The following is a 144,179-nucleotide window of genomic DNA, read 5'->3' as shown; positions in this document are numbered from 1 at the left end:
TCATCAAAGTACCCAAGGGCAGACCCAAAAACAAAGGCAGGTGGTATACGACCAAGGGCACCCTGTGACCAGGAACTTGGTCCATCAAGTCCTGTTTGTTTGCAACAATCCCTGGCATTGACTCCTGCCTAGCTGACTATCGTGACTAGCATTTGACCATATAATCTATCACTGTCTGCTCTGGACCATGACCTGTCTGACAATTCTCTTGTTATGATTTCATCTTCAAACCTAATTCTATCTATCTATCTATCTATCTATCTATCTATCACACTAGTTCAGTGTACAGGCCATCATCATCATCATCATCACCATTATTCATTTATATAGCGCCACTAAGTCTGTAGCGCTGTACAGAGAACTCACTCACATCAGTCCCTGCTCCATTGGAGCTTACAGTCTAAATTCCCTAACATACACACACAGACAGACAGAGAGAGACTAGGGTCATTTTTTTGATAGCAACCAATTAACCTACTAGTATGTTTTTGGATTGTGGGAGGAAACCGGAGCACCCGGAGGAAACCCATGCGTACAATATAACCATCAATGTATTATTGTAGATATTTATATTTGGCATCAAAAATTGTTATATTTTATTAGCCTGTTTATATTGCAGAATATATTTTACAGCACCCACTATTTTTTAACAATGTACAATAGTTTAGCTACTTAAACTCACATATTAATAAATGCTAATAATTAACAAAAATAATAAGTTTAATTCATTCATATATATCATAAATGAATGCATTTGTGAGATAATGTACAAAAGCACATTTTTGTACTATGTTTCCACTTCACATTTTGGATCTTTGACGTTGATTTAGGATATTCCAGAAATAACACTTGTAATGGTTGTCATAAGAACAAGAAAAAGTATTAAGAAATGTGAACAGTTTTCCATGATACAATCTTCTGATAAAACAAATACTGAATCATACCTTTATCTGGTAATTGAAAAAAGTTAAGGTGAAAAACAATGTTCATTATTTCTTCATGTTCCGTAACTTTCTAAAATACATTTGCAGAATAACCTTTTTTTTACTTTAAAAAAAATTGTAATTCCAAAACTACATTAAGCTTCAAAAACATGTCTGAAATATGCCTATGTGTTTTATTAGCAAACCATATTTTCTATTTTCTTTATGTAAATGTATATTTCATATTACATTTTAATTGGAGTTCATTTTTATTTGGCTTTGAAATTATTTCGTCTAGCAACAATGTTGTTGATGCAGGGTCTTTGCCCTTGAACAGGTGGCTATAGTATGAGGCTGAGAGAAGTAGTACTTCATTCAGCAAATATTAGGCAAAAATAAACAAATTTTGGTAACAATTGCAAAATAATTTTGTTTTGCCCTCACCGAGAAAATTGTATTTGGGATATAATATTGCAGATTTTTTCAGGGATAAGTAATGCAAATTTGGCCTGGTATCCTGCTTATCTAACTGTGCATGATGTATTGTCTACAATCACTTGATCCCAAATTTTTAAATAAGCAAATCCAACCAACCAATACTGGACATTATTCATGCTTGCCAAGTCTCCCGGAATGTCCCGGAGACTCCCAATATCCAGGTAGGTGTCCCGGACTCTTGGGAGACCTGACAATTCTCCCACATCTACCCACTTCCTAGTGAAATGGGCAGATTTCAAGCCACCATGATGCGATTCTGTGGGAATCGCATCATTTTGGCTTAACCCCCTCCCCCTTCGTAAAATGACGTGTCTGCGCCATTACGTCACAGGGGGCAGGGCCAGATGAAGTGATTCACAGAGCCCCGCCCCCTCATGCCCACTTCCACACCAGACTCCCAGAGACCAATCTTTAAAGGTTGGCAACTATGACATTATTATCACAAGTCAGACTTTCTGATACACTTACCGGAGCCCAGCGAGCTCTCCTGCATCCGAAGGGGCTGAGGGTTCTTTCATCTTCTATCCTCGGGTATACGCACTGGTGCGCATACAAATTCAATTTAATATCTCATTTGTTCTAGCCTCCCCCATTTGCCTAACACTATATAAAGCTGCTCAGAATGGTAGATGGTGCCTTGTCCTGATAATTTGGCTCCTGGGACATCCAGTGTGTTCCTGTGCATTCTGTTCCAGTGTCTTCCTAGTAACTCCAGTGTGTTCTTGACTATTCCATCGAAGAAATCATTTGCTTTAAAAATTCATGAATCAATTTTGTGATTTAATATATAATTTCATATTTCTATTTAAATATGTTATAGTATGCATATTGACTTCAAATTAATATTTTTATCATGTGACACAGATCCAAATAGACTGTTTAACGGCTCGCTCAAAACTACAAAAATCCCTGTCAGTAATGTGATAAAGAATCATGGTAATGGCTGTAATACACTCTATGTATCAAGCATATATCCAGTAGGGATCACACGTAAAGGGAGGCTAAATCATGCAACCAAACCTGACTTGCAGTTCTCCACTCCAATGCACTGGCTGATCAGTGTCAGATCCAAGGCACAAGACTAGCTAGGGGAGGGTTGGCAAATCTTAGCCCGGAGGCAAAACTCAAATCAGCAGCCTATTAGCAGGGCCGGATTAACCCTAGGGCTAACTGGGCTACAGCCCAGGGGCCTCGGCCATCCAGGGGGCCATTGAAAGTGCTCAGCAGCAGTATTGATCGGTCGGGGGCGGGGGCACCCCTGGCGCGATCAATGCTGCTGAGCACTTCCCCGGCGAGCTGTAGTCTCCTTACTGAGGAGATCTCGTGAGTCTCACTCTCACGAGATCTCCTCAGTAAAGGGCGTACAGCACGTCGGGGAAGGACTGCAATGCCAGGAGAATGAGGTAAGTGCCTTGGGGGCGGCTCGGATCACCGGGGAGGGGGCGGCTCGGATCACAGGGGGGGGCGCCCTCATGGGGGAATGGAGGCCCCCTTAGCCCAGGGGCCTCCATTCCCTTAATCCGGCCCTGCCTATTAGGAACATTACAGGTGGCCCAGTGACCCAGCCCAAGGTAGCCCCCTATAGGACTGGCCAGGTGCCCCCCTGCCCAGCCTGCCCCTGAGACTAGGTAGGAGGAGCTGCAACCACTGGGCATGTGCAGCAGCTCCATTTGGGACTGTATTGTATTTAGCAGCTGGAGCTGTTGTAAAACTTTATTGTGTAGAAGTGAGTCAAGCTGCCTGTCTGTCTGTTACTGGTTATTCCATCTACTTCAATCAGTTCCTGGTAATTTCATCTATGTCAATGTGTTTCTGGTCAGTGTGTTTCTGGTCATTTCTTCTGCGCCAGTGAGTTCCTGGCTATCTGGAGTATACCTCTTTATTCATGTTTGACTCCATCTACCTGCAGGTTATGTCAGATACCTGTACAAAGGACCACAACCTGTGAGGGGAAAGGAGCTAAGCCGAAAACTTCTTGCAGGGGTCCCTGGTGTATACCTACCCCTTGTTAGACTCTGCAGCTCTGCTGTAGGTAGTGTCAAATCGGTCTCCCTGTTAGAATCCAGAAGTTCCTGTGTGATTCTTGACACTTGTAAGCTGAACACATACCATATTTTTAACAGTATTTTAGCTTGGGTAAATTTAAACTTACACCAAGATAATTTAATTTTAGAGACTCCTGTATAGAGCAGAAAAGCATAGTTAAGCATATAAGTTAATATACTTCAATTAAATCCAAGCTAGCTGCTGCTGTTTTATAGGAAAATGTCTAAACACTAAAACCACAAATAAAAGAGAAAAAAACGCTAATCGGGCACTTACAATAAATTTATAACAACCCTATTCAAACATGCTTCTAAAGCTTTTTTTTACTGATTTTATCGATAAGAGTTATAGTATATTTTAAAATAGAATAAAATTATGTTTGGTTTTTAACTGCATTGATTGAGACAATTACTTAATGTCTGCCATGTTTGATTAACAATACCTGATCTGTACCAATATCTGAACTGAATTCAGAAAGAGAAATTTTATTTCTCAGTATATGGTATGCTGTCTTTTCACTTCTTGTTTGTTTAAAACTTTTATTGCTAGTCTTTGCTGTGGGAGTAAATTGGGGGCTGATCGAAGTTACTGATCACATGTTTTGTTAACAATATATAATCTGTGTATAAAGGCTGCATGCCAGTGTTGGCTACTTAGCTAGTAGAGATGCTCAGGCTCAGTTCCTCCGAGAACCGAGCAGACCCGTACTTCGCCAATGTGAGTACCGAGCCGAGCCCGCTCAGTAATTTTGCGCACATTCCGAATTGAAAACGTGGCAAAAAGTCATTGTTATGTAGTCGGATCTCGTGAGTTTTGAGTTTAATCCAGGCAAAGTTATCTGCAGAAAAAAATAAAATTGCCAACATGCCATTCTACACACGCAGTGGCAAGGAAAGAATGGGGCCTTGGCCTTTCTCTATGAGTGCTAGTTCTGCAACTCTCACTGAGGCATCTTCTTGTAAGGTCAGTCATGACCAAGCAAGACCTTGTCATTCTGACTCAAGAAGTGGTGTCCAAATACTTTTACGTGTAAAAGCCGAGCTGGAAGAAAACAGTAAGGTATTAGAGGTAAATGTATGTTCCGATTCAGAAATGACACAAATCCCTGAAGAGAGTCTATCCACGAGTGCTATGTGTAATCCTGACCTGTCTGATAATGTACCCATAAAGAAGGCCCCTTTCAGCATTTCTGCAGATGTGTGCATGAACAGCCCGAGTGTAGCCGGGGATACACAAATTGAGGATGCCACTTTGAAATTAGAACATGATGAGGGGATATTTGTGTAGCTGACAAGAGCGCTAATGAGGATGTTGATGAGGATGACGGTGTTTGTGTAAGTCCTGCCCCAGTGGAAGCACTTCTTGCATGTGATAAGAAGAAGGCCATTGTCATGCCTGGGCATAAGACCAAAAAAATCCACCTCTTATGTGTGGAATTATTTTCACCCAAATCCTAAAAACAGTTGTCTAGCCATTTGTAGTGTTTGTAAAGCCACAGTAATGTAAGCATGGATGTCTAAATAGACATGTATATGTATTACCTTCCACTTTGCTGCTGTTTCTTAAAATTTGCACAAAGTGTTTGTAATTCACATTTTACGTCAAAGGTACCTAACTATATTATTATTTTTGGGGAATTGGGGCCGATTCAAAGCTCGGTGATGAACTTGCTTTTTGCTGTGAATTTCAGTGGCTCTTTTTAGTGCATTGTCTGGCACCCTGGAATGGTCTGGGTCTGATAAAAGCATGCATCTCAGGGGGAATCAGTGCTCATCGCCATGTATTAGCTGTAGAATTGCCACAGTTATCCAAGGAACAGGTGGAGCGATCAAATGAACCATAAACTGATTTCATTATCCAAGGACAATTCCATCTTGCACCACTTTTCTTTTCTGCCACTGCTGTGTGGCAATGTTTCCTAGATGTGCTATGAACTGCCGTGTGTTTGTGTCATTGCTCTGTCGCTTAGCATCCAGCCAGTTTGCTGCAGTCTCTGTTTGAAAGTGTATGAAAATAATATTGTGTCTTGTGATGTGGTCAAAATTGACTGCAAATGACTTGAAATTAGTGTTATTGAGGTTAATAATAATGTAGGGGGGAAAAAAAGCAAAAATATGTGATTTTAGCAAAAAAAAAAAAAGGGAGTTTAGAAAAAAAATTGGGATCCAAAACTAAAACACGCTAGGGCGGTTCTGCCAAAACCAAAACACGAAGTTAATCCAGATCCAAAACCAAAACCAGAACACGAGGGGTGAGCGTCTCTAGATATAACAAATCAACTGTATGCAACTATATATACTATACAACATATTCATTTATGTTATTAATGAATAAAACAAATATTTTAAAAAAATACATTTCCAATAAATATTTTTATAAATGATTATGCTGTTAAGAGTTGTTCTTTTATTTTATATTAAAATACAATTTTTATGTGTTCTGATGTGACTTTTTTTTTATTGTACTTACATATGTGCATATACTGCATTCTGTTCTGTGTGTCTACATGCTGCAATTACTGCTTAGGCAGAGCGTACTTCCACTCAAATTCAGATTGAACCGTACCTTGAGATACACTTTGATTTGAATACGGACAGAATTACGCTCAAGTTGCATGTTCTTTTTAAATGTGCAACTTACGTTGAAGTTACGTTCAGACCTGATTCAAGCCCAATATCTTTACTTCAGTATGGACTGACTGGTTATTCTTGGAAAAGTAGATGTCCTCCACTCCATACACCCCTCTAGAATATCTATTGTCTTACTCTGCCATATCAAGTAAATAATTACCTTTGTTTCATGGAACTAATATAGAGCAATAATACCACATACTGTAGCTCCCTCACCAATGTACACTTAGATTATGAAAACAGAAATATTTTATTCCTCCTTTACTTCCACCCTATACTCCATTCTTTTTTCAACCTACTCATAATTTTAACATGTATCCTTTGCTTTCACTTTGTCCCCCCTCCCCAGTCACTGCAGAAATGTTCCACATAAATGTTTTTGGTCCTCCCCCACCTGTTTATTTTATTCGCCCTTTTCAGCAAAGCTGTAACATCATGTTCCAAATCTCAAGTTTTGAGATATTATATAGTCATACAATTAAGTACAATTAAGTACTATCATTTGAAAAATGAACAGGCTGTACAAATATTCTCTTTGTGTTTCAAATTATGTTTGTTTCCATGTTTACATAATAAAAGGTTGTATTTTCTATATTCATTAGTCAAGACAAGCAAATAACAAAACCTTAAATAAATGGTTAGGTGATTTAAAATACAACAGCTACAATCTGTTTGTCCTCAATGTTTTATACATTAAATATATAGTTGCATATATATATAATAAGTTGAAGTACAACTAACACTTAACCCTGAAAACAACTTTTTTATTTTATTACATTGAAGAGAAGCAAAATAAAATCACACCATAAAGAGCCAGTTGCAACGTAGACCATTATGACAGATGGGACATGGCCATTAATTAGTCCATATGCTTTATTTTGCTAATTTCTGCAAGCTATTTGGAGATTCACAGGGGAACATGGGTGATGGGTCACTACAATTGGTGCTGTGATTAAGAGATGTCTATGAAATATACTGGAATTTCAATTCTTTAGAGTAGTATAAGGACAGGATGACTTAAAGAGAATAATAAAGTGATAATTTCTAGATCTGGGTGACATTTTGCCAGTAGATAGGTTCACCGCCAATTATATTTAGGTATACCTCGTTTGCTTAGTTAACAAAAGGGTATATCTGATACAATGAATGAACCTGATACCACCATACCAGTCCTGCACCAGTGGAAGCAGTTCTTGCACGTGATAAGAAGAAGGCCATTGCCATGCCTGGGCTTAAGACCAAAAAATCCACCTCTTATGTGTGGAATTATTTTTACCCAAATCCTGACAACAGTTGTCTAGCCATTTGTAGCATTTGTAAAGCCACAGTCAGTAGAGGTAGGGACCTTAACCATCTAGGAACCTCATCCATGTTATGCCATTTGAAGCGGGTTCATGGCAAGCTGTTGGGAAATCAGAAACCTATGCTAAAAAAATAACAACAAGCAGTCCATCATCAGCTAGCTCCCTTCTCTCAACTAGATCCCGACAACTACAATCTACACCCCAACACTGTCCTTATCAATATCCTCAGTAGCGATCAGAGTTAGTCCTGCATCCAAGTTGCTAAGGCTAGAGGACTCCTCCACTATCCTGGATTCCTCAGAAGAATTCTTGAGCGTTAGTCCCGCTGCTGCTGCTGCTGCGGGTGGATCTTCATCTCAGAAGCAGACCAAGAAGAAGACTACTAGTAGTTTACAACAATTGACTGGTAAACAATCTTTTGCAAGGGGAAGCTGTCATCCAGTTGCAAAGCGGATCACAGATGCCATGGCGACTATGCTAGTATTAGATCTGCGTTCATTATCCACTATTAATGCAGGTGGTTCTAAACAGTTATTTGAGGTCTTGTGTCTCCGTTGCCAAATTCCATCACGACACCATTTTACTAGAAACGCTATTCCTCACCTCTACCAGAAGGTTCGTGAAAATGTGCTTATTGGGCTACAAAATGACATTTTACCCACTGTACACTTAACCACAGATATGTGGACAAGCGGAACTGGGCAAGCTAAAGATTATATGACTGTGACAGCCCACAGGGTTGGTGATTCGCCTTCACCAGCAGGAACAGCAGCAGCATGTACTCAAGTACGTCACATTTTTCAGAGGCAGACTACCCTGTGTATCACCAGCTTCACTAAGAGGCCTACAGCTGACAATCTGTTACAAAAACTAAGGGATGTCATTGCAACATGGCTTATCCCGCTTGAACTCTCCTCAGGCTATGTCATTTCTGATAACACCACCAATATTGTGAGAGCATTAAAGCTGGGTGAATTCCATCAAATTCCCTGTTTTGCTCACACAATATACTTGGTGGTGCAGAGCTTTTAAAAAAAATGACAGGGGCGTGCAGGAGATGCTGTCTGTGGCCTGTAAAATATCTGGACATTTCCGACATTCGGCAACAACATGTAGGAGATTGCAGCAGCTACAAGAGCAATTTAATTCGCCCTGCCACCAACTGAAGCAAGAGGTGGTAATATGGTGGAATTCCACCCTGTGTATGCTTATGAGTATGGAGGAACAGCGAAAAGCTACTCACGCTTACTCCACAAGCCACAGTTCATTTTAATAATCCACACTCCACAATTTTAATAAATAGATGTGGCATTAAAGAGGGTGTATTGGGGTTTTATTATTTTTAATAAAATGTTGTGGTTTTTATGAGGGAGATGTGGTTTATTTAACATTTTGTTTGTGGAACTAAAGGTCGCAGCAAGACATGGGTGTCAGGCCATGTTGGCACTTGTGGTTCTCCAAGTGCCAGCATGACCTGGCTGCCATGGTTATGCTGGTGCTTGTAGTTCTTTAACATTCATATTTTAGAAAGGCCAAGAATTGTCAAAGTAAAACATTCAGCCAATCACAAATGACTATTTGTTTGCAAATGGAGATTTTCAGCTAAACACGAACGAGTTTAATGCGCTGCAAATCGCAAGAAATGAACAGCGATTTTGAAGTTCAGACAAAGAAATCGCTACTTAATACACATGGCAACTTGATGAATCAGATCACCGTTTATCTCTCGCAATGTGCTGCAATTTAAAATCGCTGATAAATTTGGAGATGATACATTTAGCCAAAGGTCAGCGACAGATTCAGGCATGACAGGCCCTAAGTTTGGCGTTACACTTTTAAAAGGCCAAACGGAGCTGATTTGCGAAAACATGGGAACATAAACATTGATGGGAGGAGTAAAAGAAGCTGGATTTTCAATAAAGGATGAGTTTGTTTTAACCTACCACATGTTAGCCTGATGTGGACAGTAAGGGCCACTACATGCCTGTTAGCCTAGGTGGCCTGAACCCCTAATCAGACCCTGGCTGCTCCTCTGGCTACTTTACCAGAATCCTTGGCAGATTAAACTCTGTGTTGAGGTAATAGGTAATATTGGAAGGGATTATAAAACCACTGGAACTTTCTTCCCAAGGTCTTTGCCTATAGCAGCCCCTTTCCAAGGAACGCAATACGTTCCAAAAGAAATCGTTGCCCCCAGGTCTCAGCTCGTGGTAGTAATGGTTTATAAAATATTATATTTCTGGTGGGGTGGACAGGACATGAAAGGAGATAGCAGATAACAGTAAGAGTAGCAGAATAAGTACAAAATACAGACCTAAGGTCAAGACAGGCTGAGTTCAATAGCAGGTTTAAAAGACAAACTGGCTGCGTTCAATAGAGTAAATTAGGAACACAGGCTGAGGTCAGGGCAGGCAGCGTTCAATGCAAAATCTGGTTAACAGGCCAAGGTCAGAGCAGGAAGAGGTTAAACAGCACATCCATAACACAGGCAATGGTCAGGGACAGGAGAACACAGTGGAATTCAAGGTACAATTCAGGTCACAACAGCAGGTCAAAAAGATCAATACAAACAGCACACTAGCTTTAGCAGAAACTATTACACACATGTGATAGACAAGAACCAACTTTTATTTACAAATGGGCCAATGAAAATAAACTAGCCTAATTAGCTGCAACATGCTCTGATGAAGAAAATCCGCTAGGCAGCTCTTGATGCCAATCAGCTAGTTTATGGCAGTACATATAAGTGACGCAGATCGCTATTACCAGGGCCGCCAAGAGAAATTTTGGGTCCCGGTACAGCAACTTCATGGAGCCCCCCTATAGTTGACTAGAAGGGAGACCTATGTGTGCACCGCCAAAGGGGAATGGCCATACCCCTGGGAGGGTGCCTAGAAGGTGAAAAGAGCAAGGCAATGAATAGTTTAATATATCCTAATTACAGGGTACAATTATTTGGTGCTACAGGGCTCCTGTAGTCTAGGGAAGGAGCCCTACAACACTGTTGTTACAGAAATGCCCAGCAGCTTTACTCACATATGCCCCCTGTGCCCAGCAACTTTACTCACACATCTACCCTCTGCCCACATGCTTTACTTACACATTCTCCCCCTCTGCCCAGCAACATTATTCACACATGCCCCCTTTGCCCAGCAGCTTTACTCACACATGCCACCGCTGCCCACATGCTATACACACGCATCCTTTCTCTGCCAAGCAGCTTTACACACACATGCCCCCTCTGCTCACATGCTTTACACGCACATACCCTCTCTGCCCACATGCTTTACACACACACATATCCTCTCTGCCAAACAGCTTTACACACACATGCCCCCTCTGCTCACATGCTTTACATGCACATACCCTCTCTGGCCACATGCTTTACACACACATGCCCCTCCTCTTCACCCCTTCTTCTTACCTTTTTCTCCATCAGTGACAGCACAGGAACAGGAGGATTTCCAGCAGTAGCCTCTAGCACTGTGTACCATATGACTGCTGCATTCACATAACCTGCTGATGTCACACAAACTCTAGCCACTACCTTATGGAGGTGATGCAGGCAGTCTGTGCGGTCCCTGCATAGACTGTCACATTGCATAGTACTCACTGCGGAGGAGTCATTCATTCATAGAATATTGTAGTACAAGATGTAGAACAACATTCTATGAATGAATGATACTGCCGCATTTAGTAGTATGCGACCTGACAGCTTATGCGTGGACTGCATAGTTTGCCTGCCCAACACCCTCACCGCTTCTCCCACTTTCCTGGGAAAAACACTAAAAAAAAGGCAGCAGTAAAAAAAATTAAAGAAGCAAAAAAACTCAGTAAAACATTGGTAGTCTGCAGTGTGGGCTTGGGCTCCTTGGCACACCTGGGCCCAGATAATCACTACCTTCCCTCCCTTCTCTGCGCCCCTGGCCATTATTCACTCGCTACTTTTCTTAACACTCTGGCTATGCCACTTTCGTCTGACAGTCATTCAAGATTATCAGAGCTAGTTATAATTTTTCCTAATAAATTGCAACTTTGGTGACTAGACTTGTAGCCTTGTTTATTAGGATTGCAGCTCTGTCTGTCAATATGGCATCTTGCTCTGTAAGAATGATGCCTCTGTCTATAGGGTGTAAAGCCCTTCTTATCTCTTACAGTCTCTATATCTGGTGCACTCTCTCTACTCTTCTGCCTGGTTCCAGATCTCTCAAACTGCTGCAAGTTTATTCCTTCTCTGCAGGCTCAGCAGCTGTGCAGGCTCTTTCTGGTTAATAAAAATAGTGAAACAAGTAAAAAACAGAAGCAAAAAAATAAATTTATCCAATGACAGTTTGCTTAGGCCATGGATGCCATTGAAGTTTCATTGCCAGCTTTGACTACTAGTGCTATTCAAGGTCAGTTTTTTTAAAAGATCTGTCTAGCCACTTGGATTCAGAAAGCAAAGAGTGAGAGTCTGGATCAAACACTTATATTAGCAGATATTTATTAAAACCCCTATAAAGTAAAATACACGCATACTACATCAAACATGTAACACGCAGTATACAGACGTTACAATAACAGCAGCTTATTGTTAGGAATATACAGGCAGGATGAATGAGGTTGTGCTGAGATAAAAGATGATTTATTGAAACTCAGCAGCAGAATGGAAATACCTACAAAGTCACAGTACTATACTGGCAATGATGATATGCAAGATAATCTGGAGATACATCGTGCAGCAGTAAAGCTCTGGCAGTAGACAGTCACTGGTAATGCAGAAGTATCTCTGACACTGATTCAGAATTACAAACAGTCTCTGGTATAAAAGATGATACCAGAGGCAGTTATGCAGACAGGCTGATAGTATCATAGTCCAAAATGTACAAACAGCTGAGCACTCAGAAAGAACAACACCTGGAGCCAGGCCCGGAGCCCCTCACTGTAAATGGAAAAAAGGCTGAACTGAGAGTAATTACTCTAGTAGAGGTACCTGTGAGTAGTGTGCTGCAGATGGAGGAGGTGTTCATAAACCAAGCTAAGTAGCCTGTGTCAAAAATCACTGTAATCAGAAGCCAGAGACAGGAATCAGCACCAACAGAGATGCTGAGCTAGGAATCAGAAGCCAGAGGTCCCCATTATGCAGAGCCAGTGATCAGGAGCCAGAAGTCTCCATAATGTAGAGCCAAGAATCACCAGGAAGCTCGTGTATACGCACTCACAAGCAATATAAAGCTGGACAGGTGAGGACCTACCTCAGAGAGGTATGGAGAGGCCACACCACCAAATGTAACTGATCCGCAGATAGCAACATGCAAGTGAATGTAGCAAGCTGGAAAAAGACGAAAAATGATTACAAGTAAATCATATGCAAATCCTAACACTTGTATCAGATTGGTAACACCCGCTTGTGTATGGAGAAGAGATGTAATAAGCACATGGTATAAATCTGTAATAAGCAATACATCCAAGTTCCTCATTGAATAAATCAGTAGCATGTGGCCAGTCTATTAATATCTTTTATTATAGTTAGCAGCAGTAGCAATTGATCAAAAGAGTATTATGACTAAATCACATCTGTATCCACAGTGAAAGACAAGATTGCTAATTGAAGTTTAATATTCCTTTACAAATGCAAGAAACTCTGAAAGTACTGTTAAGTCTATGAGCTCTAAAGATACAAGAGCTATGGTGTCCTAATGGGTAGTGTTCTGTGCTAATTCAATTTACACTGCAGTCAAAGGTATGTATCTAGACCACTACAAAGTAACACTGCAAACATGACACAGTTGATGAACAATCAATCACAGATTACTATCTCCAACACTGTTCTCCAACACTGCCAATCAATACTATCAGTTTGAATCCATAGAGTGCTGTTTGTTGTGGGCTGACCAGGTGTTATACAGCTTCTGTGATCCATAGAGGCAGGGTGTTGGGATGCAAGTGTGGTCTGTGGGGTTGGATAAGTCTGTAGTTGCCAGTTTCTCTCTGCAGTGATGGAGAGGATTCTAAATGTACACATGGAATGAATTAAGGATTAGGATCGGGAAGGCTGTAAGTGTTATGCTCAGGGGAGTCCCCCAGTCAGTGTTAACACTAGCATAGCATGGCGCGGAGTCTAACAGTCTTCCAGGTTTTTACCAAGAACTGCCGCAAGGCAGGATGGGCGTGGCTGCTGAGAAACGGCAGGTTGCATCATCCACTAAGTCTACAGACGTGGGAGACAGATAGACAAGCGGCAATATAATACTGGAAAAGAACATGTAGCCGAAGTTAGATGTACAGCGAAGATTCCCAAAGAGTAGTGAGGTACAGTGGGGTCTGGTACACAAAAGCAGATGTCAGGCTGGTCAAAGGAGGATCCAATAGAATAGTGAGGTCCAAGTAGGGTCTGGTACACAGGAGCAGATGACAGTCGAGCCAAAGGGAGGTCCAGCAGAGTAGTGAGGTCCGAGCCGGGTCTGGTACACAGGAGCAGATGACAGCCATGCCAAGGGAGATCCTATCGGGTAGTCTGGTCCAAGCTGGGTCTGGTACACAGGAGTAGTTATAGAAGCTGCAAGGAGCAACACAGGCAGCAGATACAGGAAGCCAGGAGTCAGGTGAGTCACCTGTTGCTCTGACACAGGTCTTGTGCCAGAGCGCGATTTATATACTGGAGGCAGGAGGAGTTTAGAATTCCCCACCGGGAATCACGTGACCGCACTGTCGCAACCCGGAAGTGACAGTCGGCCGGCCATGCAAGGATCACGGAGCAGGTAAGTATTAAAGTAAGTATATGGTACAGTAAATTAGAAGGAAACTCTGGAAACAAAATCCACTGAGGAAGTCACACTTTGTGTTGATACGCGTATGGGACCTACCTACACCCATAGCAGTTTCATACATTGACCTATTATTACATCTTATTATTATTTTATTTCCTATGCCTTTTTTGTCTTATATTGACTGTGTATTTTTTATTTTGTATTTTGTATTTTTCACCTTTTATTCTCTTACTTCTATATCTTCATATATTCTTATGCTTTCCCATAATTTGTGTGTTTACTGGATTTTGTATGGGACCTACCTACACTCCATTTGTCACACTGATTCATTACTACATTCATCTACACCTTTTCTCCATTACACATGTTTTATTGATTTCTCTCTACTTAATTTTAAGTTTCTCTATTTAATCTCTTATTTTTCCATCTCTTCAATTATTACGCTTTTTCCCCTACAGCAATTTTCAACTGATTTTGTAGAGAACACTATTAAATTCTATATATCTATCAATATATCTATCCATCCAATATCTATCTATCTATTTATCTATCTATCTATCTATCTATCTATCTATCTATCTATCTATCTATCTATCTATCTATCTGTTTATCTGTCTATCTACCATACTGTTGCACATACATATATTTACTGTCAAATCTAATGTTTCACTAACTTATCTATCCTCATGATATTCTCAAGACCCCTTTCTGACTGTCTGATGTCTGTCTTTACCCAGACAGTTAATCACCTAACCATTTCTTTAAGGTTGTGTTATTTGCTTGTCTTGACTACTGAATATAGAAAATACAACCTTTTATTATGTAAACATGGAAGCAAACATAATTTGAAACAGAAAGAGAATATTTGTACAGCCTGTTCATTTTACAAATGATATTACTTTCAAAATATTAATCTCAAAACTTGAGATTTGGAACATGATGTTACAGCTTTGCTGAAAAGGGAGAGGAAAATAAACAGGTGGGGGAGGACCAAAAACATATATGTGGAACACTTCTGCAGTGACTGGGGAGGGGGGGGGGGGGCAAAGTGAAAGCAAAGGATACATGTTAAAATAATGAGTAGGTTGAAAAAAGGATGGAGTATAGGGTGGAAGTAAAGGAGGAATAAAATATTTCTGTTTTCATAATCTAAGTCTAACGCGCTTTTTCACTTGATGTGATTTCATCAGATTCATTGAATGTGTAATGGCTCTCAGCCATAATTTAAATATCTCAATTGGCCAATAAATGACTGTTAGAGGGTCATAAGTACAAAGTGAATGGTTACTCAAGCAATTGCATAAAAATAAATAAATCAACCAAATCTGACAGATTATTATATCACAAAGAGTACACACATAAATTATATGTTTACAAAAGATAATATATATAAATGAATAAATACATTGAACATCAAAATGGTTTGCCAGCATCTTTATTCATATGAAGAACATATCGAAAGTGAAAGTATAAAATATAAAATCTATACTGAAATAAAATTATAAGAAACATAAAATCTAATGAAGCCAAAGACACATTAAACAGGAACCAAAGTTAGATCTCCTATGTACTAGGGCTTAGATCTTCCACTAAGCCAAATTGCCTAACGATAATAATATGTTAAGTATATTTCTATAATAAAACCAAAACATAATGATGTAGAAAAAAATCATTAACAAAAGAAAAGAAAAAAGAATGTAAAAGAAAAAAATATTATCATGGCGCCAAACCCAGACGTCCTATATCATAGACACTGTTATTATTTCTAAACCACGACATGTGGTGTTAGAAGTATAATAAATAAGAAACTAAATAAAAAATCACAGTGAATAAAACATATCTAATAAATTATTGACCCAATAAAAATGAAATAGTTTAAAATATATAATACACCAGTGTCATTCATTAAATGATGTTCTATTCAGTTGAGTCATCAAGACCATCTGAGTATATAGGTTTCAGTTTGAATATCCAGTAGGCCTCATTATGTTTTATTAATTCATTCCATGTGTTTGAAGTGCTAATTCTGTCCCTGCATCTGCTGGGCCTATACAGCCAGTCATTTGCTTTCACATTCCCTGGATTCAGAATGCTGCCTGTAATTTTTTTAAAGACCTGATTCTCTTAATTTACAAGTCAAGGTCAACTTATTTCTTCTAGTTATCAAGTTATTTCTCCTAGTGTTATTTTAAAAGGAAAATGATGACATAATAATAATAATAAATCATCATAATCAAGTGATTGGTATACCGGAGCGTTTTAAAGATGTTATCATACACCATAATTGTCTACTCTCCTGAATTGTCAGGAAGGCTCCTGAATTTTTGAGGAGTCCTCCCGGACTCTCAGAAGAGCAGGCGCCCTCCTGGTTTACACAAATAGAGTCATTAAGCACGTATGTTAGCATGTATGTTATACACTCACTACTTCGAGGATACCTCTTTACTTACTCTCCCTCTTTCCACACTTTCCCTTTTGTTATTTAAACCAGGCACACTCCTGTCCTTCACCACATAAATAACATCAGTCTTTTCATAATAACCACACTAAAGTTTATTATATATGATACAGCAAAAATAAATCACTGCGCCTTGTTAGATCAACAATTGTATTAACTGTGACACACCATATGTAGTCTATCTCCCTACATGTCTTTGGGCCTGATTTATTAGCAATCAGATCTTATCTTTCCTCATCTTAAGTTGCGATGAGTACTTTAAAAAGAAACAGGTAAGATAAGAAATTTGCAATTCAAGAAGGAAAGGAAACTTGCAAAACACACCCACCTTCAGTCCTTTACGCAACGGAATATAAAATGCAACATATCTTAAGCAGTTTAGTCCATGTTAAGATCCGCTTCTCATTTAAGAAAGTGTTATGTAACGGCAAATGTGGGAGTTGCTAAGGGTTTGTTTACAAATGTTAAAAGACAATCAGAGTGTATTATGCAGGACCATTGTAATCTAATTATTTCTTTTAACACTTCCATATTTAGAGACCCTGGGAAAATTACTTTGTAGTGTTTTGTAAGCAGCTAATTCAACACACCTTCTTATACACCTACATGAAAGATTGTGTAATGTGTTTGCAAATTTTTCACATATTAAATCGCTAACGTGAATAAACGCATATTACAAAAAAACGCTGCATATTATAAATATTTATATTTTTAACGTTACGAAATGCATTGCGTACTCTTCCATAATAATGTACAACCTCCACACAGATAAAGGTCATGAGTCAGGAATCAAACTCATGACTCCATTGTTAGAAGGTGGATTGGTTAACCACCAAGACAACATGCAGTTGCAGTGGCGCGCGCAGGGGGGGTTTCTGGTTCTCCAGAACCCCTCCCCTTTGCGAACCAATGGTACTGTACAGCAGCCGCGGTGCTGTCAAAAAAGCGTCCGCGGCAGTGCTGTATTGTAGTATAATACAACACTGCTGCGGATGCTGCTTGACAGCGCCGCGGCTGCTGTAGAATTCAGACTCACCAAAATGGAGCTGCTGCCTCCTCTCGCAATATTTTTTTTTTTTCTGGGGGGGTGGAAACCCCCCCTTTCTAAATCCTGCGTTCGCCCCTGAGTTGGATATATAAATATATTCTATAGACAGGAAGCACAACAATACAGCATGTGTGCAACAGATGTAAGAGCTAGATAATAGTACTCTTCCTTATTATCCAAAAATATATGCCAGTTAAGTTCTGCATGGGTACCTTAGTGGTTAGCACTTCTGTCTCACAAAACTGGCGTCAAGAGTTCAAATACCAAGCATGGCTGTAGCATCTGTGTACAGCTTGTGGCCCTTATTCATTAATGAAAGGAACACAAAAGGAACATTGACCAAACCAGCCTATGTTTTTTTGGCAAGGGATAGTATTAGGGTAGTTGTTACCTAATAAGGAAAGTAGTGGTTTGTTTTCATGTAACACACAAACACTTGAAAGCTTGGTTTTTCATGCTCTACCACAATGATACATCTGTCCTCACATTTTACATGTATCTCCCCCTCAAATGCAACTTTATAAGGCCAAGGAGCATTTATTAATATTAATGTTTTTGGATCCAAAATGAATCTAGGTCACAGGGCACCTTATTCACATTATCTGCATGCAGCCATTTATTACTACAAATGTCCATATACTTTTGGGGGGGAGGGGATTGATTTTGAGGGGACATGTTCCTTTGAGTTTAATGTAAATACTGTCTGCAAACCTTTTATTTTTTATTCATCTACCGCTTGATTGTTATGTACTCAGCTTCCCTAGAAATCCTTACAGACAATGCATCAGCAGCACAGTGGGTTAGTGGTTAGCACTTCTGCCTTACAGCCCTGGGGTCTTGAGTTTGTTTCCCAAACATGGCCTTAGCTGCGTAGACTTTGTGGGCCATTAAGATAAGTAAAGTCAAAATTAGAGGAACCTTGTAAAAGTGATGACTGAAAGTTTTTGTTTTTGCACCTAAGTAAACTTATGGCTCTTTTTTCAGATACCACACTGATACACTGAAAGTTGATCTAGGATATGCCTTACCCCAATTATAAACATATACCAACTTTTTCAATATACCTGCAATCAAACATGCTTTGACCAAGTTACTCCTTTTATTGTCTAACTTTTCTTAACAAATCTTTCCCTATATGTTCTCACCATGTTTTTTTCTCCCTCCCTGAGCTCCATTTGACTTCATCAATCAAAATGTGTGTGTGTTGTTATACTGTAAGCTCTGTTGGGCCAGGGACTGTAGTACAAAGGGACGAGTTAATCAAATATTAGGGTATGTTTTAAATGTCCATCCATTATTGGCAAAAATAACCGACACATTTCTTGTAATTAAATTACAAGAGACACACAAAATTTTTGGTTGGCTTTTGTTTGTTTTTTTATAACAACTTTGTAAACATTAACCTTAGAAAAACCAACAATGTAAAACTTTTGGTAGACTAATAATTTTGTTGCAATAATATAACTTTTTTTTTGTTTGTTTTTTTATAACAATTTTGTAAATATTAACCTTAGAAAAACCAACAATGTAAAACTTTTGGTAGACTAATAATTTTGTTGCAATAATATAACTTTTTTTTAACAATTTGGAATACTTTTTAATTTTGTGACGATATTTTAAGATATCGTGTAAATTATCTTCTTTGGCTGGCGGGATTTCCAGCCCAATCTGGGTGTCTTCTTGAGCTGTTAATAAAAAAAAAAAAAAAAAAATACATGCCTAGCTAATTGTTCAAACATATATTACTTCAAAAGAGTGTACTTTGTTTACCCCATTTGACGGGATCTCAGAGGCATGAAGTGTTACATAACTTTACATTGTTGGAAAAGGTAAATGGTATGCTAAACACAGTACTACGCAGAGGATTAATATTTTTGGATGGCATGTATTTATATATACACATTTGTGTGGCGTCCGCTGGAGAGAGTGGGGGGGGGGGGGGGGGTTTACTTGAATCTCCAAAAATTAATATTATGGACATCATGGTTGAAAACTGTGGAATGGATAACTAGCTATTGTGAAAATGGCATGTGTGTAATCACGATTTTTGCTCAACTACAATGTGCCTCAAAAGAAATACAATTAGGGAAAGGGTTTAATTTCAATACTTACATTCAACTATCGCCACCTCCAAAACTGCCTGTGTGGCAGCCACCTCATCCTCTAGGGCCACCTCCTTCACCCCCTCTAAAAGGGCCACCTCTTCCACTTCTAACGCTGGCTCCTCCTCCACCTCCTCAGATGCCTCCTCCACCAACTCCTCCACCTCCTCCACCGACTCCTATACCTCCTCATGCGCCTCCTTCAATGCCTGTTGTTGGCGGCCACAATGTCTATGGTCTGTTGGAATAAATATTACACCTAAGCTTATTGTAAAAACTTCAACCTGCTTCTCAAAAATAAACATCTAGCCAGATAAAACTGAACTAACATTGTGAAACATGCATTTTTCTTCAGATATAAAGATAATCTAACAAAAGAAAATAAAATTGACAGACACACACCACTTTCAGATGGCCTGTAACAATGTTTGGTTTGGGATTAGGGATGTGTAAATGTCATTATTACTGTTTGAATTAGTACTAAAATATTAATTATTTTCTTCTATTTTTGCAATATAACACATCTGACACTGTTGTAATATAAATGTCGGGAAATTTATGTCAATATGTTACCTTAGTGGTTAGCATTTCTGCCTCACAGCCCTGGGGTCATGAGTTTGAATCCCAAACATGCCTTATTGGTCTGGAGTTTTGGCCTCAATCATTAAGGAAAGTAAATGTTCCCCTAAAATTGTATGATTAGGACCCAAAGCATGTGGCATTGGAGAGGGAGTTACATTTCTAATCTGAAGGCTCATTTATACTTGGGGTCGGCCATGTCTTTATAAGACTTGGAAATGATTTCTAAAAGTAAACCAAGTATGTGTATTACAGTATTTTATCCAAATAATAAAGAACTCACATCTCCTAATCTCTTCTCTAAATTCAGCTAAGAGCTGGAGCTGGCGCCACCGCAGGTCACTCCAGCGATGCTGGAGTTGAACTACCGATGTATCTGCGGACCGTTTGGTAAGCTCGTAGCTTGAGCTCATTCCAAATGTACCGACCGGAGGGCATACTGTCCATGCCCTCAGTCAACACCCTGAGCTCCTGTCTTGCAAATGTGCTTGTTCTCATCTTTGCCAGTCACAATTCAGTACTCTGCTCTGTGATTGGTTATCAGAGCATGTGTGGGTGAGCTCACGTCACTCGCGGATCTTTTCTACACCTGTGTGCAAAATGTCTGCCTGTCATTCAGTCATCATATTCTAGCAAAGAGGGGGTGGATCAATGGGAAATGTACTCTGTTATTTACAATTATTGGCACTTTATAACAGGAACCTTTAATTGCAGGCACCTGATAACAGGCACTAGATTTATAAGTATGATAGTTTTTGTCCTAGCTGAGTTGTAAATCTTAGTGTAGAAATAAAGTGTAACTTTTTGAGGTAACTACCACAAAAAGCAGACAGTAGTATACTTATGGTTTAAAATATGTGTCTAATTTAAAACATAACTTTGTGATATGGTTTTGACAACATTCCAAGTAATACATATTTTGGACCCTAATATACCTCATGAATCTGGTCCTCCTTTAGGCAACACAGAGGGTATAGTGATGTTATTTACAGCGAGTAAGCTTGGAGGCCAGTTGGTGACTTTGGCATGAAGGAGAAGAACGAGCTCTGGTAGGTATTGGAGGCCAAATGATCAAATTAGTACCCCAAGACTAGAGATGTACAATATTAAAGTACAACATTTTGCCAAAAAATTAGCCTGGTGAGACCTCAATAGAGAGTGAGAGTGGAAGGGAGAATGTGCTAGAGGTGGGTACACTACAGGAATAGTTAGAGAGCAAGTGACCCAGAAAAGAACTGTGTCTAGATGGACAATGGAGTGAAGGATGTGTAGGAGAAGAGGGTGTTAATCAGTGCCCAAAGCAGCAGAGAGTTGCAGGAGAATGAGTACTGCAAAAATAATTTATAGACATAATAACAGTAATCAAATGAAACAGCATGAAAACAAAATGAAAATATCAACTCCTTTGTAAACTTAGTACTAAGTACTATGGCTCTAAAAGTCACATATGATAATCTCAGCAGTGGCAGAGGCAGACCTTACAGAGCGATTTCAATTTTGCAAAGTCCAAACTAACTGATGCCTGCATTTGTATAGGTTTATAAAAATTAAATAGGCCTTTACTTTCATTGCAATACAATTGTTTTTTTTAGGATGTCAGAGATTTCATAAAGTGTGATATTTGATTTTTTTTTACCTTGCAAATCAATGTTGAAACAGAAGTGTCCTGTCTCAACAGTTTCTGGAGGGCTGGGAATCTGTTGGATACACATACAAAATTTCAAAAACCATATAAGAATTATATTAATAGATATTAGATTAAAAAGCTTCACAACACCAAACCCCCACAAAAAAGTGGGTTACAATTTATAAGACAAACAACACACCCATTAAAATGCACATTACATATGAAAATAGAGATGCACTGTTATTGTGTAACATAAAATATCTTACAAACATTTAAAGTGTTTATAAAAGAGTAAACTAAAATATAACTCTCAATACAAATAAAAGACCACAATACAAATCCACAGCAGAAAAGCACATTATAGAGTCAACTTCAAGTGTGCATGAAGCAGTCTTTTATAGTGGATTGTAATGAGACAAGTATATGCAGGTGTATAGTCACACTGAGGCATCAAATGATGAGATCTGATGCTGGGTCTATGCATTGCTGGTTACGAAAATCTGATGTTTCCTTTTATACTGAGTAAAACATGTTTGTGTTTATTTCTGATTGCGAATTAATCTGATATGCATTAGCATAGACTTTCTTATTTTCATTTTTATAAAACTAAACATGATCCTTTATGTCTGTTGCTAAGAAGGTGTGCAATTGTTCATTTAATTATGATCATTAACACTTTCTTTTGTCAATAGTTCCTGGGCTATGTTGAATGGATGTTTCAATCTGAAGTGTGCCTTACTGGTTAGAGAATTGAGTTGGTAATAGCAGGGTTATGAGTTTGAAACCAGAATCATGCCTTTATCTGTACTGACTTTGTATATCCCCATGTTTCTGTAGATGTACTCCAATGTGTCACTTATAGAAGAGTATGCTAGTATATGTTTTGCCGTTTACTATGGCTATTGTCATGCATATTTATGATTGCAAATTGTTGGCCGTTACATCCGCATCCATGTTTATTTACATTTATAAATTTCCTTTGACACATTTTTCGAGATGGAGAACAAGAGAATGTGTGTGTGTAATTCTTTAGTGTTTATCCATAAAACCTTCATGTTGGCAGTAATGCATGTGTTGTGTTGGGAATTTCCATGTCCAAAAATTTAAATTGTGCATGTACCAAGGATTGAGGGCTCCAATATTTCATTGTAGAATTCATAATAATCATATAGTTGATTGATTATTACAGTAATTAAAACTATTGTAGTAAAACTGTTTGCTATGAGAGACGTTGATGCTCAGCTTTTCCTTCTGGTCTATTTCATTCACATATTATTTTCACCACTTGCACATTGGCATAGTGTTTAGACAATCCACCTTTCAAGAGTGGAGACCTGAGTTCGAATCCTCACCAATGCCCTTGTCTCTGTGGGGTCAATAATATCCTTTCCATATTTGTGTTGATGTTCAAAGTGTCCCTGATGTAAGAGTACGCTTGGCTTAAGTTCACACAAATTATCAGTAAAATTTTCATAAATTATTTTTTATATTATTTCTAGTTTTGTTAGCTGATTTTTACATACACTAGCAATGAACTGTTGACACATCAGCCACGTTACATTGTGATTTATTACAATTGTGGTTGTAATTAAAAAGAGGTTGCTTTTTAAAAAATATACACAATGTTTAATGTTTGAGCTAAATTTATATATATATTTTTTTAAAATATTTTTCTAGTGAAGTGTATTAAAATGTATGTTGTGCATATTTAGTTGTGAGTGTTTTAAACGAACAATGCTTTTAGAACAATTTATTGTTGTTACTTAGCGCTGCTGCTGTAGCTGCTTTGGATTTAAACATGACCCTGAGCTTCCTTAAGTTTCAGCAAGGAGTTAAGATAAAACTCACAGGTTTTTTTCTGAACTATCCAACGGATCTGGAGGTAACTCCGACTCTTCTTAAGTCAGTACAAATAACGCCTTCTCTTCTTACCTTCTTTCGGATTTCCGCCCATTCCCCTCCCATTCCCAACCCTTTTTCTTAAGTGGTCAGAAAACTTCTTAAGTGCATTTACGATGGATTTTCATCTTAACTTAACAAATTATTAGCATACGCAACAGAATTTCCTTCGTATCTGTTACGAGCCGCGGCGGTACGCCGCATCCTGGCGTAAGGTAGCAGCCGAGCACGTGCATGACTTTCAATACACTGTTATATTTGTGAAGGTTGTAGGGACATCCTCCAACTCGAGGGGGAGCTCTCACATGATTCTATTTGTCATTCATACATGTTCCAGGTTGTGATATGACCTATGCTAGTTCCCAGCTAGTAATTAATTAGCAGCCTTCTGCGGCTGATTGTCAGCCCTGTCCTCCTCCTTTCTGATTTGCCTATCATAGTATTTAAGGCAGTGAGGACTGGGCCTCACTGCCTGTTATAGTTCCTGCTCTGTGCATACTTACCTGCTCCCTGCTCTGTTCCTCTTCTCTGGCTTTGGATTGCTCTTGCTGTGTATGATCTTAGACTGTGTACTGGACTCTGCTGAATTGCCTGTGACCTTGATCTCTGCCTGTTACCTGGATTCGTTGTTTGCCGCCAGCCCTGACCTTTTGCCTGGACTACATCACCACTGCCCGCTGTACCCCTTGACCTCGGCCCATTTGGACTTTGCCATTCTTCCACCTGGCCCTCCACTGCACTGCAGTAGGGTTTTAAACTGGTACTAATTAATACCTAGGTGTATCCTAGTACCTGTGAGCATGATCAGCTCTACGGGAAAGGCGGCTGCTTTGTGACCTGTTCTACAAGTTTATGACACTTGCTGTCAGACATAACAGTATCTCCCTTTTCTGGGCATGCACAGAGAAGATTTTTGTAAGATCCACAAAAAACGGCAGATCAGATCGCTGATGAATCAGGCCCTTTGTTTTTATGTGGGCTGTAGAATATATTCTCTGAATTTAGGCGGAGTGAGCACAGGAGTGCGGTTCATCTACAGAGACGACATAGCAGTTGCTGAACGTTTTAAAGAATGTAATGTCAATCTATATATAGATTCATTAAGGAGCGTAAAGCAAGAGGATTAGTAACTTTGAACCTTGGCAAACCAATGTTGCAATGCAAGGGGTGCAGATGAGTTTACTATTGTATTATTGTGTACATGAGGAAAATACTGGCTGTATTTTCATGTAGGATGCAATTACTTAATGGCTTTTTTTTTACAATGACTTTAAAAGTTGATTTAGGACATGCTCTACCCTAATTATAAATCTGTCCTCACATTTTAAATTTACCTCCCCTCCAATGCAACATGTTTTTGCCAAGGTCTATGCTTACTAATTTTTTTGCTTTTCTTTCCTTAATGAATCAGACCCATTGACTATATTAAATTAGACAAAAGAGGAGGGTATTGTTATAAAAGATTAGAGATGGGCGAACCTAACCCGCCCGAACTTTGCCTATCCGAGTACTGAGCCGAAATAGGCTCGGTACTCTCCCGCCCGCTCGGATTCCAAATCAGGGCCGAACGTCATCGTGACACCGTCGGATTTAGGGGCTCGGTTCTCGCAATATTTGAAAATTATAAATATCTGCCTCCACAGCAATCCATCGCCATTTGACAGAGGGAGAGAGCAGGGTGTAGTCACAGGCTGATTAGAGCAGGGACAGAGAATACAATTCTGATAACAATTGATAGAGAAGAGAGGAGGATAGAGGAGTCTTTTTTTTCAATATTTGGCACTACAAGTGCCTTGGGGTGTCCCCCATTCTTTTGCATTAATATTTCTGGCTGTCAAAAGTCCTGTTTGTCAGCAATCTGAAAAATAATATTTAGCACTCCCAAGTGCTTTTGGGGTGTCCCCCATTCTTTTGCATTAAATATTTCTGGCTGTCAAAGTCCTATTTGTCAGCAGACTAAAAATATAATATTTAGCACTCCCAAGTGCTTTTGGGGTGTCCCCCATTCTTTTGCATTAATATTTCTGGCTGTCAAAAGTCCTGTTTGTCAGCAATCTGAAAAATAATTTTTAGCACTCCCAAGTGCTTTTGGGGTGTCCCCCATTCTTTTGCATTAATATTTCTGGCTGTCAAAAGTACTATTTTTCAGCAGACTAAAAATATAATATTTAGCACTCCAAGTGCTTTTGGGGTGTCCCACATTCTTTTGCATTAATATTTCTGGCTGTCAAAAGACTTGTTTGTCAGCAGTCTGAAAAATAATTTTTAGCACTCCCAAGTGCTTTTGGGGTGTCCCCCATTCTTTGCATCATTTTTTGTGGCTGTCAAAAGTCATATTTGTCAGCAGTATCTAAAACAATTTGTAGCACTACAAGATGCGTTTGGCTCATAATGGATTCAAAGTTGTGTTCCCAGTGCGTCATCTGTGAAAGGCGATGTCAAACTACACAGTCTTTTGAAATCAGTCCAAAAAACACACACCAAAAAAAATTTTACTGTGTTGAAGCGCAAAAGAAGTGTAACTGAGGAAAAGGTAACTGCCGATAAAAAAAAAATTGCCACCATGCCATTCTACACACGCAGTGGCAAAGAAAGAAGGAGGCTTTCGCCTTTCTCTATTAGTGGCAGATCAAAAATGTTATTGAGCCTTTTTCTTGTACGGATATTCGTGACAAAGCAAAACCAAGTAATTTAGAGTCTAAAAGTGGTGCACAAGTACTGTTACGCGTGAAAGCCGAGCTGCAAGAAAACAGTAAGGCGTTAGAGGATAATGTATGCTCTGAATCAGAAATGACACCAATCCCTGTGGAGAGTCCATCCACCAGTGGTATGTCTAATCGTGAGCATTCTGTTAGTGACAGTGTACCCATAAAGAAGGTTCCTTTCAGCAGTTCTGCTGATGTGTGCCTTAACAGCCCGAGTGTAGTCGGTGATACACCAATTGAGGATGCCACTTTTGAATTAGAAGAGGATGAGAGGGAGATTTGTGTAGGCGACGAGGGCACTAATGATGATGTTGATGATTATGATGCAGACAGATACCAAATTGCCTTTCTCAATTTCTATTTATATTCTAGACTCTATAACTGCTGAATAGTTTACTATTTTACTCCTAGTGGAGAGGGGGTCTGATGCAAACAGATACCAAACTACCTTGGTCCATTTAGTTTTACTTTCTAATTCCACAGTCTATGCAGGCTGCTTTTTTCCTATTCAACTACAAGTGGAGGGCGGGGGGGTGGGGGGGCATAGATAGCCACCAAACTACCGTGGTCCCTTTATTTTTACTTTCTAATTCCACAGTCTATGCAGGCTGCTTTTTTTCTATTCAACTACAAGTGGAGGGCGGGGGGGTGGGGGGGCATAGATAGCCACCAAACTACCGTGGTCCCTTTATTTTTACTTTCTAATTCCACAGTCTATGCAGGCTGCTTTTTTTCTATTCAACTACAAGTGGAGGGCGAGGGGGGGGGCATAGATAGCCACGAAACTACCTTGGTCCATTTAGTTTTACTTTCTAATTCCACAGTCTATGCAGGCTGCTTTTTTTCTATTCAACTACAAGTGGAGGGTGGGGGCATAGATAGCCACCAAACTACCGTGGTCCATTTATTTTTACTTTCTAATTCCACAGTCTATGTAGGCTGCTTTTTTCTATTCAACTATAAATGGAGGGGACATAGATAGCCACCAAACTACCATGGTCCATTTATTTTTACTTTCTAATTCCACAGTCTATGCAGGCTGCTTTTTTTCTATTCAATTACAAGTGGAGGGCGGGGGGGGGGGTGCATATATAGCCACCAAACTACCTTGGTCCGTTAATTTTTACTTTCTAATTCCACAGTCTATGTAGGCTGCTTTTTTTCTATTCAACTATAAATGGAGGGGACATAGATAGCCACCAAACTACTGTGGTCCATTTATTTTTACTTTCTAATTCCACAGTCTATGCAGGCTGCTTTTTTTCTATTCAACTACAAGTGGAGGGCGGGGGGGGGCATTGATAGCCACCAAACTACCTTGGTCCATTTATTTTTACTTTCTAATTCCACAGTCTATGCAGGCTGCTTTTTTTCTATTCAACTACAAGTGGAGGGGGGGGGCATACATAGCCACCAAACTACCGTGGTCCATTTATTTTTACTTTCTAATTCCACAGTCTATGCAGGCTGCTTTTTCTCTATTCAATTACAAGTGGAGGGCGGGGGGGGGGGGCATAGATAGCCACCAAACTACCTTGGTCCATTTATTTTTACTTTCTAATTCCACAGTCTATGCAGGCTGCTTTTTTTCTATTCAACTACAAGTGGAGGGCGGGGGGGGGGGGCATAGATAGCCACCAAACTACCTTGGTCCATTTATTTTTACTTTCTAATTCCACAGTCTATGCAGGCTGCTTTTTTTCTATTCAACTACAAGTGGAGGGGGGGGGCATACATAGCCACCAAACTACCGTGGTCCATTTATTTTTACTTTCTAATTCCACAGTCTATGCAGGCTGCTTTTTCTCTATTCAATTACAAGTGGAGGGTGGGGGGGGGCATAGATAGCCACCAAACTACCTTGGTCCATTTATTTTTACTTTCTAATTCCACAGTCTATGCAGGCTGCTTTTTTTCTATTCAACTATAAGTGGAGGGGGGGGGGGGATAGATAGCCACCAAACTACCGTGGTCGATTTATTTTTACTTTCTAATTCCACAGTCTATGCAGGCTGATTTTTTTCTATTCAACTACAAGTGGAGGGTGTAATATACACCCAAAGACGATGGCTGCATTGCCAATAGGCAAAGATGAAGAGAAAGAGAACCAGGTTTGTGTGGAGAATTAAGGACGGCCTACCAGGTATTAAACTGTTTTCTTCCTAATTTATTAGCTTTAGAATTACCTTACTTATCCAAGAAACAGGTGGAACACTAAATTAGGTTATTTTATGCCCAAAAACATTGATTTATAAACAAAATTGCAAAACAAAACCAAACAAAACCAAAACCAAAACCAAAACACGCAAGGGCGGTTTGGCAAAACCAAAACCAAAACACGACGGTAATCCAGATCCAAAACCAAAACCAAAACCAAAACACGGGGGTCAGTGAGCATCTCTATAAAAGATATACTGTGAAAGTCTTACTGTAGCAATTGTTTTCACACTCTTAAACATAATGGATTAAACATAGAAATATTGTACACAATTTTTTTATGATTCTATTTTTATGACTCTTTAAATAGTTGGTATATGACTTTATTATTTAAATGCGATAATTTACTGCAATGGTATATTTTATTCATAATATAACATTACTTCATGTTGGCATGTTGCTCTGTATTTGTTTTCATACTAGAGATAACATAATGGTGTACCATTTAACTATATCACAATAATAATAATAATAATAATAATAATAATAATAATAATAATAATAATAATAATAATATTAATAATAGAATAATAATAATAATAATAATAATAATAATAATAATAATATAATGATAATAATAAAAATATTGTGATGCCTAATTTCCAAATTTTTCCTTTTGTAAAATAAAACATAATAAAAAATGTTCAGTGATTTAAAATATCTTTTTGCATTGTACTGTGTGAATGTGTATGTATATATAAATTGAATGCCAATAAAGTTTATTTTTCTAATATATTATATCACTATTGCAACAGCTGTGTTTTTCAGACACCAAATAAACAGCCATTGAATTGTGTGCTGCAGGTATAATGGAGCAAAACAAAAGATCAAAAGAATTTGCTTCTGTACATTGTACATAAAGTAGCCACTTGAAAAATAGACACAATTTATTTCAATATCATCCTGTAGAACATAGTTATCGAGCTCATTACATCCAGCTATTCTGTGATCTTGCTAAAATAAGAGAAATACTTGTTATATTTATTAATGGGGCACTTGTATGTAACATGATAGCTCCAAACACTTGCAGCAATGGGAGAGTCAAACTGCAGTATAGTTGAGCTTCTGATCAATACTTAGCGTGCATATGTGCAGGAAATGTAAAAGCTATGCCTTAAAGTGAACCTGTCAGTATAGCTAAAAGCTTATTGGAGACACCAATTCTAAAATGAAAATATATATATATTTTTACCTATTTAACTCACAAGGCTAGTTTGGATATCCTTAAGAGTGCAGGTAGTCTCTGCATTAAAGCAATCAGTGACACCATTTCCTTTGATGTAAAAGATGAGGGAAGTTTTCTTGTGAACACTACTAAAATCTTGCTCATACGCTGAAAATGCAACACAATGGTCTGTCTTTTAGTACACTGACTCGTTGCTATGGTACTAGTGACATGAAAGTGCCTTTATGTTACTGATCCTGACACAGCAATTAGCAATCCACAGTGCAAGGAGCCATAACCTGCTCTGAGCCTGGAAGGGGTAAAATCTGACAATGCATTGTCACAGCAATAATTAAAAGGGGTAACTTTAAATTTTGTCATGCATGCGTTATTATGCAGCTATAGTACATAACTACAATATTTTAGATACTAGATTTCTGTTTGCTTTTTAGCTGCACTACCACCTATGTAAAATCATTTATTAAGAAGCCCCTCCCCTTAGCCAGAGCCCCGCACAGCCCTGGGGAAAGAACACCTTAGGAAAATATATTAATAGGTAGAAGTGTAGCTTTAATATTTTCAATACAAAATTCAATGTACATATGTAATTCCGTTGAAGAGGTACAGTTACTACTCCTGCTAACCTAAAATAATGTGCCTTTTATTTACTGTAGGAATAAATTGCATTATTAGTTTATTAACCTCTTTACATATGGAGAAATAGTTGCCCTTTTATACATTTGAGTTTTATTAGTAGTTTGTTTACATAAACCAACATCTATTTTAGGTTTAGTGGTCTTTCAAGTGAACGCTATTAGTGTTTATAATCTCCAATGGGGAATATTGGCTGTGGTAAGAGGTATGCTACCTATACATTAAATGGAACACAAATATGAACATCTGAGAAGCAAAAGAACTTTGGTACATTAGTTCATAGGCTCAGTAATGGCAGCCAGTGTCAGGCAGCTTCTACAACAGCAATAATTTCCTGGGATGCATAAATTGGAGGTATAGAAGGGGGAAGTGACATCAGCTGCACAAGATGGCTGCTTTAAATGTTAGCTCTATGTAGGATAACCTTAAAGGCTTCAAAAGTACCAGAACTATATTTAATTTTTGGTAGATGGGGCAATTTTTACATATAGTCTTTAGGATGACTAAAAGTAAGAAAACTCCAGTTGAAGGTTCCATTGCTCTTTCCTAGGCTACAATATAGGAACTCAATGGAATATTGTAGGATTTTAATTTTAGAATGGACATAATGCTGGGTGATTAGTTTTGCTGTAATGAAAGACTCAGATCTGGAAAAAGAACTTAAAGAAAGGCAAGACAATGCCAAAATAGAAGCAGATGCAATACCCTGAGAATAAAACAAATACCTGAATTGGTGGGACCAGATGATCTGCAAGCATTTTTGCAGAAGTTGACATCTGTCATGCAACTAGTCCTCCCCATCAGCCTACACAGAAGCTATAAACTCAGAACAGCTATAGCGAGTACTCCAAGAGATATCATCCGCAGATTTCATTACTATAAAAGAAGCCATCCTGACCACAGCCAGATATTCGCAATATCACTTTCAGAGGATTCACCCTGGAAGTGTTTTAGGATCTAGTGCCTTCCATGCTGTGTGAGCAAGTCCAGCTATTGCATATTTGTGGCAAGAGGGCATTCTCTGCAGTTCCCATTCTGATTATCTTTTAAAATAATAGAGTACAAAAGACAGTTTTTGTACAAACTGTGCAGAACTTCATACACTAATCCCTATTCCTCCGGGGTGATGCACCCCTCTAATTTCTCATGTGGACTTTGCACTCTAATCTGAAAAAGCAGATTATGATACTCAGATGCAGAGTTTGACTTCTTGTTGCCAGGTAGTTTAAACTAGAGAGTTTACAGTGCAACTGAGAATTTCAGGTACGGTTCATATGTTTCCCAGTTCTTATCGAGAAAGATTGTTTTTGTAACATAGCTCAGGTTGTTTAAAATATTTTAACTTGTATTGACTGGAAAGGCATGAATGCTAAACAACAAGCACCACCATAATCTTCCAGTCAATGGCTATCAGTGCATAGTGAAACTTGTATAATACCCTATTCAGAATTACACTGGTTTGTTCAATCTGTCAGTAATGCTAGTAGATATAATCACAAAGGTTCCGAATGCTGATTACTATTCAGTGCTGTATTTTTTACATTGAAAGCTGGTTATTATTTATTGCTATGCTTTTAGGGCCTAATTCATCAAGGCATGTACACTGAGCGCAGCATGCACTTGTTTAACAGTGCACGTAAATCAGCTATGCGTATTTCTGAATTCAACAAGGAATGGATCTGAAGATACATGCGCTGATGAATTTGTAGGTCTGCTCCACTCTACTGCAGAAGATGCTGCAGAATACGTCCAACTGCTATGTGGAATATATAATCGCCAAAGAACGCACGGGAAAAAACATGGAATTAATGTTACTTGTTAATAATATAATCATTAATGGCAAAAACCTTAAAAACAAAAAAAATATGTTTTTTTATAATTTTTTCCATGAAATACATTTATTAGGATGATCTTAATGTCTACTGAACATAAAATACATTTTTAAAGTTGCTCCTCATTGTAAACACATGTTATAGCATGCATATGAGACTGACATCACTAGGGATCAGGACTTAGACAAGCCCTGTTACTGGAGCAAGAGATATGGCAAGTAAACAAGTAACTTTTAGATGCCCAAAGCTTGATTCGTACTTGACTGCGTGTGCTCAAATTTGGCACACCATTACTGTATATTGACTACGGTCGAAAGCCCGTTCCATGACCCGTTCACTCCCACAAATTGTAGGCTGTTGTTAATTCTGATGGCTATTGTCATAAGCTTGTAAAGCTCGTAAAGCTTGTCGTGCTCACAGGTACTCAGATGCATCCAGGTCTTAAACTCAGCGTAGTACAAGCTTATGGATATAACCATAGCACTGGTGTCAGGCGCCATCCCCACAGTGCTGCTGCTGCTGGGGACGGATCCCCGACTCCTTCTGGCTGCAAGGGTTCCGCTGTCTAGCCATGGGATGCAGTGTCTTTGGCCGTCTGCATGCATACAATAGGCTGTCCAGTTGCCTAGTGGCTGGGATGCTTCCTGTCTGAATCGGCAGGCTGTTCTGTACGCATCTGCCTAATCGGAGCAGGCTTTCCTACGTTCCAATCAGGAGTGCCCTGCCTCTATTTAAACCTGCCTCTGACACCACTAGGGTTTGTTGTCATTTACCTGGATGATATTCTCATCTTCTCCCAGAATATCTCTACACATCGAAGCCACGTTTGGGAAGTTCTCTTTTTTGCAAACTTGAAAAATGTCTCTTCCAATTACCGCAGGTACCCTTTTTGGCCTATCTAATCCCCAGCTCTGGTCTTCAGATGGATCCTAAGAAGGCTGACGCAATTCTCCTCTGGCCTCTGCCCTCGGATCTCAAAGCCACTCAATGTTTTATTGGCTTTGCCAATTATTACCATCAATTTATTATGAACTTCTCCACCATCATCTCTCCTATTACGGCCCTCACCTGTGCCGTTGCTCATACAAGACCCTGGCCTCCGTCTGCAGTTGCCGCTTTCAGCACATTGAAAAAGGCCTTTTCCTCTGTGTCAGTCCTCAATCGACCTGACCAGAGCAAACCTTTTTTCCTGGACTCAGCTCGGTACTTGGATCCCCTAAGTTCGGGTGTGTTCAGGTTCCGAGGAAACGAGCCTGAGCATCTCTAGTCCAAAGATCTAAATCTAAATGAAACAACAAAATACTTCCCAACCTATCCAGCACTAACTAACAACTAAAGTTCCTCTCTTCTTATGGGGGGAGGGAGAAATCTAGCATCCAGACGACACACACAATGGTTGTTAATAGCAAATATGTCCCACGTGCAAAAAAATGTGTTTCTCAGTATTCATTTTCATGCTTTTCTCTGCAGGTAGTGGAGACATAGCTAGGAGGCTGTCATGCCCCTTAATTTAGCTAGGAGGCTGTCATGCCCCTTAATTTAGGCCTCAATACTGCACCATGGTCTCTTAAGCCAGTTGTTTACTTAAGCTGATCATATTGGAATATTGTCTTACTAAAATTTTCTTGAGTTTTTAAAAAAACAGGACAGAAACCAAGGAACAAGCTCAGCATTTCTTAATAGTAGAAGGCATTGACTTTGGGTTCAACACCCCTGTGTTGTAGATTAAACAAGACATGCACATAATATAACAAACCAGGCAATTCAGTGGCAGGCAATGTCACTTATTTTAAATAATAAGATTCAGACATCACAGAAGTCAATTTGACTTGATTTTGATTGGTAAATAACGAAGTGCCAGATTCAACAGAAACCAAACCGTTCATATCTAATATGAATAACAGTATATTAAATAGCAGACTCACTATCAATTTGCTTAGATGTGGATAAAAAACAGTATTGATATTGGAAAGCAAGATAAATCATTAGCCACTGTCTCTAAATCCAACAGTCAAATGTCAAAGACCATGTGGTATACAAGGGGGCAGTATTATGTCATCATTTGAGAAAATATTTTTACTTCCATTGCCAATTCTCATTTTGCAAAAAATATGGTGAGGCAATCTTTTCATTGTTTTGTGGGATCCTTTGTAACTGATGAGTGGAATTTTGCATGAGAAAGGGACTGCTATTTTCACATGGCCAAAAACCATTCTTCTGAATGACTGCACTTGCTGACTGCACAAGGCTTTGGGCAGATCTAATCTGTCTGCAAGGGACACATTTCCTTGTCTCTCAGAGATAAATGGTTTTCCCAAAGGTATTTTGCATCATCATCTTTCCAAAAAAGGAGAAAGGTTGTTATCCTGATGCCTAGACGAATTCAATTGTAACTTATTGATGCATGCTCTGACTGAGGTGGTAGAGCTTTGATAGGTTCGTTAGCAGGAAGGATTGGTCATGATTTTCTCTACATACCTCTGTCCACAGTCTACTAATTAACATTAATGCCTTTTCTCAGGGCAATTTAATTTAGCAGGTCATTTTAACCACATTATAGACTTCAATATTGATAATTCTTCTTCCACATCAGAGAACACAGACCAGACCTCAAGAGCTTTGGGGGACTTTACACAACAGCTAACATACTTAATTTCTGAAGAACATCTGAATATCCATCAGAACGTAATTATACGTTTTTATTCTTATTCCTACTCTATTTACCGCAGAATTGATTGTACCCTGGGGAATCAATCCCTGCTAAACAAAATAATTAAAATCTAATAAGTGCATAAATTCTCACAGCTCCCCAACCAACTGTAGTCCTGTAGTCCAGATTCCCTAAGGAAATCACATACAAATTTCACGTAGGAAAAAACAAAAAATTGTAAAGAGAATCCCAGTGTTGTTGATATCCCCAAAAATACATAAAAGAAAAAAATAATATAATACTTACATTTTCACTGTAGTTCTTAGACTGCCTTTCTCTTCTTTTTTCTTATTTCCCAAAGTATGGATCATTATGTGAAGCAATATATATATATATATATATATATATATATATATATATATATATTTATTTACAAATCAAAAATATTAATAAACGTGGCACTTAGTCCAGATCAAGTCCAATAGAACAATATTGGGTTTCCAGCTTTCACAAACACTGTCTTGTTTTCAAGCGGCAGACACAATGCACTGACCGGGTGGTAAATCCGGATAACAACTCTATAAAGTAGAAAGACCAGGGCGCCTCATAGTGTAGTAATATAGGTATTTAATCCTATACTTATAATATTAAAACTGATTACCAGACAATTTCTTGTAATCAAGCACATCAGGGAGTTATGATCCTCACACTGAAAGGCTTGTTGTCTTCAAACTTATCAAGTTTGATTCTCACTCCTTCATTTACAGGTCCATGCAGGGTCCCACCATCATATGTCAAATGGAAACAAACGTTGAAAACCAGCGATGATGTATTACCATTTTACTGTAAATACCTTACACCAAACACCACATTACTGTTATCTTGCAGATAAAATTTACTAAACATGCTGTACAGTATGCGAACGCCTCCAGCCCAAAAAAAAACGCTCCAGAGGCGCTCGCACAATGTGCATGCGCCATACCTTGTCAGAAAACTTTATTGATATATACAAATAAACAAATGGCATAACGCTTGTGCGCATGCATCATCAAAAACTCACAATATTCATCATATTACATATAATAACCATGGATACCAGTAGTTACAATAAAGCATAAAATCAAGTAAGATATTTTGTCATGAACATATAAAATAGAAACACTAAAATAGGTAGCATAAAACTGACTACCATAATGAATATGCGCTACAAATAAAATTATTTAAAATGACAGTATAACTATAAAAAAGGGGCAATCTCATAACTCGTATTCATGCCTCATGAGGCTAAAGTACCTACTTGGTAAATCCAGTACATTTCGTGAACAGGGTATTGAGGCATGCAGACAATTCCTTTACTCTGACCATTCAATTACGGAAAAGCACAACATTTTCATCTGTGATCTTACTAGCTATATTTTAAAACATAATTATTTTAAATTTTTGGACATTTTTTTATCTTCAAACATGTGGCACTGCAATGGGCACAATATTTGCGCCAAGTTTGTGGTATATAAAAGGCGTATAGATGACATTCTGTTAGTATGGAATGGAAGCACCAAATCTTTGAAAAAATTTCTTGAATATATATATGCTAATCAATATAGCTTGAAGTTCACTGCAAAATATGACAATAAACAAGTTGAATATTTAGATCTTATTCTAATTGGTTTTGAGGAAGTGGTGGTGACGAAAAACTAGATAAAACTATATAAAACGAGTTGGTACAAATAGCAATCTTCATTTTAAAAGTAGTCATGTAAAACATTGGAAAACTAACATCCCTTTTTCACAATTTAATAGAAATAAACGGAACTGCAGTGATGTTAATGATTTTGAAGAACAAGTAGCTATTTATTCAGATAGATTCAAAAATAGAGGATATCCTATTAAACTACTTGAGAAGGCCACAGAAAGAATCAAGGCTACTGCTAGGGTAAATCTACTGGGATACTTTAGCAAGAAAGAAAGGACAGATGTTGTACCATTTATAACCAATTAAAATATTGGGGAAAATAAGATTAGGTCCACATTGTGCAAGCATTGGGGTATCCTTAAAATGGACCCTGTGTTAACTAACATTCTACTGGAGAAACTGGTGGCTATTTTTAAGAAAAGCAGAAACCTGAAAGATATCTTGGCTCCCAGCATGCTGAGTGAGGTAAATATGCCTGTTTCCTTTATGAATGATTTAAAAGGCTGTATAAAATGTACCCATTGCAATATATGCAGGTACATGAATCCACCTAAGAGGTTTCTTAAAGATCTAGTGAATTGTACAACTACATCAGTTATATACCTTCTGGAATGCTCATGTGGCCTTAAATACATAGAAAAAACAAAAAAACGCCCATTGAATTTACATATACAAGAACATATTAGGAACATTAAAAATAAAATAGAAAGCCACTCAATATCAAAACATTGCTAAGCACAATTCTGATCCACAATATATTAATTAGATGGATATTGAACATGTACAACTAGACCTGAAAGGAGGTGATATACATAAAAAATTGTCGCAACGCGAAATGTACTGGATTTACCAATTAGGTACTTTAGGTACTTTAGCCTCTTGAGGTATAAATGAGAGTTATGAGATTGCCCCTTTTTTATAGTTATACTGATATTTTTAATAATTTTATTTGTATTGCATATTCATAACCATAGCGATATTACGCTTATCCTTATTTCTTTATATGTTTATATGCTTCTGAACATTATTCATATATAGCAGGAAATTGTTTAGTGCAGTGGTTCCCAAACTTTTTCAGTTCGTAGCACCCTTAGAGTCTCCATAATTTTTCAAGGCACCCCTCCAAAATAATTACTGAGCAGTCCCATTTTTTCAGTATTTGAGTCAAAACAACATAATGTATTTAGGTCAGGACAGAAATACCACGGTGTTTACAAAAATAATATACATAAATCCAAGGGAAAAGAACATTTTTATATATTTTTTTCAATTATATTTCTGTCAAAGAATAATTTACACTTAATACTAAGAGGAAAAAGATCAAACAAAATAAAATAACAACATGTACAAAAATCATCACACTGTGCCCCTTCATCCACACACTCTGTGCCCCTTAATCCACACACTCTGTGCCCCTCTTTATCAACACACTATCTGCCCTTCTTCATCCACACACTGTCTACCCCTCTTCATTCTCACACTGTCTGCCCCTCTTCATCCTCACTGTCTGCCCCTCTTCATCCACACACTGTCTGCCTCTCTTCATCCACATACTGTCTGCCCCTCTTCCTCCTCACTGTCTGCCCCTCTTCATCCTCACTGTCTGCCCCTCTTCATCCTCACACTGTCTGCCCCTGTTCATTCACTCACTGCCCCTCTTCTTCCACACACTGTCTGCCCCTCTTCATCCACACACTGTCTGACCCTCTTCATCCTCACTGTCTGCTCCTCTTCGTCCTCACTGTCTGCCCCTCTTCATCCTCACTCTGACCCCTCCTTCAATCTTTTGACACTCCATTGCTGTTTCCTTTCACCTTCCCCTCCGTTTCTTTACTTACAATATTTAGCCTTCTTTCTTCTATTTCTTCTGTCTTCTCTTCTATCTTCTTACCAATGCAGCGGTGCCCGGGACCCTGCATCCTCCTCTCTCCTGCCGCTTCTCACTGAATATGTAGGGCATGATGACGTCACGCTCGACATTCAGTGAGGAGGGAGGACTGGGTCCAAGGTGCCACCGGATTGGTAAGCTCTTTTTTGTTTTTTTTGTCCCCTGGCCGCGGCATCCCTGGGAGCCGCGGCACATACTTTGGGAACCGCTGGTTTAGTGCATTTTTAGAGGAATATTGTGCGCTTTTGATGATGCATGCACACAAGCGTTATGCCATTTATTTGTATATATCAATAAAGTTAGCAGACCTTGCAGTACACAGGGAATTATAATACTTTATCTACTTTATGTCTCAAAGAATTTAGAATGTATCTGTCCTCCATCTATAGTGATATTCAAATCAAGAAACTAAACTGATGTTTGACTGACATTTAATGTAAATTTAATATTATGGTAATTTTTGTTCAGATAATAGCAGAATCTGTGGAGTAAAGCCTTATCCCCCTTCCAGACAAATAGCATGTTGTAAATATATGTATACCAGGACACCAGATTTACCTCAAATGGATGGGATTCGCCAATATGCAATCCCTCCCAAAACACCATAAAAGATTAGCATAACTAGGGGCAAATCTGGTGCCCATTGCTGTGCCTGTCCGCTGAACATAATAGTCTCCATTAAGTAAAAATAGTTATTAGGCAAAGTAAAACTAATCTCCTCCTTATGGAATTGTTTTAAATATTCTGCAAGTTCAATTGTATTTAAATAAATCCACAGCTCGCAGACCTCTTTATATGATTAATAATTATATAAAGTGATGTTACATCTGCTATATAATAATCCTCCTGCCACTTCATGACATCTATGTTTTATAAGGATGTCATTAGTGTATTTCAGGTATGAAAAATTCTATGCCACTTAAGGTTGTAAATATAAATCAATAAATGATGACAGATTGGTAGTGATACCATTGACTCCTGAAATTATGGCTCTGCCAGGGAGACTTGTGGTACTTTTAAACCAAACCTATAATAGTGTATTTATAACCACAAAACCAGATGGATAGACTGCATGTAATTTATAACATTTTAATATATAAATTAATTTATAGAATGTACAAAACATTATAAATCAACACTTTGCTGGATGTACCAGATAAGTGCTTTGTTGTAAACCTAGTGTAAGAAAAAAATCCATGTTTTTTTTCCAACATTTATTGATAGCTTCCGTCTTTTACTAATAAAGTAGAATCAAACGGAATTAAAAAAAATAGGTAAATCACATGAGATAAAACTCAGACTTAATTCGACTAATAAAAAGAGAAAAGCTCTAAAAGTGTTACAAAAAGATACAAGCAATGTTATCAAACCTGTGGATAAGGTGTGGTATTAGAAAGAGATGATATAGAGATAATATATAGCAGAAAAAGAGAGATAGTTGAAATATGAAACAGCTTACATTAAACCTTAAAAATTATCCCACTTTCAATTTTAAAAAAAGTTTTCTTGGTTTAATAAAAAAGTATAAAGAAAATAACACTCTCAATAAGGAAGACTGATATGCCTCAATATTAATGAATCAATTATAGTTTTTTTTTTATATTTTGCAGTCCCATAATTTCGGGAGTCAATGGTATTACTGCCAATCTGTCATCATCTATTGATTTCAATTTACAACCTTTAGTGGCACATAATCCTTCATATCTGAATGACACTAATGACATGCTTAAAAAAAATAGATGTTATGAAGTGGTAGGAGGAATATTATGTGGTTACTTCAGATATAACCTCCCTTTATTTGATTATTGAACGTGAAAAGGATTAAGAGCTATGATTTTTATTTAAATAAAATTGACCTTCCACAATAATTTAAAACAATTGCTTAAGGAGGGGATTAGTTTTACTTTCTCTAGCAACTAATTTTACTTAATGGAAATTATTATGTTCAGGGACAAGCACGGGATAGGCACCAGGTTTGCTTGCAGTTATGCTAATCTTTTTTATGGTGTTTTTGGAGGTATTGCATATTGGCGAATTCCATCCATTTGGGGCAAACCTGGTGTCCTGGTATACATATAATTCTGGTTGTAGATATAATGAGGACGTGCTGTTTGTCTGGAAGGCTTTACTCAACAGATTCTGCTATTTTCTGAACAATAATAACCATAATATTAAATTTACATTCAATGTCAGTCAAACATCAGTTAACTTTCTTGATTTGAATATCTATATAGATGGGGACAAATACATTCTAAGTGCTTTAAGAAATCCACTGATGTGAACACATAAATTCATGTGGATAGTGAACGCCATAAGAAATAACTAGCTGAATGGGATTCCATAGTCAATTTTTAAGACTAATAAGAAATTGTACAGAACAAATAGTTGGATGGATCAGATGAAAATGGATTTTCTGAAAAAGGATATTAGGAAAAACTTAGACCAGGCTAAAACGAAAGCTTTAAAGACAAATAGACGAAATCTACTAATTCAACAACAGAAAGATAAAAATGACAAAATATAGTTGCCATCACAAAAAGAAAGAAAACATGATATGCAAATATTGGGGTATAATAACAAGGATCCCACTCTCCCCAAAATCACAATCAAAATCACAAGAAACTATTTGTGATCATTTAAGCAGCATCTAGGTTACCTTGAAAACCTCTATGAATATTAGGAGAATGTGAACGTTTAATAGCGATCTGGTTACTGTGTAAATACATCGCAAGATCTGGAACAGAAGATTTGTTTTTCCATCGAAACTGGAAGTGACATTCTCATTGAATCAGCGGGGAGCTTGGGGGTTGTTATGATAGCTCATTTTGGTGATCAGAATTGTCCTGTTGCAGTTCTGAAGTGAATACATTACGATGACTAACTAATAACTAACTGTGAATGAAAGTGTGTTTTATTGTATTGTTAGACGCCATTCATACGTAAATTAAATTCATTCTCTCCAATTCAACATTTGATTTTTTATATTTGCATACCCTCAACTCAGTAATACTTACCTCTGATCCGATTGTTCATTGTGAGTATAAAAAGGATCTTTTGTTACCCCCAACTCATCCATCTTGAAAAAGACAAACATACTACAGTCAAAATGTTTTGGTGAAGTGGGAATCATTTTGTGCAAGTTTTATCACCAGTATGGACAGCCTCTGGAGCGATTGTGCGATGACTTCAACACCCAGGGGAATCTACCATCTTGATGTACACAGCGATTTATCTATCCATTTTCTGTTAGGAAGACTTGCACATATTCAGCTGGATTTATTTGATTTGATTTGTGAGTGTCTATTTTGTTTATTAAATCATGAAGATTTTTTTTAAAAAATGGTAATACACTACATTTACATTCATTTATGTTTCCATACATGCCTGTCTATGGAGGAATTGAATAAGCAAAGGAAAGGCTATCACTGGAGAAACATTCACTCACAAAAATTTTGAGTAAGGTCCAATTACAAGAATACCGCTACTGAGTGTATTACTATAAGGGGGCTGCACCTTCGGAAAAACAAGCACCATCATTTGGAAAATCTAGAAAGCGTGGAGAAAACACTGCACAAAAAAGTCGAGTTGTTTGGACACTTTTATTATTTACTACACTAGTCTATATGCCAAGAGATCGCTCTAACGATTTGTTTATAATGGAATCACAATATGTCATACATTATTTTTTGCTTCACATGTTGATCCATACTTTGTGAAAAAAGACAATATGAAGAGAGACATAAAGTGAGATAAAATATTATAATTCCCTGTGTACTGCAAGGTCTGCTAAGGATTTTCTCCCAACCAAGTAGGTTTTTGTATATGAACATTGTAATAAGACAGGCCAACTGCTAGCTAATAAGTTGAGGCTATTCAAGCTGTGAGATTCCCTACTGAGTATTTAGTCCATCACCAGGACAAGTTCTTCAACTATTTCAGGGACTACAATGAATCCTTACACTCCATGTTCCCCCAAACCCATTGCCTGTTTGTTCACACTTACCTGGAAGACTGTAATCTTCCTGGTTTATCAGAGGAAGCATTGTGTGCACTTGATAGGCTCATTGCCATTAAAGAGGTTCTGGTGGCCACTTAATCCCTTAAGAATAAAAAATCACCTGGTCCAGATGGACTATCTAATAGACATTGCAAGAAATTGAAGGTGATCCCATCTCCTATGCATGACAGGCTGATCAATTCTTCCTGCAACCATTTAGGTATTTCATAAAAAAGCAATACCTTATAAGCTGTGTTGAATACAAAACAATTTTATTAAGGATATAAAATTACTTGCCAAAATCTTAACTAACTGCCAGATAAAATGGTCATCTTCCACGACTTGTCTACCTGGATCAAGTTGGGTTTATACCTAAATAGGCAGGCCAGTGATGATATAAGAAAACTATCAGACTGTTTTTATAAGGCTTAAGTCTCCCGCACACCCAATGTACTTCTTATTTAATTAGATGCTGAAAAGACTTTGAGTACAATGGAAGTGGAAGCACCTTAAATTACACAAATTTAATTCCAGATCACACTTGAGCAAATGGGTCTCTACTATTTATTCCTCTCCTATAGCTAGGATCAAAAGATCAGGAATTCTCTCATCCAACCTTGACAGAAGAAAGGACATGAGACAGGTGTCAGGGGTCTCAGGAGGGTAATGTGCAAATATCACACTTTATTTGTGAACAAAAACAAATTAAATGTTAATGGCAAAGGTCCAAAAACACAGATTACTTGGTCAGTGGATAACACCTCATAGGGACCGCAATAGGTTATGTAAATCAATTATGTAGCTTTATATTTTACATTTAAGATAATAAGAGTAGGTATGAAGTAATGAAGACTCTCAGGCTTGAGGCAGAACAGGTAGAGTGAGTCACAAGAAGAGAAAGATGTAAACAAGTCAGACAAGTTAATCCAGAATTTATATATTCAAATTTTACTGAATCCAGTGGGAGACAGGTAAAGCATAACATGGAGTAAGCTGAGGTCAGGGAGCAGCGAGTTCAGTATATTCATAAACAAGCTGGTTCAAAACACAGAGAAGCAAACACTGGTAATGATCTCCCACAGGAATAAATTACAAAAGAGTAAGGGCCTGAGTCATTAAGGAGAGTAAAGCATTAAACAGGAGTAACTTTGCACCTGGGCAAAACCATGTTGAATTGGAGGTGGAGGTAAATTTAAAATGTGGGGACAGATTTATAGTTGGGGTAGGGCATGTTGTAGATCAGCATTAAATTTCAGTGTAAACACAATTTTTTTCATCTAGTACACAAGTATTTGTGTGCTAGATGGATAAACAGCCGGTGTTTAACTTATGTATAAACTAATTTGCACCCCATGCATTGTAACATGGTTTGTCCTGGAGAACATTTACTCCTTTTTTTTGCCTTACTTTCCTTATTGACTCATGCCCTCATTGTTATGGCTCAGGCTACTTCTCAGGCAGGGGATTAAGTAATCCATTAAGTGCCTAATCATCCGCAGCTCTAAGTAATGATGGAAGCCCAAAACATGCTCACTCAGCGCTCTTCAGGACTTAAGACTTTCTGCAGTTCATGAAAGCAAAATTTAGCATGTTCAAGGGAGAACCTTGACAAAAAGGTTGTCCCTTTTCAGCATTGGTATTTGCTCTGTTTTTGCTCAGTCCATTGAGCTCTTAGCTACTGGTATTAGACAGAATAATAATATCTCTGGAATTAGAGTAGGTACTCAGGATTATAAAATCTGCCATTATGCTGATGATGTGTTGCTAGCCCTACGACCCCTATGAGCTTTCGCCTTTTCCTCTTTGTTGTTGTACACTTTTGGTATCTTTTCAGGTTTTAAAGTATGTTCCACAATGCATATAAAGATGACTTTCTTGCTGAGATTATAATATTATTTCACTATGTTATTGGCTTAAGTGGTTTTGTACAGTTCCCAGCTTGGCAGCAACCAATTCATTTGCCATGGATGTAGGCGGTCACAAGATATGCATGTGAATAGCATATTTAAATATTGCTACATGCCACTAGCCATTCCCAACTTCCAGACTATTGACCTCACCATATTCACCTTCCATCTAAATTCATGGGCAAAAGTTTTGAGAATGACACAAATATTGGTTTTCACAAAGTTTGCTGTTTCATTGTTTTTTGACCTTTTTGTCAGATGTTGCTATGGTAAAATTATTGACAATTACATTAAGTTTATGCAAAGAGCAAATATTTGCAGTGTTGACCCTTCTTTTTAAAGACCTCTGCATTTCGCCCTGGCATGCTGTCAATCAACTTCTTGGCCACATACTGACTGATGGCTGCCCATCTTGCCTAATCAATGCTTGGAGTTTGTCAGAATTTGTGGGTTTTTGTTTGTCCACCCGCCTCTTGAGGATTGACCACAAGTTCTCAATGGGATTAAGGTATAGGGAGTTTCCTGGCCAAAGACCCAAAATTTCGAAGTTTTGATCCCCGAACCACTTAGCTATCACTTTTGACTTATGGAAAGGTGCACCATCATGCTGGAAAAGGCATTGTTTGTCAACAAATTTTTCTTGGATGGTTGGGAGAAGTTGCTCATGGAGGATGTTTTGGTACCATTCTTTATGGCTGTGTTCTTAGGAAAAATTGTGAGTTAGCCCACTTCCTTCGCTGAGAACTAACCCCACACATGAAAGGTCTCATGATGCTTTACTGATGGCAAGACACAGGACTGATGGTAGCGCTCACCTTTCCTTCTCTGGACAAGCATTTTTCCAGATGGCCCAAACAATATGAAAGGGGATTCATCAGAGAAAATGACTTTACCCCAGTCCTCAGCAGTCCAATCCCTGTACCTTTTTCAGAATATCAGTCTGTCACTGATGTTTTTCCTGGAGAGAAGAGGCTTCTTTGCTCTCCTTCTTGACATCAGGCCATCCTCCAAAAGTTGAAAGACTAAAAATCTAAAGATTTGAAGGCTGTGGGACAGTCTGATCATAGTAGGGAATTCCATAAGTGGGGAGCAGCAGGGGAGAAGAATTGTAGGCGGGAGTGAGAGGTGATTACCAGAGACAAGACAAGGCACAGGTCAGAGGTAGATCTAAGATAGCGGGAGGGAGAGTATTTTCATATGAGATTTGAGATGTATGCAGGGGTAGTGTTGTTGAGAGCTTTGTAGGTAAGGGTAAGTAATTTGAATTTGATTCTGGGGGACACAGGAAGCCAGTGTAAGAATTTGCAAAGTGGTGCAGCAGATGTGGAGCAGTGAGAGAAGAAGATCAGTCTTGAAGCAGCATTTAGGATGGATTGAAGTGTGGATATATGGATGTCAGAAATGCCAGATAGCAGGAGGTTGCAATAGTGAAGACAGGAGATGATGAGAGAATGGATAAGAGGTTTTTTTTAGCATCCTGAGTAAGAAAAGGATGTATTTCAGAGTTTGCTTTTTCTGAATCTACTTCCTCTCGGCTTTATCAGTTGGAGTATGACAAAGCCAGGTCCAAGCCCTCTGTTTTTCTCTATCTATACCATTTCTCTTGGAAATCAAATAAGCCCCTTTGGATTTCATTATCACCTCTCTGTGTATGACATTCAAATGTATCTATCTATTTTACGATTTATTACTGAATGTCTCTCTAGCTACCTCAAATTCAAGCAATTTGCGAATCATCTTTACACCAGTCCACAATAGCTATTTTTCTGACATTTCTATATCTGTTGACAACTCAACAATAGACCTTACCCCTCAAGTTCGCTGCCTAGGTGACATCCTTTATTCAGAACTTTCCTTTGCTCTTCATACACAATCTGTATACACATCCTGTATCCTATATCCTATATCTAAGGAACATCTCCAGAAAATGTACATATCTTACTCAAGACACTGCAAAACCTTTAATTCATAATACCCTGCTTTCATTATTGTGATTCCCTTCTTACCGGTCTTCCTCTAACCAGACATTCACTCCTACAATCTATTTTAAATGCAACTTCTAGATTTATTTACCTCACAAAAGTTCTTCTACTGCTGCTCTGCTCTGCTAGTCCCTACATTGGTCATCTGCACTTTGCCCAATTTAATATAAAGAATTTATATATACTAACATACAAAGCCATTAACAAAACTATACCACCATACTTGGTCTCTAAGGTCCCTGGCCATTACAACAAAGGAGTAAATATTAATTGAATAAAAGACACCCTAAGCCTAACTTCATTAATTGAAAACAATATTTTCTACTTTCTACACCTGTCACAGGTTACACGACTTTCCCCATCAACGTTTTGACCTTTAATTTGAGCTGATGCGATGATTAAAAGACGTGCTCACAAAACATTGCATTGCATTCCAGAGCACAGGGAGGTGACGGTGACAAGACAAACACACTGTACACACTTCTTAAATGTGTCTTTTCAAGCACAGTTTTTAACTGCAATGACACAAGTCAGGCGTACTGAAATAACACAAGACGCATTCAAAGCTATGAAGCACAATACAAATTAATCACATGTAAAAGTATCTAACATGGGCTAGAAACTCAGTGAATTTTAAAGCCATTGTTTTAGTTGCCTTGAAGTCACATTTACTATGTTTCTCTTGTATAAAGCAGTCCAACATAGGTTTGAGGCCCACAACAGGATGTTTTAATACAAGTAATAAGAAACAGAGTGGGAAATGTACTGAGCTGCATTTAGCATGTGGTTTGTAAACCGCTGCACAATGTATGTGGTTTTCAGATCCAAACCGCAGGATTTAATAGCTTGCAATTTAAAGGCTTGTATCCTCAAGCCACACCCAATGTGTTGTATTTTGCAAATCCCTAAACTGCATACAGTTCAGGCCAAAATGCTTCAATATTCTACAAGCTCAGTGTTACTCAGCATCAAGTCCAGTCCTTGGGGGAGTGGCAAAGAAAGATCAAGCGCCCACCCCAAGACAGTACTGGCCCAATGGTGAGTAGCACTGGGCCCCTCCTGGGAACCAGGGCAATACTCTTAATATAGAAAACACACTCTTGTGGAAATACATCTTTACACACTTGTAGTTTGTTATGCCAAGAGAGTGCACTACAATTGTTGCCTCTGTTGTTAAATAAATAAATAAATAAATAAATAATAGTGCCCCTGGTTAATAAACAAATAAAGCACAGTGCCCTGCACAATGTCCCTTGATTTTCAAGAGTTATATGAAAAATAAATGAATATTGCTGTTCACATTTAATATTAACTGGTCAACTTGATGAGTACACCTATTTATTCATGGACCCCCAAAATAAATGCAAGTACACATATATAAATGTGATGCACCATGCAAGCCCCACTCTTTTAAAATAGCCTCCAAGATCACATTACAACATTGAATTGGAATACATTAAAGTGATACTAATGGTCACATTCCTACTTTAATAGATATGCAATGGAAAAATGTTATATGCTTAAAAATAACATAAAAAATATACATGTGTCTGCATATTTTAGTGAAATGTAGATTTCCTTTAATTCCTGGATTACTAGATTAATATTTGTTTATTCCTCTGGTTTTCTCATGTGATTATTTGAGATTGCCGTAGAGTTAGCTTTTTGTCTATTGAAAGGGTAATACTGATGATTTTTACAGTATTTCATCATGCTGCTATAGCAACAGGTAACAATATACATAATCCAAGGGTCTTTATTATGATTTACAGTATGCTATTAAGTGCAGAATAACTCTTGACCTTAGTCCTTATTGTAGCATGAATAGCTGATTTCATTGTTTTACATGCCGAAATACATACTTATATATGTGTATATATAAATTATATATATATATATATATATATATATATATATATTAGAGAAGCTTAGGCTCGGTTTTCTGAAAAGCCCACCTGAACTTAGGGGATCCGAGTAGGCTCGCGAGCCAGCTCGTTACTTTTGCGCATCCTCGGATCTAAATCGAGGCAAAACGCCATTATTGCATTGTCAGATCTTGTGGGTTTTGGATTCCATAAGTACCTCCTCAGGGGCGCACGCAGGATTGTCAACCAAAAAAACCCCCCCAAAAAAAACCACGAGAGAGAGCATGCGCAGCAGCTCCGTTTCGGCAGCGCTGTCCTATACAGCAGCCGCGGCGCTGCCAAAGAAGCGTCCGCAGCGGTGCTGTATACAATACAGCACCGCCACGGAAGCTTCTTTGACAGCACTGCGGCTGCTGTATAGGACAGTGCCGATATGGTGGGCACTGAGTTAGCGCAGGGGGGGGTTTCTGGAGATTTAGACCCCCCCCTGCGTGCGCCACTGCTCCTTCCCCAGGAGATCCAGCGCCATTGCTGATACAGAAACAGGGATAGCAGTGTTCTTGTCACTCTCCAGTCTCCAGTGACATTGCTCAGTGCCATTGCTCACACAGAAACAGTAGTAGCAGTGTTCTTGTCACTCTCCAGTCTCCAGTGCCATTGCTCAGTGCCATTGCTTATACAGAAAAAGGAGGAGTAGCAGTGTTTTTGTCACTTGACAAAAATTGACTGGGATTGGAAATTAATGTTATTGAGGTTAATAAAAATGTAGTGATAAAAAAAAGAGCCAAATTATGTGATTTTAGCAAAAATAAATAAAATAGGACTTTAGTATAAAATCGGCATCCAAAACAAAAACAAAAATCAAAACTTGCGAGGGCGGTTTTGCCAAAACCAAATCACAAACTTAATCCAGATCCAAAACCAAAACACGGGGGTCAGTGAATATCTCTAATTTATATATATATATATATATATATATATATATATATATCCCTATATATATATATATATATATAGAGAGAGAGAGAGAGAGAGAGAGAGAGAGAGAGATAGATATACATCTATATATCTATCCATATCTATATATATATATATATATATATATATATATATATATATATTTATAGATAGATAGATAGATAGATAGATAGATAGATAGATAGATAGATAGATATAGATAGTGTTGTATTGATTGTAACCATTTCTATACATACAGAAAACACTATATATATATATATATATATATATATAGTGTTTTCTATTTGTATAGCGATGCTTACAACCATCATAGACATGTCTACAGTCACCTCACATAAACAAAAACTGCTTCCATGTTCTGTGTGTCACCTCTTACATGTACAGATATTAACATGAGCTCCTGTTCCTGTTGGTGTTCAGGCACAGCTATGCCTGTTGGCTTTTTCTGCACTTGGCAGGCAGATGTCATAGTGCTATAGCTTGTGATGTATCTAAGCATCAGAGAACTGTGTTAGACCAGAGTGCTGCTTGAGACAGGGATCTGGAGAGAGCGAGAGAGAGAGAGAGAGAGAATGTGAGAGAGAGCAAGTGGAGGGGAGGGACTGTGAACCGCAAGCTGAGAAAAGTGTTACCATGAGGTTAGCAAGAAAAAAATAATAATAACGAGGAGCTGGGAGAGAGGGATCTTGAAAGTAATATATGAAAAAAGAGGTTTTCACATAGAAAGATTACTTGTGAAACAGGAATAACCATGTGTGAGAGCCTGATATACTGCTTTTAGTGTAGAGTTCTACAGAGAGATAATCTGATCTCTATAGGGTATCAGAAGACAACCACTGACAAGAAAATCTTCAGCTCTCTAAGCAGCATCACATTCCACTTCTTCAAAGCTGTCTGGAACAGGTAAATCTCCTTTATAATTTCCCATACTCGTTACATAGCTGTATAAATTCAATATAAAAATGAGAGTAGGTGATATATGTTTTGATAGAAAAAGTTTTACACTTATATTTTGAATGCTTTGTGGTACAGAAGATTTGAGCTTTAGTTTACTTTCTTTTGTGGAATACACTGTAGCCCAAGTGTGACTGTTTAAATGGTAAGTAACCTTTATTTGTAAATAAAAACATGTACTGTGCTTTACATTCCTAAGGGGCACACTCAGTTTGTGATTTATTATATATATTGATAAACTCCCTATTGCACATTTTATAATTGTCTTTTGTCTATATATGACAATAACATGACAGTAACTTGCTTCAATCATGTTCCTTGTTAATGGATAAATGTGGTTTGCTGGAGGATAATAATACCATAGCTTGTGCATGGTAAGAACAGCAAGAGGCTCATTATAGTTTATATGCTGTAGAATATATTTATAATGTTTGTATTACTGATCATACTTCTGCCCTGTATTACCGATCATACTTCTGTGTTTAATTCTTCTTGTAGTTAAATAGCTGTTTAATAGAAAAGTACAATTATATGTATGTTACATAAAAAGATGATGAGTGTATGTTATTTTACCAGAATTGTTTGCTTTAAGTAACTAAAACAAAAAGTAGTAAAAGATGAGTGACCAATTTTTGCAATCAAATGATCTGTTATCACTGCAGTAGAAATTAAATATCACACCAATCATTTTATACTAAATATAAATATGCATTAAAATTCAACATGTAGTAGACACATTCAATTACAAAACACCTAAAATATCACAGCAATACCTGTTATATCATAATCTTGACTCCATACATGCTAAATGAGACTGATGCCTGCTACTCAGTTTAGTGGTTGATCTTGATGTCAAAGACACTTGTAACCTCTTGGGTTATTTGGAACAGTACTGCTTGCTAACCATGGTGACAGTAATCAGCAACGATTAGACACAGATTTACATGACAGCATGTCTTTTTCCTGAGAAAGTCTGAGTTACTATAGGTACTATCCTGTGTTCTAGTGCGATCTGACATCAGAAAAGTACATGTCATGTTAATGAGTATATCATTTCAAACTATGTGAAATGGGTACTGTTAACTTTAAATGCATTGTGAGCAGTTGAACACGCTCAAATTGATCTCCCAGTGTATTATAACATGGCTGTGTTATATACAGTGGATTGAGGTGATGAAACATGATGAGACACAAAAATAATTAATCAAAACATTTTAAAAATATTTGCCTGGTGGTTTGAAGTGAAACTCTATATTATTTTGAGTATAGGTTGCTTTTTTCATTTTCTTTTGCTTTTATATGGTATGAACATACAGAAGGTAGAAATGAAATATGGGATTAGGTGAAAGGAGGGTATTGTACAGTTAATCCTGTAACACTGCAGGTCTATGCACAGAAAACATCACACTAATTCAATTTCCATTCAAAATTTGAACTATATATATATATATATATATATATATATATATATATGAGTCCATATTTACCATACATTGTATATATATGGTAAAATGACTTGTGATTCACCTTGCATTACCACAAATTGAAATGTGCGCTGTAATGTTAGTGGATTAGAAAGCTGTAATGTAGTATTTAAATGTAATATACAGAATAAGGGATAATTTAGTGAGGGAACACATTCTGCGCTTGTACCATTTTTATGCATGGCTGGGTCTGCCCACTACATGGAACAACATAACCTTAAATGAATATTAGCACTTACTACTTTATTTACAAAATGAAAGGTGGGAATAAGCAAATAGAGTAGGGATAATTAAATCACAAGTATCCACAGAATGATGGAAGTGTCATTATTAATATGGCAATAGATGGTGAACAATTTTGTTGTGCAGCATATTTTTTTGGCCACAAGTGCACAGCGGATCTTCAGACATATGCCCTCGTTTCTCAGTTTCATGAACGGGATCAGCCAATGTCTTCCATAAAATTTTGTGGATTTTTTGGTCCATGCTTAACACCACATTTCAACCACTTCTTTCATTAATGTGAACTTTTCCTCTCGGTCCTAAACTGCTGCTTGTCAGACCACCTACACATGGTATTACGGAACTCATGACAATAAATTGGTCTTTATGTGTCAAAAATTCTGGATTTTTTAATTTCATTGATTTAATATGGACCTAGTAATAATGTACTTCCTGTACAAAATGCACCTAGACAAAAGTTGCTCTGCGCCCTCTGAAAAACAGATTGGGTCAGTAGGACTGAGGAGAGTGCAGCAGGCATGGCTGGATTCTCCATGTTGATTAAGCAGGGTGTGCTCTGACAAGACAGTGTCTGTAGTAGTGTGCAGGACGACATGTGGCCAGCTGAACCTTGTCAATGCCCAACCCCAGGTTAGTAGACTTTAGAGATAGAGTACAGCTTGAATTTTCAGTTTTAGGTGGAATTATTCTTTAAAACTGACTTGTAGTCAAAAGTGTCAATTGTTGGTTGTATGTGCTATTGTCCTCTCTTCAGTCACATGCCCTTTTTCTGCTCTTCTCCATGTTACTTCTCATTTTCTCTACCATAATGTGTTCTTATGTGATATGAGTTCACAACCTCATATGGAAAGGTGCGGCCCTGAACATTAAGCTCTTGATATAATAAAAAATATAGGCAAAGATAATGACCTTAAGTTTTAAGACTTAAGGTTCTAAAATTTTTGGGCAGTGTATGGCGATACTTAAAGATCTGTATCGCCACAGATCACAGGGATACAGACAGTTGTACCGCCGGTACTTAAGAATACCTCCCTCCTGGGCGATCCTTGGTGAAAATTGATCTCTGCAACAATACTTTTGTTTAGTTGCAAAAGGGACAGGCTCCATAGAACTGAGAAAGTGAACTTCATGGGCACGCTCCGATGTTTCGTCACGCATGCGCAGTAAAGTGGGGAGGAGCATACAGCTAGCGAAGAGAATCCTCTCCAGTGGAACTGCACTACAATGGAAAAGGTGGGTAATGCCATCCTGACATGATGATAAGTTTTCAGTGCAAGCGGTGAAAAGCAGAGCTTTTCACTGTTTGATAAACAGTATCAACTCGCAATTCCCATAGTGGTCTATAGAGATGGTGCTAAATAGCTGAAGGTTGCTTAAGGCCGGAGAATCTCTGATATTGCAAGTGTTAAGCCTTTGCTTGTCAAGTTTTAGGCTCCTCACCGCTTCATAAATAGACCTCTATAGCTCAGTTACTTCTATGTGACTGAACACCTCAGATTTTTACTTGCACCCCTTAGAGATGTGAGCAGGAAAATTCATGAAGTTTGGGCACTGTAGCACATGGAAATGAGCGCAGCCAGACATCGCTATGATATCTAACCGCTCATCGTGGGGAATTTAAGTCCCCCTTAAGATTAGTGTACTCAGCAAATTTATTCTTCACTTCTTTCAGAAGGTTCCATAAGACAACCAGGGCCTGATTCTTTAAAGAAAGTTAAGCAAACAAATGAGTAAGTTTTCTCCTGTACAAAATCATGTTACAATGCATGGGGTGCAAATTAGTTTATTATTTTGCACATAAGTTAATTACTGGCTGTTTTTTCATGTTACACACAAATACTTGACAGCTTTATTTGTACACTGAAATTTAAAGTTGATCTAGGACATGCCTTACCCCAACTATAAATCCATTTCAAATTTATCTTCTCCTCCAATGCAACATGGTTTTGCCAAGGTGCAAAGTTACTCATTTTTTTTGCTTTATTATCCATAATGAATGAATCAGGCCCCAAGCGAATAAAAACGTAACACATTTTATAATGATTTCTCACTGCTAATGTAGTAAATCATCTGGATTTATACTTTGTGTTAGGTCAATTTTGCACTTGGTAATAGAATAAAAGGATTACCGCATAGTAGTTTGCCTGTTTTTGCTCACTACGGTTTTAGATTTGACAGCTACATTTTGTTACAGCTCCTAGTCATGTCATATGCAAAACATGAACAGTCATAAAATAAAATTACATGAAATCAGTGATGGTCAGCATGGTGGCTTAGTAGTTAGTGCGTCTGCCTCACAGTACTGGGGTCACGAGTTCAACTATGGCATTTTCTGTGTGGAGTTTTATATGTTCTCCCTGTGTTTGCCTGGGTGCTCCGCTTTACTCCCACATTCCAAAAACATGCTAGTAAGTTAACTGGCAGCTATTAAATTGTCCTTGGTCTGTATGTGCGTATGTCAGGGACTTTAGACTGCAAGCTCCAATGGGACAGGGAGTGATGTGAGTTCTCTGTACAGTGCTGCGGAATTAGCAGCTTAGTTAGTTATGTTATTTACTGATAGGTGTCTTTTTAATTAATTGTATTGTTTTAATGTATTACTGAGATTAAGTGTAATGTGCGGCCCCTTTGAATTTTAGAGTGATGGCATTACGGCCCCTGGAGTTTATCAGTTTGCCTATCAATGCATTAAATGATACCCAATACCAAGATATATTATTACTTGGGTGGATTTATCTCTTACTCAGAAACAGAATCTGTGAATGCACACAGTACCTCATAGGTTTGGGAAGATAGGAATAGATACTGCAAAGAATTTTTTTCTGATGTAGTTTGGGCTGAGATTTGCTCTATAAACATCACACTCAATAAACAAGGATTTAGGATGTTCCATCAGACACTCTCCTGTAGGAACGGCGAGATATTACCAGGATTATTAAGAGGTGTCAAGTTGAATGGAATATTGTGGAGCTGTCCTTTATTTAGGCATCAGTGGAAAGGTTACGAGTATTTATCACTTTGAATAACACCGCTTACTAAAAAAAGTAAATATAATTGAGGCTTGAACTGACAATTCTGGAATTTATCGGCTATGGCTAAGATTATCTTCATCAGTTTTAATAAAATAGACATTAGTTGCAACCACTGCTGTGTCTGAACTCTTATCCCTATTGGTGCATGTGGTCAGCAGTCACACCAAACAGACACAGTAGTGAGACGTCCAGTGAAAGATGGGGCGTTATATGGCACCATTAGGCTGTGCAAAATATTTTTTTATTTGGGGTCTGCACATGAGTGTGTGTGCTTTGTATGCCAGTACAGATATTTAGTCCCACTCCAGCCCATTGTTTAAGTATTTAATTATGCCCCGAAAATATCATTCATCATATGTGCTGGGTTAGTGTTGCCAATGAAATAAAATGTTCTGCAGCTTTAATGAGTGTGTATCTTGAAGAGAATAGCTCTGTCCAATTAACTAGAGAGAAGCAACAACATTTAGGACCTACACCACCAGTTTTTTTTGTTCATTTCTAAAATGTGACTGCATGAATAATTTTATAATGATATGTTCTTTATACTCACTTTTTGTGAAGTACTCTATGTATAATGTATACATAGTGGGTTATGCGTAATAGACTAACTCACACTAACCCAGTCTCCCAGAATGACTCCCAAATTCCTGATAGGTCTCTCAGACTCCTGGGAGAGCAGGCTATTCTCCCGCATCCTGCCCACTTCCTAGTGAAGTGGGAGGGATGGGGGCCTCCATGACTGCCTTCAAGGCAAATTGCATCATTTTGGCCCCACCCCATTGTGAAATAACATAATTCATTGCGTTCCAGACCATTTCTAACACTTCAGCTCCTCCCTGGGATCTCCTGGAGGTGAAAAGTAAAAAGTGGGCAAGTATGCACTAGCTAGTAATCCTGGAGACACAGAGCCATAAATTAAAATTTTAGCACCTGGGGCAAGAAGGAAAACTATAGCCGCACTAGCCCTCAATTTTAACTAAAAGAACCTGAAACTTTCATAAACTGCACCCCACCTTCAGTGTTACCCCCTGGGCGATCGCACCTCTCGCACAACCCTAGTTATGTCCCTGCTAGTGAGCATGCCCTGTTGGTGTCACTAGGAACCATTTTTAACACTGGTACTTTTCCAGCTTCCGGAGCACTCATGCCTAATTTTTCGGTGTTTTTAATGCATATGGAAAAGCGTAGTACTTTTAACATCTGCATACTTACATCTACTTTCTCACATCTTATAATGAGCACTTAAAATGCTCTGTGCGACAGGGTCTCCTGAACTATAATAGATTTCATTTGGAGTGCCTTTTTATAAAGTGCTTTGAACACTTGTCCAAAACTCTGCTGTTTTAAAATTGCTGAAGTGAAACGTACCTGTGACATCCTCTCTGTTTTACTCTTAGAAATTAACAGTTTCAATTTGGGACGGTTAAATCAGTGCATTTTAAACTTGGAGTGAAAAGCATATGTGTTAAATCACCTTTAGCGCTGTTAATTCTAATAATATTTGCATGGAAAGAATGCAAACACTATACATAACTAATAAAAAATACAATTGAAAAGATGTATAGTCCTATGCAGATACCTGTATGTTTTACGAAGGATGTAGATAAAATGTGTAAATAATCTTTATTTATAAATAGGATTTACTTTCATGTAATATACTTTTTATCAGCTTATACTTGAGATCCATTCTCAGCAATACCGCTTGAATCATAAAAGCTGTATTTGATGAGAACATCCATTGTTACAGTGCAAATACACTATGCTCACATTCCCAAGTTCAGAGATCAAAGGGATTTTAAAAGACAAATGTGATAGGATAAATAAGAGCTTTATACACAGAACATTTATGGTGGATTTGTGTCTTAGAACACCAGTCTGTAATGTACGTGCCTGCCTGCTCATTTGTTGCATATTTGCATGATATGTAGCTTAAAACAACATGGTAACAGTTGTTTGTATTTTCATAGATTCTTATGAAGAATGGATTTGAAAGTATTTTGGGAATCTTATACAGTATATTTTTTTTGTTCATCTATTTAACTCTTTGCCTTATCTGAAAATTCCCCAAATTAAACTTGGTTCCTTTATTTGCTGGAGATTGACAGACCTTGATGTCTGACATTTCTGTATTGAATCTTTATAGTACTGACATTCACAAAATTCTTTATTTAATATATTTTGTTTCTTGAAACCTCCAAACTATAAACACTGGGTATTATAAAAGAAATGAAGGTGTATGAAAATTAAGACTATAAAAAAATATTGTGTAATCCCCCTCCATGAGGCAGCCTAGGACGTTTGTGGCAACAATTTTATTAAAATCTATCTTGCAGCTGGAAGTATATTACCTTAGGGGCCTTTGCTTTATTGCTGCACAGCACTTTTTTTGCACTTTAATAAACTTACATCTCATTACTCTCAACAGAGACTTTTGGGACTAGACTCCCAGAGTGCTGTATTCAAGGGGTTGTGAGGGTGTATTTACAGGCCAGTGGCAGCCCCTGGCCTTTGGGTACGAGGGTAAAAATGTAACAATGAGTGCAACCTACGGTGACACTACAAGTGCCAGCATGCACTCACAGCCCATGAGTGTTATTGCTTGCTGGTGTTTGCAGAACTACATAGGTGTAACACACACATGTGCTTACACACATCTATAGTGCCACAAGTGTGCACTATATGTCCCGCATAATGAATAAAAGGTGTCTTCCTAATGAAAAAAAACAAATGTGTCCCCCTTAGTGAATAAATATTGCCTCCATAATTAATAAATGTTGCCCCTGAAGTAAATACTTCACAAAAATCTTATTTTCATAGTCCGCCCTAATCCAATAGGAAGCTTGTATTCTATAACGGGAAAAAACAAAATGCAATAACATTCATGGGCTGTGAGTGCATGCTGGCACTTGTAATGCCACAATAGGCTGCACTACATTTTTACCTTGGTACCCAATGGCCAGGGGTACCAGGAGGTGCCCAGTGCTAGTCAGCATTAGGCAGGCACTCTTTAAGTAGACATTTTTTCAAGCCCCCCTGCCCCTTAGAGGACCAAGCCCAATGGACTGGACTGTTAGTTAATGTAAGGAAGGGATAACTTTTTTAACTTCATTTATTTAAATAATAATAGTATAAACCTTGGAGAGAAGATAAAAATTCATCAAGGAAATTGCATGTCTGTTCTCCAAACAAGTGATCATGTCAATCTCCCAGCCTGTTAAGCAGAGCTCAGTACTCTTTGCCAAGCACTACAAATGACAAAGTAATACCAGTACACTTGCCACTCGCTGAGTGAGGGTTTTTCATTAGTTTGAATGTTCACACAGAGCTGATTAATACCGCAAGCTAGCCATTTATGCATACTTGCCAACTTTTTGGAATTGGCGTCCGGAAGCCTCCCTGGGGGAGGTGGGTGTGCCGGGGCGGGACTCCAAAATCGTGTCATTTTGGACATGCCCACGTGACGTAATGCCGCAATTCCCGGAGAATCGTGGCATTTTGGCACTAATTCTGCCCACTTCACTAGGAAGTGGGCAGATGCGGGAGATTGCCATACTCTCCCGGTAGTCCGTGAGACTCACTCTAAATGCTGGAGTCTCCCGGAGATCCAGCGCCACTTCGCAGGGGAACACAGAAGGGGTAGAACGGTTCTTGGCATTCTCTAGTGCAGTTGGGCATCGTCATAAGTAGAAATAAAAGAGGAGAGTTAGCAGTGTTCTTCAAAGTCTCCAGTGACATTCAGGAGAGCGCCATTGCTCCGTTGCTAATTGTCATTGCTGAGATAGAAATAATAGGTCTGGCAGGCTTGGTCTTCTAAATCTGCAGTCACATTGTACTGTGTTATATAGGTAACACACAAACAGGAAAGCTTTATTGCTCCAATGCTAATTGTCATTGCTGAAATAGAAATAATAGGGCTGGCAGACTTGGTCTTCTAAATCTGCAGTCACAATGTACTGTGTTATATAGGTAACACACAAACAGGAAAGCTTCATTGCTCCATTGCTATTTGTCATTGCTGAAATGCAAATTGCAGAAAACACCTTTTACAAGAAAAAAAGACCTGCAATCCAGGCAAAGTTATCTGCAGAAAAAAATAAAATTGCCAACATGCCATTCTACACACGCAGTGCCAAGGAAAGAATGAGACCTTCGCCTTTCTCTATGAGTGCTAGCTCTGCCACTGTCACTGAGGCATCTTCTTGTAAAGTCAGTCATGACCAAGCAAGACCTTGTCATTTGGACTCCAAAAGTGGTGTCCAAATACTTTTACATGTAAAAGCCGGGCTGGAAGAAAACAGTAAGGCATTAGAGGAAAATGTATATTCAGATTCAGAAATGACAGAAATCCCTGAGGAGAGTCTATCCACGAGTGCTATGTGTAATCCTGACCTGTCTGATAGTGTACCTATAAAGAAGGCCCCTTTCAGCATTTCTGCAGATGTGTGCATGAACAGCCCAAGTGTAGCCGGTGATACTCATATTGAGAATGCCACTTTGGTATTGCAACAGAATGAGGAGGATATTTGTGTAGCTGATGAGGGCACTAATGAGGATGTTGATGAGGATGATGTTGTTTGTGTAAGTCCTGCCCCAGTGGAAGCACTTCTTGCATGTGATTAGAAGAAGGCCATTGTCATGCCTGGGCATAGGACCAAAAATCCACTTCTTATGTGTGGAATTATTTCTACCCAAATCCTGCCAACAGTTGTCTAGTCATTTGTAGTGTACGTAAAGCCACAGTTAGTCGAGGGAGGGACCTTAACCATCTAGGAACCTCATCCATGTTACGTCATTTAAAGCGAGTTCATGGCAAGCTCTTGGGAAAATCAGAAATTATGCTAAAAAAATCGCAACAAGCAGTCCATCATCAGCTAGGTCCCTTCTCTCCACTGGATCCCGACACCTGCAGTCTGCATCCACAACACCGTCCTCATCAGTATCCTCATTAAGGATCAGAGTTAGTCCTGCATCCAAGTTGGTAATGCTAGATGACTTCTCCACTATCCTGTATTCATCAGAAGATCTTCATCCCAGAAGCAGACCAAGACTACCAGTGGTTTACAACAATTGATTGTTAAGCAATCCTTTGCAAGTGGAAGCAAGTATGAAAGCTGTCACCCAGTCGCAAAGCGGATCACAGACGCCATGGTGACTATGCTAGTATTAGATCTGCATCCAATATCCACTATTCATGCAGGTGGTTTTAGACAGTTACTTGAGGTCTTGTGTCTCCGTTTCCAAATTCCATCACAACACCATTTTACTACAAAAGCTATTCCTCACCTCTACCAGAAAGTTCATAAAAATGTAGTTATTGGGCTACAAAATGTCATTCTACCCACTGTACACTTAACCACAGATATGTGGACCAGCGGAACTCGGCAAACTAAAGATTATATGACTGTGACAGCCCACTGGGTTGGTGATTCGCCTTCACCAGCCGGAACAGTAGTAGCATGTACAAAAGTACGTCACATTTTTCAGAGGCAGGCTACTTTATGTACCACCGGCTTAACTAAGAGGCATACAGCTGACAATCTGTTACAAAAACTAAGGGATGTTATTGCAACATGGTTTATCCCGCTTGGTCTCTCCTCAGGATATGTCATTTCTGATAACACCACCAATATTGTGAGAGCATTAAAGCTGGGTGAATTCCATCACATTCCCTGTTTTGCTCACACTATAAACTTGGTGGTGCAGAGCTTTTTAAAAAAAGACAGGGACGTGCATAAGATGCTGTCTGTAGCCCGTAAAATATCTGGACATTTCCGGCATTCGGCAACAGCATGTAGGAGATTGCAGCAGCTACAAGAGCAATTTATTTTGCCCTGCCACCAACTGAAGCAAGAGGTGGTGAAAAAATGGAATTCCACCCTATATATGCTTCTGCGGATGGAGGAACAGCGAAAAGCCATCCACGCTTACTCCACAAGCCACGACATTGGGAAAGGAGGGGGGAATGTATTTTACTCAAGCGCAGTGGAGAATTCTTTCCATGTTGTGCAAGGTGCTGAAACCATTCAAAGTAGTCACCTGTGAAGTGAGTTCAGACACTGCTAGCTTGAGTCAAGTGATTCCTTTAATTAAACTTTTGGAAAAGCAGCTTGAGAAACTGAAGGAGGAGATTAAACAAAGCTATTACGCTAAATATGTCGGACTTGTAGATCAAGTACTTTATTTGCTTTGCCAGGATCCAAGAGTTATCAAAATCTTGAAATCAGATCACTACATTTTGGCGACTGTGCTTGATCCTAGGTTTAAGTGCTATGTCATCTCATTGTTTCCAACTTACCCAAATCTGAAGAGATGCAAAGAGTTCCTGGTGAGCAAGATGACAGCTCAAGTGTTACTTGACAGGACGGCGTCTCCTCCTTCAGTTTCGCCGTCAACTGCTGCTAGGAAAAAACTTAGCTTTCCCAAGAGACCCAGGGATGATGCAGATGACTCGGCACAACATTTGTACATCTGGTCTAAAAGAATTGACCAAAAAACGTGACACCTCTGCCGTAACTCCACCTTATCCTACTATCAACATCCAAAGGATGGTGGAGGATTATTTTAACGACAGCATAGAAATAAACACATCAGACAGACCCATTACATACTTGGAGGAAAAAAAGGCAATTTGGAGACCCATGTACCAACTTGCTTTGCACTGCCTAAGCTGCCCACCCTCCAGTGTGTACTCTGAAAGAGTTCTCAGCACAGCCGGAAACCTTGTCAGTGATCGGCATCGGAGGCTACTTCCTTAAAATGTGGAAAAGATGATGTTCATAAAAATGAACTTTAATTTACACGAGGAAGGCCTTTCCCGCCAATTACACAAAAATACTGAGACTTTTGTAATGGTGGATTCCAGCGGTGATGAATTAATAATGTGTGAGGATGAGACTGAGGAGGATAACAACAACATCTTGCCACAGTAGAGTTAATTAACAGCACTGTTACCTTAAGTGCCTTAAGCCCATTGTTAGCTTGTTTTGTGGGAGCCCAAACAGACCAAGCACATCAGCCTCAAAAGTGGCACTCCTTGTCGCTGAAGTGCTTGGTTTGTTAAAGTGTGCATGTCCTTTTTAAGATCCAACATAAGAGTGGGTGGGAAGGCCCAAGGACAATTACATCTTGCACCACTTTTCCTTTCAGCTACCACTGTGTGCCAATGTTACCTACATGTGCTTTATGCTGTTGTGTGCTTTGCAAAAATCTTAGACACCCATTGATGATGCAAATGACCCAGCAAAACATTTTGGCATCTGGGGCCTGATTCATTAAGGATCTTAACTTGAGAAACTTATTTCAGTCTCCTGGACAAAACCATGTTACAATACAAGGGTCGTTTAAGTAAATTCTGACTGTTTTTTCATGTAGCACACAAATACTTCATAGCTTATTTGTACACTGAAATTTAAAGTTGATATTTGTGTGCTACATGAAAAAACAGTCAGTATTTAACTTATGTGCAAAACAGAATACTAATTTACACCCTTTGTAGTGTAACATGGTTTTGTCCAGGAGACTGAAATAAGAAGTTTCTCAAGTTAAGATCCTTAATGAATCAGGCCCCTGGTCTTTTCTACTGTAACAGAATTGACCAAAATTAGTGACACCTCTGCTTTAACTCCCCCTGATACTACTATCAACTATCAACATCCAAAGAATGTTGGAGGATTATTTTTTATTTTTTTGAACGGTATAAAGACAACAGTTTTATTAACAAAGAACAACGATGCTTGGAGAAGTAATGTAAGCATGGGTGTCTAAATAGACGTGTATATGTATTACCTTACACTTTGCTGCTGTTTCATCAGTATTGCACAAAGTGTTTGTAATCTGCACTTTGCGTCAAAGGTAAAGCTCAGTGATGAACTTGCTTTTTGCTGTAAATTACAATGGCTTTTTTTAGTGCATTGTCTGGCACCCTGGATTGGTCTGGGTCTGCTAAAAGCACACATCCCGGGGGGGTCAGCGCTCGGTGCCATATATTAGCTGTAGAAATACCACAGTTATCTAAGAAACGGGTAGAATGATCAAATGAACCATAACTGATTTCATAATCTAAGGACAATTCCATATTGCACCACTTTTCTCTTCTGCCACTGCTGTGTGGCAATGTTTCCTAGATGTGCTATCAACTGCAGTGTGTTTGTGTCATTGCTCTGTCGCTTAGCATCCAGCCAGGTCACTGCAGTCTTTGTTTGAAAGTGTATGAAAATCATATTCTGACCTGTGAGGTGGTCAAAATTGACTGCAAATGACTTGAAATTAGTGTTATTGAGGTTAATAATAATGTAGGGAGAAAAAAAAGGAAAATTATGTGATTTTAGAAAAAAAAATAGGGATTTTAGAAGAAAATAGGGATCCAAAACCAAAACCAAAACACAAAGTTAATCCAAAACCAAAACCAAAACACGAGGGTCAGTGAACATCTCTACATAAAATGCATTTTTACAGTTGCTCCTGAAATTTTCTAACTTGCATATACGACTGTCATAACTAGTAATCAGAACTTACACCCGACCTATAGCTGGTGCAAGTTATATGACAGGAAAACAAGTACCTTTAGGAGGCCCAAAGCTTGAATTGGACATTGCCGCATGTGCTCCAGTTGGCACACCCTTACTGTACATTGAGTACGTGCATACACCCATTACCCTCCCTGTTTCGCCAATGAAATCGCAGGCTGTACTAAGTGTCCTTTTGCGCTAGAAGATTAATTGGACGTTTCTGCGTTCACTCGAGTATGGTCCAGTTCTGGGCATGTGCAGAGCGATTCTACGCAAAATCGCCATTTACGTTCCTTAATGAATCAGGCCCTTTATATTTATGTTTTTCCATAACCTGTTTCTCATATCATTTGCACTTGCAGCTTTGTCCAAACCAATCAAGAGCAGGTTCAGCATTTATACAACTCTTTGTTTCTGTCAGTGCCGATATTACAGGTTCAGTATCTTAGTTGGCTGAATGCCTGCTATTGAATTACTGTGTACTGGCCTGGCTTATTTGATTGCTTGTGACTGATTATCTGCCTTGTTATTCCATTTTGCAAATGATCAGCCTGCCCCATATCTTTGATTTAATTCTTAGTTTGAACCTGAGCTGTCTGACCTCAGCATGTATCCAAATTTCTTCTATCAGCAATAACCTAGTGAGGCTAGCATGAGGGTCTATACCACCTCAGGTTGATACATTTACTTTTAAGAGTTTTAGGTACATTCAAAGCACTGTCCAGGATTTACTCATATATTTTAGTAGGAGGAGAGGAAATTTAAAAAAAATGAAGGTAAAGCTGGAAGTTTGCTGCATTGTGAGTTTTGTAAATTACTTAGTCCGGTATCAATCAAAAATGGGTGAATTGTTACCATCATTCAAGATATAGATGTCTGTGTTATAGATGAGGACTGATATCTTCAGTTGGTCTGTAAAGAGTGATTTCACATATGCCTGGTAGACAAGCTGGGACATTGCACAGACCAAACGACATGATCAAGTATTATTAGGGACCATCGTTCCAAATTCAAATCAATCTTGAAAAAGTCCACATGCTGGATGAAATGCATTTGATAACTTTACCCACTCAAACTACCGTAGTGAGCACCCAGTGGCACTTCCATGTATACAAGCAAGGAAGACTTTCTTCCACTCTGGACAAACTGAATGCGGGGAAGACTAACATCACTTTGGACAGACCGAATGTGAAAGCGGCTACGGGAGACCAAAAAGGAGCAGTGCTCCGGACAGCATCTGTAGGGACATCTAGGGTAAGAACCTCATCCGCACAGACTCTTATACTCTCCAGCTGGGTATTATGCAACTATGTCAGAAAGAGCTATAAACATTTCATTCTTTTAGTAGTGAAATCAGACATCTCTCACTGCACTTACAGAAATAATTTTTGCATGAGTATTAACATACTATTTCAGCGCCCTCTTTTCCACTGTAATATTGAAGGTAATTTGACGTGTGTATATAAAATCAACCATGTATCAGATAATAGGCCCCTAACAGGTTCGGAGTACTGATTCTTCATAGTGATATTGTTTAGCCCCCGATAGTCGATGCATGGTCTTAATGAACAGTCTTTCTGTCCAGGGATCTAGACTCCATGATGAATGCTTCCTTTAAGTTCTTCTGAATGTAGGTGGTAATGGTCCCTGTCTCAGGCTCAGACAGTGGGTATTTTCTGCCCCTTGGTGACATGACGTCAGGTGGATTGGGCAGTTCCAGTCTCTGTGGCATGGTAATGTCTCTGCCTACCTTTTGTTAAAGACCCTGCTAAAACATTAGTACTCTTCAGACAGCCATTCTCATATGGATCCTCTCTTTGGATAGTAGCACATACCATTGCAGCTCTTGCTGAGGTCTGGCATGACTCATCTCACTCCTGTGTCTTTTTAGACCTCCAATCGATCACTGGGCTGTCGAATCAGGAGTAACCCAAGATGATTGGACTTTTTGTTGTGTGGATGGCACTGAATGGAATCATCACACATCAGCGTGGGTTACTGATGCTGGTGTTATGGGTTGTCCATCCACAGCGTCTATAGTCATTGGCTTGACCTTCAGAACCAAGGGTAGTTCCGTTTTGTGGACTATGAAACTCTCCATGTATCCAAAGTCCAAGAAGGTCTCTATGTGTACTAGCAAGACCCCAGGAGAGGGCTATGGATGGAAATAGCAGAATGGAAGTTGGAAGAAGAATTGCGCCAATGCTTACCAGAATTGTCTCCGTCTGTTTCTTCCAATGGCCTGGCAGCCACAATAAGGATACCCACTCATCTCTGCTGCAAGGGTCCATAATTCAATGTCATACTGGGTGACTGAGTGACCATGTTACTCAATCCAGTCCTGTAGGTGCATTGGTAGTACGACCCAGAGAGTCAAAGATCACCTTTAACGTGGCCAAAATTACTCGTTGTTACAAATTGATAGATTGTTCTTCTTGTGGAGTGATCTGACCCAGGCCAAAGCTGGCCTGTCATCAGGGAGATAGCATGTCTCACTTTGATCTGCTCTGTAGGGAACAATGCTGCTTATATTTCAAACTGCAGACAAATATGGGTCAGAAATTCCCTGCAAACTTCCCAGTTGCCATCAAAATGCAAGAGTGCAGCAAACTTAGGCTCTAGGGTACCATTTGTTGGTTGAGTTAGCTGATCAATAACTCAAATCTGGCATCAGCTGCACACACTGCTTGCTTCACGATGTCTAAATCTGCTTCATGTATCTCTGAGCAGTATTATAAAGTGTCAGCAGTACCCCTGCATGGTTCATTTAAGCACAAGACAATGTTATGGTGCTGGTAACTCCCAGGAAAGAACCAATTGGCTGGGGTTACTATCAGAGACACACCACAACTAGCCAAGCCACTTAGTCTTGAGAGGACTTGTCATGAAGAACAATGAGTTGAAGAAGGTAGGATCGTGATCTTGAAGCACCAATTGCAATTTCAGCTTTCCTTGTGCAAAGATTGGTAGGAGTGAAGGCCTTATAAAGGCTGCATACAGTTGCGGTCTCTTGGGGGGAGTCTGTTTATGATCCAGTGGAGAACATATAGATCTTCTATTGCTGACTAAACATCTTGTTTCACTGCTATTTAACAAGAGAATGTTGCTGGGGCAGCTGAGTGATGCACAGCTCCCTGATAATACAAGCTAGCAGTGAGTGGTAAGAAGACTCCTACCACTTCATCAGCCAGTCTTTGACACATTAAATTAAAAAGAAAAAGATTACAATTTTAAAAAAAATGGAAGCCTTTCTAAATATTCCCCATCTGCTATTGCCACCATGGTAAATAAGAAGCTGTCACTGCCCTGGTGGCTTTGATAAATAGGGCAAAGCCATAATTGTGGTGAAAACTCACAATGTTGTTGAATTTAATCGGTTTCTCCCAATAATAAATAGACTCTTCATTTAGCAAAGTCCTGGCTGCGATAAGTGAAAAACAATGTGTGGTTGTCACCTTTCATTTGTAGCTGGTATTGCTGCAGATCCTTACATGTTGCAGTTATCAGTGTTGGCGGGGCACTGACACCTGTTGTCTGTAGTTGGTACTGTGACGTATCTTCAGACAGGTTAGATCAGGCCTGTCCAACATGCGGCCCTCCAGGTGTTGTGAAACTACAAGCCCCAGCATGCTTTGCCGGTAGACAACCAGTTGATAGCTGGAAGGGCATGCTGGGACTTGTAGTTTCACAAATACCTGGAAGGCCACAGGTTGGACAGGCCTGGGTTAGATGTATGAATGCATCTACTCATGCACCCACATAATAAGAAATGAGATTTAATTTTGAAGCATGACATTTAAATGAGATTCAAGAGTTGGAAAGGTTGCATTTAGTGGAGAAGGAGGGCACAGGAATTTTTCCCTGCCAAATGACTTGATTTTTCCTAGTCCCCATCCCATACTTTCAACGGGATGGATTTTGCACCTTCCAGGCACACTTTATATGGAAAACACATTTTCAGGTGCAGTTCAACCAATGCAATAAAACATTCAAATGACAGTTACAAATGTAACAAAGACAGTTCCAGATTCCGATAATTTTATGACATGAATTACGCTTATCCAGAAATTTAGGTGACAAATGTAAAAAAAAAAAGAAGTGAATTACTGGTAGGGTCCTAAAATGGTAGTTGGTTGGACTTTGAAGTAACGTTTTAAGTGTTTCAACCAGACATATTATTTTTGGTGGCCTGGAAAACCTGAAAAGTTAGAAGCATCACACTGTTACCAGACCAGTTCCAAATCCAGGAAGAAGACTTGCACCTTGGAATATGCTGGATGGACAAATATGTGCGTTTGTGCAAATAGAAAAGTTTTACATGCTGTTTTTTTCTGTTCAAAAAGCCACTTTAATATTGTGAGTTCATTTAAAACATGTATTTCAATTATTTAATTAATAGTTTATGTCATGCTATGAATTTATTTACAGTTGTTTGCAAATTCTGTATATTATTATTAACTATATTCTATAATTATTAATAAATAGAATTAGAATAGAGATTTAGTGATTCGTACAAAATAATGATAATAAATTATAGTTAACAATTGAGTTTATTTACAAAATATTGAAAATACAATATGATTAATAGTTTTATTTATTAGTAGCTCACAGTTCAATTATAGCACTGTAATCAAAATGGCATAGTGGTTAAGTGGTTAGCACTTCTGCCTCACATCAGTCCCTGCCAATGGTGTGAGTGAGTTCTCTGCACAGTGCTGCAGAATCAGTGATGCTATATAAATAAATGGTGATGATGATGATGGTGTACTGTGTCGTTGAGTCCTAAGAACCTCTGCTGTACCTCTAGAAGACTGTAAATGGGTATGTGTTACAATATACAGTATTACTGCTTATGTAATCAAAAAGAACTCCTGCTTGCCAATATAGCCTATTTCTATGTTTCACTCAGAAAAGGTTCCAGTTTATAAGGGAAATGCAACAGGTAATCTGGATGTGCAGGTGTCCTATACTTTTAACAGAGCTGTAACTGCACATTTTTGTGCCCTGGGCAAAACAGGACACTGGCGTCCCGTCCCTCCAAAATACCTTTGTGGGAAGGGAATAGATGATGCCTCTCAGTGGTTACGCATCACCAGTGTCTTCTGCCTGCTAGTGTCTTATGCTCTGTTGCTGCTTGGCTGGTTCCTGGAATGTTGGGTCCCTGTTTGGAAAAAATATTGTTACAATCCACCTACTGGAAAGTTGAGCAGTGACTGAAGAATCTAGGCCTACCTCCCAACAACCAGACAGACATTAAATCAGTTACTTTTTTGTTTTATAAAAAGGCTTCCTTCCACCCAGTCAGCTCCAGAATTTAATTAATAGCATTTACGTTTAATGCTTGTTTCCCTCTATATAGCCCAGACATTAAATTAATAGCACCCACGTTTAACAATTATGCCTCCTTCACCCTAACCAGTCTGACATTAAATTAACAGCATTCCCATTTAACAATCAGAAATCCCCCCCCATCAGCCCAGACATTAAATTAATAACATTCCCATTTAATTAAAAGACCTATTTCCCCACTCACCACTCATCATTAATCATAATGAAATTAATAGTTTCCCCATTTAATACACAGACATATGCCTCCTAACCAAACCCAACATTAAATGAATAACCTACATATTTAACAAACAGACTGATTTCACCTACCATCAGAGCCGACATTATATTATTTAAATTCCCACTAGCCTCACAATCAAATTATGGCTTTAAACTGTCTCCACATTTAATAGAAATTAGTATTGCTAATGAATATTTTACTGATTGATTTTTTATATCAATTATGTTTTTATTGCATGTATCATATATTTATGTACTCCAAAGAGAATCTCCCCTTCTCTCCAACCCCCTGCTCCATGAATCTCCCTCTATTCTCTCCAGACCCCTTCACCATTCTCTCCAGTCCTCCCTCCTGTTCTCTCCAGCCCCATCTTATCCTCATCCCCTGCAGTAATTTAGTCACCTGATCACTCCTGAGCTTCTTTTCTTCTTCTTCGTCATGTAGCTTCTTCTTGCTCCTCTGTGCCGGCTCTTCAATCCCTGTGTTCTGACAGCATACTGACGTCATATTTGCATGCAGTGAGCAGGAAGCCAACGCCTTCCTGATTGCACCGGCTCTCTGTCAATGGGCAGTGTAGTCCTGCAGTGCTTCCCCGCGACATGCACCACATCATTGGTGGGGATTTAGCATGTGGGTGTTGCGCCCCCTACCCCCTTGTTCTTGCACACTGGTCCTGTAATTTTACTAAAATAGGTGCAAAGGGAATTTTCTGAGCACAGTACCCAAATGTAGATAGTTATCATGTATCTATGTTTAAGCTGAACAAATAGAAGCATTTGTGCTTAATGAAATGCTCAATGTTCACACATATTCTTCAGTTAGTATTAAAGTTCTATAAAACTGTGAAGAACTCGGTGGGAAATTCTGAATTCTGAGACAAATTTATTCTCTAAAGACCCAGCAAGTGGTCAGTGCATAAGATAACGAAATCCAGTCCATTCAATTGATGAAAATGATATCATCATCATCATCATTTATTTATATAGTGCCAACATATTCCATAGCGCTTTACAATTGGGGACAAACATAGTAAACTAATAAACAAACTGGGTAAAACAGACAAAGAGGTGAGAAGGCCCTGCTCGCAAGCTTACAATCTATTGGACAATGGGAGTTTGACACATGAGGTTAAGTCTACATTTGCAGTCGGCCCAGCCAGACTGCAAAGGTAAAAGTGGCTCATAAGCTAAATGATCCTGTCACACAACAATGTTGGTCAAGGGGTATTTGTATAACAGGTGGTAATAGGGTAATGTAGTGAGGTTAAGAGGGTGGTTGAGGAATATTATAAGCTTGTCTGAAGAGGTGGGTTTTCAGAGAACGCTTGAAAGCTTGTAGACTAGAGGAGAGTCTTATTGTGCGAGGGAGAGAATACCATAGAGTGGGTGCAGCCCGGAAAAAGTCCTGTAATCGGGAATGGGAGGATGTAATGAGGGTGGATGAGAGACGCAGATCTTGTGCAGAACGGAGTTGCCGAGTTGGGAGATATTTTGAGACAAGAGAGGAGATGTATGTTGGTGCAGCTTTGTTGATGGCCTTGTAGGTTAGTAAGAGTATTTTATATTGGATTCGGTAGAAAACAGGCAACCAGTGTAGAGACATACAGAGTGATTCAACAGAGGAATAACGATTTGCAAGGGAAATCAATCTTGCCGCAGCGCACAAAATAGATTGTAGGGGTTTGAGTCTGTTTTTTTAAATAAAACGGGATATGTTATCCCGTTTTATTTCAAAGAGACACCACAACATTCTGGTGATGACTAATGCCAGTCTTCAGACTTATCTAAAGAAGGGCATTAATAAGCCCTGAAAAATGATTTAATTGTGGCATGCCTGTGGCACCTGGCTGTTTTCTTTAAAAGCATCCTATATTTTGCAGATTTTTAACAAATAAAAACAAAAGGATTTTTCCAGTAACAAAGGATACAACATCACAGCAGGCCGCAGTGCAATGGGCTGATATCCTAAAATGGACTGTATTCAGTAATCATTGGCAAAGCCAAAGATGCATTATTGAAATATGTCAGTAATTATAGAATTTTTATATTGATTAAAACATAGAAGGACCTTGATGTTGCAGTGAGCAAAGATGAATTAAATAGATTCCTTGACATAGAAATGAATACTGTATCCCTGAGGCGTTATACTATTAATAATTCAATTGGACTGCTACTATGTACTAAAGACCTATAGTTTTATACCATTAAATCCAAAAATCAATCTCAATTGGTGACAACAATATAGTAAGTTAGGGACTTAGAGTGATTAATAAATTGCAAAAAATATTGCTCAGTAGCACTTTTCTATTGACAAGTAACATCTGCTTCCTGCGTTAATGAACAGATAAATTTATGTGTATTAGCAATGTTTTAGGGAAGCAAAAAATATTTTTTATTTGTTAGGGTACTATGGTGAATTTTAGGTTGTATTGTTATGACAGATTCTTTTTGCAACATTTTTAAAGAAAAATCTCTCTCTCTTCTATTGGGATTACACAGGGTAAAGGTGACAACATGTTCATGAGAAGAATTATAGAATAGTGTGTTTTTACCTATTTTCATACAAGTAATGCAGTCCCAGACATAATGCACATACGGTTTCAGCTACTTTTGCTACTTTAGGTACCAAAGAGTTGTACTTTATTAGACAAGTGGAAAGCTGTAGGGGTATGAATGGTAGATGCTGCAAAGGGTGGAAACCAAGTCTGCAACAAGCGCATCATAAACACATTTGAGGATATTATTAAAGATGAAAGCAATTAAGACATACTAGCGAAATGTCACTAAGAGATTCTTCACTAATTACTTGTTCACTCAAATATGTATTATGACAAAAAAACAATGCACATAGTAACGAAAACCAGGAACTTGATGAAAATTTGTTATACACATCAGTCAGTTATACACATTAGTCAGTTATACACATCAGTCAGATACATACATCAAGCAGTTATACACATCAGGCAGTTACATACATCAGACAGTTACATACATCAGGCAGTTATACACATCATGCAGTTACATACATCAGTCAGTTACACACATCATGCAGTTACATACATCAGTCAGTTACATACATCAGACAGTTATACACATCAGGCAGTTATATACATCAGGCAGTTACATACATCAGGCAGTTACATACATCAGGCAGTTATACACATCATGCAGTTATACACATCATGCAGTTACATACATCAGTCAGTTATACACATCATGCAGTTATACACATCAGGCAGTTACATACATCAGGTAGTTATACACGTTAGTCAGTTATACACATCAGGCAGTTACATACATCAGACAGTTACATACATCAGGCAGTTATACACATCAGGCAGTTACATACATCAGGTAGTTATACACGTTAGTCAGTTATACACATCAGGCAGTTACATACATCAGACAGTTACATACATCAGGCAGTTATACACATCAGGCAGTTACATACATCAGTCAGTTACACACATCATGCAGTTACATACATCAGTCAGTTACATACATCAGACAGTTATACACATCAGGCAGTTATACACATCAGGCAGTTACATACATCAGGCAGTTACATACATCAGACAGTTACATACATCATGCAGTTACATACATCAGTCAGTTATACACATCAGACAGTTATACACATCATGCAGTTATACACATCATGCAGTTACATACATCAGTCAGTTATACACATCAGTCAGATACATACATCAGGCAGTTATACACATCAGACAGTTATACACATCAGGTAGTTACATACATCAGACAGTTACATACATCATGCAGTTATACACATCAGACAGTTATACACATAAGGCAGTTACATACATCATGCAGTTACATACATCAGGCAGTTATACACATTAGTCAGTTATACACATCAGGTAGTTACATACATCAGACAGTTACATACATCATGCAGTTATACACATCAGGCAGTTGCATACATCAGTCAGTTATACACATCAGGCAGTTACATACATCAGGCAGTTACATACATCAGGCAGATATACACATCATGTAGTTACATACATCAGGCAGTTATACACATCAGACAGTTACATACATCATGCAGTTATACACAGGGCCTGATTAAGGGTTCTGGCCGCCCTAGGCTAATACGGCCGCAGCTACGCCCCCCCCCCCCCCTCCTCCGAATATATAGGTGTATAGGAACACTCCTGAATATCAATGTTCAGGTGTATTCTCCAGCATTCAAATTTAGACAGATTTTGCCATTGTCTCTTACCTGTCCTTGCTCTTCTCTCTTGCAACTTTGTTATCCTCTCGCTGGCTTCTGGAAAGTTGGCGTCCTTTTTTGAAAATGCAAAAATGTATTATAATGCAAACCCTGAATGCTTAGGCCCTTTAGTTAAAACAAAAAACTCCATTATGGCCAGCTAAAAGTACCCCATTGGACAGGCATATATAAGCAATATCTGAATATTTGTTGTCAATCAAATACAAACCTCTACCAGCCCCATCTCACTAATATTTAGTATTCTAGTGATTGCTGAGACAACCCATGTGACCACCACACAATCATGAGATTCTGCCCCCCAAAGCTGCTCTATTTTTTAAATACCCCCTGCAGCCATTTTCCTTAACCACAACTCCCCCCCCGCACAGCCATTTTCCTTAACCCCTGCTGCAGCCATTTTCTTTACCTCCCACCCTGCATCCACCCCCCTTGCAGCTATTTTCCTTACCTCCACTCTGTTAGCTAGCTATCCCCCACCCCCGTCACATCAAAACTCCCCCAGTCACATATATCAGCCCCCCTTCTCTGCCCTCCTTCATACATATCGACCTCTCTACCTCCCTATAGATTTTCATGGCAGCCCCCCCTCCCACCCTATAGATTTGTATGACAGTCCCCCTCTCCCTCCCTATACATATGCATGACAGTCCCCCCTCTCCCTCCCTATAGATATGCAGGGTAGTCCCCCCCCTCCCTATAGATATGCAGGGTAGTTCCCCCCCTCCCTATAGATATGCAGAGTAGTTCCCCCCCCTTTCTATAGATATGCAGGGTAGTTCCCCCCCCCCTTTCTATAGATATGCAGGGCAGTTCCCCCTCCCTATAGATATGCAGGGCAGTTCTCCCCCTCCCTATAGATATGCAGGGCAGTTCCCCCCCTCCTTATAGATATGCAGGGCAGTTCCCCCCCCTCCCTATAGATATGCAGGGCAGTTCCCCCCCTCCCTATAGATATGCAGGGCAGTTCCCCCCCCCTCCCTATAGATATGCAGGGCAGTTTCCCCCCCCCCTCCCTATAGATATGCAGGGCAGTTCCCCCCCTCCCTATAGATATGCAGGGTAGTTCCCCCCCCCTTCCTATAGATATGCAGGGCAGTTCCCCCTCCCCATAGATGTGCAGGGCAGTTCTGCCCCTCCCTATAGATATGCAGGGCAGTTCCCCCCCCTCCTTATAGATATGCAGGGCAGTTCCCCCCCCTCCCTATAGATATGCAGGGCAGTTCCCCCCCCCTCCCTATAGATATGCAGGGCAGTTCCCCCCCCTCCCTATAGATATGCAGGGCAGTTCCCCCCCCCCCTCCCTATAGATATGCAGGGCAGTTCCCCCCCTCCCTATAGATATGCAGGGCAGTTCCCCCCTTCACTTACCTGTAGTTGTGCCAGCGTCGCTCCTCTCCTCAGATCAGCAGATAGGAAGTGAAGACGTCCTGCTTCCTGGCAGCCTGGCGATTGGCTGTGTGTTGCTAACCACTGACCACCAATGCTTTTGATCGTCGAGCCCTCCACCCCCCCCCCGTGGCGACCCACCCCCCCGCGGCGATCCCCAGCGGCGACCCCCCCCTCCCCCCCCCCGAAAAAAAAAATGAATGAAGAAAAAAAAAGAAAAATTTTTTAAAAAAAAGAATAAAAAAATAAATTAGTTTTTTTTAAAAAAAAAAATACCCACAGTGCCGCGCCCCCCGGGACCCAGCGCCCCAGACTGCAGCCTGGTCAGCCTAGTGGTTGATCAGGCCCTGGTTATACACATCAGGCAGTTACATACATCAGGCAGTTACATACATCAGGCAGTTACATACATCAGGCAGATATACACATCATGCAGTTACATACATCAGGCAGTTATACACATCAGACAGTTACATACATCATGCAGTTTTACACATCAGGCAGTTTTACACATCAGGCAGTTACAAACATCAGTCAGTTATACACATCAGGCAGTTACACACATCAAGCAGTTACACACATCAAGCAGTTGCATACATGAGGCAGTTATACACATCAGGCAGTTTCACAAATCAGGCTGTTACATACATGAGACAGTTACACACATCAGGCAGTTATACACATCTGTGGGGAGCACAGTGGCTTACTGGCTACCTCACAGCACTGGGGTCATGGGTTTGATTCCCGACCATGGCCTTATCTGTGTCGAGTTTGTATGTTCTCCCTGTGTTTGTGTGGGTTTTCTCCCACACTCCAATAACATACTGATAGGTTAATTGGTTGCTATTAAATTGCCTCTAGTCTCTCTCGGTGTGTGTGTATGTATGTGTATGTTAGGGGATTTAGATTGTAAGCTCCAATGGAGCAGGGCATGATGTGGGTGAGTTCTCTGTACAGCGCTGTGGAATTAGTGGTGCTATATAAATAAATAGATGATGATGATATGATAAGTTCACAAGACTCTGAGAATAACAGATACAACCAAACAGTGGCATCACCAAAATAAAGGATATAACTGCACCAAGTTTCTATATTACGTTATCAATAACTGGACATCCCCTAATAAGTTGATTATCTAATCTAGTTCAGAATTCTAATATTAATCTGAAGCGTGCACCCAAATACTTAGAATAAGTGCATGTATTGGGAAGAGAAGACAGAAGTATGTTTCGAGGCATTCTGTGATGTCTGATTAGTTCTAAAAACACAAATTTTATTGGTATACATTAAAGAGACTGAATCACTGGTTTCAAAAAAGTAGCAAAATAATTAAAAACAATTAGTAAAAAGTTGTAGTGATCAAAGTGTACTGTGATTGCAGAGAGTACTGCAATTGCTTTGCCATCTCATATTTTATTCAGAGAATAAACACTTTGATTTGTGTCTTATTCATTTCTTCCTCCTTTAATTACTCTCTTTATATAGAGGGGAGATAATAATTATGTAATCAAATATAATCTATCAAAAAATAATAAAAAGTAAGACTGTTTTTTTTCTGTTTTTTAAAGTATCAGGAAGTGTTTTTATGAAAGCAATACAGCTTACCCTGAACTGAGGTAGTTATAATAATTGACCCACAACTTATTGGGATATTAGTAGCAATATTCCTTCTGGTTGCAGGAATAGTAGTCAAGAATATTATCATTAGAGACAGAGTCTCTCACACGTTATATGAGAGATTACTCAGTGCACCAGAAAGGAAAGGCAGCAGGTTGATAAAGTGAATTGCTAGCTGCCTATTATGAGACTGTCTAATGGCCATAGATGTCGAATATAAATGAGAATGCCTAAATAAAGCTATCTAGTGGCCAGAATAATCATGGGTCCACATGGGGAGTCAGTGAAGTGCTGTCTGCCTCAACAGAAACTAACTGTGGTCATCAGATTTTAGAAGCTGGTAAGGTTAGAGATGATCAAAGCATTCCACGATGCGCGTTTCGCTGGGTATGGTTTCTCAAAGCCAAGTACCTAGCGAATCGCACGTCAGCGTTCGTTTTGATCACTACAACTTTGACTGATTGTTTTTATTTATTTTGTTACTTTTTTGTAACCAGTGATTCAATCTCTTTTTAATATATACCAATAAAAGTGTGTTTGTAGAACTAATCAGACATCCCGAAATGCCCCGTAGCATTCTTCTGTCTTTTCTTCCCAATACAAATAGAGGCATGCCAGGAAGACCTATAGTGACACAACATTCAGCAATTTTGGACCTTTACCAAGGCCCTTCTATGTGTCTGTCAGGGCTTCAGCTATGTCTTCATAGTCCCAGTAGCTGATTTTTTTCTAGATATCCCTCTACTTACATTTTCAATAAATGATATGCTTCAATGTATGTGCTCCAGACACAAAGGCAAGACCTTTAAATGGGATCTTTTGTGTTAGATGGGATTTTACACAACTCCGTCCTTAACCCACAGGTACAAATTCCTACTCTGTTGTTTCCATTTTTTGTGCAATATAGCTGTCTCCTGAAACGTATTTGTATTGGGCCTGCAGCAGAAGAATTTGCTGAAAGCCCATTTGTTTAATGAAGTGGTTGAACAACTAAGCAGTGGATATTGATGGAACGACTACAGTCTGCCCATTATGACAATTACCCTGACGCTACATAGTTTAAAAATATTTATTTTTTTTGGTGGGAGCAGCTGTATGACATAAATCATGGTAGTTGTAGGTTAGTGGGTCTGGTTGGAAATACACTAGGTGGAAAAGGTGAAAATGTAAATTTAAGGTCCAGTCTTCCGTATGTGTCCAGAAACCAGTAATGTTCCCAAAATGTGCTCTCACCATACATAGAATCTCATTTAAATAACTGTGTGGGTGTAAAGTAGGGCTCATATGGATACCTAGGGGTATATTTACTAAGCTGCGGGTTTGAAAAAGTGGGGATGTTGCCTATAGCGACCAATCAAATTCTAGCTGTCATTTTGTAGAAAGTACTAAATAAATGACAGCTAGAATCTGATTGGTTGCTATAGGCAACATCCCCATTTTTCCAAACCCGCAGCTTAGTAAATCTAGCCCCTAGTCTGCATTTAGTCTACACAACTCTCCAAAACGTGCAAAATGTTACAGCCCTGCAGAAGACACCATTCACACGTGTAATCTCAACATGTGGTGTATAAAATTGTGCAAATTTGCACAAAATATGTAGAAACATAAAGCATTGTTCTTGTAGGGAATTACACTTTAGTAAACTTTCATGTCCTTGCTTAATTTTTTACATTATAAAAATACTAAGTGATTGCTCAAATGTTATATTTAAAAAAAAGGTCATTCATTTCTGGTTTCTATCTTCCCAGGGAAAAACATATTTTTCAGAGGCATCTTATTCATTTCACTTGCAGCAATGCATCAAGTACTCAGTAAATGTAATTACAGCACTAGCTATTGACTATATCATTATAAGTTCCTATATAATGCATCACAGTAGCTGACTGAGTTGCACCTACAAAATATATTCCTCATAAAACTTTGCTGCCCAAGACATACTGCTGTCTATTGTGCTGTTATCAATTCAAGCACCTTCTCATGAAAGAAAGGAGATAAATAGGCTCATAATGTCCAGAATGTGTTCCCAATCTTTTTATTAAGTAAGTAAAGCTGTCAAAAAAGTGAGTCAAGACTGTAAGGGAATAAAAATGACTTAGATGAGTACCTCAGCTGACAAGGATGCTCAACATTCTACACAATCCTAAGAAACTTGCTGAAAACCCTTATTTAAATGCGATTGTCTGAAGAGCCTGATTCAGATTTGTGACCTTGAAGTAGTCACCCTTTGGTTTACTCAGAAACAGAAGCACAGAGCAAATGCCAGTTTCTATCTTTTGTTATGTCATGTGTCTATTTGTGCGTGAGTGCACCCATTTGTTCAGCAAATTCATGGCATAGCACCAACATAGTTCACAAAAAAAGTGTGCTCCTACTCTTATAGCATACACATTCAAAAATAATATTTAATTTTGCTATATATGATATCTAAGGGCCTCATTTAGAGTCGGGCGCAATGTGCGTCTAAGACGTACATGCCTATGCAAGAGCAGGTGTGGGAGTGTGCCGCAGCTTGGTAGGATATTACGAGTGGCATGCAACCCCAGTTGCATCCCACTCGTAATACCCTACAGAGTTGTGTCCAGTTCCCGCAGCTAGTTAACCACTTGCACCACCTAATTAATGCCACACTTTTTCATTTTTTTTTGACGTGTGTTCCGTCTTGATCCGCTTAGGGTTGTTTTTGCGGGTGGGTGCCCATATTATCTAAATTATTCATGGTCACGCCTACATAACTCCACCCTTTGCCTCATACGGATACGCGAGCTGTCGCAAGTGTAGACTGCGTCTGAAAAGCAGATGGAACTAATGCTTACTGCGCATGCGCGTCAGTGGAAATGTGCACAATGCGCCTGAAATTGACTTCGCATCCCACTCTAAATGAGGCCCTGAATGATCATCAAAGGGCATATATATTGTGCATTAACAACATTCCCAACTTTATTGTTAGCCACAAAGACTTTTCACCAAACAAACCAACTTGGACTTTATATGTCTTCGTTTGCAGATGCATATTATATTAAAAAATATATTTGTATCCATGCATATACCAATGTAATAAAAAATATATATTTTTTCATATATATAGATGGGACACCACAAAGTCAGTCCCACTGCTTCTTATACAGTATGACCTAAGACATACAGCAGACTACAATAAACCATATTTTATCAGAAAACCGGGAAGATCAGTTAAGTGGGTGGAGAGAAAATGATAGGAGGCAGCAGACCTTTAATGAGACAGTATAACTTGTACAGTTCTCTGACAGATTGCAATCTCTCAAACTATCATTCGATGCATATAAACAGGGGCACTTTTCAAAAGTGGAACTGTGGCCTGTACATGTGTTGGCAAATGGTGTCTTATGACTGTTCTGCTGCTAAGCAAGGTTCCCTACATATCTCTGGCAACCAGTGACATCAAGGGCTAGATTTACTAAGCTGCGGGTTTGAAAAAGTGGGGATTCTAGCTTTCATTTATTTAGTACCTTCTACAAAATGACAGCTAGACTCTGATTGGTTGCTATAGGCAACATCCCCACTTTTTCAAACCCGCAGCTTAGTAAATCTAGTCCCAAATGTCTGTTTCTGAAGAGTCCAGCATTTACCACTCACTAACTAGTCCAGTAATACCATGTGACCTGTGCATGGGCTTCTCGTGGTGAGCCAGGCTACAGTTCCCAGAAAGTCAGAAGCCTGGGCTGACGGCAACTTTCTCAAAATCCGAGATCTTATCATATGCAAATTACAATTTGTCTCACTTTCAAATCCTAAGAGTGAGGGCAATCTGAACACAATAATAAATAATAAAAAGTCAATAATCCTAAATTTAAATGGTGCTAACAGGCTTATATTAGACAACAACATACATATTTACCAATGTAACATGGTGTAAGTTAGTTTAATTTTGAAAGATCCAGCCATGACTGGCTTCATGTGGCATTCCTCCCAACTGTCCTAATTTATAAGGGACAATCCCGATTTGAGGGCTTTGTCCTGCTGTTCCCACTGGGGAAAGTTGGGGTGTATGTCCCATTCCACACAGTACAGCAGCAGTGAACAGATGCAGTGTGCGCTGGCGGATTAAGGAAGGAAGCAGTCAGGACGACCTACCCCCCAGCAGATGCGTGCTTTTGAGTTACCGCCCCTTTTTTGATAACCGCACAATACCCGTTGGCAGAGATCCTGCCCAGCCACTCTGATTGTGTTTTAAACACAATCTGAGCGACCAGGCAGCATAATCTGCCTGGTCTCTGCTGACAGGCATATGAAAGTATTGTGCGGCTGTCAGAAAGTCAAACGGGGCAGGGCGCTAAACTGCCCCCCATCAAAACCTAGGTCTGCCCCTGGCTGTGTGTACCTGCCTTTTGGTGTGCTCGGCATTGAAGCAGTATTTTTAGGAGAGAGGAAGGGGGCTGGATGCAGCCCAGTGCTTTGACAAGTGATGGACATCTCCTGTGATGCCTGACCATACCCCTTCTCGAACATGCATGCTGTCCCAATTTCCCAGTTTAAAAAGTTGGGAGGTATGCTGTGGATATATAAATATTGAGAAAAACAGTTCTGAGCACTCAATTGTTACCTTTTGAAAAACTAGTTTTCTAACTATGGTAGAAATAATAACATACATATAAAACATAAAAAAACAACTCATTTAGGCGCATGTATGTGAAGTCATTTAGGCGCATGTATGTGAATGTCAATTGAGCTGTTAATATTATTTAATAGGAGTCAATAGAAGTATTTAGTCAAACTGCAAGAGGTCTATTTTAAATGACTATCAGCATAGTATAAAGCATACTTACCAACTTTCTTCAGCTTTCTTCCGGGAGCCTGCCAGTGGAGGTGGGCGTGAGGGGGGCGTGGCGCCAAAATGGCGGCGTTTTGGCCCCACCCCCTGTGACTTTGACAGAGGGGGGCGGGGCCAAATTGCGCGTTTCACCAGGAATAGCGGCGTTTGCGACCTAATTCTGCCCACTTCCTAGTGAAGTGGGCAGAATTCGGGAGATTGCCACACTCACCCGGGAGTCCGGGAGACTCTCGCAAAATGCGGGAGTCTCCCGGACATTCTGGGAGAGTTGCCAAGTATGGTATAAAGCAGTTCCGTATTAATATTCAAATGCAGTCCTCTCTGTGTAATAATGCATCCAGTTCAGCAGTAAACTGCATTAGTTTAGTGGAGGATTATTAGGTTTGGATGATATACACAAGAGTTTTGGGGCAAGTCTATTTTTATGCTCGTCCTCTGAACTATTTGTGATCGGGGTGTTACTAACGGCTTTTGAAGAATTATTTATTTAGATTTATTTAAATTTATTAATTTAAATAATTTTAATTTATATTATTATTATTGTCATAATAGATTTAGATTTGTTTAAGACCAGATCATTTTGTGTCAGATGTTTAATTTATCACACATGAATCTGAGTAAATTAAACTGGAGGTGTGGATTATTTTACTCCCATTTAAACAAGAAACAGAGTGAAACCGTTATCTTTGAAATAGTCCGTCTGAGCCAGGTGAAACGTGTCAGAAGTTTGTTTCTCTGGGGAGCAATATATATCTATTTGTTATGTGACTGCAAACAATACTAGGAGAAACCGTACATCCCAGTGGCCACCGTGGGCTAAATATATCCTCTTTATGCTGTCTGTGACTTCATCTGAATGAGAACTAATTGTTAGCAGCTATTATCTGGAACAGAGTCAAGCCCATAACTGCTGCTGACACAAGTGGCTGAAGGTGCTGAAATCGTTAAACTGATTGCTTCAAAGTGATTGGATGCGTTATTACACACAGAAGACTGCATATGAAAATTAGTACAGACTCTGCTTTATACTATGCTGATAAAATCACTTCAAATCTACCTATTGCAGTTTTTATTAATTTCTAGCTTTATTTATCCATTTCCATATTTAGATGGTTAATAAATACATTGGCCTAAATGAGCTGATTTTTATATTTTTATATGTATGATATTTGTGCCATAATTAAAAACCTATTTAATTTGTCAAAAGTTAGTAATTGAGTTTTCAGTGCTGTTGTTTACCCATTATCTTAATATCTTCTATCATGATTTGGTAGTGTTACAGCTGCGATCACTCTTACTTAATGATTAGAAGGAGCTCGGTGCCGCACATATTCGTATTACTACGTATGCTGTGGAGTAATATTGTATTGCTCAGTTGCTCTGGGTAACAGACACTGCTAGACAGCCTTGAGACTGTCTGGTCTGCCCTCTCCCACTTTAAATTGTATTTTGTGTCACCTTCTCTGCAAATGTAATGACTCAATCTATCACTACACACAATGTAGTGATATCACTGCAAGATTCTCTTTCCCCAGTACAACCACATTTTGAAACAATTCACAGTCATAAATATCTGTTACTGGAATCCACATGCGTGCCTGCAAAATGTATTTCTGGGGTCACAATAATAAACCAAAACGCAGATATTAGCTGTATTACATATCTTATTAAATTATGGAAATATTCTTGAAACTTTTTTTTTATCAAGTGTAAAGGGACACCCTACTTGTGATGGTACTTATTTTCAACTTGCTACACCAGTCCATGCCTTTCTTTTCAATCCTTTATTGAACAATGATAACAATAACAGTTTTATTAAAGTATTAGATTATTCACTATGCTAATAGCCATTCTGTTTACAACATTTTGAGAATTACCAAAGATTCAAAGCAAAATGCAATCCTAACCCTGGTTAAGGGCCAGGGTTATAACACTCACACTCATGACCAAAATTATTTTTTGTGACTTCCTGCCACTTCCTTAATGATGTAACTAGCCTGAGAATAATGCCTTGCTATGTAATGACTCATTATACATATCAATTACGTTCCTGTTCATTCCAACTTGATTGCAATTACAAAAAAAGTAATGTAAAATGTAAATTTATTTAAATATGTTTAATGTAGTTTTATTTCATGATTTTTTCCCCCCTTATTCAAAAATAACAATGGTATAAGTTCACGCTTGTTTATGTGTGTGCAGTGTTTTCCAGGCCTTCAGTTCTTTAGCGCTGATGGAATCTCCAGTGCAGATTTTTCGGGAGGCGGAGATTGACCCTAAGAGACCTCCAATGGGATCTACATGTTCCCCAAGTTGTGTACCTGTCTGCACCTCCAGCTGCTTTCCCAACTCCAGCCTGGTGATTGGCTGGGGTGACTATGAAAATGTCAGCGAATATCCTGTGTCACCTACACATGAGAGCAACCACACAACGATTTCTCCGACAATCTCGGTCATCATTACTGCCGTCTACTCCATGGTTTTTGTTGTTGGCTTAGTGGGCAATGCACTGGTGATGTTTGTCATAATAAGGTAAGTTATATTGTGCATGTTTATAATATAAGCAGATCTTATTTTTATTTCAGTCCTTTCAAGTGTTGTTGTGTGATGGTGCAGTGCAATAGTTGTTGTAGTAAGTTGGGAATCAGATTATCTCTATAGTGCAAAAAAACCCAATCCTCATTATTTACACTTATTTACTCTCCTTCTTCACTCCAGCACATTTGTAAATAGTTGCAAATATATACAGCTCTGTTTTTCCTCTTGCATGGATCTTAAGGGTTATATGCATATGTTTATACAGTAAAGTGGTGTGTCAATGTGCATTCAATCTCTCTCAGCAGTGATTCACCCACTCTCTGTGGGAGTACCATCACTCACTTGGATCTGGTGCATTCCCAGCCACAAATCACCCCTCCTCTGCTGGAGTTGGATTATTCCCTCTGCTTTTGCACTATCATTGCTAGTATTCTCTCATACCTGCTCATCCCTCCTCTGCGGGGGTAACATCACTCACTTGTTTGGACTATGACACTTACTTGCTTATGTTCTCACAGCTCTTAGCAGGCTGTCTCTGGATACACTGGATCAAGTTGTTGTGTCTCACAGTAATACCATTATAGTATGAGGTAATGAGGTATATTCCCTCTGACTGAGCAGTCACATTCTGAGGTAATTTTTCCCTCAAATTTGCCCATATCCTTCATATACTTTCTTTCATGATGTACTTTGGCTCTTGTTGCAGCAGGCCACAGACCCATTCCACAAATTGCCAGTGGTCCCAGGTCCCTGGATGTCACTCTCTTACAACACACTACTGTTCAGCTCATACCAGCCTTATGCTTCTAAGCAACCATTCCTGGTGTGTCTAATCTGGGTCCTAGTGCCCTGGATAAAACATTCAGTCACTAGGAGGTGTGAATAATAATGACAAAGGGGGCTACTGCAATCTGAGTCACATGTCATGTATAAGTGTTGCATTGCTAGAGTTCATACAATATAGCCATGGTTTATAGCTCTCCACATGTGGCACCTTATTTTACCTCTCCCAACATGCCAAAAACTTGGAAGTTAAAAGGAGGTAGCATAGTAGGAGGGGTGTGAGTTAGTGGTTGTTAGTTATTTATATGCCCACCAAGAGTTGCTATTGCTTAGGCATGAGTAGAATAATGTAAAAACGGCACTTACTCAATGTCAAGCTTCAAACTGGGGAATAGTATTCATGGTAGTCAGTCAGGATTGACACTGAGTCAAGGCACGGAATCCAACGGACCCCCGTACTTCACCAGGAACTGTCGCAAGGTGGTATGGACTTTGCTGCCAGGAGCCGGAGGTCGCGGCCCTCTATCAGCCAGCTGACGTGATTAGCTGGAAAAATATGTTAGGAGCGAGCGACCAATTTCAGTAAGCCAAAGGTCAAGGTCACAAGCATAGTGTCCAAACAAGAGACAAGCCAAAGTCAGGGTCACAGGAAGAAGTTCAAATTGAGAGGCAAACAAAGTAAATTCACAGAAATTATTAAACAGCAGAAAACAAGGAAACATAAAAGCAGACCTGACACTCTGGAAGTGGTTACTGCACAGAGTGAGGTTTAAATAGCTGAAAGGGTTTGTCATGGGACAGGGCTCAACTGAATGAAATCAGGAAATGATGCGAGAGATCAGCGTCTAAAGCCTTTATAGATGGAGTTACTAAAGTATTACTTATCAATGCTTTTGGGATTATGTCAAAATTTACTTAAGCATCTCAAAACGATTTTTTACAATATCACATGGCATTACTGAATAATTTTGACAATTAGAAGGACCTCTCATCAAAATTAATTTATTATGATATTAATGGTGACCATTGCAAAAGAAACAGCTTCCCTATCTAGTGATGTGACTTTACATTATAGTTAAGAGAACACTATTGTGTTTGGCTCATGAAGGGGGTGTTGTGAGTGCGCTGCATACATGGGGGGTCTTCAATTGACCGCAAGATATTTTTTAAGACCGCGTTAAGTCATTTTAACGCTGTTTTTTTTATCATTTTCGAGCGGCCTTTTTTTGCATGAAACAGTCCTCTCACGCTCCAGTAGAAGGTCTATTGAAAGTATAGGGTGTGTGAGAGGCAGCCGCGTTAAAAGCTATTTAATTGTTTTTTAATGGACCAATATGCTGTTTTATCTCGCACCTCTTTGGGTGCCTAAAAAGCCTAAGAAAATTATTTAAAATCATGTAATAATGAAAAAAAGATAAACTAATGTTTATCAGTAATGCCTAACATGTAAAAGTTGATTTTCTTGTGAAAAAATAATGAAAAAAAAACCCCATAAAAAAAGTAAAAAATAAAAATCACTAATTAACTATATTTATGTATGTTTTTGGTACAAATATGTATGTACTAATGTGTTTTGACATGGTATAGATGATTCTATATTACAAAAATAGTTAAATAAAAAAATATGCTAAAGAAAGTACTGTAATGTAATGTAATGTATCAAATAGAATGGTTGTGTAATGCAATCTAATGTATGAAAATGTCCCCCTTCACTCCCCTAAAAACTCGCAAACACAATGATTAATGCGCGGGGGCAGCATTCCCTCTTTTTCAATTGAATTGCACGAGTTTTCACGCTGCGTTAACTAAAAACGGTCGCTATAGCAGTTAAAAATCCACGTGTGATTTTTTTTAATGTTGCAGGACAAAAAACTTGCGGTCAATTGAATACCCCCCATGGTGTCAGCATTTGCCTGCAGCCTCCTGCCTTCTGGACCTTGGACTTGTTTTGTATGTTTATCTGGAAGTACCTCTGTTCACCAGAGGTGCTGCTATTGTGCCTTTTCCTTTGTTATTACTAGGGGTTAACCTGTGTCACTATCTCCTGCACCTGGGTGTTTCCTACTTATACCTGCCTCTCTCCCTCTCCTGTGCTGGTCATTGTTGTCCTTCCTATGTTTTTGTTCTCCTGCTGCTCTTGTTACCTCGGACCATCACATTTTTCTGCTAACTCCACTTTTCCAGATCTCTCTACACTTACCTTCTACCTGTGTCTGCAGTATTCTTTGCAACCAGAATTCAGCCTTATCAGAAATCCCTGTGCAGTTTCAACTATATTTGGTTCGTACTATTTATTTGTATTCTCTAAGCCATAAACACCTTATGCTTCATCAAATCCTGCTGTCAGGTTAGCTCATGAATAGATGAGTGAAATCCTGTTGTCTCTATAGGTATTAGCTAGACTTCCCTAGAGGCGCAGAGTCTAACAAGGTGGAAGGTATTCACCAGAGACTCCGGCAAGGGAATTTGGGCTTCAGCGGCTTCCACCCTGCAGGTCGCGACCCTCTAGAGAAGTTCCCAGAGAGACAGATGGAGAATGACTTAACAGAAGAAATCCAATTCGAACATCCAATGGTGATAATAACGATTACCACTTTATTGTAAAATATAATACATGTTCATTGAAGATTGAGTAAACTGCAGATGATAATGATAATATACAGAGAATAGGAACCATCAATGAAATTCAATAATGCAGACTGAAGGCCAATAACAAGTCACCACTATACCATTGAGGAGTGGAATATAATACAAAGTTCAATGAAGAACTGGAGATGAACAGTTCAATGAAATCCAAATGCAGCAGCGTTGAATCACAGCTCAGTATAAAGATGTAAATGAGCCAGCATAGATGATGTTGATAGTGTAGATAGCAAGTGTAGTTCCCACAGATAAGTGAAACAAATATACTGAGGTCAGCAGAATCTGATATGTATATATATGGACCACAGCTCACCACAGGATTTTGGAACAAGGCAGCAGTAGTCAATAATGCAGGCTGAATAGGTAGCGGGTGTTCATCACAGTGATTACCACAAATAGTGGAGTTGGTGCACAGAGAACAGCAAAGTTCAGAAACATACAGCATCGATGAGTCACAGCTTACCACCGGGACATGGAACGAAACAGCAGCAATCAGCAGATCAGACAAATGAATGGCGGGCGTTGATCATAACGATTACCACAGTAGTGGAACTGATGTACAGCAATTAGCAAAGTCCAGACACAAAGCAGTGATGAAGCACGGCTTACCACGGAGATGTGGAACACAGCGGCAGTAGTCATTGGTGCAGGCCAGGTAGATAGTAGAAGTTGATCACAGCGATTACCCGGAGATGTGGAACACGGCAGTAGTAGTCAGTAGTGCAGGCCAAATAGGCAGTGGATGTTGATCACAGCAATTACCACAAATAGCGGAACAGGAACATTGAGATCAGCAGAGTCCAGACACACAGAAGCGCAGAAATACAGCTTACCATGGAGATATGGAACACGGCAGTAGTAGTCAGTGGTGCAGGCCGAATAGGCAGTGGATGTTGATCACAGCAATTACCACAGGTAAGCAGAACCGATGTGTAGAGATCAGCATAGTCCAGACACCCATCAGCATTGAAATATAATTACCACAGAGATGTGGAGCACAGAGAATGCATCAGAATCAGGTCAGGTATGACTTGAAGAACCAGCAATGCACAGGTGAAAGGAGGGACCTTATAAAGAGAGACTGACCAATAGCAGAACTGACCAACACACAGGTGAACTAATTACAGATACAAGGCATGGGTGTCAGCCTGTACTAAGAAGAGAGATTTAAAGTGATAGTCAGTGGTTAGAGGCTCGGGTGGAGATACCCGGGGAACGAATGGAGTGTGACACCTGGACTCCATAGCTGTGATTTACTTTGAAGTGTGACACATGGGTTTCTCCATCTAGTAAACCTACAAAAATGTATCCTTATATGTTCAAAGCCATGGAGTGGCTTGTAGTTGGTTGACATGACGTTATACAAGAACTCTGGTCTGTAAAGGTTGGGTGTGGGGATGTAAGCATTGTCTGTGGGGTGCATGAGTCTTTGGTTTTCTTTTTTGGTAATGGTGATGAAGGTGACTAACTTTGGCTTGCCAGAGGTGCTGCTATTGTTCCATTGTCTTTTTCCTCATTAGCAGGAGTTAATCTTCTTCTCCTTGTTAATTACCTCCCCTGTGTCACTGATTTGTTATGCCTGCTTTCCACAAGGCACCTTGATTGTCATTGTTTGTGTTTCCCTTGGACTACCTGCATTGCTACATTTTGTTCCTGTGAAATCCTTGTGCTTGTCTCTACCTGCTGTTCAGTAACCACTTACTACTTACCTGTTCCCAGTCACCAGGATGTTAACCTGAAATATATGTTATACTTGGACATATTGCAAACTTACAGTTCCTGTGAATTCCTGGCCCTCACTGTTAATCTTTGTTCAGCTAAGTTACCTGTACCTGCTGTGTTGTTTTCATTAACATTTACAGATGCTTATTTATTTACCAAGCCTTACCTGGTCTGTATTTATCTTTCATTACCTGGGTTGTTTTCTCGCTGCAATAAAAAGTATTTATGTTTTTATAATACCACTGGCTCCACGGCTGTCATTGTAAGGATCTAGTTTTTGGAACAGAATTGTAACAGTACTGTCTGAATAACAGGGAAAAATAAACTTTACTTTCTGGTGCTTAAGTCTTGTCTGAATTAGGGATGAGCGCACTCGGATTTATGAAATCCGAGCCCACCCGAACGTTGCGGATCCGAGTCGGATCCGAGACAGATCCGGGTATTGGCGCCAAATTCAAAAGTGAAACTGAGGCTCTGACTCATAATCCCATTGTCGGATCTCGCGATACTCGGATCCTATAAATTCCCCGCTAGTCGCCGCCATCTTCACTCGGGCATTGATCAGGGTAGAGGGAGGGTGTATTAGGTGGTCCTCTGTGCTGTTTAGTTCTGTGCTGTTTAGTTCTGTGCTGTTTAGTTCTGTGCTGTTTAGTTCTGTGCTGTTTAGTTCTGTGCTGTTTAGTGCTGTGCTGTGCTGTGCTGTGCTGTGCTGTGCTGTGTTCTGCAGTATCAGTCCAGTGGTGCTGTGTGCTGTGCTCTGTCCTTCTGAGGTCAGTGGTGCTGCTGGGTCCTGTGCTGTGTCCTGTTCAGTCCAGTGGTGCTGTGTCCTGTGCTCTGTGCTTCTAAGGGCATAGTTATTTCCCCAATATTCCCCTGTGTTTAAAAAAATAAAAAAAAGTTTTTTTAAAAAATACCAAAAACTACTTTAATTTTTTTTAATTACCACAAAATTTGCACAACCAATCCTGCAGTATAAGCCCATTGGTACTGCAATATTACCAAGTTCACACATTCAGCAGTAAAAGTCCAGTGGTACTGCAATATTACAAAGTTTACACATTCTGCAGTATCAGTCCAGTGGTGCTGTGTCCTGTGCTCTGTCCTGCTGAGTTCCGTAGTGCTGCTGGGTCCTGTGCCGTGTCCTGTTCAGTCCAGTGGTGCTGTGTCCTGTGCTCTGTGCTTCTAAGGGCATAGTTATTTCCCCATTATTCCCAAGTTTTTAAAAAATAAAAAAAAAGTAAAAAAAAATAAAATTTTTTTAAAAAAAAAAAAATATATAATAATTATAACCAAATTTGCAAAACCAATCCAGCAGTATAAGTCCATTGGTACTGCAATATTACCAAGTTCACACATTCTGCAGTATCAGTCCAGTGGTGCTGTGTCCTGTGCTCTGTCCTGCTGAGTTCCGTAGTGCTGCTGGGTCCTGTGCCGTGTCCTGTTCAGTCCAGTGGTGCTGTGTCCTGTGCTCTGTGCTTCTAAGGGCATAGTTATTTCCCCACTATTCCCAAGTTTTTTAAAAATAAAAAAAAAGTAAAAAAAAATAAAAAATTTAAAAAAAAATAAATATATAATAATTATAACCAAATTTGCAAAACCAATCCAGCAGTATAAGTCCATTGGTACTGCAATATTACCAAGTTCACACATTCTGCAGTATCTTGTGCTACATATAATGGAGACCAAAAATTTGGAGGATAAAGTAGGGAAAGATCAAGACCCACTTCCTCCTAATGCTGAAGCTGCTGCCACTAGTCATGACATAGACGATGAAATGCCATCAACGTCGTCTTCCAAGCCCGATGCCCAATCTCGTAGTACCGGGCATGTAAAATCCAAAAAGCCCAAGTTAAGAAAAAGTAGCAAAAAGAGAAACTTTAAATCATCTGAGGAGAAACGTAAAGTTGCCAATATGCCATTTACGACACGGAGTGGCAAGGAACGGCTTAGGCCCTGGCCCGTGTTCATGACTAGTGGTTCAGCTTCACCCACGGATCTTAGCCCTCCTCCTCCTCCCCCCCCTACAAAAAATTGAAGAGAGTTATGCTGTCAGCAACAAAACAGCAAACAACTCTGCCTTCTAAAGAGAAATTATCACAAATCCCCAAGGCGAGTCCAAGGGTGTTGGTGGTTGTCAAGCCTGACCTTCCCATCACTGTACGGGAAGAGGTGGCTCGGGAGGAGGCTATTGATGATGTAGCTGGCGCTGTGGAGGAACTTGATGATGAGGATGGTGATGTGGTTATTGTAAATGAGGCACCAGGGGGGGAACAGCTGATGTCCATGGGATGAAAAAGCCCATCGTCATGCCTGGTCAGAAGACCAAAAAATGCACCTCTTCGGTCTGGAGTTATTTTTATCCAAATCCAGACAACCAATGTATGGCCATATGTAGCTTATGTAAAGCTCAAATAAGCAGGGGTAAGGATCTTGCCCACCTAGGAACATCCTCCCTTATACGTCACCTGAATAACCTTCATAGTTCAGTGGTTAGTTCAGGAACTGGGGCTAGGACCCTCATCGGTACAGGGACACCTAAATCCCGTGGTCCAGTTGGATACACACCAGCAACACCCTCCTCGTCAACTTCCTCCACAATCTCCATCAGATTCAGTCCTGCAGCCCAAGTCAGCAGCCAGACTGAGTCCTCCTCAATACGGGATTCATCCGAGGAATCCTGCAGCGGTACGCCTACTACTGCCACTGCTGCTGTTGCTGCTGTTAGTCGGTCATCTTCCCAGAGGGGAAGTCGTAAGACCGCTAAGTCTTTCACAAAACAATTGACCGTCCAACAGTCGTTTGCCATGACCACCAAATACGATAGTAGTCACCCTATTGCAAAGCGTATAACTGCGGCTGTAACTGCAATGTTGGTGTTAGATGTGCGCCCGGTGTCCGCCATCAGTGGAGTGGGATTTAGAGGGTTGATGGAGGTATTGTGTCCCCGGTACCAAATCCCCTCGAGATTCCACTTCACTAGGCAGGCGATACCAAAAATGTACAGAGAAGTACGATCAAGTGTCCTCAGTGCTCTTAAAAATGCGGTTGTACCCACTGTCCACTTAACCACGGACATGTGGACAAGTGGTTCTGGGCAAACGAAGGACTATATGACTGTGACAGCCCACTGGGTAGATGCATCCCCTTCCGCAGCAACAGCAACAGCTGCATCAGTAGCAGCATCTACAAAATGGCTGCTCATGCAAAGGCAGGCAACATTGTGCATTACAGGCTTTAATAAGAGGCACAACGCTGACAACATATTAGAGAAAATGAGGGAAATTATCTCCCAGTGGCTTACCCCACTTAGACTCTCATGGGGATTTGTGGTGTCAGACAATGCCAGTAACATTGTGCGGGCATTAAATATGGGCAATTTCCAGCACGTCCCATGTTTTGCCCACACCATTAATTTGGTGGTGCAGCATTACCTCAAGAGTGACAGGGGTGTGCAGGAGATGCTTGCGGTGGCGCGCAAAATTGCTGGACACTTTCGGCATTCAGCCAGTGCCTACCGCAGACTAGAGGCACATCAAAAAAGCATGAACCTGCCCTGCCATCACCTCAAACAAGAGGTTGTGACGCGCTGGAACTCCACCCTCTATATGCTGCAGAGGATGGAGGAGCAGCAAAAGGCCATTCAGGCCTACACAGCCACCTACGACATAGGCAAAGGAGTGGGGATGCGCCTGAGTCAAGCGCAGTGGAGACTGATTTCCGTGTTGTGCAAGGTTCTGCAGCCATTTGAACTTGCCACACGAGAAGTCAGTTCCGACACTGCCAGCTTGAGTCAGGTCATTCCCCTGATCAGGCTGTTGCAGAAGCAGCTGGAGAAAGTGAGGGAGGAGCTGGTAAGCCATTGCGATTACACCAAGCATGTAGCTCTTGTGGATGTAGCCCTTCGTACGCTTTGCCAGGATCCGAGGGTGGTCACTCTTTTAAAGTCAGAGGAATACATTCTGGCCACCGTGCTCGATCCTCGGTTTAAAGCGTATGTTGTGTCTCTGTTTCCGGCGGACACAAGTCTACAGCGGTGCAAAGACCTGCTGGTCAGGAGATTGTCCTCTGAAGAGGACCGTGACATGCCAACAGCTCCACCCTCATTTTCTTCCACATCTATGGCTGCGAGGAAAAAGCTCAGTTTTCCCAAAAGAGGCACTGGCGGGGATGCTGATAACATCTGGTCCGGACTGAAGGACCTGCCAACCATTGCAGACATGTCTACTCTCGCTGCATTGGATGCTGTCACAATAGAAAAAATTGTGGATGATTACTTTGCTGACACCATCCAAGTAGACATGTCAGACAGTCCATATTGTTACTGGCAGGAAAAAAAGGCAGTTTGGAAGCCCCTGTACAAACTGGCTCTATTTTACCTGAGTTGTCCCCCCTCCAGTGTGTACTCGGAAAGAGTTTTTAGTGCAGCGGGGAACCTGGTCAGTGAGCGGCGAAGGAGGTTGCTTCCTCACAACGTTGAAAAAATGATGTTTATAAAAATGAATAATCAATTCCTCAATGAAGTACAGCACTGCCCTCCAGATACTACAGAGGGACCTGTGGTTGTGGAGTCCAGCGGGGACGAATTAATAATGTGTGATGAGGAGGAAGTACACACTGTAGGGGGAGAGGAATCAGAGGTTGAGGATGAGGACGACATCTTGCCTCAGTAGAGCCTGTTTAGTCTGTACAGGGAGAGATGAATAGCTTTTTTGGTGTGGGGGCCCAAACAAACCAATCATTTCAGCCAAAGTTGTTTGGTAGGCCCTGTCGCTGAAATGATTGGTTTGTTAAAGTGTGCATGTCCTATTTCAACAACATAAGGGTGGGTGTGAGGGCCCAAGGACAATTCCATCTTGGAACTTTTTTTTTTGCATTATATGACCAAGCAACAGTCGTTTGCCATGTTCAAAAAGTAAAACCAAATGTAAAAAAATTCAAGAAATTAAACCAAAAGTAAAATGCCGTGTCATAATTTAAAACAAGAGGTATTGACGTGCTCTAAAACTACTGTATTGTTGTTTATATTTTATAAACACTACACTTGAAAGCTTGAGTCTTTCAATAGAAAAGTAACTGTCCATTGCACGAATATTTGCAACAGGGACAATTTTAGGGTTAAGAAAGTCAACTAATAACACTTCGACGCTGTCTGTCTTTATAAACACTACACTTGGAAGTTGGAGGAGGTATTGTGGCCCCGGCACCAAATTTACTACCGGGGCCACTCCACTGTGCAGTCCATATTTAGGTGTATCAGATATTAAACAACGGTGACAGTTGATGCCCAATTTTTTAATTATATTGTGGCCTCGGTACCAAATTGTGTACCGGGGCCACCACACTACGCAGTCCAGATACTTGTTTGGTGGAATTCAGACCAGTTGAGGGTTTTATTATTATATTGTGTGGACCACTCTATCTATACCACACTACAACTCTATACCACTCTATTTCATACTTTAATTCTATTTCATACTTTAATTCTATTTCATACTTTAATTCTATTACTAATTAATTACCATAAAGAGGAACAAAATAAACCAATTTTACCAAAAGTATAATATGACTTAGACTTACAAACACTACACTTGAAAGATCGTGCCTTTAAATGAAAAAGTCAGTCTTCATTGCACGACTATGTGCAACAGGGACAGTTTTTTGGGTTTACAAAGTCAAACAATAACACTTTGACCCTGTCTGTCTGGGATCTCAATGACGAATTGTCTGTACCATGTTTGGAGGAGGTATTGTGGCCCCGGTATCAAATTGGGTACCGGGGCCACCCCACTATGCAGTCCAGATACTTGTTTGGTGGAATTCAGACACGTGGAGGGTTTTTTAATTATATTGTGGCCTCGGTACAAAATTGTGTACCGGGGCCACCACACTACGCAGTCAAGATAGATAGATGCGTATTGCGTATCATAGATAAAGTACATTCAGTGGTGTGGGGCAAATTGAAAAATATTCAAAATGCACTGACATTATCAAAAACAAGAGGTTGTCACACGCTAAAACTCCAACATGTATATGATGGAGAGGATGGAGGAGCAGCCGTATGTGTAGTGTAATGCAGATCTGTTAAAGGTTTTTTATATATTTTATTGTGGTGCCCAGTGCCCACTCCTCTACGCAGTCCAGGTACAATTATTGGTGCGAATCATAAAAGTTCAGGGTTTTTAATATATTGTGGTGACCCACTCCTCTACGCAGTCCAGGTACATTTATTGGTGCGAATCATAAAAGTTCAGGGTTTTTAAGATATTGTGGTGACCCACTCCTCTACGCAGTCCAGGTACAATTATTGGTGCGAATCATAAAAGTTCAGGGTTTTTAATATATTGTGGTGACCCACTCCTCTACGCAGTCCAGGTACAATTATTGGTGCGAATCATAAAAGTTCAGGGTTTTTAATATATTGTGGTGACCCACTCCTCTACGCAGTCCAGGTACAATTATTGGTGCGAATCATAAAAGTTCAGGGTTTTTAATATATTGTGGTGACCCACTCCTCTACGCAGTCCAGGTACAATTATTGGTGCGAATCATAAAAGTTCAGGGTTTTTAAGATATTGTGGTGACCCACTCCTCTACGCAGTCCAGGTACAATTATTGGTGCGAATCATAAAAGTTCAGGGTTTTTAAGATATTGTGGTGACCCACTCCTCTACGCAGTCCAGGTACAATTATTGGTGCGAATCATAAAAGTTCAGGGTTTTTAAGATATTGTGGTGACCCACTCCTCTACGCAGTCCAGGTACAATTATTGGTGCGAATCATAAAAGTTCAGGGTTTTTAATATATTGTGGTGACCCACTCCTCTACACAGTCCAGGTACAATTATTGGTGCGAATCATAAAAGTTCAGGGTTTTTAAGATATTGTGGTGACCCACTCCTCTACGCAGTCCAGGTACAATTATTGGTGCGAATCATAAAAGTTCAGGGTTTTTAATATATTGTGGTGACCCACTCCTCTACGCAGTCCAGGTACAATTATTGGTGCGAATCATAAAAGTTCAGGGTTTTTAAGATATTGTGGTGACCCACTCCTCTACGCAGTCCAGGTACAATTATTGGTGCGAATCATAAAAGTTCAGGGTTTTTAATATATTGTGGTGACCCACTCCTCTACGCAGTCCAGGTACAATTATTGGTGCGAATCATAAAAGTTCAGGGTTTTTAAGATATTGTGGTGACCCACTCCTCTACGCAGTCCAGGTACAATTATTGGTGCGAATCATAAAAGTTCAGGGTTTTTAATATATTGTGGTGACCCACTCCTCTACGCAGTCCAGGTACAATTATTGGTGCGAATCATAAAAGTTCAGGGTTTTTAATATATTGTGGTGACCCACTCCTCTTCGCAGTCCAGGTACAATTATTGGTGCGAATCATAAAAGTTCAGGGTTTTTAAGATATTGTGGTGACCCACTCCTCTACGCAGTCCAGGTACAATTATTGGTGCGAATCATAAAAGTTCAGGGTTTTTAATATATTGTGGTGACCCACTCCTCTACGCAGTCCAGGTACAATTATTGGTGCGAATCATAAAAGTTCAGGGTTTTTAATATATTGTGGTGACCCACTCCTCTACGCAGTCCAGGTACAATTATTGGTGCGAATCATAAAAGTTCAGGGTTTTTAAGATATTGTGGTGACCCACTCCTCTACGCAGTCCAGGTACAATTATTGGTGTGAATCATAAAAGTTCAGGGTTTTTAATATATTGTGGTGACCCACTCCTCTACGCAGTCCAGGTACAATTATTGGTGCGAATCATAAAAGTTCAGGGTTTTTAATATATTGTGGTGACCCACTCCTCTACGCAGTCCAGGTACAATTATTGGTGCGAATCATAAAAGTTCAGGGTTTTTAAGATATTGTGGTGACCCACTCCTCTACGCAGTCCAGGTACAATTATTGGTGCGAATCATAAAAGTTCAGGGTTTTTAATATATTGTGGTGACCCACTCCTCTACGCAGTCCAGGTACAATTATTGGTGCGAATCATAAAAGTTCAGGGTTTTTAATATATTGTGGTGACCCACTCCTCTACGCAGTCCAGGTACAATTATTGGTGCGAATCATAAAAGTTCAGGGTTTTTAATATATTGTGGTGACCCACTCCTCTACGCAGTCCAGGTACAATTATTGGTGCGAATCATAAAAGTTCAGGGTTTTTAAGATATTGTGGTGACCCACTCCTCTACGCAGTCCAGGTACAATTATTGGTGCGAATCATAAAAGTTCAGGGTTTTTAATATATTGTGGTGACCCACTCCTCTACGCAGTCCAGGTACATTTATTGGTGCGATTCATAAAAGTTCAGGGTTTTTAATATATATTGTGGTGACCCACTCCTCTACGCAGTCCAGGTACATTTATTGGTGCGATTCATAAAAGTTCAGGGTTTTTAATATATATTGTGGTGACCCACTCCTCTACGCAGTCCAGGTACATTTATTGGTGCGAATCATAAAAGTTCAGGGTTTTTAATATATATTGTGGTGACCCACTCCTCTACGCAGTCCAGAAAGATACCTTGTTGCAACGTTTTGGACTAATAACTATATTGTGAGGTGTTCAGAATACACTGTAAATTAGTGGAAATGCTTGTTATTGAATGTTATTGAGGTTAATAATAGCCTAGGAGTGAAAATAAGCCCAAAAACTTGATTTTTAAACTTTTTATGTTTTTTTCAAAAAAAATCCGAATCCAATACCTTAAATCCGAACCGAGACCTTTCGTCAAGTGTTTTGCGAGACAAATCCGAACCTCAAAAATAACGAAAATCCGGATCCAAAACACAAAACACGAGACCTCAAAAGTCGCCGGTGCACATCCCTAGTCTGAATAACATGTAGGAAACATTAAGGCACAGTGTACTTTTTGTTCCATGACTAATGAGCAACTAGCTATTACTAAATTACTAGATGATTTTTTGCTATATTATTTAGTGCTTTCTATACACTTTGCAGTACATAATGATGTTGAAAATAGTTGTTACTGGCAGTAAAAGAAGATATTATACAACTCAGACATCATCCTCTCTTTATACCATGCATGCACTTACGCTCTCTAATATGCAGTGATACACATACCTCCCAACCATCCTTATTTAGGCAGGACAGTTGTGATTTGATGGCTGTATCTCGCAATCCTGAACGGGGCAGCTGTGTTCCGGTCAGTGGGAAAGTTGGGGAGGATTTTCTGTTCACTGCAATGAATGGGTGCCATGCGCACAGGCCCGGTGCTCCCATTAGGCAAGGTTAGGCACTTGCCTAGGGCGCCGGGCTCTGGAGGGCGCCACAGAATGTTAAATGACTTTAAAACTGTGCGGCGACCGCTGACCATACCTGTCAAGGCCGCCGCACAGCATTCAGATGCACGGGGAGGGGGGGGGAAGAGGCTATTGCTCACCACCGCCGCCTCTCTGCTCCGTCTCCTCCCCTCCACTCACTAGTGTCAGTGAGTGGAGGGGAAGAGACGGAGCAGAGAGGCGGCATGAGACAAGGTAAGGAAAGACGGGGTGAGGGGTGAGGGGGGAGGGGGGAGGAGGGAGGAGGGCGCCGATTTTTGCGGGGGGGGGGGGGCGCCGATTTTGTAAAAATGCCTAGGGCGCCATGAACCCTAGCACCGGCCCTGCATGCGCAACATGAAGATATTGCAATGGGAGGAGAGAACGGGGCAGCTCAGCGCTGTAAAAGCTATAGGCACACCCCCCGGGGGTGTGGACATGCTCCCATCTTGACCTGGTCATAACCCCGTCCTGATATTGTCTACCCAATTGTTGGGAGGTATGGATACCTGTAATAACAACTGTGAATGTAAATGGCAAACTTTGTCCTCTCCTACTTATTGTATTGTGATAGTTGTAATGACAATTGTCTTATCATATGTAACACAGTGTAATGAAGAGAAAAGATCCAGGTGGCACCCTGAATCTCCAGACCTAGCACATGGGTTAACAAGGAAGAGCTGATTCGGAAGACAGGTTGTCTGCAGATCAGAATAAGTGTTGTATAGCTGCAACACATAGGTACAGGAACATTGTAAGCTCTCATGAGAAGACCCTCTGTACCATTTGTTTTCAGTTTTAAAATATATGTAAACCCTTTACTAATTATACAATATATTGGTAGATTACAAATACTTATTATTATTATTATTATTAATATGAAAGCTATGCTTATCTTTTCCACCCTGTTTATCTCAAAGCTAATTTCATTCACCCTCTGGCGCTGATAAAACTATATCTATGCACCTTTTACTAATTGTACAGGTATATGTAAAAGTTAATAGTTTAAAAATACTATGTTATAATGATAATGAGAGATCTGTGCTAATCTTATCCACCTTCTTCATTTGAAAACAAGATCAGCACTCCACTCATCGACCTGTACTCTGATGACCCTATCCATTACCAGTTTTCTTTTCATTCCCATTCTAATTATTATTAGCGTTTTCACTCTGATGTCCAGCACCAACCTTTTTCCATCTTCCAATAAAGTATAAACGTATGCTGGTATTTTGCAGCACTATAAATAGAAATGTTGATTTTAAAAATTAACCTCTGCATTGTGCAACTTGTTTATTTTCTAGGCTGTTATTTTAACATGGCATAAAAAGGGAGATATTAGCAAAGACAAGGGAAATAGTCAGTACCTGATTTTGTCAGTATTTTCGGTTTTATTTTTTCTACACTGATTACTAAACCATGAGCATAGGGGCCTGGCATGTAAATTACTTTACCATATTTTTGTTATATGACTATATATCTCTTTTATCATATGTAGAAAATCAAACTTTGACTGTTCATTCCATTTAATTACCATCTTATCTGATGCATGCTCCTAATGCTCCCCTGAGACCACTCACTAACTATCCAATGAAGCAAAACAACCATTCCTCTAGTTCAAATCAATTTTCATTCCATCCTGTGCTTGACGTGAATAAATTATGATGCAGAATAAATAATCTCAAATTATTGATGAGACGTAATCGTAAAGCCTCAAAAAGGTAGATTGAGAATGCTAACACGATTTTAAATTGAGATAAGCATACATGGAAAAAAATCTCTAAATAAAATATATTTTTTTAACACATATTGATCATATATTATCTCAGATACCAAAAAACAAGAATAAAGGTGCCACGGTTCCACACCCAGTATACCAGCATAGCCCATAATCATCATCATCATCATCATCACCATTTATTTATATAGTGCCACTAATTCCACAGCACTGTACAGAGAACTCATTCACATCAGTCTCTGCCCCATTGGAGCTTACAGTCTAAATTCCCTACTATAGACTCACACTCACACAGACACAGACAGACAAAGAGGGAGATAGAAAGACAGGGAGACAGACAGACAGAGACTAGGATCAATTTTTGATACCATAAGCAGAATAATTGTGTCCCTTATACCATATCTGGGGCCCAATCCTTGACTATGAGTCATTGAAAATTTGAAAAGGGGAGAAACAGTAATGTAACATCACCAAAGTCACAGCTAGCCATAAGGTGCCATACACCCCCAATGCCTCTCTTTAGAATTATCCTTACTTCAGTTACTGTCAAATGCAGTGGTCAGCCATTGTAAAAGGAAGTGGGAGAAATCCTTCTTATTACAGAAAATATATCCAAACGTTAATATTAACATTAATTAATACAAACACATGTATTAAAACATGCCACGATACCTAATATGCATATATATCCATGTCATCATTTACCGTCCCAATTGCTGTTGGGGTTGTGTGTTCTCCAGACTATACCTTGGGATTGAGAGGGGGTTCTGCTACTGGTGCCCAGGGCCAGATTAACCTGAGGTCTAACTGGGCTATAACCCAGGGGCCTGGGGCATCCAGGGGGCCCTTCAAAGTCCTCAGCAGCATTATTGATCGTCCAGGGGCGGGGGTGCCCCCAGCCTGATCAATGCTGCTGAGCACTGTCAGTGCAGTCCTCCGTCCATCTGCTTACTGAGGAGATCTAGATCTCCCCAGTAAGGAGCTTACAGCGCTCCGCGGAAGGAGGACTGCACTGACAGGTAAGTGCTTGGGGGGGGGCCTCGCGGCGGGCAGCTCCCATTGGGGGCCTCACGGGGGAACGGAGGGCCCCTTAGCCCAGGGGCCTCCATTCCCTTAATCCGGCCCTGCTGGTGCCCAGCTTACCATTTGTTCATGATAATGATGTATACATGTATATGTTAGCGACTTCATTGACTCCAAAAGTGTCTGACTGGCTCACAAATTCAGCATAATTTGTATCCATTCCATATAATAAATTTGCACATTATAATGTATATATGCAAAAGTCTGCTGTGTGTCACAGGCAAATCATTTCACACTAATCTTGTGTCATTTTGTGTCTATTTAAATTCTTGGGAGAAATGCAAGTACCCCATGGCTCCTGGTAACAGTGCAGCGAAGGTCATGGGGGTCCAGCTAACCAAGTATGAATAAAGAAATATCAAACACATTGATGAAAATGTTCCCCTTTCAATCTCTAGGCCAAGCCTGTAGCACTGTGAATAGTTCTGCCAAGGATACCAGCCAGATAAATATAATTTACATGTGCATTTAGTCGTGAAATGAACTGATGAAATAAGCCCATAAAAAGCAATTCACATCTAAAAGGGATAAAATTGAATAAGGCCTGCAGGCGAAAGTTGTTTTTTTTAAAGGCTATCAGGACCTTGTGATGTAGACAGCTTGCTACCTGCATTACATAGACAGTCTAGATATTCCACAGTGATAGTGCACAAAAGTATTGAAACAAAGCAGACCCAGGAGTAACATTAACAACACTGCAGTAAAGGATTATGATATTAGTGTCATACAGAAGTCACAAAATAACAACTATATCAAGAATTATGTACAATATATAACAATTGTCAATCACAATACTGGACATCCAAGGTCTACGTGTAATACAAGTTAGCAGATCTAAGCTAAGTGCTCACTCACAATCCATTTCTCCATAGTAAAATTCTTTCCAGGGGCCTGTAGATGGCAAAACAGTTGATGATAGATAGTTTTGCACAATAATTTTGGAATTGTAACAACTAGGAATCTATATGGAGGTTTGCACACTTTAAATATTACTGGTCAGTAGAAGTTGCGGATAGGCCAACAAACACTGGACACTGCAACATCGGTTTTATATTGAGGTGTAAGCGCAGTCTTTATTTTCTCCCTACATATGGTTGTACATACACTCTTGTCCGCACGCCTCAAACTCATGAATGTACTCAGTATGCTTCTGCTGTCACATCGTTTGTGAGTATAGAGCAAACCAGCCAGCTGGATTCCAGTATGCTTATCCAGATACTGAATACACCCATTAGCTCTACCTTGAGATTTTTACTGAAAACCTGTAGCTCATGGGAACAAGTCAGCTTTCTGCTCTGTACTCTGACCTGAAGGCTGCAGCTGCAGTTCAAAGCACATTAAATCCATCAAGTCCAAATAAATGCGTCACAATGGATCCTATTGTGATACCCCCTTCTTCCTTTAATCAGAGCTACAGCACATGTGGATTAAATCCATCCAGCCTGTTTCAATAGACTACAAATGAGATTCAGGCAATAATGTTGGCCCCAGGACGAATGCCTAGCTAATTGCAATATAAGTGAGACAGCACACAAAGGGAGTTTTGTCCAAAAGTGAACATTCCTTTAATGCTTCTCTATCATTAGACTATAAGCTCTTATGAGCAGTGCCCTCCCTGATTATACTATAATTGAAATACTTATTGTCTCTGAATTGCAGTAGCCATTGGATTCAATAGAGTATTAATGTGGCAGCAACCTTGTATCATCACAAAACATGCATTAGTGTTTATGGGTAAACATTAGGGATGCTTAGGCTCGGTTCCCCGAGAACCGTGCACACCCGAACTTAGCAGACCTTTTATGTGGTCAAAAAATCTATTGAAAACTCCCAGTTTTCAAATTATTATTTAAATTATTTTTATATAATGTTAAGTAGAATCCAACCAGATACAAAAAAATTTGCTGCTCTTCCTGTGAAAACTGGAAAATGGAAAATAATCAAAGCTTAGTGAAGTCCCTTACCTTTCATCAAATAAATTCTGGTCTGCTGTTTCTATGTTTAGTTTTGTTTACCCTCCCCTAGAGAACTGCCACAGTCACTTATAGATCCATCCTTCTCTCAGTCATTGTCCAAGAAGAAACTTAAGAGTCTGAAATGATTGTTTCACGCTTACTAAGAGGACGCAGGTCCAGCTCTGGACAATTACATCATGTCATCTGATGCACACCCCAACACCAAATATTGCTGTTTGACGTAGGCATAGCTAATAAGATCCATAAAATAATTTGCTATAAAGACACTGCATGGCTTTATGACAATGTTTTGTGGTCCTATAGCAAACAAGATAATGCAGTGGCCTTACAAAGTAAACTCCAGGTGCCTGAGTCATTAAGGAAATTAAGGCAAAAAAAAAAGGAGTAAATGTTCTCCGGGACAAATCATGTTACAATGCAGGGGTGCAAATTAGTTTATTATTTTGTACAAAAGTTAAATACTGACTGTTTTTTCATGTAGGATGCAAATACTTGATAGTTTGATTTATACACTGACATTTAAAGTTAATCTAGGACATGCCCTATCCAAACTATAAATTTTCCATCAGATTTTAAATTTACCTCCCCCTCGAGTGCAACATGGTTTTGCCTAGGTACAAAGTTACTCCTTTATTAGGATTTGATCTCCTTAATGACTCCAGTCCTTGATCTCTGGTGCTTTTACAGTGCATACCTCAATAGTTTAGTTATTTGTCCTGCAGTCCTGGACCGTCTTTTGTGTACAGGTGAGGAAGTTTCGGGAAGCTATTATTCCCACTAGACAGCTTTTTCTCTGATTGGTGGGTTACGCTAGCTATTCACCAATCAGACTGCAGAGACCGTCTAGTGTGTACTTAGTACTCTGGTGAAACCCTGCTTCTGATAAACCAATCAACTGTAACCCTCCTAGCACTGTGACTGGTGAATAGCCTGAGCTGTGTACCAATTAGTGTGCGAAATACCCAATATATAGCTTCCAGTACTCTGATGGATAGCGCTGGAAGTCAGATTACTGTAATGCTTCTAGTGGGTTATCCTGCACTGTGGTAGATGAGTGACCAGAGCTGTGTACGACCCGTGGTTTGACATGTCACTACCTTTGAAGCTGTGACTGTAATCTGGCCTGTTTGGAAATAAAGAGACTAATTTTGTTTCATGACAGTAGAATCAAACACAGTATATTAATTAATATATTAAAACTGAAATATATCTGTGTGTTTGTACCAGCTTGCTATGGTTGGGTGCTAAAAATATAAGTAGATTATGAAGACAAACAACCACCTTTTCTGTACCAATAGCCACATTTACTTACATTGCATTTAAGTCAACATTTGCACTGAAGCACAGTACCCAAATATCACGTGTTTTTTTTTCATCTGTTTAGTGCAATTTAGAAAATGTGTCTGGTTGGTTATGGTTCAGTGCAAATTTTACAACTAAATGCAATGTTTTACATGTTATGCCTTGCATATACGGAGGTGCAGTGAAATTAACTGAAATTAGTTATTTTGACTAGTACTGTGAAAAAGACTATCCAAATAGACATATTGTATAATGAATCTGCCCTTGCTTTCCAGCTGCCTCAGTCTATGTGTTCTGTGTTCTGCATCATGAGCCACACGCATCAGAATAGGCACATTTGATATAGCTGCACCCATATAGGTGCATTTTATTTTGATGTGCCCACTTAGGCACTCCCAATGATGTGTGAGTTTGCATTTGGCACATGTATGTGACGTTCTATACATCTATGCATAAACCCAGTCAGATTTTACTGTTCGGGTTTGTTGTTCTTGAGCATCATTCTGTCTTTTGATACTGCTCTGACTTGCTCTTGGACCTGATTGTTTGTTTGTAATCTGTCCAAGCTTGTATTATGTTTCTGAACCATTTCTGCCTCCCCTGACCTTGGCCTGTGTATGGATCACAATTCATGTCTATAAGTAAATCTCACTCCATGTGAACAAGATAAGGAATGGTGGTATTACATTTGCATAGTTGCCTATTCTCCCGGAATTTCTGGGAGGCTCCTGAATTTCAGGGAGTCCTCCCGGACTCCCGGAAGAGTAAGCAACCCTCTCAGATCCTAAAAAATGCAGAAATTCTGAATGCTGGAGCATTCTTCTACATCTCAACCAGAAAAAAATCAGAAAGATTAACAATATATAGTGCAGTATTTTCAGCATAAAAGTTGTAGTTTTCATCAGAGTGATATTTATCACCGTGATTTCTGACAGAAATATATTTTTAGTCCACAGACACTGATTTAATTTGTTTGTCACCGACACCCTTCTGTGCACAAACTTACTAGACCTTCATTAAGGAGCGTAAAAGCCGATACGTGCTCTGTATTGAATATCGGAGCATCTGCCAGAGAACACAGCAACATCCAATTAATCTTTGAGCTCAAAGAACCCTTACTACAGCCTGCGATTTCATGGGCTAAACATAGAGGGGACTGGGCATATGCCAATGTACAGTAAGGGCGTGTCAAGCTCGAGTGAACGCAGCAGCACCCAATTCAAGATTTGGGCAGCTCTAAGGTATGTGATTTTTAGTCGTATCACTTGCACCAGCTACAGGTCAAGTGTATGTGCCGAGTGACAGTGATGAAGGTCACGTATGCAAACGAGAACATGTGTTTGTAATCAGGAGCAACTGTAAAAATGCATTTTATGTACTGTAGACATTAAGCCAATCCTAATAAATGTATTTTATGTACTGTAGACAATCCTAATAAATGGGTTGTGTGTTCTCCAGACTATACCTTGGGATTGGGAGGGGGTTCTGCTACTGGTGCCCAGGGCCAGATTAACCTGAGGTCTAACTGGGCTATAGCCCAGGGGCCTGGGGCATCCAGGGGGCCCTTCAAAGTCCTCAGCAGCATTAATTGATCGCCAATCCTAATAAATGTATTTTATGGAAAATAAAATAAAAGAAACAACTTTTGTTTGTTTAATGTTTTGTAATTAATGACTATATTTTTAACAGGTGACATTAATTGAATTTTTGTGCTCTTTTGGGACTTTATATTCCATATATGTATTGGCCGTATCCTGCATTGTACTGTCTGTTAGAGCAGAGGACACAAAGACGTATCAACAAAAGATGTATCTTTACAGCCGCTGCTTGTTGAATACGGACATGTCTGTTAATACCAAGTCTTATCTTATTCCCAATTGTAAAGCACTGAGGAATATACTTGCACTGTATAAATAATTGTTACTTCTTAATAATAACTTACAGTGATATTGCCTCTTGCTTCTCTATTAGCAGAGCAGCATGTCCATAAATCCCTGATCACTAGCAGCACAGAGAGAGACGCACTGGAAACACACTGTCAATAGCAGCCCTACCAATAAATTAGGTGGAACACAACTGTTTTATTTAATCAGTCTTTGCCCGGACTCTTCAAGTCATCAGCAGGCAAAAAGGCAACAAAGACACATATAACCACATCTCAAAATTTGCAATATTAGTTGACTAATTGTTCACAGCAGAATTTGAATTAACTTCAATTTGTTGTTTGAAGACAAAATAAATGATTCAAAGTATTATTATTAGAATATGAAGTTTGAAATCCAAAGGTTCCAAGTGTTCAGTTGTCGTCTTTTATTGAGATGCAAAGTACTATAATTCACCGATTTTTGGGGAGATAAATGAAGCATCTATTTGGTATGCGGTTTTTCTAAATCGCATGCAGTTTAGGCCAAACCGCATTGTAAAACCAGACAGAAAACATCAGATTTTACCTTTTACATTGCATTCCCTAACAGCCCAGCCTACTAAGCCCAGTCCACTAGGGTGGAAGTTACACAAGGTAACAAGGTCCATGGATAAGTGAAGATCCATACCCCGAACAAACCTGGACCAGTAGAACAGTAGCCGTAATCTCTCTCTGTCGGGAAGTAGAACACAGAGCAGATGGTTGAGTCCCCCCATATAAGCCCGACCTGGTTCCAATGGTGGTGTGGCCTCGGTGAGGCTGGTTTCAGATAAGACTTCACCACTGAGTTGGGTATCTTACTGTATAAAGCCTATGCCCAAGTCCTCAGGTTGTAGCAGGCAGCCGGCGGAGAGTAGCTCCGGGAAGTCTAGCTGAACTCGGTGGAGAATGAAGGACACCCATTTATCAGGCAATTAAAGATATCTCTGTCCCAGACCTCAGCTAACCTATGATTGAGCTATTGGGTGAAAGTGGTCATACAGCTGACCGGCACTTTTGGCTCAGCATAACCAAACACTAGTGGTGGTAGTGCCGCAAAGTCTTTAGCCAGCAGTAAGTGCAATTCCTCAGGGCACCTCTGGGTGAGTGAGTACCCTGATAAAACCAGGTGACAATAGTTCTCTTAGGGAACATTTTGGAGAAAGCTGTAAGGAACCCACTAGGTGACATTTAAGAATAACAACATATATAACAACAGGTCATCATAATACAGCAGTGTATTATCAATGTTATATTACCGGCTGAATGAGGATGCAGGCAGATTTAACCTATATTTGTCATGTCCGGCACCCTGTTCTTGACACACTCCCATTGTATGTCAAATAAGTATTATTGAACCCGTTCTGAATTCGTAAATTCTTAGAGCTCCCGTTGTATGTAGGTTAAATATTATTGATTCCTTTCCTAGTTCAAAAATTCTTAGTATACAGAATTATGACCAACACTAACTTGGAGTATAAGACAATGTTGATCTAACAGTTCAAAAATCCTTGGTTCTTGAAGCAGTTCTTGTTTGCAACTTAGGACAAATGAAAGGTCCCCAAAACCCTTCTAGCGAAGTGGGACAAGAGTAGTAAATCATTCGACACAGAGGACTGGAAAAGAGCAAAGGTAAACATAGTGTGTACCATTCTTAATTGTTTTTGATCAATAAAATGCCAATTAATGCTCACCTTTTGTATGGTGAAATTTGGGTATTGAAATCACTTATGTGTATCCTTTTGTATTTTTCACAATTAATATCCAATGTTCCATACAAAATGAAAAATGGATTATACATCTAGGGATAAGCAACGTGTAACAATTTATAGATTCATGTTTATGCTCACTTCAGTATAGTGATAGAAGGGCATTGATAATTAGCCATTTAATCCTGGAACTTCTGCTTACTCGGGAACAACAAATGATGCCACAATCACATCCTCAAACATTTTTTAGAGTTCAATACATTTTATTATATTTACATAAAAAATCTTAAATAGTGTAAATCTGATATGTAAATCTGATATAGGTAACATACTCATGATGGATGCGTTTCTAGATTGTACTGCATTAACTGATTAGTCCTTGAACAGTGTTTCCTCCTGTTGTTGATGTGTCCTTAGTTTTTGTCACCACTGTACATGTTCTGCAAGTCTCTGCTTACATCATCAGAAAAGTGGTGGCTGTAAGTTCTTGCAGGATATTTAAAGTCCTTGCTTTACCAAATTGGTTCAACCCTCTCCGCTCAAAGATCAAGCCAAAAAGAAAATTTAAAATCTATGGCAGAATCAATACTGATCTAAGACACTTTATTACCCTGACACAGTAATTCACAATCAGCTGAAACACTTTAACAATAAAACCAGACATTATTAAGTCCCATTAGATGTGTATTGTAATGGTAATAGAGATCCTCTGTCAGACACCACTGAACCCAGCCTCTGGAGGTTACTTTCCAGACCCAGTGGTTAGTGCTGCTGCCTTCTTCATACTCCAACTCTCCGGCATCACTGCTACTAATCCCTTCCTACTCCCATTTCCTTGCTTGCTGACATGGTCTCAGAGCAGGTTGCATGCTATAAGAGTACCTGTGTGGCTCTGCTACTGATTTAAAGGGACAGAAACATGATTGGATGTTGTAACTTGCCCGTCCAGTTCAAATCAGCTCCACAATATAAACCTGCTCTGAGCACAGACGAGGTCATAATTTGACCTGGCTATTTTCCATCTTGCTGACTTGGCCTGACCCTGTTCTATTTGGTACAACCTGTCTTGGGTCTGACACTCCTTTTGTGTATCATTTTGGCATCTCTACAGCCCGTTCCTGTACCAGACCAGGTAAGACAGTGGGCTACAACCTATGAACCCACCTACAATGAAGCCCATACCTCCTTGCAGGTATCCTTGGTTTAACCGTGGGTTCTTTAGATTCCTTGTCTCTGCCATTGACGTTGCCAATCCAGGTTGGTGATCAAGAATCCACTAAACACGCTAGTTCCATGACATTCCCAAAGATTTTTTATTGTACTGAGTGTAGACACTAAAACCATACTGATAACTTTTTCAAACTTCAAGCATATAGTTTCTGAAAATAGTTATCCGATGTTTAGTTAAATATCATCAGCTATTATGCTGTATAAGGTACTGACAGTGAACCCTGTTAAAATGCACTAATATATAGTAAATGCTCACCGGTATATATGTCATAGTCCACAAGATACTGAGATCTAATATTGTACCTATTTGTTTAGACTAAAATATGTTAGCTACATAATAGTTATTAGATGCAATGCTGGCACACTTTTATAGCCTACATGAAAAAGCGCATACATTTTATTGAGTCGTGGCACAATCAGAAATAGTATAATTTTTAAAACATATCTCCATTTAATTCTTTACAGTGACATGTTCTTCATTCAGTGTACATTATGTTCTAAGTCAGATGCCTGAGCAGTGGTTGAAATTCAATCAATTGATTGAAGAATTGAAGACAAGTGCAATTAATTGGACTTTCAAGGATCTGTTGTTTTGTGGTTAATTAACTTTGTTACATTGTAGCGGTTTCAATCTACACGATACATCCACCATCATTAATGAACTAAGATGCAATGTATTAAGTGCACTCAATAAGTATCAAAACTGTAACATTTTCTTTTAGCTTAAAATATGAACTGTTCTAGTCACAGCCCCTGTCTGTACTTGCAACTGCCGGATCAGTTTATTGAAACCGTCTATCATGTTCTAATCATCAGTACATACTCTTCAGCACACGCAGACTATGTTCTTGTCAAATTCTCTAAATATAGTTAAAATGATTAAACTAATACTGTCCAATAAGCCTATATGAAACAATGTGTTTCATTCCAAAATGAACAGTATTTATTTGTTAATATAAGAAGGTTCAAAGAGAAAACATTTTGTGTCAACATGTGGGTCAGGTAAATTGAGTTCAAAACTACAATAAGTGGACATGATCATCTAAACCCTGATTTATATTAAATAACAATTAGTAGGGATCTTTCTGTGGCTAGTATAAAGCTCAGGTGTATAGATCAAGAGTTTATGTAAAACTAACGATAGTGATTAAAAAAACTTGATAAAAAATAAAACAAATCTTTGTTGATGGGATATTAAAAAAATAGTAAATGGAATTACAAATGTTTACAAATATTTCTGACTATGAATCACCTCAGCATTAAGAATGTCAATTATATTTAATGAAAAAAGCAGATGGTTTCCTTCAGAAAGTATCAATTTAAACAAATAAGTATCTGTATTCAGATCTTTGGGTGATAGGGTTTTCAGCTCATGAATCCAGAAGTGTTCCCTTTATGAGTCATTTTGGCTCTATCACCACCCCTGCTACAGTTACCTGTTCAATCCCTAAGTAAGTATTTATTAGGGTCAAATAATTTACTTATATTTTATATTTAAGTCCATAATAAATTATTCAGTAACTTGACAATATTAATTTATTTCTTTATACAAGGGGGCAGTACTGTGTATTTTCACACTACTTGAGACAATAATATTTATATACATACAACAGGAGTACTAAAAAATTTATGAATGAAGAACGGAAGCACAAATTATTTATTAATTAAGAATGGGGACACAAAGAATTTATGAACAATGAATGAGGGCTTTAAAAAATTATAAATTAATAAAGAGGGCATTAATACTTTATGAATTATTAATGAGGACACTATTATTTAACTACACTTGTAGTGACATAATTGCAAGTATACACTGCTGCATATGTGCATGCTGGGACTTGTAGTGTATGGCCCTAGCACCCACCAGCCATGGATTCCAGGATGGCCCCAGTGCTATTCAGTACTGGACCAGTACCTAGACCTGGCCAGATGCTGAGTAAGCTGTGATTGTAGAAAATGGGAGTTTTTTTTTTTAAATAAAACTTTATTTATTCAATCAATTTTTTTTTTACCATTCTGACATGCAAGATAGCTCAAACAGCATGTGTGATATTCAGTTTGCCATTTAAATAAAATAATCTGGTTTAAAACTACTCATCAATGCGCCTGAACACCTGCGGCTTGAACAAACTGCAGGTCAGCAATTTTCCCATTCATTGTAACAGGAACACTATTCAAATACAGTTGAACATTTGTTCTGCTGCATAATTAATGAAGCCCCAGGCCAGTTGATTTGATGACAACTCGTCAGTGCTTAAAAATCAGGGGCATTATTTATCGGCTATCGTTTTTTTTTTTTTAAATCAGCGCTTTTTGGTGATTTTACTGGCAAGGTTTAAAACATCAATCTTATTAAAGGCAAAACTAGACTTGTGGGGTTGGAAAATATAAACCAATGGTTGATTTATAATGGTAAAAGTACATGCTTTAAAATAATTTTTAACATGAAAGATTTTACCAAATGCTGCAATTTTTTGGCTTATTTCAGTACTGGCCATCAATTTGATCTGCATATCAACTCACTGATTTTGCAGGATGGTTTCTAGAAATACCAGCTGAACTTGAATTTTCATGCAGTTTGGTTGCATCAATTAGATCATTGCAGCAGCTTACAAAATATACATATTAGTATGGTTCCACTAATATAAATGTTATTGTTTATTGCCTTTCTTGTATTTGTAATATTTCAGAAGGCAGAACCCAAACTCCTACGTGTATAGCTTTAGCTGTATGAGCTATTATTTCTAGTCAATTAGGTCTATGATCAAAACTTAAGCCTCTTGTAGATTTTGTGCTACACCATATGGAACACATGAAAAAAATACTCTGAACATGTTGGTTTGAAAGTTGTGAGTACATTCATATGATGTGGAATATGGATGCAGTAGGCACTCTTCCAACACTACTGTTACAGCAGAACATTAATACTTGGAGTACAGAACTAGACCCTGTATTAAACCATGAACTCTCAGTTTCCAGTTATCCAGGTATGTTCCCAGGATATAATATATATATATATATATATATATATATATGAAACAAGTAGAGCCAGAGAGTGTTCGTAGGGTAATATTTCCAGCTACCATATAATATAAAATTCTCAAACTGCATACAATTTTTAAATTAAACAGGGTTTATTTGTATAAATCCTCGCATTCACCTCTTCAGTTTGCTTGAGTGACATCACTTTAACTCAAATCCAATGTGGAAAGTAGATTAGACCTGAGGAAAATCAATAACAAGCCACAACAAGTGGCCACACAAATGTGGAATAGTCTAAAAAAAGTTTATGACACCAATGGTAAAAAACCCTTACAATAAAATGAAGGTAATATCGCTTTTCTGGTCAATAAACGGACGCTGAAGGCAGTCTCCCTGTGGAACATCACGCCGGGTCCACATATCTCAATCATATCAGATTAGTAGAGGTGTCATTTTGAGAATTGTTTTGTCATGGAACAGATCTTCTTGTCGGGAGCATGACTTTTGCAATGAGAGTTGAAGCACGAATATGGTGAATTTTGTGTACTGATACTAACGTTTTCATATTATTTTCTATTAAACTTCATCAGAATGTATTATTCTTATAGCCAGTGGTTGAAGTGGGTAGGTATATGGTGTTATGCTGTACTGCTAATTCTACTGCTTTGATTGTAAACTCAACAAATTCCATTCACTTACATTTTCCATACCACCACTTCTAAATTTCCCATTTGGCCACTGCTTATAGCAATGTTTTTTTTCTACTCCTCTATTTTTCTTTCATTTATGTCTGGGGAAATGCAGTCACACATAAATGCTTATTTAACGATATAAAGTTATTAATACAAATGTGTTGTAACCCATAGCATCAAGACAGATTGACTTTAACGCATGTCTGGCTATTTGCTAATGTATCCAACACTATGATACCCATGTTATGACTTAGACTCATGATAAATTATCAATAACTTGTATTAAAAAAAATGTATTTCAAGTTGTTTCATACACAATGTTCTTTCCCCAATAGGTACACAAAGATGAAGACTGCAACCAACATTTATATATTTAACCTGGCATTGGCAGATGCTCTAGTAACTACCACGATGCCTTTTCAAAGCACCGAATTCTTAATGAACTCCTGGCCTTTTGGAGATATTCTATGTAAAATAGTTATCTCAATTGACTATTACAACATGTTTACCAGTATATTCACTTTAACCATGATGAGTGTTGACAGATATATTGCCGTCTGTCACCCTGTAAAAGCGCTGGATTTCCGTACACCTTTAAAAGCAAAATTTATCAATGTGTGTATATGGATGCTCTCATCCTCTGTTGGTATATCTGCCATTGTACTTGGAGGCACCAAAATGAGTGACGGTGAGTATTTACTGTTTTTTCAAAATATATATACCTGTCGTGGACATAAATAGAATAGTGGATGTCAGTTACAGCATGATAAATATATAGTGAATGAGTCTACCTTACAATCTGTCTGTCTTACTATCATCTATGGCAGGGGTTGGTGACCTTCTTCCAGTGTGCCGGCTATAACCTAGTCAAGTACATGTGTGCGTGTATATGAATAAATAAATAATCATTTAATTATGTTTTACTTTATGATGCGAATATCATAAAATAGTAATGGGACTGACAAATAAAAATTCACAGCATGCCACAGTGGTGTGCCCCCAATTCATAGTGTTATAGCATACGCAGAAGCTCCGTTTTGGCCATCATAGGCTGCGTTAGGCAGCTGCGGCAAGCTCCAGCGTGCCAGGCGGAAGTGGTCTGCGTGCCACGTCTGGCACACCTGCCGGGGGTTGCAGACCCCCGATCTATAGTATATAGAAACATAGAATTTGACAGCAGAAAAGACAATAAATGTCCATCCAGTCTGTCCTCTTTGTGTGTGTGTTTTACGATTTAGGGGAAACCTACTAAAGTGCACTTTTTTTTTTATATGGTTGCGGTTTTCAGATACAAACTGCAAGAGTTATTATCCTGCTGTTTGAAGGGTGATAACTGAAATCGCATCCAATACGTGGTGGTTTGCAAAACCTAAACTGCACGGTAAAACAGGATGCCCCTTACATTCTGTAACATCCAAGCCTACTCAGCATTGAACTTGGTCTTCTGGGAGGGGGCCCACAAATCATTGGTCCCCTTGCACCTAGAGAGTACTAGTCCAATACAGTGTAGCACTGGGCCCCTCCTGGTACCCATGGCTATTGAGTACCAGAGTAATACCATCAAATATATAGTTGAAGCTCTTGTGGCACTAAAAGTGCCAGCATGCACTAACAGCTTATGAGTGTTCTTGAATGCTGGTGCTTGCAGAATTCCAATCTCAGGATACACATGGCTGCAAGTACAAACTTGCACTTGTAGTGCCACAACTGTGATGTAAGTGTAAAAAATAGAAAGTGATTGCCCTGATCATAAATGAATAAATAAATGACCACAATAGTAATCAAATAATTAATTCCCCAGTAGTAATTAAATTTTTGATACAAAGCCAGCTCAGCGGCAATAGTTAATTTCGTTAAAGCATACTTCATCAAATTAAATATCATAGTTTATAAATCTACTGCATCATTTTATTTATTTTTTATAGATAGGATAATATCTCTTAAACCTTTCTTATCTTGTTTTTCTTAAAAGGCTCTTGTAGTATTATAGGGACTCTCAAATATAATCATAATAAAACTGCAATTGTTTGTCACAATTTATCTGTGAATGCAAATAAAGCTTAAGCAGTTTTCAAGCCCTCTTGGGATACATTTAACTATGCTTCTGCATCTTAATATTGATTCTGTTTTGTCTTCACACTAATTAGTTTTCTTCCCCCAGTTCTTATATTGAGATGCAATTTGCAGTTAATCAATATGTGATAATGTATTGGTGTCAAAAAAGGTTAGCATGTTTTGTCGTAATTTGCAATTTGTAATTCAGGATATGATTTTTTTTTCCATTTTAAACCATTCCATAACGTCCCTATTTTAATTGGTTGGGCTTTGCTTGATTTATTTTTGGTAAGAATATTATATGTTTTATATTGCCTTGCAAATATTGCATTCAGTACAGGCAGTAGTGTAAAGAGACTGCTCACTATATCCAACACTTTCCAACATCATTGGGTAAATGTATCAAGCTGCGAGTTTCCGGCGGGTTTGAAAAGTGGATAAGTTGCCTGTAACAACCAATCAGATTCTAGCTTTCACTTTGTAGAATGTACTAAATAAATGACAGCTATAATCTGATTTAGTTGCTAGCGGCAACATCCCCACTTTTTCAAACCCGCAGCTTAGTAAATCTAGCCCCATGTCTTTTTACCCAGTACACAAAGGCTGTGTGTTGAATTAACTTACGATTGTAATAAAAATAGTTTAACATAGTTTTAATAATTCAGTGCATGTTATTGCAAATGGAAAATAAATAAGATAAACAGATTATGGTCATTGTACATTAAGAGAAATGGATCATATTGGAAGGTAGGATACATTACACTTGAAAAATATATGTTTGAACGAGAGTAATTAGCATATATGGAGGGGTGAGTTGAGAAATTACAGAAGACAACAAATATTGTTTCATCTAACATTTTTCCACCAAATTGTCTCATAATGTCTCTATATGCAGACACTATAATCCCTCAATATACAGACGCGGCCACATCGCGTGTCATGTGATGCGGTCGCCTGTGCGATGACGCGGCCGCATCGCATGTCTTGTGATGCGGCCGCGTGTAGTAATCATGAAGTATTGTATTCAACGGGGGAAGGGGGGCCGCCGGCCCAAACAGCTGTCAGACTGAGCGGCCCGATGCCCCCCGGCCCAGCCCGCCCCTGTCAATATAGCTCTTTGACCAGGTTACTTCCTCTGGACCCACAATGTTAATTCTCACTAATAGATGCTGGGCTAACAAACAACTTTAACACTTAACACAGTTATTTTTGATAGTTGAGGATGTACCGTACAAATCAGTTGTTATCCAAATTCAAAAAATATTTGACTTTATAAGTAGTCATTTTGTTGATTTTGGAAATTTCTCCATCAAATTTGGAAGGTACTTAAAGTGTGTGTTTGCCTGGATTTCAATGAAATAATGATTCTGACGGATTCATGGTTTCATGTCTAGAGGAAATAATATCAGCAAGGAAAATAGTGTTTATCACAAGGTAGGATTGGCTCATTTGAAACATATTGGCTGACATTCAAGAAGACATGAGCTTTGGAAAATCTCTTGTGACCCAGAGCAAACAGTGATATTATGAAATTTTTCTTGTGAAGTTTAAAACATTGAAACAAACATCTCTTGGGTTGCTATGGGTTACGTCATGTCCACCAGTTTCCATAAATATCTAAATAACTGGTGAAGCTATGTTATTATTCTCCTGAACTGCCGTCGTCATGCAGTGACAAAAAAACAAAGAGGGAAGGAAATGACATTTGATTTTCTTCTTGAAATGCCTTTCAAATAATGATCTGATGATACCATCACTTTTCCATGGTAAACAATATGGTAATAGTGTTGTCAGTTTGTGCCTAAATATGTGTAGTCAGGTCCTAGCCAAAGAACGCACTGCACTGACAATCAAGACGAAGACAAGAAATATTGCATCAATCGACACAGAAGTTTGCAATAGTTTTCTACTATTAGACATGGTCACACATAGAGTGTGGTGGATCACCATCAATAACATAATCTTAAGACATTTTCAGAGAGCTATAATGTTACCAGGGTCAGGCTGTGCTGGGGGGCAGGGGTGCTGGGGGGCAGGGGTGCAGGACAGTCCCATAGTACACTACCTTGGGCTGGGTCACTGGGCCACCTGCATGTTTTCCCATTAAAATAGGCTGCTAAATCGAGTCTTGCACCCTGGGCTACAATTTGCCAGCCCTCCCCTGAATATTACCAACATCCTAGTGTATGGAACTCTTATGTATCAGCCTGTAGAAAGTTACCAGACCCCAGAACACCTAAGCAGTATGTAATGGTGCACTGCACATCTGGCTACTCTGCATCAATGTGAAATATAAACTTTATACCCGGAAATGGACTGTATGCCAGTGAACGCAAGTGTATGCAATTCATCTTTGAGCGCAAAGGACACTTCCGACAACCTACAATTTCGTGGGCGGAACAGGGTGGGGGAAGATGTGTATGTCAATGTACAGTAAGAGCGTGCCAAGCTCAAGAGCACGTTACAGAGTCTGAGTTAAGCTGTGGGCATCTAAGGTAAGTTGCGCAGTATCACCTGCACCAGCTACAGGTCAGGTGTGAGTACCGAGTGATTGTGATGATGGTCGGGTATACATGCTAGAACATGTGTTTGCACGAGCAACTGCAAAAATGCATTTTATGTACAGTAGATATTAATAACATTCTGATAAATGTATTTCCATTAATGACTTATTTACTAATGATTAGTTATTAACTGGTGGCAATATATATTTTTTTCTGTGCTTTATGCAGAGACTTTATTTTGCACTTCTGTATTGTATGTATTCTGCAGTGTGATGTCTGTCTCAATATGGCAAATGCTGTATATGCGGAACGTACCCAGACACATATTTAGCAAGAGAGTTTTCTTAAGTCTCCCAAATTACATAAGATTTTTTTTTTAAAAAATGCACAGTATGTTCATTTTGCAAACCTTAATGAATCAGGTTCATAATAACCAATAACAAATTACCCATAATTCACTTTGATCTTTCCAGTGTAAGTTGTCCAATGGCAGGAAATGATTTATTTTTTTATGTGTGATTACATTTTTGTTAGTAAATACCACCATAGTTTTCAATTTTCAGACACATTATTATTATTATGAAAATATAAAGTGACAGGTAGGGAAGACACAGTCCGTCACTGGAAAAAATCCTTCATATCACTTAATTTGTTGGAACAAAGCTTTCTAGTACTATTTCACTGCAACTCTTAGAAAAGTGGGCTGAATAAAATGTGTCTATGTGATGGTTGTAATCCCTCAGATTGATTTAATGCTTCTCAGTCAGCAATAATGCAGTTTGTTCTATGAGTAAACAAGTCACTACTGATTGTTGTACTTCACCTCGAATAGCTTTCATACCTTTCCAGGAACCTGGATTTGTACATTACTATTTTCTAGATAAGAGCAAACCTTGAAAACTAGTTTAATAACTACAATAAATAAGACCTGGATAGAGACAGTGACAACAGTGTATTATTCATAGTTGTTCTATTGTGTCTGTAAGAACAGCAGTAGCTCCTGCAAAAATATGTTCTAGAAGCCAGGGATTGTATGAGTTGTGTGATTTGACACAGAATACGCATGATGTACAGGCTCAGCACTAGATCACATAGGTGATTGGTTGCCTTTTATTCACAATTAATGTAAGAATAGGAGCTTTGTTTTTTAATTTGCTATGTGGTGCATACATATATTGGATAATAAATGTCAGAGATACCAGTAGCAACCACCCTAGGGCCTGACTCACATTTCATGTATACAAATTTCTGTGAATACCTGATGGATGGATGAAAATCAATCAAGGAATTGTCCTGTCCACAAACTAATCAGACCGTCCACTTGGTACAAAATGGTCCCAAACTTCCCACTTATCATTATTATTGTTTCTTTGTAAAGAGTTACAGTGCACGGCAGAGCCAATCAAAGGGTAATGGAGCATATATAAAACACGGACATACAAGGTAGACAGAATTAATGCAGATATACAAACAAAGGCAAAGGATGGCCCTGATTGTGAGAAAGCTTACAGTCTAGTGGGAGAAGCAGAACTGAGACAAGAGGAACGAGTGTTGGTCAGTGGGGAGTCTGGGACAGAGGTGAAGGTATATTAGTAATATAGATGGGAGTAGGTTAGATTCTAATAAAGAGGTGGGTTTAGTTCTTATAGAAGTCACCTGGACTGGATTAGTTCATACAAACATCGTTCTCATTAATTCATTTAGCCCAGGTGCAATTAATTCAATAGAAATAGAATCGAATTTTAAGGGCAAAACATTTTGTGCTGGGTGGAAAGGATCATGGTCATGAAAGTCTGAGCACTTAGGAACAATATAGAACTATTATTAGTTAGGTATTGCTAATGCTTTGTGTTCCATTACTGTTTAGGAGCTCTAAGCAGGTGTGATTCTCACTCACCTTAAACCATGTAGGCAACCCATGACGTGTCAGATATTATGGAGCTTCCAGCGCATCCTGCCATCCAGAGGTTATATTATGCTGTATATCCCATACAATTTTAGGAAATCAAAGTAAAATATTGTGACCCTAAATGTCATAGGTACCCAGCTGGGCTGAAAAGAAATAATGAAATAGAATAGGGTAATAAATTAAAGAGCACAATTGAGGACCTGTGCCATTTGGACTAGCAGTATAGCAAAATTATGTCTTAAAATCTAATATACTTTCCATATTTTCTTTTTCAAAATGTCTTCTTTGGCCATAATTTCTTTTTACAATATATACCCCCATATCCCCCACTCAACTGAGCTAATATGTACAGCATACACAAACCAGGGGCTAAATATATCAAGCTGAGAGTTTTCCATAGGGTTTGAAAAACCAATCAGATTCTAGCTATAATTTCTTTAGTACATTCTACAAAATGATAGCTAGAATCTGATTGGTTGCTATCGGCAACATCTCCACTTTTCAAACCTTCCGGAAAACTCTAAGTTTGATACATTTACCCCCAGGTATCATAATTACTGACACTGCTGGCTAGCTTGGCAACAGCACCTTCTATCTTCTGATAACAGAAGTGCTTCTGTTGCTGTGTTCACAATGTAGCAATCAAGTGCAAGCACTAACTGCGGAGGCAGTATCAACGATACAGCAGCCACAGATAAGGAATTTTGTGTGGGGAGGGAACAGGCAGAGTTTGTTAAAAAAAAATGCAACAGTTTAATTTTGTGGAATGTTCCATTAAAATTAAACAAAACCCTTCTAATCGTCCACTTTGTAGCATTATAGTAATTTGTGTTTGAGAAAACAAATGAGTAGGTTATTGTCCAAGATTCTAGGGAATATGCAGAGCCGATCTCTGATGGCAAGAGTTTAAAGGTCTAGTAAACTAAACAATGCATATAGCACTCTAGTGACTGTACAAAGCTGATTCATTTATTACATTGGAAGTGGTACAGAACATTAGGGTTAACACAGTTAACATTGACATTAACATAATAATATTTAACATATTTTTCAGAATGACCTATAAATGACCAATGTAAGCTGTATAATTTGACAGTGCCACATTAAACATGAATCAAATACAGATGCAGTGAGTCATAGCAGATGTTTGTATTGTGTTTCTTATTGCAGTAGCTAGATTGAATTATTTGGAATAGTTAGGTCTGAATAACTCATTTAACAATACTCCGTTATCAATTATAAATATATAAATATAATATATAAATAGAACAGAATCACATTTTCTTCTAGAAATCCCACCTAATGTAAAATATTGTAATCTATCTGAAGATATTTACAATCCTCAAATTTACACAATTGTTTTATACATGACAGTTTGTTGGTGACTATTTGATAAATGATTAGAGCCAAATATCATTTCTATGAAAAAAAAATCTTACCTGTCATGAATTGTTAGTTATATACAATCTTTTAGAATGTATCTGCTCTACCATCACAGTGCCTCATTTAGAGTCGGATGCAAAGTCCATTTCGGGCGCATTGTGCACATTTCCACTGATGCGCATGCGCAATAAGCATCTGTTCCGTCTGCTTTTTAGACGCAGTGTACACTTGCGACAACTTGTTTCTCAGTACAAGGGAAAGGGTGAAACACAGAGTTATGTAGGCATGACCGTGCATAATTGAGATACTATGGGTATCTACCCGCAAAAGTAACCCTAGACGGATCAAGACGCAGACGGAACACACATAAAAAAAACCTGAAAAAGTGTGGCAGAAATTAGGTGGCGCAAGTAGTTGGCTAGCTGCGGGAACTGGTGGCAGCTCAGTAGGGTATTACGAGTTGGACGCAACTGGGGTTGCTTGCCACTCGCTATACCCTACCAAGCCGCGGCACACTCCCACTCCTGCTCTTGCATGTACGTCTTAGACACACATTGCGTCCGACTCTAAATGAGGCCCACGGCATTCACGGTATTCACATGTTACTCTCCCAGCTGGGCTGACTTTTCAAACATCTAGTGCCAGTAGCTTTCTCTTTGGGTGTTTGTAACCCCCTAGAACTGTTGGAGCAGTTGAGGTTGTAAGTCTATACTCATTCTTTCACTAAACAGTGATGGATGAGCAGTAGTTAGAAGCACTGAAGGAACAGTGACGGACATCATATTTATTTGAAATAAACTAGAATTGCAGCAACACAAATACATCAGCAAAACACTAGCCCCTTAGTGAAATTCAATAAAGATTTGAGGCATCATTTATTTTGTAGTATTTTCTTCAAATCTAAGAATTAACATACATTTTCCTTTTTACTTCTAGGTGTAACAGAATGTGCTCTTCAATTTCCAACCCCCTACTGGTACTGGGACACTGTAATGAAAATCTGTGTGTTCATATTTGCATTCATCATTCCTGTGTTTATTATAACTATCTGCTATACCTTAATGATCTTGCGGTTAAAAAGTGTCCGTCTACTCTCTGGATCTCGTGAAAAAGACAGAAATCTTCGTCGCATAACCAGACTGGTGCTGGTGGTTGTAGCGGTATTCATTATATGCTGGACCCCGATTCATATTTTTGTGTTAGTTGAAACCCTTGTAGATGTGCCACAAGGCATTGCTGTAAGCTCCATCTATTATTTTTGCATTGCTTTGGGTTACACTAACAGCAGCTTAAATCCCATTTTATACGCATTCCTAGATGAAAATTTTAAAAGGTGTTTCAAAGACTTTTGCTTCCCCTCAAAACTTCGATTGGATCGGCAAGGAAACAGCAGGGTTAGGAACACTATCCAAGATCCACGCTACACAAGAGATGGGGAACGGACTAACAAACCAGTATGACTAGCAGTGGAGATGACTTCCTTCACACCTCAAGGGAGTGGTGGAACAAATGAACTTGGAATAACGCAGATTACTTCTGCAGTATAAATAACTGTGTTCAAACACAGATTTGATTAGATTGATTCTGGAACATTTTCTAGTTGTCCTATGAATCTATTGTCTCATACACACTATGATGATATGTTAAACAAACTGTAAAATAAGTGATGGGAACAAATAATGTTCGAGTTGGAAGATAAAATATCTATGTATAAATATATATCGGGCCTGTCCAACCTGCGGCCCTCCAGATGTTGTAAAACTACAAGTCCCAGCATGCCCTTCCAGCTATCAACAGGTTGTCTACTGGCAAAGCATGCTGGGGCTTGTAGTTTCACGACATCTGGAGGCCCGCAGGTTGGACAGGCCTGATATATATGTATATCTATGTATGTGTGTGTATATATATATATATATATATATATATATATATATATATATATATATATATATATATATATATATATATATATATATATATATATATATATTATGCACACATATATATGTAAAACTCAATTGTATATTGAAATGTTATTTAATATTATATTCACAATCTCTAACCAAAATAACATTAACTGATGTATTTATAAATATTGTAAATGCTGTACTGTGACATTTGATATTGGAGTGTTATAGGCCATTGTTTACCATTTTTAGCCATGAAATGTATGCCGTACACTATACTTGATTTGCTGCTCAGCTATACTTGATTGTGTATAATGTTCACTATGTTTGAATTTGAATAAATAAAATGTATACATGAAAAGGAATGTTATTGTTAAACAATATACACTTTAATATTAAGACATTAACAACAATAGTATTTGTTTTATTTTGTCATCTCAGACATCCTACTGTGTATTTCTATTGTCAGGTATTAGTCCTCTCCAGAACACTCTTGTATACATTGCAATTGATTAAATCAATTTTGGTTATTTTAGGGATGTATGTTATAATGTATACACTTGCATCTTAATTAATTACATTATTGAGCTTTCCCTGGTTACTGCCTACAAGTGATATTTTTGACTACCCCACTACACCTGTTCTCACACCTATACGACCCTATCCTACACCCGTGTTCTGCCCCAGCGCCTTGAAGTTCCAAATATTTTGTCTGTATCCCTCAGAGGAATAGGGGTCTCCTCTATCCATCTCTATTTGATTACTTAATTTATCTTATCCTACACATAGGGAGTGCAGATCAGGGGCGCACGGAGGATTGTCGGGGGGGGGGGGGTTACTCCCCACCAACCCAAAAAACCCCCCAAAAAAAACCCGAGATAGAGCTGCTCCGTTTCGCCAGCGCTGTCCTATACAGCAGCCGCGGCGCTGTCTAAGAAGTGTCTGTGGCGGTGCTGTATACAATACAGCACTGCCGCGGACGCTTCTTTGACAGCGCCGCGGCTGCTGTATAGGACAGTGGCCACTTGGTTAGCGCAGGGGGGGGTTTCTAGAGACTCAGAAACCCCCCCTGCGTGCGCCACTGCAGATAAAGACACCCATTTCCTCTATAATGTTTCTATTTGCAATAAAGCATATTTCATACACAGAGGTCTATTTATCAAACTGCATTAGCCCAGAGAAAGTGACGGTTTTCTCCAGAAAATACCTATCGCAGGACTTCACTTGATTTTCAAGAGGTTAACACAGGAAAAATATCTAAATTCCATTTGCCTTAACCCATTTATCGCAGGTTGCCAGAGTCCCTATAGACCTGTATGGGAACTATGATCTGACCCTATTCATTAAGCGGAGAAAAACTTTGCTTTTGTCCACCAAATTGGGTTGGATTTTAATCCAACCCAATCTGCTTGTCAGCACCAGCCAGGGAGCATAAAGATCAGAGAAGCAAGGGCTTCTCTTGATCCCTGGCAGCTCCTCCCTTCCTAACTCAAAGAGCTGCCATTTCCACAGCACGCTGCTTCTAAAGAGGTGAAGGGTTTCTAGGGAATCATTGCAACCTGCAGCGATATAGAATGATCGCTACCGCAGCACACTTGCTACCAATGATAAATAGACCCCTATGGATAAATAAAGACAACATATTAGATTGACTAGTGGATTAATCCTCGTTCCCTATCACTGACAAGCAATGTTACTTTCACCACTGAAATATCATGAAAATATATATATAATTATTACAGAGATAGAAATTAAACTAATTGAAATTTGTGACCATAGCTCTCTGCTCTGGTGTGTATATTCCCATACAGAAAAAGTCTACAAAAACCAATAACACATCTACCTCTGTAATACTCTCTATGCAGCATACAGAAATCTGGACATGTGCTTTTCTATAGGCCATCAAACTTTTCCCCAGTTCCTGATTTTTCAACTAATCCATCAAAAGCTTGTTGGTTTGTCCATTATTTTTTAAAACATTTTGTAAGTAATGTTACCATCAACATTTGCTTTTCCCACAAATTAATTTGGTTGGCAAGATGTGTAGGTGGTTCGTGCTCATTGTACATGTATAATTGAACAAATAAAGTAAGCATGTGTGCATATTGATGTAAGATTGTGGCTCAATCACAAGTTATTTACAGAGCAATAAAGTGATAACAATGTGAAGTATAATAAACAGTAAAATACTATTCAGAAAATCACCATGAAACATGATTAGAAATGGTTGCAAATAAGTAAAATAAATAAATACATAAATGTCAGTGAGAAGTGGATACATATTGTGCTTTACTTTTAGTGGGTATCGAATGATAAAATAAAAGTATAATAAAGTAGAACCGTATCTTTAGGGGGACTAAAGGGATCAACAGCAGCAAATATATCAATGTAACAAGGATTACAATAACATAAATGTCAAAATCTATATTTATGTCTCTTCGACCAGAGTGACTTAAAATCATGTATCTTTAGCACATTATGCTTTTTATGCCATCCAATCCCATTTGAGTTTATGAAAACACCTGAGAATCTGGGATATGGGGGTATACAGTCAAGTCCATAAATATTGGGACATTGAAACAATTCTCATATTTTGGGCTCTATAAACCACCACAATGGATTCGCAATGAAACTAACAAGATGTGCTTTAACTGCAGACTTTCTGCTTTAATTTGAGGGAATTTACATACAAATTAGGTGAACAGTGTAGGAACTACAAAAGTTTCTATATGTGCCTCCCACTTTTTAAGGGACCAAAAGTAATGGGACAAGCTAAACAATCCTACATCAAACTTTCACTTTTTAATACTTTGTTGCAAATCCTTTGCAGTCAATTACAGCCTGAAGTCTGGAACACATAGACATCACCAGACGCTGGGTTTCATCCCTGCTGATGCTCTGCCAGGTCTCTACTGCAAACGTCTTCAGTTCCCGCTTGTTTTTGGGGCATTTTCCCTTCAGTTTTGTCTTTATCAAGTGAAATGCATGCTCAATCGGATTCAGGTCAGGTGATTGAGTTGGCCATTGCATAACATTTCACTTGTTAGCCTTAAAAAACTCTTTGGTTGCGTTTGCAGTATGCTTCGGGTCATTGTCCATCTGCACTGTGAAGATTCGTCCAATATGTTCTGAAGCATTTGACTGAATATGAGCAGATAATAATGCCCAAAACACTTCAGAATTCATCCTGCTGCTTTTGTCAGCAGTTACATCATCAATAAATACAAGGGAACCAGTTCCATTGGCAGCCATACATGCCCACACCATGACACTACCACCACCATGCTTCACTGATGAGGTGGTATGTTTTGGATCATGAGCAGTTCCTTTCGTTCTCCATACTCTTCTCTTCCCATCACTCTGGTACAAGTTGATCTTTGTCTCATCTGTCCATAGTATGTTGTTCCAGAACTGTAATGGCTTTTTTAGATGTTGTTTGCCAAACTCTAATCTGGTCTTCCTGTTTTTGTGGCTCACAAATGGTTTAAATCTTGTGGTGAACCCTCTATATTCACTCTTGTGAAGTCTTCTCTTGAGTGTTGACTTTGACACATATACACCTACCTCCTGGAGAGTGTTCTTGATTTGGCCAACTGTTGTGAAGGGGTTTTTCTTCACCAGGGAAAAATTTCTTCCCTCATCCACCACAGTTGTTTTCCATAGTCTTCCGGGTCTTTTGGTGTTGCTGAGCTCTCCGGTGCATTCTTTCTTTTTAAGGATGTTCCAAACAGTTGATTTGGCCACACCCAGGGCCGGACTGGGACTAAAAATCAGCCCTGGCATTTAAAGCACACAGGCCCACGTGTTGTGGGCTTCATGCACTATATTGTTGCACACTGATGCTGGCGTAGTGTGCGTTGCTGGTGCAGTACAACATGATGTAGTATGAGTGTGTGTGGGGGGTATTTATTTCTCCTAATGACCTTCAACATTACATTGTTAGCACCCCAATTACATCAATAAATACCATGACAATACATTATTAGTGCCCAAATTACAGCAATAAATAACCCCCCCACACACACTCATACTACATCAATCACCCCCACATTACAGCAACCGGCATCACACCCCACATTACAGCAACCAGCATGACCCCCCACATTACAGCATCTGGCATCACCCCCCATATTACATCAACCAGCATTATCCCCACATTAGAGCAACCAGAATTACCCCCCCTTCCCCACATTACAGCAACCAGCATTTACCCCCCTTCCCCACATTACAGCAACCAGCATCACCCCCCACATTACAGCAACCAGCATCACCCCCCACATTACAGCAACCAGCATCACCCCCCCACATTACAGCAACCAGCATCACCCCCCCACATTACAGCAACCAGCATCACCCCCCCACATTACAGCATCCAGCATCACCCCCCCACATTACAGCATCCAGCATCACCCCCCACATTACAGCAACCAGCATCACCCCCACATTACAGACCCTATCCTACACCCTATCCTACTTAGTAACAATACTAAGCCCCAAACACACTACAACATTGCCACCCCATACTACAGCAATACCACCAATTATACAGGCGCCATTGTAGGAAACCAATGTTTTGCTTTTTTCAAATCTCCCTCAAAATAGCAACAACAGAATACTTACACACATATAGGTAACAGGTACCCTTTTCCCTCAATTAAATAGTAATGGCAGAATTTTCATTAATCATTCCACATGAATGGAATGGCTCTCTCACAAATATATCAGAAAAAACATAACTATTGAATGATCGTTTGAACTCATGCGGCTGCATTAAAAGTATTTCCATCTACAGCAAATTGTCAGAGAAAAATATATTTTTTACCACACTAACTGGATATGTGTCTTTTGTATTCATTTTAAATAACACAGTATATTAATTAAGGGGGATAGAGGAGGTGGGTGAGAGATAATTGGATGTGATCTATCAGTTTGATTAGATAGGAAACATTTAGATTATTTACCTGGAGACGTCTACCCCCTTGACTCACATTCAGGGCCGACAAGACGAATTTTGGGCCCTGGTACGGTAACTTATTTGGGTCCCCGTCATATTTAACAATGAGAGACTTGCCTTTCGCAGAAGTTCATATTATGCCACACCATAGTACCCCCAGTTCATATTATGCCACATAGTATTACCCTCAATTCATATTTGGCCATGCAGTACTGCCCACAAATCATATTATGGCACAGTAGTGCCCCCAAATCATATACCATACAGTAGTGTCCCCAAATCACATACCATACAGTAGTGCCCACAAATCATATTATGCCACAATAGTGTCCCCAAATAACATTATGCCATAGTAGTGCCCCCAAATAACATTAGTGCCCAGACAAAAACTCATTCACAAATAAAAATTGGTACAGCATATCAGACTGAGAGTGTGAGTCCCAGGAGCAGCTTAATACACCATTTACAATGCAAATAAAAAAAAATATATTGACACAATGACAGATAAAATTTATGACAAGCAATGTTTTTTCCTCTTAATTAAAAATCTCTGTACAGATAAATATGCAAGAATCATTACAGCGCAATAATAAGCAATAAATAGTGTTTTAAACGTCATTGGATACACAGTAGTGCCCCCAGTGCAACAAAGGATGGTTAAAAACACATTGCACACGAGAAAATATATGAACTTACCTGATTATGGCATCCTGTGTTCTGTTATCCTACTGGGTGCGCTGGGCGAGAAGGGATCAGAAGCTGTCAGCTCACACAGCCAGTCGGGAGCAGGGGCCGAGGGCAGTGGTCGAAGTGGAAATTTAGAAGTGGGGGTATGGAAAATAAAAGTGAATGGAGTATGAAGGCTTGATTTTTTTTTTTTTTTTAACACTTGTCCCCTCTGTAGATTCCCATTTTTCATTACTTGTGTTTTATGATGGCTGCATCCCTGACATTCCCATTCTTAAGATGTCTCTCCCTTTACACTTTCTTTGACCTATGCCCCTGCACCATCTTCCCCCTTGGTTCTCTCACCCCTCTATCTACACCCTCTTCCCCCCTGGCTCTCTCAGTCCTCTCCATGCACCTCTTCCTCCCCTGGCTCTCTCAGTCCTCTCCATGTACCTCATCCCCCCTGGCTCTCTCAGTCCTCTCCATACACCTCATCCCCCCTGGCTCTCTCAGTCCTCTCCATGCACCTCACCCCCCTGGCTCTCTCAGTCCTCTCCATGCACCTCACCCCCCTGGCTCTCTCAGTCCTCTCCATGCACCTCATCCCCCCAGGCTCTCTCAACTAGAGGCCCCCCGAAAATCGCGGCACCCCCCGCGACCCCCCCCCCCCCCCGAAATTCGCGGCACACCCCCCCACCCCCCAAAAATCGCGGCACCCCCCCCCCCCCCCGAAAATCGCGGCACCCTCCGCGACCCCCCCCCCAGACTTGTTACTGAAACATTGCCATCTGACGTGCAGTGGTTGACAAGCACTTGCAATTGTCAGCAGGAGCGTTAATGGAGATTAATGGAGCACAGGATAAGGGGATTGGGGAGGAGCCAGCCACAGGAAGTGTCGGGCCGGCCCATCTAGCCATCGGCCCTTCTGGCATTTGCCAGAAGTGCCAGATGGCCAGTCCGGCCCTATCCACACCTAATGTTTTTGCCATCTCTCTGATGGATTTGTTTTGATTTTTCAGCCTAATGATGGCTTGCTTCACTGATAGTGACAGCTCTTTGGATCTCATATTGAGAGTCGACAGCAATAGATTCCAAATGCAAATGTCCCACCTAGAATCAACTCCAGACCTTTTACCTGCTTAATTGATGATGAAATAACGAGGGAATAGCCCACACATGTCCATGAAATAGGTTTTGAGTCGATTGTCCCATTACTTTTGGTCCCTTAAAAAGTGGGAAGCACATATAAAAGCCATTGTAATTCCTACACCGTTCACCTGATTTGGATGTAAATACCCTCAAATTAAAGCTGAAAGTCTGCAGTTAAAGCACATCTTGTTAGTTCCATTTCAAATCCATTGTGGTGGTGTATATAGCCCAAAATATGAGAATTGTGTCGATGTCCCAATATTTATGGACTTGACTGTGTTTACTAAACTGCGGGTTTGAAAAAGTGTTCATGTTGCCAATAGCAACCAATCGGATTTTTGTTATCTTTTATTTAGTACATTCTACAAAATGACAGCTAGAATTTTATTGATTGCTATAGGCAACATCCCCACTTTATCAAACCCGCAGTTTAGTAAATATACCCCATGATCTTGGTAGGTGGATCATCTCGATGAAATGTTTATATGACAATTACCAGAGGTAATTTCTTTGTTTTGCTGGACTAAGAAATGTTTTAATAAATTTAATTGTAAGAGATGCATGTGACTTAATTTGAAAGATCCAGACCCAGTGCACTCAAACCAAAGCCAGATCAGACAGTGGCTCTACAAATTCTAAGCACAAGACTATTTGGCTGGTGCTAAATGTGGGCTGTGATATCAGGGTGATCTTAAGTTTTAAATATTCCATAGATCGTTTGTTATATTCCTATAATATCACAGGGTAGAAATATCTTGTGCAAATGTCAATAGTATTCTCCACCACTTGGAATTTATTGGACCTTGGATGGAATCTGTAAGTGCTTTTTGATGTATAGTAACCCCTGTGTGGTTTAAATTTTGTATTTCATTATATGTATTCTATACTATGTATTTTATGATCTATACTTGCCCAAAGGTTTTAGAATTTGGACATTATATTAATGGTATGTATTATTCCTATAACAACAAACATCATGATATAATATGCATTAGAGGTGAAGTGGCCAATTCTGGTATTACAAATCACAGAGTCCATATCGAGGTTTGGACCACGAAGTCGGATGTGATGTCACGTCTCCAAAAACCGGAAGTGGCGTTACACCGATTCTGCATTCCACTGGGAAGAAGTGATGGGACATCAGGAAGTGAATCTATGTTCCTAGAAACCTTGATTACATACAGCGCTATAGAATGGAATAATATATTTGTCTGGCCCATTATGTGTGTATTTACGATATACAATTCTTATATGAAGATTGGCATGCATATATTACCATGTTTAAATAGAGGAGTGTTGTGATTGGACATGTTAGATATAAATAGCACACCATGGATGATCAGCTGACATGCACCTTAAAAAACTGTGATAGTCGAAACATGTTGGAGCATGCAAGCTGATCAATTTTATTCTCTATGAATCTGCCTCTCCTCCGCTGAGTTTGGATTCTTCTGGCCTTCCACTATTGGATATCCTGGGTCCTTGTGGACAAATTATCAAGTGCCTGAATAATCTCATTCATCTGGTAGGAGTATATGAATATATCTTTCTGGATTTTATTGCCTATTTTATTTATTAACCCATGTGAGTGTATCTTATATGTGTGAATAAAATGATTTATTTTATCTAAGCTAAGCTAAGATATCACACTAGATGCACTTTATTTTATCTTTTATGGTGTGATGGTGAGCCTTTCATGATGTACGGAGGAAGAAAATAAAGGAAAAGGAAAAAAGAAATAAGAAATTCACATTGATGTGCCCATATCCCACAGACTTCTAGTGAGTAGCCTAACACTAGGGGGTGTTAAGCAAAGAAGAAGGTGTGGGTCTTTAGTAACAAAGAACTCTATGTGGGGCATTGTTTACATGTGTATTGGTACATACAATATTGCACCATTGTGCTTTTTTTTCCCATTCACATGGTTTCTGAGAAAAATACCGTAGAGAACCAGGGACCTTGAGAGTATCATCACGAAATATAAGCATTTTATTTTTACTCTTTCTATGAATCTGTAATTATAACAGCGCATGTAGGATTCCATATTGCTATTTATTGTTGTCATATGTTTTGGCATTAATGTATATTCCAATATTTAATCTATCAGGCAGCAGTTAGAAGTGAAGCACTGTTGGATTTTATCATATTCACAAAAGTTACTGTAGACATATTGAACAATAGACTGCTGGCAAGTATAACTGCCCTTCACCATAATTTGTTTATGAAAGAAACCTCAGGACATAAGTTGGGATCTAATGTGTTCATATTTAAATCAGCTCAGTGAAGGAAAAAGTGTATTTAATTTACTGCTAATAACAGAGTATAATCACAGGAGACAGATGGGTTGCTGCACATAGAGAATATAAAGAGTAAAATTTTTTTTTTTGTAATAAGGGTATAACATAACCAGAAAGCATCCCAATAAATAAAGTGCTCCCTAGTTTCTCCCTTGCTTTGTCATCCACTGATGTCCACTATCCACATGATTTTCTCTGAACATCAATGTAACAGATAACTGGATCTTTTTGTACATTTTAATGTTCTTTAAGTATACCAAGATGATAAATGTAAACAGAAAGACACAATTGAGAGAAGTGGCTTACCTTTATTTAGTGTGTCAAGCTAAACATAACATAGAATAACTTGGCTGTACTCAGACTCCACTCGGCTATCTTTCTACAGTGAGACAAATGTTTCCTGCTGGCTGCATTGCCTGGTGAGTGCACCCCTTCAACTGAAGATAAATCCTAAGCTGACAGACAGGTTGCAGAACAACTCAAGGCTAGTCTGCTCCTCCTTCCTAATGATCCTGCTGGCTCTCTTCCTGTTCTTACCAACCTCTTCCCATCACTTACACCCTCATCTTCCCCTCAGTTCCGCCCCTTCTTCCTCCTGTTTCTCACTTTCTTTTTCTTCCTGCTCCTGTTACTCTTTCTCTTTTCTGTCCCTCTCCTCCCTTCCCCTGTGTGTTAGCCAATCCCCAATTCCAAGCCTTGCAGGAGGCAGGCATGCTACAGAAAACAGGTAGAAGGTGTCTGACGCACATGCAATTTCTGCAGATCAGTTAATTGGAGTGGGATTTTCATGTAAGGTGGGAAGGGGTATTATTTTAATGTGGAAGATATTAATGTAATGTAATGGAGAATATTAATGTAAATATTAGGGTTCCCCTGAACCCTGCATAAGCTTTTAGAACAAAAGCAGAGGTTTTTGAACTATAGCAGCTGCCGCTCCCAAATAGATAGGAATATAGATGGATATTCTCACAGGTACTCGGATGCCCACAGGACTTACACTCAGAGTAGTTGTCACAATCTGCCTCTGGCTGCAACCTTGCATCGAGATGCTGCTGTGCCTTTCCCTGACCTTATGACTCTGTCATATATGTATTCAGCCTGCAGTACCACTATTCCACCAACGGGGCCACTGTAGTACTTGGACTTTTCTCTTACCTGCTCGAGTTAAGCTCATTACTCTGGGATGTTTAGCACCTATCTCTGTCCTTTAAAAGACTGCCTCTCCCAACAGTCTTTGCCAGTTCATCTGTTGCCTTAACTACTGTTGGTTTTCCTGCGTATGATTCCTGATTGATTTCCTGGTATTGACCTCTGCTTGTTCCTCTGTTTTTGCAACTCTTCCTATGACCCCTGACCCGGCATTGTTGTGACTTTGCTACTGCTTTCTCCCTGGTATCACGGTGGACCGTCTGGCTTTGACCACTGTGACCACTGGTTTGTTTAACCCTCCTGTTTTACTGTGTCTGCAGTTTTTTGCTCCTCTAACAATCCAGCACCTAAAAGCTGTGGCATTTTCAGCTATCCAGCTATCTAGCTCCTCTGTCTACAGTTTGTTGAAACACAGTGTCTGATCAATTTTCCTGGGTGTCTGTTTACCTGGATCTCAGTGTACTCCATCCTGCAGACCATTACACTTTCTCTACCTGCTAATCATCCGGTGCCTCGTGCCTCCTAAATAATCTGGAGTCCCAACACCAATGACTCATCCGGTGCCTTCTGCCTCCTTAGTCACCTGGATTACTGACACCTGGCACTCATCCGGAGGCTCCTGAGTAACCTGAAGTCCAATCATCTATGGTCCATCGTGCTTCTTGAGTAAATCAAGTGTCCTGACACTTGTGGTTTATCCTGCTTCTCCAGCCTCTGAACCAGACCTTGTTGTCTGGCTTCTCAGCACTGCCTTTTTGAACTGTGGCTTCCTGAGTTATCCGTGCTTGCTATAACTGTCATACTCTACTGACTTGTACTTGTTACCTTACCAATTATTGAATCCTAAATATGTGTAACCTGTATTATAAATAAACCACTTAGTTCCACTTACGCTTTCTCAGTGGTTTCATGTTGGGAATCCTGACAGTAGTAAAAGTTTATACTGAAGGGACGAGTAGCGAGGAGTAGGAGACTGGAGCGCAAATCTAGGGGTCAGTCCTAGGAGTAACCAGAGCCAGACCAAAAGGACGAAAGTCAGATGCAAACAACTAGAATTCAAAATCAGGCCAGATAGTCGGGGACAGGCAGCAAGCAAAAATAGTCCAGGTACAGAGTCAAAGTATCAAAGGCAGGCGGCAAACGAGAGTGGTCCGGGAAACAAAGCTAAAAGTTCAGGTAACAGGTGGTCCAACAGCAGGATATCAGAGCAGGCACAGCAATTGCAGGGCAAAACACTATAACTGGCTAAGCCCTCCCAGCCTTTTAAACAATGGAGGACCAATCAGAAGGGAGAAGAGTTCACACCCCGAGAAAAGTACAGGATACTGCAATCATGTGACTGCCGTCTCAACCACGTGCCCTGTCTGAGTATCAATGGTTGAGGCGGGATAATACTGAAGCGTATAGGGGAGGAAGCCTTGTCCCGCCTGCCTAGGCAACAGGTAAGATTCATGCCGTCGCAATGGCTTGTAACAATTCTATAGTGGGGTTATTAATGTAATGTGGGGGCTTTTGTAATGTACTGGGGTTATTAATGCAATAAGGTTGCTACAGGTGACGAGTTATGTTATGTTGAGGCTATTAATATAATGGCTGTGCTATTCAGCAATTTATCGTCAGGTAAGTCTACTAATATAATATAGGGTCTCTTATTATGAGACATTTAAGCAGGCTGTCCTTTTATAATGCAATTAGCTTCTCTCCTTACATCGAAAATAACATGATCAATTTCATTAAAAATACATTAAGGACATAATGAAAATACAGGTACAAGCATAAAAAATATCAAAATTTACCATTAAGCAATTCGTAGTAAGAGATAAGTCACAACCAAAGACATCTCTATCATGGGGACAAGGCTAAAAAGGCTTTGTCACTTTTCCTTTCATGGTGTATTTGAGATGCAATTCTTATGGGTAGAACCCCTTTTTGCTTCCCCAAATATGAATGTAAGATAGTTTACACCTAATTTGTCTATATATATTGAACTGTGTCCCACTCGTCCATCTACCATGAGAACATGGAAGCTGTTACCATGGAAACCAAGGAGACTTAATAAAATTAATCTTTTCAACTAGATTTGTATAAATGGCTTTCAAACATGCAAGTTGTTGCACATAAACAGAATAACTACCAGTATGATCACAATCACAATGTAATAGCAAGGAGTAATACTAAAGACGTTTTGTTTCATGGGGGTGGGGCTAAAATGAACTCTGTCCCATTTTCCTTGCATTGAGTAATTCTAATGCTATTTTATCAAGTAAATCCTAATACCCTACAAAAAAAATGAATATAAAATAATTTATTCATTATATATCTGTACAAGCTTGTCCATTGCTTGCTAGAGCATAGAAACCATTACCATGGAAACTGAAGGAAGCTTAATTTTTAAGAACTAGATATACAATGGCTTCCAGATGTCCAAGTCCTCATGGCATAAAATGGTATGTAATGAAAATGAAACTTACCAATTATGTTAAACAAAAATATATTTGTAAGATCAAAGGTTCTGTTCTTATGAGGCCCAGACTCCAGATGTGCTCTGTCATTCATTCTTTATATGGGGTCATTGCAATTCATATAAGTGAATGCTCTTTTTCATAACGTCCAAACTCGCCAACTTCCACCCTATAGTAAAGAGACATGGAACTCATACTAGTTCTAAGTCTAGCATGGAGTATATAAATTCTATTGTGGAGATTACAGCTCTGCTAATTGTACCTTAAAAATTCAAATTCCTTTATGACCAGAAAAAAAACAAAAAAGGGACATTAGGTAGTACCTGTAAATCTTACAAGAACCATTTTGACTAAAATTCCATATTCAGCCCATCGATAAAGTCTTAATATTGTATATTGTATATGCTTTGCATCTCTGCTTCAACTCTTCCAAATCATTACATCTCTAAATATTCCTTAACAATTTAATGCCACAAAAGAATTTACAGAGCATCCATGCATTTCTTTGAAGTTAACTGATACTGAACAGACTTGCTCTGAAGGTCTTACATGCTGGTATTGGCGCTCCTAAGCTAGGAGGCGCGGAGTCTAAACACGTCTCTGGTCTTCGCCAGGGACCCACACAAGGGAGTTTGGGGTTCGCTGCAGAGACGTGTAGGTCGAGGCTCTCCCAGACAGCTACCAGCAAAGTGTAGGTGAACAAGAGAAGCTGTGAAGTCCATGGTCAAACCGTGTGGGCAGTACAGGTACCGAAGGAGAAGGCAGGAGCTGTGTCAGAATGCCAGAGATCAATACCAGAAGATCAGTATGAGTCTAGAGGGATATCCAAAAGAGTAGTCAGGCAGAACCAGGTCAGAATCCAAGAAGTCAGGTATATGTAAGAGACAAACAAGGTGCTGGATACTAGAGACCTAGGTACTCTGGCACCCTAATGACGCCAGAGCCAGGTTTAAATAGACAGTAATGAGCTGTCATTGGTTGACATGGGTTTGGCGGTCAGAGCAGCTGTCCGCTGAAAGGAAGGGCTGCTGACGTTTTCGTTGCCTAGCAACAGAGACCCGATGTTCGGTAGTAGTGTCCCGTTGCTTATCAACTGGACATGCGAGGGGCAGAGAAGACAGCCGTCCCCGGCACCTAATGTGTGTGCGGGGACAGCGCCTGACATCATGTAGCCCTTTATTATGTTATAGATGTGTTCTCTTAATTGTACTTTTAAGGGGCGGATGGTTTTTCCATTATACTATCACATACACAACGTAGAAGATAGATTACATTTTTTTTAGTTGCATGTAATATACTCATTAATTTTATGTTTAGAACTATTAACTGTAGATTCATAGTCAATAATTTTATTCTGGTCATTTTCTATAGACTGTTTTGACCTCCATTCTTCTCCTAAGGTATAACACCTCTAAATAATTTATCGTTTAGGTTGGCAGCCTTTCTGTAAATAAATCTAGGTTTATCAGATAAAATATTTTTTAAAACTGTATCTTTTTTTAAAAAGGACTTGTTTAAAGAACTTCAGTGGTATCCCATCATATATGGAAATAGAATAACAAAAAAAGTCCAATATAGTGTAGTATTTCAAAATAATGAGGCCACACATCAAAATGAAGTAAACTGATTTTCTGTGGTTCACAAATCAAAATGCCCTGCGATACCATTAAAGTCCTTCTAACAAACCTTCTGAAGAATACCCACCTGAAAGAGAACACTGACCTATTGTTCCTGACAATAGGTCAGTGCTAAAGATGTTTGAACAGCTGATTCTTCTAAAGTATATGTGATATGTATTGTTTATGCTTATGGGCGTTTGTGCCTGGATTTCACACATTTTTGGTTTACGGTCGGGTGAAGTGGCACCTGTAAGTAACTCATAGAAGTGCTTGTAAGGAGTATTATTACTAATTTAATACGCTCATAGCACCCTTCGCCAGGTCAGGATAATATGCAGAATGTAAAAATGAATTCATCTTTAATTTAAAATATAGATTCATTCCCCCCCCCCCCAACACCAATGTTTTTTTTCAAAACTCAGCTCCATTTGTTTTTTTAAAAGGGTCACAGCAATCATTTGCACTCATTTTATTTTCATTAAAATCAGAACTGTATAGCAGAATAGAGGCTTGAACAAGTGCTACTGAGGGTAAAGATGTGGAGGGGGCTGTCATGCCTATGCCTGTTGATATGTTTTACTCTCCTACTTGCTTATCCCCAATGACTGCCCAAGGATGACTCATTGGTCCAGATTCATTAAGGAAAGTAAAGCAAAAAAAATGAGTAAGTTTGAACCTTAGCATAACCATGTTGCAATGCAAGGGGTGCATATTAGTTTATTATTTTGCACATGAGGAAAATATTGGCTGTTTTTTCATGTAGGATGCAAATACTTCATAGCTTTATTTTTACACTGACATTAAAAGTTGATCTAGGACATGCTCTACCTCTATTATAAATCTGTCCTCACATTTTAAATTTACCTCTCGCTCCAAAGCAACATGGTTTAGCAAAGGTGCAAAGTTAGTCATTTTTTTGCTTTACTTTTCTTGATGAATCAGGCCCATAGTCTTTAGCCTTTACAATGGTCCTTTACCCTTTAAATTTACCATGTCAAGATTAAAACCTTACTACATTTTTCTTTCATGTTTCTTTTTACTTTGGAGAACAACTATTCTCTTATATTTTAAAATTAATTTCAGTTTATACCTCTCCCTGTCAGAATTTTGCACCATCAAAAATGTTGCACCCCCTAAAAGCCCTGCACCATCGGCTGCAGCCTAGTACGCCTACTGGATAATCAGGCCCTGAATATGTTTATTGTATTCTCCTGTTATACTATGTACTCTTTTGTTGTATACACCTTGTATGGAATTGCAAAACCTTTGTGGTGCTCTAAAAAAAAAAAAAAAAAAGGATAGTAATAATAATAATTCAGAAACTGCCCACTTGAAAGTCACTGGATATTGTGCACTGGTGCGCAAGATCTGGATTCAGTTTCACCAGCGAACACTACCACAGTCAGTCATTATGAAGTTGTTAATGTTTGAATAGGTGCTGGTCGAATAAAGCGATGGAAGGGTCAGGTTACTTTATATATATGTGGAATGTATGCAATTGAGACCCCAAACTTAAAAATTATGTATTTTTTTATTGCAGAATCATATGATTGATACATTTCAAATGTGAAAGGAGGAAGTTTTTGATTTACCTATAACCTTTGTCATAGAGAATTCACACTATAATTGCTTTGTAGCACTGCATTGGTGTCCAATCCACTGTAATACACTTTGCTCCAACTATTGCTTAATGTGCCTGATATAGTAAGTTTATTTGCGCAGCATAAAGATTTTTCTTAGTGCAAAATTGTCGTACTGCACATGTGCACCACTTGCATCCATACTTATAACTGCATGTATCTTGCACTTGCTGCCTATTGTGCTTGGAGAGGTAGGTCACATTTTGCTCTTACATAAACTGGTGGGTAAATGTATCAAGCTGAGAGTTTTCCGACGGTATTGAAAAACCAATCAGATTCTAGCTATCATTTATTAGTACATTCTACAAAATGACAGCTAGAACCTGATTGGTTGCTATAGACAACACCTCCACTTCTCAAACCTGCCAGAAATCTCTCAGCTTGATACATTTACCCCTGGGTGTAAGTTATGTAGTTGAGGATAACTGAAACGTATAAGCTGAGGATGCATCTGTACACTAGAGTTAAAGCTGCATGTATCTTATGATGTAGGCAATTCAAAATACAGACGTGGAAAGGCATATGTGCCTATACTCTTTGCTCATACGCAAACAAGATCTTAATGTTCAAAACTAAATGAGGTCCAACGTCTTTATATATATTCCATGTCTGCATTGGTGCTGGTGTCTTGCCAAATTTATGCTCTATTAGATTTCTAAACATCTGTGATATGACTTTATTCAAGCCACAATAGGCAGATTTATCATGCTTTATTAACCTGGATTAAATTTAAAATGTACAGATTGCTTGCTTATAAGAGACTCAGACTGCCTCTAAGCTAGTGGAAAAATGAAAATGACCAAATATGTGAATAATGATTATACAAATTTGATCAAAATTAGCTCTCTCTTGCACTGTATGCTAAAAAACATAGAGCCTATAGAAAATAATCATTACCTTTTGTCACATTACACCATGGAAATTGAAATAAATCAAATCAACATTTTTACAGCTTTATTTACACATTTTCGCCTTGCAACATTTAGCTAACAAAACCCCCCACAAAAATTAATTAATTGTGAAAATTAATAAAAAATTAAAAACTAGAATGACAGGGTTATTTAATATTTTGTAGAGCCACATTTTGCTGTAATTACAGCCATCTGTCTGTTTGGATATGTCTTTACCAGCTTTGAGCACCTACTGCGGCCTACTTCCAGTTGTATCCCCAGACTTGGATCCTGCACATCTCCACACTGCTACTGATGTTACTCCACCGGCTACTGTTACTGATGTTACCTATTAACTACCTCTACTGATGTTACTCTCCACACTGTTGCAGTCTCTCCACTGTCCAGACACACTGCCCGGATGCACTACCACTACCACTGCCTAAATGCACTGCCACGACGCACTACCACTGCCACTGCCTGGACGCTCTACCACTGCCACGATGCACTACCACTGCCACTGCTTGGTGCCTCAAGTCCCCACTGCTGCCATCTCCCTGTCTGTTCCATACTGCTGTCCCTTGATCTACAGGCCTCATCTTGCTCTTCAGCACCACAATCTGCCTCCCTACTCTGACAAGCCATGGAGTTCTCCCCTTTAGTTATTGTCCTCCAGCCAGCTCTGATGCCTACATCTACTACTCACCCTCCACTGACGTCCCCGGATCTGTGACATTTATGCTTTTTCTATTTCCCAGAACTTTGACTTTTATGCTCTACTATTACCCCCTTCTCCGATGTCCCTGACATCTTGACTCTTATTCCTTTTCCACATAAGTCCTGGATCTCTACCACGCCACCCAAACCCGGATTCTTTCCAGCGCTCATTACACTTGAAAGAGGTTCCCCATGGACTATTTTCTTACCTTGTGCTGGTATAGTACTCATGTCTGCACATCAAAATACTATCTGAACTATCTGGATTGTACCTACTGTTACACTGTATGCATTTCATCCTATGCCGTACTTTATCTTAACCGTTTGCATTTCTCATAACTTTTTCTCATATTACACCATGTATGGCATGTACGCCTACATGCCATACTTTTAATTTTCTCATTTTCATTTCATGTCATATTATCTCATCCTTTTCATTATCCTATTGCCATTATTGATGTCTCCCTGGCTCACTGCTTGCTGCCTTACTTCAAACTGACACTCTTTATATTTTCTCTGCCTTTCTTGTTACCTTTTCCCATGTTCCCATCATTCCCTTACACTCTGTCTACCTACCTACCACCACATTTTAATTGCCTCCTATTTTATCCCCTTCTGCCTCCTTTCCTTTCATCGCTACACTTTCCTTCTATACCCTCTATTTTCAGCTCTTATTTGCCTCCTCTTTTACTCCCCCTCTCTCCCCCACCATGCCTCCCTGCTCATGTCCCATTCCCATACTGACCCCTGGCCCCGTATCATGCCCTAGACCCAGAATGCCCCAGAGCACCACAAACCCTGAAAATCTCATCCACATGTCTCCACTTCCCTCTCCCCCCTTCTCCTGTGCACTTTGGAATGCTAGATCTGTCTGAAATAAACTGCTATCTATCTACAGCCTCTTCTTATCTAACTCTCTTAACCTTCTTGCCATTACTGAAACCTGGCTGTCCAACTCAGACACTGCTTCCCCTGCCACTCTCTCCTACGGTGGTCTCTCCTTCACCCACTCAGCCAGACCTGGAGACCGTCCAGGTGGTGGGGGTCGGCATTCTTCTATTCCCCATTTGCACGTTTAGAGTTATTCCACCTGAACCCACCCTATCCTTTTCCTCTTTCGATGTCCATTCTATCTGTCTTTTCTACCCCATCCATCTCTGTGTCTCTGTCATCTACCATCCCCCTGGTCCCACTTCTCAATTCCTCTACAATTTTGCAGCCTGCCTTCCCCACCACCTCGACTTCAACATCCCCATCACAACCCCACTGACCCTGCTTCCATTAAGCTGCTCGCCCTCTCTTCCTCCCATGGACTTTCTCAATGGTCCTCTTCCCCTACCCACTGCTTTGGTTACTCCCTTGACTTTGTCTTCTTCCAACTATGTGGTCTTTCTGACTTCTCCATCTCTCCCTTTCCAATATCCAATCACCATTTCCTCTCATTCACCCTCTTCTCGTCTTCTGCACACCCCACCCAATGCCCAAATCTACCGACTAGACGCAACCTTGGCGCTGATGCTCTTGTTCCTGCTACTTTGTCCTCTTCTCTCGAAACTCTCCTCTCACCTCTATCCACCATAGCCTGTCCCAACCAGGTGGCCTCCTTCTATAAAAAAGCCCTCACCTCCGCTTTTGATGCTGTCGCCCCTGTGGACCATTTCTCCTTCCTTATCCTCCTGGACCTTTCAGCAGCATTTGACTGTTGACCACCCCTCCTGCTTCACACCCTCCAGTACATTGGTATCTCCGGCATCATCCTTTCCTAGTTTACCGTCCAGTTTGACAACCGCTCCTTCTCTGTTTCCACCACTTGCACCCTCTCCCCCCCTCCACCCTTCCAGTTGGGGTCCCACAGAGCTCTGTTTTTCGCCCTTTACTCTTTTCACTATATAACTCCTACCTGGGTGAACTCATTAGCTCCTTCGGCCTCCAGTACCACCTTTATTCCTATAACACCCAACTCTATCTCTCATCTCCTGATCTCTCTCCATCCCTCCTCTCTAGGGTGTCCATATGACTCTCTGCGTTCTCCTCTTGGATGTCCTCCAGATTTCTAAAACATAACATTGCTAAAACCGAGCTTATTGCCTTCCCTCAATCTAGAACCCCCTTCCCCACTGGCCTCTCTATCACTGTTGACAACTCCACTATGTCATCTGTTCCCCAACTTCACTGCCTTGGTGTCATCCTCTACTCCTCTCTATCCTTTGCCCCCCACATTTATTCTCTTGCCAAATCCTGCCACTTCCAGTTAAGCAACATTGATTGCATTCCTCTCCAAAGATGCTACCAAATCACTTATACATTCCCTGATCATTTCTCAGTTGAACTACTGTAACATTCTCCACACTTGCCTCCCCACCCTCATCTTGCGCCTCTTCGTTCTATACTCAATGCTAGACTCATCTTACTTTCTCTCCGCTCTACATCTGTCCCCCCCCTCTACTTCACTAGCTCTCTTTCACCTACCGAATCCTTTTCAAGCTCCTCACCCTCACATACCTCCTCTCACTCATGTATTCAAGACTTCTCTGGTGCTGCCCCCCTCCACTGAAATGATCTCCCCCATGCCATCAGAACTTCCCCCAATCTTAACAGTTTCAATCGGGCATTAAAAACCCACCTCTTCTTAAAAGCCTTCCAGTCATCTGCCTAACTACGCACCTGTTGGCTACCTTTCCCTCTCTCCCTTTCTTCCCCCTTCTCACTCCATTTGACCCTGTCCCCATTTTACTTTCCTTGTTTCTTCGGTTTGTCTGCCCCTCCCTTTAGATTGTAAGATCCTTTGAGCAGGGTCCTCTCTCCTCCTGTTTCCACCACTTTTATCTCTACAGCTTCTCTGCCCTCCTACTTCTTGAGCCTTCTGCCCAGTGACTCCACTACAACTTTTCTCTGCACCTTTTCAGTTGCTCTTAACCGGTTAGCTGTGCCCACACTCTTAGCCACAGCAGGCTTCCCGCTGGGCTGACTTTACCTTACCCTTTCTTTCCTGCTGTGCTGACTTTCACTCACCCTTTCATATTAGCTGTGCACTGAGCTACCTGAGTTATTGTGATGCTTGTTTATTGTACCGTAATGTTATACCTAGTACTGTCCTACTGTTTGTCCCTGTACGGCGCTGAGGACTCTTTGTGGTGCCTTACAAATAAAAATTAAAAATAATAATACTTAAAAATAATAATACTTAAAAATAATAATACTTAAAATAGGTAGGCTGGTACCAATGGATTACATTAAATGTGTCTGCATCCATTACAGAGGTAAAAAGCAATTTTTTGGTTTATGTGGTTTGAACATAGTAGTGAAACCTAGGTGAACCAACATCCCTAATGTGGCTGTTTTTTTTCCAGCATGACAAAGTCACGTACTTGTCAATAAAGGAGTCACTACCCAAAACATCTTAAGCCAATGGTAGTCCTGTGTCCAGAAACAGACATTTGAGGAAAGGGGTTCTCAATTATGCAGAGTAACAGTTAAGTTTACAGTCACTCGTCTAATAGCAGAGTACAATAGTAGAGGCAACAAAGGTACATTAGAATGCACAAATTATCATACATTGTCACATAAAGAGTGTTGCAGCTTCTAAAATCATCAAATTCCAAGGTACAGTAGTAATATACTAAGAAACTCAAATACTTTACTGTAAATGGTTAGGAAAAAATTGCTTCATCTGATGATTACAGGTTCCAGCTGTTTTTTGATGTTGCAAGGACCAGGATATGGCAAAACCCTCAGGAATCCAATAATGTAGAACTTTAAAAGAATTAAACTTCCATATTTTGTTTATGTTGCACATCATGTTTCTAGAAGTATCATGCAATTTTGTGCAGGATTTCTATTGGCTTATAGAAAATGAGGAAAGGAATATATGAATATATTATGTCATATACAGTATGATAATTGTTCTTTATTTTATTTTAATTATTGGATAAATTAACTAAAACCTGATTAACTGTTTTTGGGCACTATAATTATTATTATTATTATCATAGATTTATAAGGTGCCACACTGCCCCTCAGCG

The 144,179-nt window shown here is 39.3% G+C and overlaps 1 protein-coding gene across 1 annotated transcript; it reads left to right on the top strand.

The window, feature by feature from the left end:
• The first annotated feature begins 49,869 nt into the window (after positions 1–49,869).
• OPRK1 (opioid receptor kappa 1) lies at positions 49,870–122,598 on the top strand. The gene is made up of 4 exons (XM_075211363.1): positions 49,870–50,299; positions 83,455–83,784; positions 113,189–113,541; positions 121,641–122,598. The coding sequence occupies exons 2-4, from the start codon at positions 83,486–83,488 to the stop codon at positions 122,162–122,164; spliced, it is 1,176 nt and encodes a 391-aa protein (XP_075067464.1). The 5' UTR covers positions 49,870–50,299; positions 83,455–83,485; the 3' UTR covers positions 122,165–122,598.
• The last annotated feature ends 21,581 nt before the right edge of the window (positions 122,599–144,179 follow it).

This window comes from Mixophyes fleayi, chromosome 5 (assembly GCF_038048845.1).
Source record: "Mixophyes fleayi isolate aMixFle1 chromosome 5, aMixFle1.hap1, whole genome shotgun sequence".
NCBI classification, from domain to species: domain Eukaryota; kingdom Metazoa; phylum Chordata; class Amphibia; order Anura; family Limnodynastidae; genus Mixophyes; species Mixophyes fleayi.
This window is presented reverse-complemented; position numbering and strand designations above follow the sequence as displayed.

What these genes read in the sequence shown, in the direction of transcription:
- OPRK1 (XM_075211363.1), top strand. Translation starts at nt 83,486, where the DNA reads ATGGAATCTCCAGTGCAGATTTTTCGGGAGGCGGAGATTGACCCTAAG. An exon ending in GTGATGTTTGTCATAATAAG is followed by an intron (nt 83,785 to 113,188) that starts GTAAGTTATATT and finishes TTTCCCCAATAG; the next exon opens with GTACACAAAGATGAAGACTG. An exon ending in AGGCACCAAAATGAGTGACG is followed by an intron (nt 113,542 to 121,640) that starts GTGAGTATTTAC and finishes TTTTACTTCTAG; the next exon opens with GTGTAACAGAATGTGCTCTT.